General features: G+C 41.1%; 6 protein-coding genes across 9 annotated transcripts; 2 read left to right on the forward strand and 4 right to left on the reverse strand.

The window, feature by feature from the left end:
* Window positions 1–2,534: 2,534 nt before the first annotated feature.
* Window positions 2,535–23,029, reverse strand: TMED8 (transmembrane p24 trafficking protein family member 8). Its single transcript, XM_060757855.2, has 6 exons — window positions 22,840–23,029; window positions 16,649–16,727; window positions 12,950–13,076; window positions 12,268–12,409; window positions 11,067–11,360; window positions 2,535–9,537 (listed from the first exon to the last, which is right to left on the reverse strand). The coding sequence occupies exons 1-6, from the start codon at window positions 23,027–23,029 to the stop codon at window positions 9,320–9,322; spliced, it is 1,050 nt and encodes a 349-aa protein (XP_060613838.2). The 3' UTR covers window positions 2,535–9,319.
* SAMD15 (sterile alpha motif domain containing 15) lies at window positions 22,947–26,458 on the forward strand. Its single transcript, XM_067462898.1, has 3 exons — window positions 22,947–23,602; window positions 25,302–25,331; window positions 26,044–26,458. The coding sequence occupies exons 1-3, from the start codon at window positions 23,210–23,212 to the stop codon at window positions 26,440–26,442; spliced, it is 822 nt and encodes a 273-aa protein (XP_067318999.1). The 5' UTR covers window positions 22,947–23,209; the 3' UTR covers window positions 26,443–26,458.
* On the reverse strand, window positions 24,835–42,205 carry NOXRED1 (NADP dependent oxidoreductase domain containing 1). The gene is made up of 6 exons (XM_060757844.2): window positions 40,411–42,205; window positions 38,304–38,488; window positions 36,375–36,555; window positions 33,501–33,655; window positions 28,825–29,041; window positions 24,835–28,079 (listed from the first exon to the last, which is right to left on the reverse strand). Exons 1-6 carry the CDS (start codon window positions 40,572–40,574, stop codon window positions 27,794–27,796), a joined length of 1,188 nt encoding a protein of 395 aa, XP_060613827.2. The 5' UTR covers window positions 40,575–42,205; the 3' UTR covers window positions 24,835–27,793.
* Window positions 42,206–44,337: 2,132 nt separating this feature from the next.
* On the reverse strand, window positions 44,338–69,118 carry VIPAS39 (VPS33B interacting protein, apical-basolateral polarity regulator, spe-39 homolog). Of its 2 annotated transcripts, XM_060757823.2 has the most exons (20): window positions 68,954–69,117; window positions 67,191–67,283; window positions 65,712–65,808; window positions 65,070–65,204; window positions 64,569–64,607; window positions 63,364–63,428; window positions 62,399–62,455; window positions 57,699–57,791; window positions 56,503–56,536; window positions 55,643–55,745; window positions 55,532–55,559; window positions 55,293–55,366; window positions 53,531–53,606; window positions 50,815–50,949; window positions 49,700–49,741; window positions 48,892–48,981; window positions 48,338–48,424; window positions 47,904–47,993; window positions 46,220–46,324; window positions 44,338–45,187 (listed from the first exon to the last, which is right to left on the reverse strand). In XM_060757823.2, exons 2-20 carry the CDS (start codon window positions 67,281–67,283, stop codon window positions 45,167–45,169), a joined length of 1,464 nt encoding a protein of 487 aa, XP_060613806.2. In that variant the 5' UTR covers window positions 68,954–69,117; the 3' UTR covers window positions 44,338–45,166. The 2 variants fall into 2 exon arrangements, with proteins under 2 accessions (XP_060613806.2, XP_060613816.2); XM_060757833.2 differs by lacking the exon at window positions 64,569–64,607 and having other exon boundaries at window positions 68,954–69,118.
* Window positions 69,119–73,663: 4,545 nt separating this feature from the next.
* Window positions 73,664–89,553, forward strand: AHSA1 (activator of HSP90 ATPase activity 1). Of its 2 annotated transcripts, XM_060757811.2 has the most exons (10): window positions 73,798–73,882; window positions 79,842–79,885; window positions 82,067–82,257; window positions 82,475–82,557; window positions 83,157–83,274; window positions 85,281–85,369; window positions 86,350–86,487; window positions 87,027–87,128; window positions 88,228–88,279; window positions 89,132–89,553. In XM_060757811.2, the coding sequence occupies exons 5-10, from the start codon at window positions 83,208–83,210 to the stop codon at window positions 89,302–89,304; spliced, it is 621 nt and encodes a 206-aa protein (XP_060613794.2). In that variant the 5' UTR covers window positions 73,798–73,882; window positions 79,842–79,885; window positions 82,067–82,257; window positions 82,475–82,557; window positions 83,157–83,207; the 3' UTR covers window positions 89,305–89,553. The 2 variants fall into 2 exon arrangements, with proteins under 2 accessions (XP_060613786.2, XP_060613794.2); XM_060757803.2 differs by lacking the exon at window positions 79,842–79,885 and having other exon boundaries at window positions 73,664–73,882.
* Window positions 89,554–104,446: 14,893 nt separating this feature from the next.
* Window positions 104,447–128,838, reverse strand: ISM2 (isthmin 2). 2 transcript variants are annotated; one of them, XM_060757792.2, is made up of 6 exons: window positions 127,480–128,838; window positions 114,517–114,780; window positions 109,221–109,548; window positions 108,307–108,447; window positions 105,821–105,892; window positions 104,447–104,977 (listed from the first exon to the last, which is right to left on the reverse strand). In XM_060757792.2, exons 1-6 carry the CDS (start codon window positions 127,606–127,608, stop codon window positions 104,460–104,462), a joined length of 1,452 nt encoding a protein of 483 aa, XP_060613775.2. In that variant the 5' UTR covers window positions 127,609–128,838; the 3' UTR covers window positions 104,447–104,459. The 2 variants fall into 2 exon arrangements, with proteins under 2 accessions (XP_060613775.2, XP_060613772.2); XM_060757789.2 differs by having other exon boundaries at window positions 105,821–105,898; window positions 127,480–128,837.
* Window positions 128,839–132,309: the final 3,471 nt, after the last annotated feature.

A 132,309-nucleotide genomic window follows, 5' to 3' on the forward strand; every position in this document is an offset into this window, starting at 1 on the left:
TTTCACTGACAGTAGCCCCCTTTATGATATATCTCTAATGTAGAAGACTGCAGCCTTTGAAAGCACATTGGCCTATGTAATATCACTAGACTCTAGTTTCTCACACAATCACTACAGTTGATATTAAACACCTCTCTGTTCCATTTCAAGTTATATCAATTACACATTTAAATAAGAAAGTCAAGTAGGCTTAAATGTGAAGTATCTCCAAATTCAGCCTTTCTTTTTGAAGAGTTTTATTGGACACCCTTGCTTCATTGAGGTTAACATTTCAAAATATGGCACATAAAAGAACACAACCTTCCAAGCGTTAATGCAGCTACAAACAATAGGTTCAGCATTTTCATCCTAGAAGCTCTTATAGCTGAAGAAATACACTTGTTCCTCTTCAAGGCATGTTGCTTCATTGTGTGGCACATAACTACTGCACCAAAAATGGAAGGAAAAGGCCCTACACCCGTGGTTCTCAACCTGTGGGTCCCTAGAAGTTTGGCCTTCAGCTCCCAGAAATCCTAACAGCTGGTAAACTGGGTGGGATTTCTGGGAGTTGTAGACCAAAACACCTGGGGACCCACAGGTTGAGAACCACTGCCCCACACCATGCTCTTCCAAGTTCCGTTGTATGTTTATACTGTATATAGCTCCTTGGGAGCAATTAATTTGGGCTGTAAATCCATTCTATTATGTCATGTTATGGGAAGGGAGGAAACAGATGAATAGAATATGTATTACTATCTTTTCTGGGAGATGTTCTGAGATACACAATATGCAAAAGTTGTATTTAAAAGAAGTCCCAAGGAAATTGCCAAGAAACAGTTCCAGATAAGACACGTACAGTAGAACAACTGCTGCAACAAAATATACCCCAGTTAGAGATAATTTTGTTTTTGCAATATATCATAGAATCATAGAGTTGGAAGATCACGGGGCCATCCAGTCCATCCCCATTCTGCCATGCAGGGACACACTATCAAAGCACTCCCGACAGATAGCCATTTAGCCTCTGCTTAAAAAATTCCAGAGAAGGAGACTCCACCAACCTCTGGGGCAGTAGATTTCACAGCCAAACAGCTACCATTCAGAAAGTTTTTTCTAGTGTTTAGGTGGAATCTCTTTTCCTGCGATTTGAATCAATTTCTCCGTGTCCTAGTCTTCAGAGCAGCAGAAAACAAGTTTGCCTCCTTCTCAATGGGACATCCTTTCATATATTTAAACATGGCTATCATATCCCCTCTTAGTTTTCTTTTCAAAGCGAAGCATCTTCTTCTCTTTAAGATGCTTCTCATAAGAGCTGGTTTCCAAAACTTTTGTCGCTCACCTCTGGACACCTTCCAGTTTGTCAATATGCTTCTTGAGTTGTGGCACCCAGAACTGGACACAGTCTTCAAGGTGAGGTTTTACCAAAGCGGAATAGAGTGTCTTGATCTATACACTATGTTCCTATTGAGGCAGCCTAGAATTGGATTGGTTTTTCATAATCAGATAGTAATTTATTTGTCTTCATATTGGAGTTGGGGAAATTGCTCAGTCTTGCATTCATACACTTTCCCAGACTTTAACTGTGATAGGGAGAGTTGTGCAAGAAAATCCTTTGGAGAATACTATTCTTCTTCATATCTATTACTACATGAATATTTCTGATTAAAAGAATCAGAACTGTGATGCACGTTGGTAGGTTGGTAGAGGAAGTTGACTTTCTTTACCATGTTGATCCAAACATGGATATTTAGCCAAGCATGTAAGGAATAAACTGATTTGTTTTGTTTTCTAATAAAACAGTGGACAAGTAAGCATAAAAACATTTTGCACTTCTTGTTTGTACTTATTCAATACATCTACTGTGAACTACTTGTGTTTTCATGCTCCAGGATGGCTATCAACGCAGACAGAAATTTATTTATTTATTTATTTATTTGCTTCATTTGTTAACCGCCGCTCTCAGCCCTAGGGCGACTCGTGGCGGTGTACAACATATAACAAACATATTATACAATAACTACCATGACACTATCAACAACATAACAATAATACACTACCATCTAATTACACTAAAATAATCCGCTTCGTCTTATCATAGAATCATAACCAATCTCGTAGTCTACATTCCGTTCCAGTTGTCATTCCAGTTACTGTAGCATTTAGTTAAATGCCTTCTCGAATAGCCATGTCTTCAGGCTCTTCCGGAAGGACATAAGGGAGGGCGCCTGCCTGATGTCAACAGGGAGGGTGTTCCACAGCCGGGGGGCCACCACTGAGAAGGCCCTATCCCTCGTCCCCGCCAGACGTGCCTGTGAGGCAGGCGGGATCGAGAGAAGGGCCTCCCCAGACGATCTCAAGGTCCTCGTGGGCTCATAGGCCGAGATGCGGTCCGAAAGGTATTTTGGGCCGGAACCGTTTAGGGCTTTGTAGGATAGCACCAGCACCTACAATATGTGTTCTTCAATTTGGTACAGGTGCAGGCTGGCATATTGGTCCAGTAACAACCTTTGTACACAAAGGACTTGTTAACCAAAAGAAAAGAAAAACAAAGCTCCTTGGGTGAATGCTGAAAAGGTTTAATGAGTTTTTTAAAAAATCAAACATACAGTCACAAAACAGATACTTCATAAAGTGTAACAGACATTACATTCTGTTTCAACAGCATACACATTAGAAAGACTGTACCAAGCCAGTACCAAAACATAAATAACAAAAAAGAATGCACGGCAGGATACAAACACATACATATCTGGTGCATAAGATTTCAGATTAAGAGGAGGAATCTTACAAAAAAAATAATACCAGAAACAAAAGCCTCACGCGGTGCCGAAAAAGAGCACCAAACTGGTATTCTGACTCGCAGGCATATTGCAGCCAGAGCCTGATCATTTCAGAAGACAACACAGCATATCCATGTGTTTCTGTCAAAACGTTAAGACTTTCAATGCCCATCTTCATCTTTTTACCATTTAATCCTATGCATCACCACATTATACAAAACTTAGCCTTTCTCGGGCAGGGTTTAGCCAACAGTTTCTAGAACTTGGCAAAAATTGGATTACAAATCCTCCAGCCAACATGTTCTCCAGCCATTGAAGAGCAGGGATTTTAGGAGTAGTAGCCATAGATGTAATGCCTTGGATTTCTTGTCCAATTATATATCCATTAATGGTTAATGACACAACAACAACAAGAGGAAACACCTAGCTGGTAATGTGATGCCAACTACCTATTTAAAATGCTGGATGTGAGCTTTGAATTATGCAAAATCTCTTTCTGTCTTGAATGTCCAAAAAATAAATAAAAGACTATTCTAGTGATGTCCTAGGGAAAAATCCACCCATCACTGGTTTATCAGTCAAAAGTCCATTGCATTTTTTAAAAAATAAGCCCCCACTCTGCATGACAAATCACTACTACAATTTGAAGAGATTCCAAACATTTTGAAGCTCAGCGGGAAAGCTCACCAGTCCCTCATTAAACTATGTTATTTACACTGTTGGGAATAACTTTTGATTGATATCTAAGGAAGCCAATGCTGTTCAGAAGACACTGTTATATACATCAGAAATATATAAGATAGATGAATCTAAATGTAATTTGATTTTTTTATATGACACTGAGCAATGGTATTCAAAGATTCTCACCAAGCTCAAACTCTTCACATTGGAACTGGCATGTTGTGTGCCATAATCAAAACACAGTAGTTTTACATCCTTATACATCTTGGTAGTCAGAAATAATTACCAGAGATGACTAAGGGGTCCTCCAGAATAAATATGCTTAGAGATGCATCCATGAACGTTCAGACATATCAATGTGAGTTGAACCAAGAGTGTGATGTATTCCCCTAAGCTGTTTTATTGGACAGGATTGCTGTTTTAAATTTTTCAAACATTATGGGTAAAGGAACGAACAAGGAAGTAACTGCTCTCTGTTCAAGACTAGCAATTCTCAAAAGTCTGCCTCTTAAGGAAACACAATATTCTGAAATTGCACATCCTTTGTTTAAACAAGAACAAATAAACAAAACTCAACCCATATTAATCTTGCTTTCTAGGATTTACCATTGCTAAATGATAAGTGGCAAACTAACTACAGGCAGTCCTCAAGTTATAGGTTCTGTGGTTTGTTCTTAAGTTGAACAAGTATTTTGGATAGCACAGACATGTTTTGCTGTCTGTTCAGAAGATTTCACTTCACTTTCTGTCCCTGTGATAATTAGATTTTGAAATTTTTGGCTTGTTGTGGAAACAAGTATTGGTGATAAAGCTTTAGTGGAAACACCTTTTCCCCATAAAAACTCTTTTAATAATGAATTACTCTTCTGAGAGGTAGATTCCTCTCATTTCCTGTTGCTTCAGCCCAAGTCTTAACTATGAATCTTTTGTAAGTTGGATGTTTGTAACTCGAGGACTGCCTATATTGCAAAACAAAAGAGCCACTTAAGGCCACAGCATGCTTTAAGATTAAACAGAGCATTTGTCCAACTGATTTCCCCCAGATAATCATGGCCACAAAACAAACAATGCACAGGCTCTTCTGCTGCATGGATTCCTATCTTGGTGTCATGGGCTGAGCAGTAGAGAATGAACAACTAAAAGCAGGCACTGTCTATTCCTCCAAACAACATAGTGAGAAGTCAGGTTATATCACTGCAATGAACTGTCTTAAACTTGTCATTCAAGAAAGGAAGAATAAGAACATGCTTTGAAGGCACAAGTCAATAGGATTCTTTCTATAAGTTCAATAATACGTACAATCTTCTGCATATCAACTTAGATGTAGGCCCCAACGAACTAAAATGGTACTTACTCCCAGGTGCATTTGAACAGGAATATAGATTTGGTTTATGTCATATTGTTCTTATGTCCCTTTAAGTCATTTCTGATTTAGGGTGACTCTATCATAGGGGTTTATCATGGGTTCCTCTGAGCTGGAGAAAATTTGACTTTCTAAAAGTTACCCTATGGGCTTCCTTGACTGAGTAGGGATTCAAACTCTGGTCTCCAGGGTCATAATGCAACACTCAAAACACTATAACCACATTATATCCCATAGTTCTTTTTAATTCTGACACCCTTAACTGTTTTAAGGCGATTGTCAAGGCAGTTTTAATTTTCTCCAAGTAACATTAAGAGTTCCTTAGAATGGATTGTCACATAGATTATCATTTATCTAATAGCCTTCTTTATTATACTAAGTACACAGAAACCTGACCAAATGGAATTTTATTACAGCAATAAATAGAAGAAATAAATAAAATTAACAACAGTAATTCATGACTTTTTAATAAGAGGAAGAACTAAAAGAGGGCAAAATTAGGTTATAAAAAGCCATAAAACATTCAGAGAATCTTTTTTAAGAGCTACCAAGATTGGATGGTAGACATGAATAGTTCCTCCCTATCTTTAATTGCTATATATTTTTCATTCTTTCATCATGTTACTTCTGTACATGATGAAAAGGAATAAATTAGCCAATAGTTAATAGTTATCATGCAGAACAATGCTCAAAGTACATCTACTATAAAGTTAGTCATATAATTTTAGAAAATGTCTATCCTATGTTTCAACCATTCTGAAACTATAGCTGATTTATCTGAAATTGCAGTTCTCTTCCATCTACACCAGGCATGGGCAAACTTCGGCCCTCCAGGTGTTTTGGACTGCAACTCCTACCATTCCTAACAGCCTTAGGCCCTTTTGTTTTCCCCCTCAGCCACTTAAAAGGAAAGAGTCTGAGGCTTTTAGGAAACGTGAGAGTTGAAGTCCAAAACACCTGGAGGGCCAAAGCTAGCCCATGCGTGATCTACACCAATGCATGTAAAAATGACAAAAATTAACTGCATCAATTCAAAACTAGTACGTACATTTTTCTTAGCTGTTTCTCACAGAGGCCTCCAAAGTTTTTCGGTCTGTGATTCAATTATTTCATTATTTATTTTGTAAGAGGTTTATGATGAGAAGATACCAACTTATGGCATATGATGGCATAGATTGGTGCCATCCCTATGCCTGAGCAAGTCTTGGTCTGGCAAGTATTTGGATCAGATATTTTGGATAGTATTTGGGTAGGATATATAATCTGATGCCACTACAAAGTTTGAAAAATTTTGAAGAGGGAAGGATGTGACCAGGCAGACATTGTCACATGATGCAAACCTCAGTGGCATGAATAGAATTACACAATAAAAGCAACAATTTCAAATTCTGTCCTTCATCTTCAAATTAGTTCCTGACAGCCAGAAATAAGATCCTGTTTTCTATCATCTGGGAGAGCACAGTCCTTATTGCTTGGCAAAAAAAGTCTTTAAGCAAATGTTGTAATTAGGCATGCACAATATTAGCTCAAACATGCACACTTAATATATACAACCTCTATTTCTATACTCCTTATTCAGGAAGAACTTTAAATAAAACAACTACCCATCATCTCCAATGTCTAACAAAACAGTGCCCTTGTGGAGCCCCTGGGGTCACAATGGGTTAAACCCTTGTGCCAGCAGCACTGATGACTGATGGGTCCACAGTTCAAATCCAGGGAGAGCAGGTTGAGCTCCCTCTGACAACTCCAGCTCCCCATGCAGGGACATGAAAGAAGCCTCCCACAAGGATGGTAAAACATCAACCATCCAGGCATTCCCTGGGCAATGTCCTTGCAGACAGCCAATTCTCTCACACCAGAAGTGACTTGCAGTTTCTCAAGTCGCTCCTGACACGAAAAAAGTGGCCTTGTGTTCAAAATGGACACATAAAACATGAGCTATGTATAGTGTGGAAAGTAAATAGATTAAGGTTTCAAGGGAAATACCTTGAATAATTGCAAATAACCACAGTTTAAATCTACATTCGGGGAAGGCAAGTTGTTAAAAAGTTGTCTACAGGTAATTAAAAGAGACAAAATAAATGAGGGAAGTGTCTGAGACCACTTCCTATGCAGCTCATTTATAGAGAAAGAAATATATGTGCTATCCTTTACGTCAAAGATTTTTCATTTTCAATTAGTACTAAATTGTTTGTGATTCCCCATCCTAAACCAAGTACTGTATTCATTTCTCCTTTTCATGTTATTGGTCTACAACAAGTTGTGCATTTGTTTCTCACATCACACCCTGATGAAAGATAAATTGCACTTGACCCCCTTTTTTAAAGTGAGCAGAAATGAAAAAAGTCTAGGATATAATTCCATGAACCTTTTCTGTTAAAAATGTATTGATTGCAAAAATGGTCTTTCCCTGTTCTATTTACTTTTCTAGTTACATTATTAGCTTCACTTAGCAAAGTACATAATATGGCAAAGAGAATATGAAGCATTTTTGGAAAATGGGTTCTTTGGCTTTATGTGGTCCCCTCACTAAACCTGATACAACAACAGCTTTCCCTAGAAGGGTTTCCAAAAATCTATGATAAACTATGAATGTTTGCTGCAATCATGCAAAGAACCAAGTAAAAACACATTAGACAAAATGTCACAGAGAGCAGTTGTTTTGAAAGGCATATTCACATTTGCATCTGAAATCTTTGTATACATTTATACATCCTCTGCTGCAGAGACAACCATAAGCTACATACATATATCCTCTAAGACCTGAGCTGTGAATGACAGATGATGCAATTGCCAAATTCCGATATGGAATAGGAAATTGTGCTACTAATTAAAAACTGGCAATAGCATCTGAACTCTGTATGGTATGTGTGAAAAGAGACTCTTACTGGTTACTGATAGTCCTGAGAGCTTCAATGATGAATGTCAAAAATAAGGCCTAGACCCACTGGTGGAGACCATATCATAACAAAACATGGACAAACTGCAGAATCCTTATCAGGACTAAGAACTCAAAGCCCTTATTGAAGATGGAAAAGGGCTAATATGTGGGTCAATGATTGCCTCACTGTCACTTTGTGTCCTGTACTATTTTGTTTGAGTTGGGTTTGGGTAGGTGCACTTAGACCTGCGTGTTTGAAATTTCATACTGTCGGGGAGCTGAAGTGAAGCATAGCAAACGTAAGAAGCACAACAATCATATAACCACATCCAGACTATAGATAGGTAAGAAGTGATAGGCAGCAGAGAACAGACTGCTTCAATTTGACTGTCAAGGTGATGCATTTTTTTAAAAAACAAATACCCGGAATATCCCATGTCAGTCTTGAGCTTCCACTTATTAGAGGATTTTATATCCTTTTAGTCAAGTCTATATAAGGGCCCCTTGGTGGCACAGCAGGTTAAACCACTGAGCTGCTGAACTTGCTGACCGAAAGGTTGGCAGTTCAAATCTGGAGAGCGGAGTGAGCCCATGCTATCAGCCACAGCTTCTGCCAATGTAGCAGTTCGAAAACAGGCAAATGTGAGTAGATCAATAGATACTGTTTCTGCGGGAAGGTAATGGTGCTCCATGCAGTCATGCCAGCCACATGACCTAGGAAGCATCTATGGACAATGGCTGCTCTTCAGCTTAGAAATGGAGATGAGCACCACCTCCCAGAGTCGGACACAACTAGACTTAAAGTCAAGGAAAACCTTTACCTTTACCTACTCAATTCTAGTTTGACAATTATATCTAACGCTGTGCTAAATTTATGAAAAAAGCCAATCAGCACATTGTGCCTTAAAAGGTGTGAAGGAACCAGAAGTAATTTCTGTTGATGACAGCTTTTTCAATTATTTCCCCAAAAACAAGAGTTTTATGGTTTATGTTTCCTTCTCCCATGGTTCTTTTACTCCCTTGATTAAGAGAGAATTCATGAGGTCTTAACTCTTCAATCAACTCTGACCTTTGATTCAAGTCAAGCTCTGCTATCCAAACATGTATGTCAAAAACTGAATCCCGGCTGTGCCTTGCACTGAACATGCCAGTGTGGTTGGAGGCAGAAGAAAGGCACGCTTTCCAGTGGTGTGGAAGGCTTACATTCAATTTCATGAGATTCTCAGGGACCAGGCAAACGACAACGCATCACATCACAGTAATAGCACTAGTTCTACAGGCTGCTTTGGCAGTTGATCCAAGTGAATTTTTGCAGCCAGCATATTAGAAGAGAACATATTTACCCAAAAAGTAAAAGGCATATTTCTGAGTTCATACAAGTGCAATAGAAAGGAAAGGCAAACACTTGAAGTCCAGTGACTTGCTTTGCTGAGGCTAAAAATCCAGCATGGTGTCTGCATAAAACAAAGTGGAACTGCCAGTGATTGCTTGCCCCACCTTCATAGTGAAGCGCAACTGAAAGGAGTCATCTGCACATAAGCACAGAGATGCATATAAGATTTGGCTATCAAGCAGTACCTCTAGTCACAGACCTGTCTCCAGTTCTTTACATCTCACCCATTCCATCCTTGCTTAGCTGGTATAATAGACATGAAAGAAAAGAATCTTGTTGCGTAGGAGGGAATAAGAGTTATCGAATTTGAGCAAATAGATGCCCTCGCCTGGATACTCGTGGCTGCCTATTTGCACTTCATGGTGGCTGTCCCTTCGGTAGACTGACATGATCTCCCCATAACGGCTTCTCAAATAGCTTTTGGAACCCCTTTCCACATCACCAACAGGGATAGGTCCTGAGAAGAAAAACACACAACACTTTAAGCAGCCAAGAGAATAAATTAGGGTAAGACTGGCTGATCAAAGAAGTCTATATGAAGAAGACATAAAGCCACATGCTGGACGTGGCTCTCAAGACAGCTCCTATTCACAATGCCCCTGAAGCTCTATATCTCTCTAAAAGTATCTTCTTGCAATTCAACACCTTAGTCTTATATGTTAGTAATTTCTTTAAAAAACCAAGAATATCATGTGATGCTGTACATGCTTATAGAATAGTTAATCACACTAATACCGGTATATTCCTCAGTATCCACAAGTTTGTATATTGCATACTATAGTCGATGATGAAAACTTAAAGATAACATACAGCTACTTTCAATGACTGGAGAAAGAATAATTAAGGAAGTTGTCATCATTGCTAAATCCAGTGTTTTTGGACCTATGAAATTAAGTACATATAGCTGGAGTTAAAATGCAAGCATTGTGACTGCATAGAGGGTTAGCATGCAGTCATGATTTGAGCTTTGTATTAAGACAGGCATCCTCAAACTGTGGCCCTCCAGCTGTTTGGGCTCCCAACTCCCAGAAGTCCTAACGAGCTTGTTCAATTGTCAGGAATTCTGGGAGTTGAAGGACCAAACAGCCGGAGAGCTGTAAATTACTGAGGGGAGAAAAAAAAATTCAATTTAGAAATTGTTGTATGTTTGACTGAAGTGACACGGTACATCTTTACTGTAGAATTAATGAAATTTGGTACCACTCTAACTGCCATGGTTCAATGGTATGGAATCATGGTTGCTATGGTTTTCTCTGCCAAATAGTGTTGGAACTGCATGAAACTACAAATCTCAGAAGTCCATAGCATTGTGCCATGGAAGTAAGTGGTGTCAAATTGCATCAATTCAACAGTGTAGATGCACCCATGGCCACTGAGACAATCTGGTTGTTCTTTTTAAATCCTTTTTGCTGATTTTTGGTAATGTTAATAATTTTACTATCATCCTCATGTTTTAACTATATGAACTATTTCAGCCATAATGGGTTGTTGCTCTTACGTGCCTTCAAGTCAACTCTGACTTAGGGTGGCTCTGCCACAGGATTTCCTTGGCAAGATGTATTCAGAGTTTTGCCATTACCTTCATCTATAATAATAATAATAATAAATAATAATTAAATAAAACTTTATTTCTATTCCGCCACCATCTCTCCGAAGGGATTTGGAGCAGCTCACAAAAGCACTCCAAGGTGCAGCACACATCAGAGAGAGTGCCTTGGCCAAGGTCATTCAGCAGAGTTCCATGAATGAGGGAGATTCAAACCTTGGTTTCCCAAGTTCCTGATCTAACATTCAAGTTACTACATTATTCTGACTCTCAGTGTGCAATGGATAAAATGGCAAAGCCTGTTTTGCAAAAGAAATGCAAAACAGAAAGGAAAGATGATCTGTGTGATCTCATTTGGGATTCAAAAATTGTAGAACCATAAATATAAATAGATATGAGGTACGGCAAGTGTTATTCCACTTTTCTAGTTGTGTACTGACCTTCAAACTCTTCCTCTTCATCTTCTTCATCACTTGATTCACTGACCTGGACAGTAATGGCAGTGCTAGTAACAGGAGTCCAATCAAAATAGACCCCAAAACCAATGTCATAATCTTCTGTGGCAAATTCCCAGCAGACACGCTTTCCATCTGGGTGAGTTGGCACCCGGACTGTTAACACCTCACCCCGTTTGACCACCATTCGGGTATTCTTTTCCTTGGCCATCTTTGCTTTGAAATCTCTTATTTTGGAGCTGGTCCAAGTGGTTGGTGGAATCAGAGGAGGTGGTCGAGCTGAAAGAAACAAGGATGGCATTATGGACTTGGAACTTTTCTTTAATAGAACTAGGCAGTCTAATAATTTTGCTATATTTCAGAAATAATAATAATTCCCCTCTATGTGCTAGAAGAGTTATCAAAATAAATCATGACTTTTTTCCCTCCTTTAGATCTCTACACCGTATTCCAACTTTACTTTGGGTTGATTGAGACTGCTATTTCAATGTTAACTCAATTTATACTATTATTTTCTAGGAAAAACCAGCTATTTCTTTAAATATTATATTTTACTATATTTTATTAGGCCTTTTTAACCTACTGATGCAGTTTCTAAGCTAAGAAATACAGTATTTTCAGGAGATATCGACCAGATTACCAAGTACTGCACATGTATTTTAAAAGTTATTCTACAGTTAAACAGTTGTGCTGATTAATAACATACCAAACTATAGCTTACTACACATATAGCTACTGAAAGTAGCTTGATTGTGATTTAAGAAATTACCACCATAAGCGTATTGAGCTGATTGGCTAAGTAGAACAGATTGCATTGCATCTCCAGAGAACTATAGCTTTGAGAACGCATCTCAGGGAAATAAATGTGATGACAATGTTTGAGTCTCCCTGTTTCCTTGTAGGTTCCACTTCTGTTCCTGTCATGTACTATACATGACCCACAAGCTGATAATGCATCTTAAAATTAAATGAGAGGAATAGAATATTCAGAAGGCACCAAATTGAGAATAAGAAATGTGTTATACTAGAGTCTACATGACCTTCAGGGCTTCTATTCTACAGACTTGTAGATCAGTTTCACTTAGCATACCCTATGACAATAGAGCACCAATATTACAAATGTTTATTGCTTAGAACAATGGCTTCTAAGTCACACTAGGAGAAAGCAATACAATCTTATCCTCACCTTTTTTCTGCTCTCCCAGCAGATCAGTTGTTTCGAGCTCTGCTGAGAGGACATCTACGGCACCAGTGTACTCGGATTGTATCATGACTATATCACCTGGCCCTTCTGGAGTAGGGCATTTTCTCACCTGCACAAGAGCCTCCTATGGAGAAAAATGTTTCCTCAGTATGACTGTCTAATAAGATCCAGCTATTTCATTATTAAGCTTTACATTTTATTATGCCCTTTTAACCTGTTGATACAGTGTGTTCAGCAATTCTCTGAAGATATTATTATTAAAATAAATAGAAGATCTAATTGCATACGTATTAGTTTTTGAAGTCATGAGAAATGTCTTTACAACTTTGTCACTCTATCAAACTTTATTCTTACTTTAATATGTTGGGCTACAATCTACATTTTTATTTTTGTTTTCAAAAATTGCAATTGAAAGTTAATATCTGTCATGAATAATTTGCATGTAATACATATATTTAATGAAGTTTACAAACCCTAACATATCAAAGGAACAGAAGAATTCAATAATGTAAGCAGAAATATACATATACTATAAAAGAGTATCCCAAGCAAATCTCACCAAGCATATAGTCTTAGCGTACCAAATATGAATATTGCATTTGGAAACAAAAGAATACAGCATTATAATGCTATGTAAGATATTACCCAAGAGGCAAACTCCCACCTCCTTTTGTTGCTGGACTTGATCTGTTAGGATCTCCTTTCCTGCTACATCTTGTTCTTCTTGATTTCCATGACCACACTCAGAATCCTTTGCAATATCTTCATTTAGAGAGGACCCATTCTGCAGCCTCTCAGAGAAAGACAGTATTTCAAATTCAATGTTTTAAGAGCACTCTGTAATGATGAACTGAAGCAAACAACAATTTCCAATTTTCTGGTAAATTGAAGGGAAAGTGGGAGAAAGGGCTAAAAGAAAGATTTGGGATACTGTAGAAACATGACAACTCTACCATCTATGTCTAACACATCGAAGTGAATTTTGTCACACACAAGTGAAAGTACAGCAGGAATTAATCATTGTTCTGCACTGTAATCCCACAGGTAGCAGAAAACAATCCAGCTGAGCCCATCCAATAATCTCTTGGGATGTTTTGTAAACACCAACTTTGACAAAATACCCAACAATCTAACAGAATTAATTTGTCCACCACCCCACACCACCCAAATATAGTATAGCAATTTGACAGTTTGTTCTCATGTCTCTATGTTGATAGATGCAACTTTCACAAGTAAAATCTTGTAAAAGAGAGATACCAAATCTGTTTTATGTACACAGATGTCACAGCAAAGAAATGGCATAAGAGGCTTGCCTAAGACCTTAGTGTTCCTGCCAACTACTCACCCTCCCGATACTGCTCACTACATATAGAATCATAAAAATCTCTAAAGCTATGGTATTTTCTCCTAATTGACTCACCTAGTTCACAGTTGCCTACTCTAATTTAATAAAGCAATTTTCCAGGTACTTGCTTTACTATGGGACATGTATGTATTACTGAGCTGCGAGTCTTCTCTTTCACAATTTGACAAAATAGTTTACAGTGTTTGATGAGTGTGGGTTTATATTATATAAAAGAAATAAACAAATAGCTAGAGGCACAACAGTGATAGCTGTCTCCTCTATTCTCACTAATCCTAAAGGATGTAAGACTGTCCTAGGGATTTGGATGCTCAGTGGATTTTTGGTTCTGTCATACATTTACGTAGATTGGATGAGGCTGTAACAGCATCAGAGGAAATGTTGATACCCCGTATTTATCACTGCTGGGCTAGTAACCAGATAACGACTACAGCTTTCTCAGCTGTATCTTTTCTATATGCAATGCTCTTTCTCTACAGGTCGAATGCCATCAACATTTTAGCACCACATGGAAGCCTGACTATTTACTCAAGCTTTTAGGTCTTATTAACCACCACTTGGTGCTGATTTATTGATGCATTTATACTGTACTATTGATTATTGCTGTTCTGCATTTTTATGCTGCATTGCTTTTAGTGCTAGTAATAAAAAAGGTTAGAAATATTTAATCACTGGTAGTAATTCATAAATAGTTGTGTCCATATAGATAACATTAGGAAGCCTGAAGTATAGCCATCACATGACTCAAGCTATACTTACTCAGAAAAGAAAAAAAACAAGTTCTACCAGCAAACATGGGAAACAATGGCTAAACACGCATTCAGCCTTCATGATAACTTTAGGATAGCCAAGCAAGTTTATTGTATGTTTTTCCTTCACAACTGTTTAAAGTTCCCAGCTTAAAAAATGACAGGCAAGTGGGTGCAATTTTCTGCAAAAGCTTGCCAGTCCTGAGCAATTCTCTGGGAGACTTGTGTAGCCTATAAGTCAGGGATGTAAGGATCCAATCACACAGAGTACTTTTCAGGCAGGAGGAGCACTTTTTTCGCCACTGCATGAAAAAGTATTGTGCAAGCACTGTTGAAGAGGGGTGGATACAAGGGCAACTCAAACCAATATCCTGCAAATTTTAAACTGACAGAGAAAGATAACTTCCATATGATTACCAAAACTATTGGTTGCTGGAAATAAAACTCATCAGTTTTAAGTCACCAATAGTAACAAAATGCAAAGTGAAATTAATTAGGTTAACACCATGCTCTAAATAAGCTTGATTCTAGGAGCTCATATACATCAGGTGTTTTTTTCAGTGACCCAGTGCTTCCTTACTACCATTATTTCACTTCACAGTTCCTTTATATTAGGACTGTCCCAAAAATGAATGCTTTACCAGTCTCATTTCATATCTCTCTATATTCTTACTATCTGTGGAATCAAGAATCCAGCCTTTACAGATCTGAATATGTTATAATGTTGGTCTGTCCACTTTAATTTTTAAGGTATCTAGCAAGATCCACACTCCAAGCTGAACTAGAAAATTCCAGGAACACTGGTACTAAAATATCTTGCATTTTCAAAATATAAATTAGGCTTCTATTGAACTTTTTTTTTTGTTCAAGAGAGACTGTTATATCTTATGCATAAAATAACCCCCAGGGGTGAAAACACAAGATATGTATTGAAGCATTAAAACAAATCACTAAACTCCATTCATTATTAAAAGGAGTGAAAAGATGGAAATACTATCAATGCAAAAACCTCGAGTCCAAAGAAATTAGCTATGGTTAACAGCAAACAAGTCTGACAATGTGCTGTCGAAGGCTTATCATGGTCGGAAAAACTGGGTTGCTGTGAGTTTTCCAGCCTGTATGGCCATGTTCGCCCATATCTATGGCAGGCATCCTCAGAGGTTATGAGATTTGTTGGAAACTAGGCAAGTGTGGTTTATATATCTGTGGACTGTCCAGGGTGGAAGAAAGAACTCTCGTCTGTTTGAGGTAAGTGTGAATGTTGCAGTTAATCACCTTTATTAGCATTAAATAGCCTTGCAGCTTCAAAGCTTGGCTGTGTCCTGCCTGGGAGAATCCTGGGGAAAGGTCTGACAACCTTCCTTAGGAAGTAAATTAACAATGGGTTCTACCACCGAGAAAGCTTTGTTCCTTAAAGCCATTCACATAGCCTTCAATAAACCATTGAATTTAGCAAGTGTCTCTTAGTTCAATCTAATTCTTTGAGAGTTCAAAGCAATTATATTTACAGGTAGGAAGTGATACCTTGAGACAGTGTTCAGAAACTGCCTATGAACCAATGAGGAAATCAAAGACAAAGATTTTAAGAATCACAGCCATTTAAACAGTGAGTAACCACAGCCATTTAAACAGTGAGTTCATGCTAACCTAGAGATTAAAGCAAAAGCCTATTTGGCATCAATTGGACTGTTGCACAGCATCCCCCGATGGGGATATAATTACAGAGGCCCCGGGGATTTATCTCTTTTATGCTACAGCTGCATATGACAGGATTATCTCAGATCGCTTTTGAAATCTGACATTCTGTTCCCACAATAACGGAACAAAGACTCATCCACTTACTTCTCTTTTTGAAAGGTATAGTGTACTTTAGTATTTGATCATTGTAAGCACCTATAGGTCAGTGCTTGAATAATGCATAACCAATTAATTTGCTGTAAGTCCCACCTGCAGATACTACATATGATATGAATTATAAACGTTGCCTTCCTAATACAGATTTTTAAAATCAACGTGTCAATCTGTAAGTTTGCTTCTGAATCCAAACAAATCACCATCACTGATTTTATGTTTACCAGAATAACAAATAAAACTCCAAAATGAAGCACTTCAAAGAAATTCTATTTTATCTTGATAGGTGAAAGTTGCTTTCTAAATCCCTCCCTCATATGAGAAATTAAGTATATCTTCCTTTTCTTTTTCCTTAAACACCACGTAACACAGATCTCTGTCCAAAATACATATTTCCTACCTGCATAGTGAGGTATCATTTCCCAGACTGACTTCTGCCTGGGGTGTAGGTTCTGGCCGCTGAGTTATATCTTCATTCTCTGTATTGAAAAAACAGAAATCATCATTACCTAAGTTCCAATATTTAATACAAAAAGTCTTGCAGTCAAATTGTTTTTCCATGTCATACCTGTCTTAGTGGGATTCAGAGAAAGTAGCTACTTCCAGGAAAAAGTATGAAAAAAAATATTGTGAGCACATGAATCAAGAAGGTTTCTGTTTCAAGGCAGTAAGCATGCTTTTCAGAAAGAAACCCTAGACGTGACTAAAGCATGGCATTTAAAACTAGAGTAACAATATCCTGGAGAAGTGGTTGGAAAAAAGAAGCCAACAGTAGCCCATAGATGACGCAGCACATAGCTTATTGTGGTAGAATCAACCCACAATATAATTTGTGCTTATAAGATAAGCCTTGGGCTCTGTAAGCAGCATATCTTAAAGCCGACAACTTACTTCCTTAAAAACTGTTTACACTGCAGGCAGAACACTATTAGCTGGGCTGACAATATGCAAATTCTATGGACTTATAAATCCAGCGCTGTGTATGTGTGCATAACTGCAAGCTGATTTGGATTATAGCAAACCCATATTTTCATAAGGTTTTCTTAGACAAGGAATTCTCAGAGTTGGTTTTGCCAGTGCCTTCCTGTGAAATACAGCCTAAAACACCTGGTATTCGTTAGCAGTCTCCCATCCAAGTATTAATCAAAGCTGACCCTTCTTCACTTCAAAGATCAGATGGGATCTAACAACTTTTTAAATTATATTTAGGCTGCTTGAAGACATGATTTCTTATTAAAGATGGCAACCTTTCAAACACAGAAATACTACAGTCAGGCTGTAGTTCTAAGTACCATATATACTTAAGTATAAGCTGAGTTTTTCAGCTCTTTTTTAGGCTGAAAAAGCCCCCCTAAGCTTATACTTGAGTCAATGTGATTTATTATCTGTTATTATTCTTATTTTTATTACATTGATTATTTTACTCTATTTATTATTATTATTTTATTACATTTATTATTTTACTCTGTTATAAATGTTATTATATTTTCATTATTTCACTCTATTATTATTATTATTATTATTTACATTTATTATTATTGGAAGGATACGTAAGCACATTTACATTGAAGGTTAGAACAATGGTTTAATCACAGTTGGACAGTCGTATCTTAAATTATAGTTTTATGTAAATATTCAAAAACATTTAACCTACTGATGCCTCAATTAATGTAATTTTATTGGTATCTATTTTTATTTTGAAATTAACCAGTAGCTGCTGCATTTCCCACCCTTGGCTTATACTCAAGTCAATATGTTTTCCCAGGGGTTTTTTTTGTGGTAAAATTAGGTGCCTCGGCTTATATTCAGGTCATCTTATACTCGAGTATATACGGGTATGTCCTCCCAAGTAGAATAGAATCTTAAGACTGATGTGACTGAAGTTAGATTTATGTGTTTTAAAAAATTCTGAAAAATAATGATGACAATGGGCAATCATATCTCATCTCTAAAATATGATCTATAAAAGAGCCTTTTGTCTGTGGATATAGTTCCCCTGTTACTCCTTTAATGTAAGCCATCGCCAACCTAGAAATTCCTTAATTCACCATAGTTTCCCACCATGTCAGACCCAGGAAACTGTTATTAATTATGGAATGTTGCCTCCCAGAAAGAAATACTTCTAGAATTTGTTTGCCTATGTAGCCCAAACAATTTGGTGAGTTGTTGGCTTACTGTTCTAGGTTACCTGATGCAACAGTTACACCAACACACAGTGCTTTAATTACAGATAGCTGATGTGCTAGGGAACATAAGGCAGGGCAATATCTAACGACAATGCCTCAAGGGATGTTATTAGATGCTAGCTCCTGACAAACAACTTCATCAAAACAGTGCTATAGCATATGAAAGTTGATCAAGTAAAGATTATTGCTTGAGTAGCAAATTCTACATCAAGATACATTGCAAGCATCTAATACAGTATTAGAATTTGGCTCCCACTACTATTTAAAACACTTTACTTTTTATCACAGAATATTAAGCTCTTTTTTACTATGTACTTGGTGAGAACATTCTGTTAATTCTTGCTGTCTCTTAATGTTGATTGTAACATTATAATGCAAACTGATTTTGCTCTCTTTGATTTTATCTTTGGCTATTTAGATACAAAAGTTTTTAAATTAATGGGAGACAGACTTTGGGTTTCAGAATAAGCCCCAGAATATTAGTCAATACAGAAAATCCCTAATATGGATATAGCAAGGACTCACCGAGGATTTTTTTAATGTTCTACCTTGCAACTGTATCAGCAAGCACTTCACTTCACTTTATTTCACTTCACTTTATTGGTTTCAAACTGCACTAATTCTCCAGAATATATGCATCCACTTTCTGATGATTCAGGCCCTTTCTACACTGCCAAATAAAATTCAGATTATCTGCTTTGAACTGGATTATAAGGCAGTGTGGACTCAGATAATCCAGTTCAAAGCAGATAATCTGGAGTTATATGGAAGCACAGAAGGGGCCTCAGTGTTTGTCAATGTTGTTTCATGTACAAAATTTAAATTATTGCATAAAAATACCTTCAAGTTATGTGTGTAGTAATAGTAATAATAATAATAATAATAATAATAATAATAATAATAATAGGATTTCTTACCCACCTTTCCTCATGGCTCGAGGCAGGTTACAAAACAATTAAAATACATAAACACAGCAAAAACACCACAAATACACACACTGAAACGTACTTCCATAATAGTGGCATACCAAAACATATCTCTATAATATATATATTAAAACAGACAAAATAGACATTAAACTGCATGAAAATTCATGTTTATGTTTAAAGACTGTCTGGGTAGGCCTGCCAGAAGAGACAGGTCTTCCCTTGTGTCTTAAACTCCAGCAGCTGATTTAACTGTAGGAGCTCTACAGGTAGGCCATTCCACAGCTGATGAAAAGGTCCTCTGGGTAGTGGTTGCCAGTTGGGTTCTGGCTGGTTGGAGCAGATGCCCCCCAGAAGACCAAAGTGTGCAGGGCGGATTGTACGGGAGAATGCAATGGACCCAAACCATGTAAGGCTTTAAAGGTCGAAACCATCACCTTGTACTTTGCCTGAAAACTAACTGGCAGCCAGTGGAGTGATTTTAGGATAGGTGTGATACGCTCACTCCTAGATGCTCCTGTAAACCAATCTTTTGAACCGGTTGGATGTCAACATATGTTTAAGATATTTATTTATTTATTTATTTATTTACTTTATTAATACCCCACTTTCTACTCTTAAAAAAGAGTTTTAGCGGGGTCTGCAAAGACCATCAGGAAACACAGTATTTTCTGTTGGTCATGGGGGTTCTGTGTGGGAAGTTTGGCTCAATTCTATCTATTTGTGGGGTTCCAAATGTATTGTATGTGAACTATAAATCCCAGTAACTACCAACTCCCAAATGTCAAGGTCTATTTTCCCCAAACTCCACCAGTGTTCACATTTGGGCATATTGAGTATTCATGCCAAGTTTGGTCCAGACCCATCATTGTTTGTGTCCACAGTGCTCTCTGGATGTAGGTGAACTACAACTCCAAAACTCAAGGTCAATGCACACCAAACCTTTCCAGTATTTTCTATTGGTCATGGGAGTTCTGTGTGCCAAGATTGGTTCAATTCCGTCGTTGGTGGAGTTCAGGATGCTCTTCGATTGTAGGAGAACTATAAATCCCAGCAACTACAATTCCCAAATGACAAAATCAGTCCCTCGCCTCAACCCCACCAGTTTTCAAATTTGGGCATATCAGGTATTTTGCACCAAATTGGGTCCAGTGAATGAAAATACATTCTGTATATCAGATATTTACATTACGATTAATAACAGTAGCAAAATGACAGTTATGAAGCAGCAACGAAGTCACCACAACATGAGCAACTGTATTAAGCAACTGTATTAAGACATCCGGGCGTCCCCTGGGCAACGTCTTCATAGACGGCTGATTCTCTCACCACAGAAGCGACCAGCATGCGAGTTTCATCTATGCTGATGATCGTGCCATTACTGCTCAAGCAGGGAGCTTTGAGATGGTTGAACAGAAGCTCTCCGAAGCTCTAGGTCAGGGGTCCTCAAACATTTTAAACAGAGGGCCAAGTCACAGTCCCTCAAACTGTTGGAGGGCCAGATAATAATTTGGGGGGGGGGGGGAATGAATGAATTCCTATGCACACTGCAATTATTTGTAGTGCAAAAAAACACTTAAAAACAATATGGTTATTAAAATGGAGAACAATTTTAACAAATATAAACTTATTAGTGTATGGGAAGTCTGGTCTGCTTTTGGCTGATGAGATAGGATTGTTGTTGTTGTGTGCTTTCAAGTCGTTTTAGACTTAGGTTGACTCTGAGTGAGGGCCGGGTAAATGACCTTGGAGGGCCGCATCCGGCCCCCGGGCCTTAGTTTGAGGACCCCTGCTCTAGGTGCTCTTACTGCCTATTACAGGGAAAACCAGCTGATCCCCAACCCATCCAAAACACAGACATGTGCCTTTCATCTCAAGAACAGAGAAGCATCCCAAGCTCTGAAGATCACCTAGGAAGGAATCCCACTGGAGCATTGCAGCGCACCCAAATACCTGGGAGTCACTCTGGACCGTGCTCTTACCTACAAGAAGCACTGCCTGAACATCAAGCAAAAAGTGGGTGACAGAAACAATATCATACGAAAGCTGACTGGCACAACCTGGGGATCACAACCAGATACAGTGAAGACATCTGCCCTCGCGCTGTGCTACTCTGCTGCTGAGTACGCATGCCCAGTGTGGAACACATCTCACCACGCTAAAACAGTGGCTCTTAATGAGACATGCCACATTATCACGGGGTGTCTGCGCCCTACACCACTGGAGAAATTACACTGTTTAGCCGGTATTGCACCACCTGACATCCACCGGGAAGTAGCAGCCAATAGTGAAAGGACCAAGGCAGAGACATCTCCAACTCATCTCCTGTTTGGGTATCAGCCAGCACGTCAATGACTTAAATCTAGAAATAGTTTTCTAAGATCTACAGAGACACTCGCTGGAACACCTCAGCAAGCGAGAGTCCAAAAGTGGCAGGCTCAAACCCAGAACCTCAACCAATGGCTGATACTAAATGAGAGACTCCCCCCTGGGCACACAGAGGACTGGGCAACTTGGAAGGCGCTGAACAGACTGCGCTCTGGCACCACGAGATGCAGAGCCAACCTTCAGAAATGGGGCTACAAAGTGGAATCCTCGACATGCGAGTGTGGAGAGGAGCAAACCACTGACCACCTGCTGCAATGCAACCTGAGCCCTGCCACATGCACCATGGAGGACCTTCTTGCAGCAACACCGGAAGCACTCCAAGTGGCCAGATACTGGTCAAAGGACATTTAATTAACTACCAAACCCACAGATTTTGTATTTTGTCTGTTTGTTTGCTTTGTCCTGTTAGAAATGTAATATAATTTGACTGGTTGTCCTGACACGACAAATAAATAAATAAGGGGTCGCGACATTAGAAAGGTTGAGAACCATTGATCTAAGTCGTTAATTTCAACAATATTTTGTTACTTTTTGGATTAGCTATTATTAGTTTCATACTGTGGTGGTTCTTATTTATTGCTTTTTTGAGTTTATTTGTGATCTGTTTTGTTATTGGCACTGAATGTTTGCCTCTTTTTATTGGAAACCACCCTGGGGAGATAGGGCGGGTTACAAATAAAGTATCCTTATTATGTATTGTCGAAGGCTTTCATGGCTGGAATCACTCAGTTCTTGTGGGTTTTTTCGGGCTATATGGCCATGTTCTAGAGGCATTTCTCCTGACGTTTCGCCTGCATCTATGGCAAGCATCCTCAGTTGAAACATTCACACCTCGCTCCAACAGACAAGAGTTCTTTGTCCCACACTGGTCATTCCACAGATATATAAACCCATTTTCCTAGTTCCAACAGACCTTGCTACCTCTGAGGATGCTTGCCATAGATGCAGGCGAAACGTCAGGAGAAATGCCTCTAGAACATGGCCATATAGCCCGAAAAAACCCACAAGAACTGAGTATCATTATTATTATGATTATGATGGTGGTGATGACAAATGATAACAGGAACCCTGAAAAAGCCCCCATTCCTCACCTGAGGCGCTAAGGAGACCCAACTGCCCCTCTGATGGACCTGGAGAAGGCGGAAGCGGAGGTGAGAGCCGCTTCTCGTCCCTTTTTGTCCCTTCGGAGCCACCGTCACTGATGCTGCCACTGCTTCCGAAGCCCCCGGCCGCGGAGGGTTCGAAGTGAATGCCAGCGGTCGCGGCTATCGTGTCCGACATCGGGGCCGGCCGAAAAGAGCCGAGGAGACCCGAGCGGAGCCGAAAATTCCCGGGAAAAGCCGACCCCCGCCGTCAGGTTGGAATCTTCGCGCGGGCTGCGGCAGCGCCTTCCTCGGCCGGGGACGGGCAAGATGGAGACACTTCCCGGAAGTGGCGGTATCTAGGGAAGCACTCGTTGCCATGGCGCCGGCGTTCTTCAAGATGGATACGGAGGACGAAGACGACAAGGCGGCGGAGGGAGAATACGCCGACGACGAGGATGAAGAGGACGACGAGGATTATTACTACGACGACGAGGACGAAGAGGAGGAGGAGGAGGAGGAAGGGGGAGAAGGGGAGGAAGGGGGCGACTGGAGGGCCCTCCGGAGGAAGCGCCGCTCCGTCTCTCGGGTCAAAGCCAAGCTTGACCGCGGCCTCTCCGCCGAAGCCGAGCTGAGGCCTGGCTCGGAGGCGTCGGAGCAGAAACTCCCCGAGGAACCAGAGCCGCCCGCCTCCACGGGCCCCGCGCATTTGGCCTGGAGCCCCGAGGAAGTGGCCGAGTGGATCGCAGCCAGGGGCTTCCCTCAGTACAAGGTGAGGATCAGGAGGGGTATAAGTGAGAGGAATAGTGACACCTTTTCTTTCTATTACTTACAAGGGTCTGGAGAACAAGCCCTATGAGGAGCGGCTTAAGGAGCTGGGCATGTTTAGCCTGAAGAAGAGAAGGCTGAGAGGAGACATGATAGCCATGTATAAATATGTGAGAGGAAGTCATTGGGAGGAGGGAGCAAGCTTGTTTTCTGCTTCCCTGGAGACTAGGACGCAATGGAACAATGGCTTCAAACTACAAGAGAGGAGATTCCATCTGAACATTAGGAAGAACTTCCTGACTGTGAGAGCCGTTCAGCAGTGGAACTCTCTGCCCCGGAGTGTGGTGGAGGCTCCTTCTTTGGAAGCTTTTAAACAGAGGCTGGATGGCCATCTGTCAGGGGTGATTTCAATGCAATATTCCTGCTTCTTGGCAGGGGGTTGGACTGGATGGCCCATGAGGTCTCTTCCAACTCTATGATTCTATGATTCTCAACCTGGCGTCCCCACAACAACTACAGCTCCCAGAATTTATTTATTTATTTATTTCAAAGTTTTATATACCAAGTTTCTCACCTCCTAAGAGGGACTCAGCCCGGTTTCCAACCATAAAAACACATACAATCGGTAAAATATCAAAATACACATTTAAAACATTTAAAAAGCACATGTATTTAAAACTACAGTGGTCAGTCGTCATACTAAAATCGAATATACACCGTCTTCCATCCAAATCATTGTCTCATTCTTCGAAAGCCTGTCTCCATAACCACGACTTCACCTGTTTCCTGAATGTCCGGATTGTTGGGGCGGTTCTAACCTCTGGCGGGAGAGAGTTCCAGAGTCGCGGGGCCACCACCGAGAAGGCCCTGTCCCTCGTCCCCACCAGCCACGCTTGTGAGGCCGGTGGGACCGAGAGCAGGGCCCCTCCAGATGATCTTAGTAATCTTGATGGTTCGTAGGGAAGAATACGTTCGGAGAGGTAAACCGGGCCGGAGTCATTTAGGGCTTTATAGGTTAACACCAGCACTTTGAATTGTGCTCGGAAGCTAATTGGCAGCCAGTGGAGCTGGTGTAACAGCGGAGTGGTGTGCTCCCTGTAATTCCAGGACCCCTCATGGGTTCCACAATCTATGGCTGCTCAAGTCTCATTATATGCAGCCAATAGCATAGTGAAATCTTGCACCCTTATGTGAAATGGCAAAATCAAGGTTTATTATATGGATTTAAAAAAAAAATTTCAAGTCGTGGATGGTTGAATCCATGGATATAGAATCTGTGGCTATGGAGAGCTGACTTCACCAAAAGTTATAAAGATGTCTCTTTCAGAGGGGGGCGGGGAATACACATTGAGGAAGGAACTGACAAAACTACCTAAATCAAATAGCATTAATTCTAAGGGTGCAAATGCGCCTTGCATATTCCTTATAAAAATGCTTTTAAATTCATGAGGTTGCCATAAGTTGACAGATAATTCAAAAGCACACGCACACCACAAAAGGGACCAAGATGAATAATCATACATAGCACCGTGAATTCTTAAATCTACACATGCAATTGGTTTCAACTAGGAAAAGGGGGAAAGTAAAGTATGGCTTCTTCTCACTACGCAATATTTCTTATTTTGCTTAAGCAGGAGTGCTTTACTGCAAATTTCATTTCTGGTCGCAAATTAATCCATGTGAATTGCTCAAATCTTCCACAGATTGGGATAACAGATTTTGAAGATATGAAGGTGAGACCCATGTTTTAGTTACATGTTCCTAGTAGTTAGAAGACATACTATATTGTTATGTGACTGTTGCAAATGCTCTCCGAATTTTATACCATTCCTTCAGTCAGCTTTTCTGGATATATTTTTTTCCAGTGTCAGTGAGCACTATCCTAGCATTCATATCCTGGCTTCAATGCATAACTTTTAAGATAACAAAGCTTTGTTGCTGACATGTAACACAACCATGCTTGTGAATTACAGCAACACACAATGAGGAACCACAGAAGATGCTTTGTTGCACAACAGTAGCAGCTCAATTTCACAAAGGGAAGACTGTGTGTTTCAAGCAGTGGAGATACTAGAACAGAAGGTTTAAGTAGCCTGGTCTGTCAGATTCCCACCAAGACCAGTTGGAAGCATCTTGCAAATTTCTATTCTAAAAGATTTCCTTCACTCCTGACAAATATGGTGCCCTGGGACTTTGGTGATGGGAGACTGCCTGCTTTTGTATTTTGGTTACCATTACTTCAGCTGGATGGTTGCCATAAATGCCATGGAATTCAGGCCCCCCATCTAAGGGTGACTCCAAGTCTGTTGTCATTGAAAGTCCTAGTCTAGCATTTCCTGAGTTTCTTCCTCTGAAATAGATATTTGTAGTCCTAGGTCAGGCCTGACATTAGTCCTACTTTCTATTTCTAATAGATATTGTGTTAAGCTTCCTTTTGGTTTGCAGGAGGTGTCACGGCATATTCGCGAATTGCTGAAAATAGAGGAGCCTCTTTTTGTCAGAAGCATCGCTCTTCCACCCAGAGATAATACGGGTTTGTTCCTAGAGCAAAAATCTCGAACTGGACCGCGAAGTGATGCCCTGACCTATTCTCAATTTATTCTTAATGAAGGATTGCTTGATTATGAGCCAAAGCCTCCAACTCCACAGCCTTCAGCATCACAATGTGAAGGTTTGGAGCTTGAAAGTCTGCAAGTCTCACAGTGTGAAGAAATGGACCTTGAAAGTCCACTGCAACTATCACAAAGTGAAGGTTTGGAGCTTGAAAGTTCACAACAAATATCACAATGTGTAGGTTCGAAGCCTGAAAGTCCACAACAACATAATTCAGTTCCTTTGCAATAAAAATACATTGTTTTTACATGTGTCAAAACTTGCACTTTAATATCCAGTGGTTCCTACTCACTGAGCATCCAGCTGAACCAGAGTTGTTATCTTGTGACATCTTTCAAACAAAGCAAACCTACCATTCTAGAAGTTAATTTTTATCTTCATATAACTGTCAAATTCACCATTTGTTGTTTTCTTTATTAATTCCCAGTCTTTTCCCCATGGTTGAACTTCATGTGATTTTGTTTTTGCAAGGAGTTCTACAAGTCATTAAGTTTTATTAGGTTAGATTGGGGATCTGGAAACAGGAGCTAATAATGCCACATATGTGGCTGCAGCCAAAGTATTTGGTTCACTGACCAAAAAGATATTGGACACTTTGGCCAGTAATCTAACTTTGCCCTCCCTCACTCTTCCCCTGTGGAAGAGGATTAATTGCTGATTGGGTGCAGATCAGGATTTATGGACTTTTAATGATTGTGAGTGGGGATGGCACTTTAATAGCACCATCACTGTTATCTTCAACAAAATATTGCAATTAATATTCAATATTCCTTCCCTAGCTAGTTTTTAGGAGGTGGAGCTAAGGGTATATCCACATTTACTGTCATGACTGAATACTGTAGAACCATGGGAGTTGTAGTTTGGTGAGGCACCAACAGAGAAGGCTAAGAATCTTTTAAAATTACAGCTCCCGTGATTCAATAGCATCGAGCCATAACAGATAGAATGTAGACCAGACATAGGAATTGTGGGAGTTGAAGTTCAAAACACCTGGAGGGCCGAAGTTTGCCCATGCCTGATGTAGACAAACTGCATTAATTCTACAGTGGATGCACCATACGAGGAAGTGTAGGCTGCAGTTACAGCCTCTGCAGAACAAATTAGCCCAGTGGTTGGAGTATTCTCCATGTGAGGTAGATGTTACCCATTCTTTCTTTCTCTCTGATGGTCATGCAACTACTGAAAAAAATGATTATTTCTCCTAACCTTTTGATATTCTTTTATGAGTTGATCCAAATCTCTGCAATAATATTTGGTTACTTTTTCCATAATATACAGATCAATCTAATCCCCTCTAAAATTAAAAAACAAAACAAAAACAATTACCGTATGTTGTTCATTTTGTTGGAATTTATTTCTGCTTGGCATTTGTTGTTCCTGCTATTTTATTGCAAAATACATTCCTCCACTGGTTTTGATTGAAAATGACTATTGGGTTGCTACTCTGCACATAGTTAAACGGGGCATGCTGATTATTATTCCAAAATAATGATTTGACTGTATTATTTTTAGAAATAAATATATTTTTAGTAGTACTGAAAAATAAAACTCTTGCTGTTTCCAGAGATTTGGATAAAAAGATCTAAGTATCTTCAGAATCAGTACTTGATGCCTCTTCTACTTTGCTTTTACAAGTCGCAGCGACTCCCCAGGTCAAAGGTTTGGTGGGATTCAACAAGAGAGCTGAAAGAGAAGGCTTTTTGAAGGAAACTGATATGGAATCTTCCTTAGTTTTGGAGAATTTGACTTTCAGCATGTTACAATACAATGAAGCAATGTTGTCCTGGAAAGATTTATCTGTTGCAAGAAGGTGGCTAAAAGGTGAATCTTTTCGCTGAACAGTTGTCAAGTCAAACCAAGGGAAGGAACTATGAGTAAAAAAAAAAAAAAAAGGCTGCTATTACTGCATTCCTTAAGCTGTGCTGTGCAATTGTGTCTATTCCTGTCATTTTCAGTTATGGAAGTATTAAATAAAGTAGAAGTAGCAGTTAACTAGATAAACTCTTTTTCCATTTAAGTGCAATTCTTAATGGTGAAAACTGTCCCCTAAAAATATAAAATAGGTATGACAGCATACTCTCTTGACTTATTTACATTATTTTTATACTGCAACAAGGGCATTCAGCATAACCATACTACTAAACTCATATGCCAATGTTGCATGCTTGCTCTCTTCCCCCATAATACCCATTGTTAAATGAAATGGTAAGCATATATTCAAATATATCGTTCCATGTCTGTTTCGGCCCAAAGAGGAAGAGAGAAGATTTCTAAACGAGAACATAAGGGCCTCAAGGCCACTTCAAACATTACTTTTTTGTAATTTCCAGGAAGGGGTGTAGTGTTTGAAGATTGCTCATTTAATAAATAGCTCCAATTGCATAGGGTATTTCCACATTATTACTGCTAATAGTTAGTAACCAAGACATTACTAACAACATCTACTCATGCAATCAAGAATATCCATATGTGAAATTTCAGAGTATTATGGAATTGCCTCAATAGCCTATTCTCGGTAGTCTCCACACGAGTCGTTTGAGAAAAGCAGAGTACAAATAAATATAGAGGGGGAAGGAGATGAAACCCTACAATTTTCAGCTTGACTCAACTTACTCATCAGGTTCCAGGGAGGAGGCAAAGGTTGGGTTGATAAAGTTTTCACAAAACAGCAATGGCGGTGATTTATCTTCTCCGTATGTATCATCATCAGGAAAGCACACCTCAGTAAATAAAAGCAGGGTCTTTGCATAGGACAAACCCTGCTTTGTGTAGCTGTTCAGAGCTGCATAGAATGTCGCTGCCAGCCATTCCCTATTGACAACAACTTCCCCTGTAAAAGAAAATGTATACAAGATTTACAAAATATTTCCAGTTTACCACACCTTTAAGGCATGGGTAGAGAATGTGTGACCCTTCATGTGTTCAGTAGTGGAACTCTCTGCCCCAGAGTGTTGTTCAGCAGTGGAACTCTTCGCCCTGGAGTGAGGTGGAGGCACCTTCTTTGGAGGCTTGTAAGCGGGCTGGACGGCCATCTGTCAGGGGTACTTTGAATACAGTTTTCCTGCTTCTTGGCAGGGTGTTGGACTGGATGGCCCATGAGGTCTCTTCCAACTCTATGATTCTATATTCTTAGACTACAACTGCCATCATCCCATCCCTTTCGCTATGTAGAGCTGAAATAAAGTGCAATCCAGTAGAGGGCCACATACTCTCTACGTCTGCTCAAGATAAGCCATGTTCCAAATGCAACCTTTTTCCTGTTAACCTCTGAACCTCCCTTCGTGAAATGCCAACTACCAATTGCTTGAATTTATTATTTATTTGTTTACTGTATTTATATACCGCCTTTCTCACCCCTGGGGGGACTCAAGGCAGTTTACAACAAAGCTGTTGAAGCTGTTTGCCACACAGATGTGATGGTTGTTCAAGCCCATTGAAAATGGTAATGGCACAAGAAGTTTGGCAGCCCTTGCCTTCTCCTTGAATTAATGTTCATTTAGTTGCTATGAGTTTTCTGGGCTGTATGGCCATGTTCCAGAAGCATTGTCTCCTGATGTTCTGGAACATAGCCATACAGTGCATTGTCAAAAGCTTCCATGGCCAGAATCATTGGGTTGCTGTAAGTTTTTCGGGCTGTATGGCCATGTTCCAGAAGCATTCTCCCCTGACATTTTGCCTCCATCTATGGCAGGAATACCTCTGAGGATGCCTGCCATAGATGCTGGTGAAACACCAGGAGAGAATGTTTCTGGAACATTGCCATGCAGCCTGAGAAAATTACAGCAACCCAATGGCCATACAGCTTAGAAAGCTCACAGCAACCCAGTGATTCCGGCAATGAAAGCCTTCGACAACACAATGTTCATTTTCTGTAATTTTTTTCTATTCTAAGACATTGTTGATTGTAAGACACTAATTTCAGTGTCACCAACAGAAAAAAACCCACTTTATTTATATATATTTTTAAAAGCATCTGTGATTGTAAGACACACCCATTTTTAAAGCTATGTATATGGGGAAGGAAGCACGTCTCAGAATCCAATAAATTTGTGTAGCAAAACAAAACAAAAAAGAATTTGAGTTCTGAGTAAGTTGCTACTTCACAACCACAAATTTTAATGCTTCTTTACATAAACAGCTCTGTGAGAAGAAGCCACAGGGAGGAGGGAGAAAGCTTGTTTTCTGCTTCCCTGGAGACTAGGACGCAATGGAACAATGGCTTCAAACTACAAGAGAGGAGATTCCATCTGAACATTAGGAAGAACTTCCTGACTGTGAAAGCCGTTCAGCAGTGGAACTCTCTGCCCCGGAGTGTGGTGGTGGTGGAGGCTCCTTCTTTGGAAGCTTTTAAGCAGAGGCTGGATGGCCATCTGTCAGGGGTGATTTCAATGCAATATTCCTGCTTCTTGGCAGGGGGTTGGACTGGATGGCCCATGAGGTCTCTTCCAACTCTATGATTCTATGATCTATATATATAAATTTGTTAGGGGCATCCAACGAGGAAACAAAACTCAAAAAACCCCCAACGAAACTTAACCAAAATTCCCATGCCCATAACACAACCCACAAGGTACAAACATATCTACTCAAAATGAAAAACAACACAACAACACACTCACAAAACGGCAAAACAACAAAACTCAAAAATCCCCCAACGAAACTTAACCAAAATCCCCCAACGAAACTTAACCCAAATCCCCGTGCCCATAACACAACCCACAAGATACAAACATACCTACTCAAAATGAAAAACAACACAACAACACACTCACAAAACGGCAAAACAACAAAACTCAAAAATCCCCCAACGAAACTTAACTAAAATCCCCGTGCCCATAACACAACCCACAAGGTACAAACATATCTACTCAAAATGAAAAACAACACAACACACTCACAAAACGGCAAAACAACTGAGCATGCGCATTGGCGCCCAGCCGCAAGTTCCATCGCGCGCGCACATGGCCTTCTGGCCAACGTTCCCTTTGCGGAAACCATGCCCACTCCAAGCCCCGCCGCGCCGCTTCCCGCACACACACACACCCTGCCGCACACACACACGCAACCCCACGCTCCATCACTCCCCCCGCCGCCGCACACACACACACAACCCCACGCTCCATCACTCCCCCCGCCGCCGCACACACACACGCAACCCCACTCCCCCCCGCCGCCGCACACACACACGCAACCCCAGGCTCCATCACTCCCCCCGCCGCCGCACACACACACGCAACCCCACGCTCCATCACTCCCCTGCCCCAATCTTACCTCCTTTTACTTCACGCCACCTCCAAACCCCACCCCGCCCCTTCCCGCCCTGTCAAAATCTAGGAAAGACAGGAAGGAAGGAAAGAAGGAAGAAAGAGAAAGGGAGGTAAAGAAAAAGGGGGAAGGAAGGAAAGTTAGAGGAAGAAGAAAAGGAAAGAAAAGGAAAGATGGAAGGAAAGAAAAGAGAGACAGCAGAAGAGAAAGAAAAAGGGGGAAGGAAGGAAAGAGATAGAGAAAGAAGAGGAGAAGGAAAGATGGGAAGGAAGGAAGGAAGGAAGGAAGGAAGGAAGGAAGGAAGGAAGGAAGGAAGGAGGGAGGGAGGGAGGGAGGGAGGGAGGGAGGGAAAGAAGGAGGGAAAGAAGGAGGGAAAGAGGGAAGATCGGCCACAGCAACATGTGGCGGGTAAAGGTTGTTATTTCTATTATTATGATGATGATGCTATTGTTCCTCTGAGACCCTTTTAGGGGGAATGATGGGAGAGGTGTCAGGTCCCAGAGGCAATGCATTGCATTATTGTTATTGTTATGATGGTGGTGAAATAAAAGGAAATAAAAAGTGAAAGAAGGAAGCAAACAGGGAGGGAAGAAAGGCAAAGGAAGAAAGGGGGAGGGAATGAAGGAAAGAGAGAAGGATGAAACCAAGTAGTGAAAGAAGGAAAGAAAGAAAGAGGGAGAGAAGGAAGAAAGTAGAGAAAGGGGGAGGAAAAGGGGGAAGGAATAGGTAGGGACCTCTCTTTCATAATAGTCCAGATATCTACCTCAACTTTGATAAGTTTTACTATAGGCCACAGCAACGCGTGGCAGGGCACAGCTAGTTCTATATAAAAAGCTGCCACAGCTACTATGCAAGTTCTTTAAGTGTAGGAAGTTTTTTGTTTGGTTTTTGTTTGTTTGTTTTTTGGAGGAAAGAAGTGGTATTACAAAATATGGTTTCTTTCACCATCCCTACAATCTCTTTGTTTTGTGTATATTGGTCACAACAATACATCCCAGAGGCATATATTGTTAGAGGCAATCTTTTTCAAATCATTGAGATTCTGTCTTTCTGAGTTACAGAGGAGGAAATAACTGCTTAGGATAGGGATGCAGGTGATAAGCTGAGAAAAAGAATATTTACAGTGAAGAAAAATGAAAATTAAAAGACAGTGGGATCTGGAGAGACAAGAACATAGTCTATGAAGTACATAAAATGAAAAGGAATTAACAGATAACAAAAAAGAAAAAAATAGACACAAATTACAATATAAATGTCCCATTGTGTCAGAAGTTCTAATATGGGACTCTAATTCAAATCTGTATGAAAGTCTGCATTATTTAATTGGTGCACCTTAATACAGAGTTTGTGAGTGAACATTTTTCAACTGCTTCCTGCTAAATAAAACAGTAAGATCGATGCCATCATCATTGAAAGCTAATTAGAAAAATCCAGAAAAGTATGCTTTATGCTCTTGAAGTGACACTAATTGGCTGTATGGACTATATAACACTGATGGACCATACGTGAAACAAACCGTGGATTAAGGGAAAAGATCCTTCAGCAAGTATATCACAGACAGCATGCTCAGAGATGTCAGGAGAGAATTTATTGAACACTGAAGATCCTGAAACCTGGTAAAATAAACCATTACCTGGTGAATTTATTAAAAGTGTGGAAGGAAAACAGAGAAAGGAATATTTGGAAATGACTATAGAAAAAAAAGTAGGAATTAGCATGATAAAGTATTTTAAGAGTTTTACTAGAACTCTGGCAGATAGAGCACTGACATCAGTAGAATAAAACACGAAAAAAAGGAAACAGAAGAATTTATGTTTCGAGCTCAAAAGACAAAAAAAGTATTAAAGATTGGAAAAAATAATGTTGGAAAAGTAAATGTTATCTATGCACAGAGAAGAACTGTTATTATCTATTTCGGGCTTTTATATCCTATCTCAACCTCCGCAGAGGGACTCAGGATGGCTATTATTATTGTTGATGTTTTCTGTACGTAAGTTGCAAAGTTAAGAAAATAATTCACCTACTTATTGGGTTACAGGGACATGTAGCCTGGATAACAGCTGGGTCTTTGAGGGCATCCACAACTGTCCTGCTTGCTAGCCAGATGTCAAAAAGATCAGTTTCCACAAACTTGTATTGTGGCCTTAAGATCGAGTTAAAAGAAAGAAGTTGCTTCAGCCTGAAAGTAAACAAGAGCTAAGTAATTCACATGGTTCATTTCTGCCAAGGATGCAGATATAAGAGGAATGATGTACACATGTAGAATAACACAAAGCCTACTGTATGGAAAATGGTCTCCAAATAGTTCTAGCAATTTCCATATGGACTAAGGAGTTATGCATAAATTAGAACTGCAAAATATGCAGGTATTTTTTTTTACATTGAGTAAAGAATATATACAATAATAAATAACTAAATGTAACTTATCTGATGTTTAGTTCTGCATTACATTTGATAGATCAAGGACAGAGTGGATCGGGCAAAAAATGCTATATTGATTGGATTTTTTATAGTCATATTGAAGGGACAATTTTCCAGTCATGGAGGTGTGTGATGTGGGACTTCTTAACCTTGATTTGTGGTGTACAACATACAAATATTATCTCCTTAGTTGTAATTGAATTCTGTTTTGAAGTTTTGTGCAAATACGGAACCAGGAGTCAACTATATAAACAAACTTACTTTGGGATTGTGCCAACATTATCTTTTAATCAAAAATGCTTTTTATTTACAGTCCACAAAGTACTGGGCTTTTTTTTTTTTTTACATTTATGCACAAATTAAACAATGGCAGCTGATAACTTTCATATCAATGGGATAGAGGATTCACATTAGGTTTTAATCAGAATAATGAATCCTGTGATCGAAGTGACCCCCGCCCCCCCAGGACTCTGTAAATATCGTTCAAAATCAGGAAATTCATAGTTTTGCCAAGGACATCAGGCTGGAATGATCCCATAATCCACTGTCTCTCCTCCTGTTTTTATGAATGGACTTCGGCTACTCAGTGCTTTTATGAACTTTTATGAACTCTCATGAACTTTTTAGGAACTTTTAGGAACTTTTATGGACTCATTGCCAACTTTCATGAACTTTAATGGACTTCGGGATGGCTGAAATGAATTCCCCTTTGACCCTGCATGCCTTCCCCTTTCCCTACGAACTCTGTGTATGCCCCATGTTCCATTCATTATATGTATGTATGTGTATATGAAAAATATGAAGCAAAGCGACCTTTTCATAAACCAGCAACTCATGGCTCTTAGAGTTTCCAAACTTCCTGAGCCAATAATCCCCAAACAAAGGACTTAACCAAAACCATTTGCATGGACAATAAGAAAATGGCTTTTTTATTCTGGACTTCAGAGGGCTGATAGCCAGGCCATCCAGAATAATGGAGTCTATGGACATACTGGATAACCAACACAAAGGACATTTCCCCTTCTGTGAGGAACTGGGGATTTGTCACTGCCTCCCTGCTGTGCCACATCCCGATCTCTGAAACCAATCTCAGCTTCATAAATTAAACCCATATCGCAGGACAGTAAAGACAAAGGACCTGGCTGTTAGGGGCCAGACAAAAAATGTGATTTCAAAAGATCAGAACAATAACTCTGGCCAGGCTTGAGAGCCTAAAGCTATCGCTTGGCCGCTTGGCAAACACCAGTCATTCTTAATCCAGTCACCTAGCCATTTCTTCATTGTTTCCCTGTTGCCCGCCTCCCTTCCACCCCATTGGCCAAAGCAGGGCCAGAGCCCTCATTGGATCTCCTCCTGGCTTGCTGACGTCACAGCCAATCACAACGAAGCCAGCTCAGAGGGGTGGGCATGGAAACTTTTGAATCTGAAAGCTATATATTCTATATTTATCTGCCTAGCAGACATGTCAATTTGTTAGCAGATTACTGCAATCGTCATCTTTTCCAGCTGGAATGAAATAAAACCAAAGCAGGGCCAGAGCCCTCATTGGATCTCCTCCTGGCTTGCTGACGTCACAGCCAATCACAACGAAGCCAGCTCAGAGGGGTGGGCATGGAAACTTTTGAATCTGAAAGCTATATATTCTATATTTATCTGCCTAGCAGACATGTCAATTTGTTAGCAGATTACTGCAATCGTCATCTTTTCCAGCTGGAATGAAATAAAACCTCGGTGGCCTTCTCTTCAACTTGGTGAGATTTATTCTGGAATACTGGCTTCTTTTTCTCACCAGGCTAAACCCACAGTGGCTTAGATCTCACTATCCACAGCCATTCTAAATTGCTTGACAACAATCCTGCCTCCAAAATAAGCTAACTCTTTGAATAATCATGTAAAATTTTGACTAAAATCTGTGGTGGAGCCATCAACTCCCTGACTTGCAAGGCACCACTGATATTTTTGTCACACATCTCACTCGAAATATTAGCAATACCATTTTATACATTGGAATGCGCAACTTATTTAATGTATATCTTGCCTTTCCCGCAATTTGGGACTCATTACATTTGTCTTTCAGGTTTCTTCCCTCTCTGTCTGTCCAACTCTGTATATATATATATATTCTCCCATAACAGTTGTGCTCCTCCCCACTCTGCCAAACAGCTTTGTATCTCTTTTAGTCAAAAGAGCTAAGTCTAGAGAGGACTGCAGTTAAAAACATGGGATTACATTTCCAGTCCCTAAATTCCAAGATGTATATGAAAACAATTCTGAAGGACTTGGCTCACCTGAAAACTTTATAGGTTCTCTTACACATAAGCAATATTTTATTTGACTGACATACAAAACCTGTCCAGTAACCACATTTTACAATTTGTTTTTATGTTACAATTTCCTGGAAGAAACGCAGCAAGTAGCAAGTATTCCCCCATCCTCCCTGCTCAAATGAAGTTAGTTGCAATGCCAGTGTGCAATACCTGGTTAGAGGGATCCCTGTGATGAGACTGTATACAATACAGTGGTCTTGGAGTGCATCATGAATTTCTGAGCAAATCTGTTGAAGGTGAGATGGAAGACAGCAGAGAAATATAACATCTGCCCAGCAGACAAGTTGCCTATTGTTGTAATAGCACTTAACTCCCACCATATGAAATTCTGCTAGAAAAGATCAAAGAAAAGGGAAAACGTTAACCTTGCATTCATCTAACAGAAGCAAATTAATAGTTTGAGGTTGTGATCTTGTGCAGATAAATCCCAAGTACAAATCTTTCAGATTAACATGGTTGGTTTTGATCTCAAGTCCTCAAGACTCCAAATTCAGTATTTATTTCTTAATTTAGTTACATAGATCTGGTAACAATGTATGAATTATTCTATCCCAATCATTATATTTCCATATTACTACTGTCATAATCAACTTTATTAAATAATTTCCAACATTTTCTGAATCTGCAGAACATCACACTTAATGCGTATACTGCGAAAATTATTCCCCTAATTGTGGAAGTTGTGTGTGCTCAGATACTATGTATTCTCACTTTAAATATGTTAGTCTGAAAGAATATAGGCGACAACATTATTTAGATGGTTTAAACATATGTATTGCCTCTTACTCAGTGACAGGTAAAAATCTGGAACAGGTATGGTAGTAACACAACACAGTAATTTGGGTTATGAATAAGTGTAGACTTTATTTTTTTTAAAAGCAGGAAAATAATCACCTGTCACTATTTCAAAAACTTCTGATTTAAAACCCATCACTCAAAAGGGTCAAACCCCAGAAACTGGCCAGGATTCAAACACTATTTTAAAAACTCTTTTAATCCTCCCTTTCTCTCTTGTCAGGGATTATTAGTAAAAATAAATTTATTGTTCTAAGCATCCATCTACTTTCAAATCACTCCGACTGAGTGTATACCTCATTTGATCCTTATATCTAGCTGTTTTGAATATAATTATTGCACCACCATGGGATAACTAGTCTCTAGCTCCCACTTTTAACCATTTTTAAACACAGTTTGGAAAGTGAGTCTTTTATCTATTCGTAATAAACTGAACAGGGTCATCCAGACTAGTCAAAATTTGGTGCAAATTGCATTGACTGTTGTTGCATGCCTTCGTGCCATTTTTTATTTATGTTGACCTTAAAATAACCCTATCATGGGATTTCCCCAGCCATTGTTGTTCAGTTTTCCACAGCCTTCCTCTGAGATACTATACACTACGCTATAATCTACATTCAACACACAATTATTCAACCCAAGAATGACTCCGAGGCATGTTTCAATTAGGCTAATGTTGCATGTACAGTGCGATATTCTCTGTTCCAGATCCAACATTTGAGCCAACACATTATTTTTAATTAATATGGACAAACTGTTGTTTGCTTTAGCAATTCAGTGCTGGAAACTATCTGGGGTAAAAACAAACAAAGAAAGAAGGAGAGTAAGAAAGAAGGATGTGTAAGAATATTCTCATGCTGAAAGCCTGGAGATGGAGTGTCATGAAAAGCATTGACAGAAATGAACTTTTACTATATATTTTTTCCATGTCAGAAGCGACTTGAGAAACTGCAAGTTGCTTCTGGTATGAGAGAATTGGCCATCTGCAAGGACATTGCCCGGAGACGCCTTGATGTTTTACCATCCTTGTGGGAGGCTTCTCTCATGTCCCTGCCTGGGGAGGTGGAACTGACAGAGGGAACTCATTCACACCCTGTCTGGATTCGAACCTGCGACCTGCTGGTCTTTAGTCCTGCTGGCACAAGTGTTTAACCCATTGTGCCACCGGGGGCTCCCTACTTTTACTATAAAGTATATAGTACAATAGGAGTGCAATCTGCAGCAGGAGTTTTTTTTAATTGTACATGTGGATATACCAGTGATGATTAAGTGGCTGACTCTTACACAGAGTTTCTGGCCGCCTTGTAGAGATCTGGATGTTCTTCTCTGAAATGCCACCCAACTGTAGGAAGGTCTTGGCAAGCTGTTTCCCAATATGGCCTCCACCAATAATCCCAAGATTCAAGCTTTGGTTGTCCTTAGGTTCTTGAAGGAAAGCAGACACATCCTCCTTTTTCTCCTCCTTCTGCCTTAGGAAAGACACAAAAAAACTGTTGTCATACTTGTAAAGAAAACAGTAATATATTAAATTGCATAGAAGAAAGGATGCTCAACCTTTTCTCCAGTTGAAATCCACATCCCTCTGGGAGAAATTCATAAAGGAGGCACAATACAATGCTGTTCTCTTGAGGAGGGCTTTGAAATTAGGCCAAGGGGTCACATGCACACCTAGGATTCTTCCTTAGAGGACTTTTTATTTATGAACAAATAATATATTTGTTTAAATCCTTACTAGCGCTGGAAACAACTGCCTTCCCATAATCTGTTTTTGCAAGCACCTACTTTGGACTGTAAGGTCTCAAAATCAGAAGACAAAGCCATGGGGATGGAGACAGGCACCGGGAAAGAGCCATCCTACTCTGAGTTCTATGTCAGAAATTTCTTTGTTCTGCAGCATGAAATACTATAGAAAAAATAGATGATAATTAATACATCTGATTTTCATAAGTTATCCTACTAATAAAATCCGCTTTTGTGAAAAAACTCAGACTTTTTCCTTAGGGATGTGGCCATTCAAGAATACTGGAAACAAATAATAGAATAATAACAATAATAGTATTAAAATGGTATTATTACAAATATTATATATATATTAAATATATTATTATTATTATTGTTATTATAAAATAATAGAATATGCCTGCAATAGAATGGATCTGCATTAATAGCCCATTTTGTTATTCAATTGACAGCATAGTTAATTCAGTTTCTTAGGTGCCTTGAACAACTGTAATTTATATAATAGATGCCATTTTACTATGCTATTGTATATAATGAGCATTATGGATTTTGGTATTCATGTGGGTGTCATGGAACCACAGATACCAAGGATGCATCTACTCTATTTAATTGATGCAGTCTGAACTTATTAATTGGTTTTAATACTTAGATGTTTTTAATGTTATGGATTTTAATGCATATTAAAATGTTAATTTTATTTGTATATATGTTTTATGTGGCATTGAATTCTTGCCTACTTGTAAGCCGCTCTGAGTCCCCTTCAGGTTGAGTAGGGAGGGGTATAAATATAGTTAATTAATTAACTGCCATGGCTCTGTGCTATGAAATCATGAGAGCTGTAATTTCACAAGAATTGTAGCCTTCTCTGCCAATCAGTGCCAATCCTCACCAAACTACAAATCCTATGATTCCATAGCATTGAGCCATTGCAGTTATCAAGCTACATTAATTCTACAGTGTAGATATACCAAAAATAATTTATTTTATTAAAAACAAAGCTAATCACACTTCTTTTGACCCCTGCTTACTGTTACAACAAATTGTTTATATATTTACTTACTTAATTTGTATCCCACCTATCTACAAATTCGGGACTCAAGGTGGCTGTAATGAAAAATCAGGGCAATTACACGATAAGTTACAGGAAAGGTGAACATATATATCTGCCAGAAGAATCTAAAATATCAGATTGCTTTTGCCCTCCACTCCCTCTACTCCTCTGCAAACTACTTTTTCACTTTGAACTCAGTTTGTGTCAGGAGAAAACAGGAAAGTGTCAAGAGGGAAAATAACCTGTGAGATTTTAACAGGACCTAGTAAATGGACAACAGAAAATTAACCTGGACTGTTACTGCCAAGTTGGGACAATTGGAGAATATGCAAAATTCCTACTCCGATGAAAAATCACCAGGTTATGATCCATCTTAGTAAATAGACGTTCAATCATAAAAAAAGGATGAAGACATACAAACTGAAATTTTATTATATTGTGATATCTCTAGGGTAATACACTCTTAAGGTCAGTTTGCCTAAGAACTAAAACACCAGGATTTTCAGCAACAAATACCACAACTCCAGGCTTGTTTGCTTGTCTGAAAAAGCCCCATAATTGTAATCTAAATTTAAAAAAAGGTAGTGATTTAGGCCTTACTTGGGAGACCTGGTGGCTTGTAGCAATTTGCAGAAGAAGAGTGCATGGGCACAAGCGTTGACGGTCAGGCCTTTGGCACGGCATTTCAGACGCAGCGCAAGGTCACTACTCTCTGCTCCATAATCTGGCTGAAATGCTTTCAGGTTCACCATAATATCTGCCATCTTGTCCTTGAACAATTCTTTTTTTCATACGTCAATTCTCTGCATAATTAGTTCCCATGTTGTATGGGTAACAGAAATAACAAAATGTAACTAACTTCCATTAAACTGCACATATAGTCTAACGGGCATAGTTTAATCACCTTATTGAATGTCTTTCTGTGGTACAGAATTTTGAGTTAATGTAGTCCACATCTTTCTAAGAGTGTTTAAAGCACAAAGTTTGCCATTAAAGCAGAAGCAGGTTCATGTTACTTGCCTCACTATCAAAATCATGTAAATACTATCAGGAAAAGATGGCATGGATCCCAGAAAACCAGAAACGGGCAATGTGGAGGTCCCTGAACAGACTCAGAAGTGGAGTTGGCAGATCAAAAGACAAGCTGGCAAAAATGTCACCACCCAGAAGAATCCTCCACTTTGTGTGACTGGAGCAGAACAACTCCGCATACATATGCTTGTCCACAATGCCCTACCTCATGCACAGAGGAAGAATTGTTTAAATCTACAATGTGGTTGCTGTTGCTCGTTTTTGGTCAAAAATTATTTGACCACTTGTGTTCCCTCTATTTTTTATCAGTTTTATATTTATTTATGCAATGCTTTTGACACAAAATAAAATAACTTGGACCCAAAGGCCCTGTCGTCTCATTTCTCCGTGCCAGTGCTGCTTTTCTCTATCATGAGAAAAAACATGGGGAAAGAGTTCCAATGCTGCTCTGAGAGGCCAGTGTGTGATAGTAGTTTGAATGTTGGACAGATTAAGATTCAAATCTTTGCTTAGCTGTGGAAATCCATGTATGGTTTCAGGCAATCATACTCTCTCAGTCTAAAAGAAAGGCAATGGCAAACCCCTCTGAACAAGTCTTGCCAAGAAGATTTCTCCATAGTTTGGAAATAATCTAAAGGTACATCACAACAATGAACATCAGCAGAAACTGTGGAAGTACAGACAAGGAAAGTCCCCTGATAATGTCTTTGCTGCTTTTCAACTAAAGAAAAGGCTGCAGAGCTCCATCAAAAGGAAAAGCTAGCATTGCTAATCCTCTAGCCCTGTCCAAGGACAAATATAACCAGATCTTTTCAACCAGGGCCCTGCTAGATGTGTTGGACTGCTAACCCCGTCATCCCCAGTGAGCTAAAGTTGCAGTCTGATATGTCTGAGGATTAGAAGTTGGGAAAGGATGGTATAAATTCCTGTGTTTCTCAGTTTACTACAACCGAAACGTGTAGAATTCCTTTAAATAGAGAAATACATTTGAATATGTAGACCAAACCCTTCCTTCTAAAATATACTCATGGTTGAGAGAAGCAAACGGTCTGTACCAGAAAACAAAACAAAAATATTCAGGCAGCCCCCACATTTCCCATCTGCAAAAGAGCTTCCAGGTTTTCTCCATCAACTGCCAAGATCGCAGTCCAAACAAAGTGCTGTCGCCATGGCAAATGCCTAGTTACTGGATTTCTAGAATTCTTTTTGAACCAGGCGACTTCACAGTTGCAGCCTTTGAAAGGGCTCTCTACTCTTTTCCAGACTTACCGAGTGCCAGAAAGCTAATGTTTTGAACTGTCCTAAAGGCAAAAAAATAGGCAGATCTATATATATAATCTATATACTTATTCAGGGGTAATAATAATAATAATAATAAAGCAACTTTATTTATACCCCGCCACCATCTCCCCAAAGGGGACTCAGGGCGGTTAACATGAGGCCAAGCCCAAAATTACAGTACAGCAAAATAAAATAAAATACAAGAAGCAAAAATACCATCAAAATAAATACATGAAGCAATGTTGGACATGCAGCAAACCACAACAAAACCTCCAAATCACAAAAAGCCGTTTTCAGGGGTGGGGGGATACCAACTAAAACCACCAGTATATGTTTTTATTCTTATGATTACATCTGCATTATTCATTTTTATATCCCAATTTTGTTTTAACTTAAATTATGAACCATCTTGGGTCCCACTTTGAGAAAAAGCAGGATAGAAACCAAAAATATATAACTTCTTAAATATATGTAATCTAGAAAGCCAACATGGTGCATCAATATGGATGTTAGGCTTCAACTCTGGACCCAGGGTTCAAATCTGCATCCAGCCACAAAACCCCATTGGATGACTTTGGGTAAGTCACACACTCTCAGCCTCTGAAGAGAGCATAAAGAAACCCCTCTGAACAAACCTTGCCCAGTGACAGATTCTGCTTCACTATAAGCGAAGACACAAAACTATTGAATCCAGGCTAAATTGTCCCCAACATGCATTAGAATATCATCTGCCTTCAGAACATTTATAGCCATTGCTATCTATTTTACAAATAAATGACCTGCCATTCAGTGTAAACATAGTTCCAAATCTTATTGCAGTATGACAGCAATTTGTCTTTACTCTTCATCCTTTAGTAAACAAACTGCAGTTGCCCTCAAAACAGTTTTACTGGAACAGTCATACAAACACAGTTCTGGTTCAAGTGTAACCCTCAGTCTAGGGCTGCGCCAAAGCTGTTCTCTTCCAATACTGCATAGCAATCTTAGAATCATAGAGTTGAAAGAGACCTCATGGCCCAACCCCCTGCCAAGAAGCAGGAAAATCACTTCAAAGCACCCCCGACAGATGGCCATCCAGCCTCGGTTTAAAAACCTCTAAAGGAGCCTCCACCACACTGCGGGGCAAAGAGTTCCACTGCTGAACAGCTCTCAGAGTCAGGAAGTTCTTCCTAATGTTCAGGTGGAATCTCCTTTCCTGTAGTTTGAAGACATTGTTCTGCATCGTAGTCTCCAGGGCAACAGAAAACAAGCTGGCTCCCTCCTCCCTAGGACTTCCCTCACATTTTTATATATGGCTATCATGTCTCCTCTTAGCCTTCTCTTCTGCAGGCAAAACATGCCCAGCTCTTTATGCCACTCCTCATAGAGCTTGTTCTCCAGCCCTTTGATAATTTTAGTCGCTTTACTCTGGACACATTCCAACCTGTCGACATCTCCCTTCAATTGTTGTGCCCAGAATTGGACACAGTATTCCACGTGTGGTCTCACCAAGGCAGAATAGAGAGGTAGCATGACTTCCCTGGATCTAGACATTAGACTCCTATTTATTAAGGCCAAAATCCCATTAACATGGAATTTAATGAAAATTCCATCTTCCCTAACATAATGCTTCCCATATGCTTTAGATGACCAATTGTATAATTTTTGCCCACTGGTAATGCTGGCTAAGTGTGATGGGAGTTCTAGCTCATCTGGGAGACATCTGGTTTGGTGAATGCTGCTGCAAATGATGCCCTACTGTCCCTAAAATAATATTGATGAGGTGAAATTTCTGGTTCATAGAATCCCCTTTTTGAACCTCAGTCCAAGTTTATATTTTTATAATTGATTGATTTAACTTCTACTCTTTCTCCTGAGATGAGATCCAAAATGTTTTACAAAAAATCCCTTTAACTAATAATGTAGTTAAAGGGATTGGCGGCAGATTGGGAACCATAGGAGGAAGCTCTTGCTGTGCCAATGACAGTCTACTTGCCCTATTTGGGATTTGACCCTTCAAGAACCACTGATTGTAAGATGCCCTATGAAATTTGCTGCAGTTCTCTCTTGAGGAGCCTCAGAAGAAAAAAGCATTTCATAAAACAAAAAATTATATTCTTTGTCATCCTTACAGGCTTTTCCAAGATTATACTGTGGAAAACACCAGCTGTTTTTATCTTGAAGAAGGTAATTTTCATAGTCAAACACAAGAGAAGAATGAGGAAACAGTGCGGCTACAGACACGGGATGCAAAGCTTTATTTACAAATATGAAAAACAGGATAAAAAGGGTCCAGTAAGGAACCCCATTAACAGAAATGAGCCTAGAAAAAGGATCTAGACTTGGAGCATAGCTTGGGGCATTAATATCAAGGGATATCAGTTCTTTTTTGGGAGTAATATTGTTTCAGTTGCCCAATACGCAAAGAAGTCTCTAATTGGAAGTGATTTCAAGTTCTTATTGGCTAAAAGATTATGTTGTTAATGTACATAGATCTAAAGAAATTTGAGCAGGATGTCTTTGAACAGGGAAACATGAGCAGGGTTATCTCCATGGTATTTCCTGGGTTAAATAAGAATCCCAATAATCTTATTAAATTTGTACTAAAGGCAACAATACTGTCCAGTCCAGAGTTTTTCATCCTGAAAGAGCAGCCATTGTCCTCAGCTTTCAACCTGGATGCGGTGGAGGGAGTGGAAACAATTATTGTACATGTACGATTCTTCCATTACTAGCTGCCCTTATCTTTGCAGATGAATAGATAAATAATCTTCGCATAGTAGAGTAATTCAATTGTTGTGTATCATATGTACAAGATTGTACATTCATTATGAAGCCACGTTGTCAAGAAGGAATGTTGACATCAATGTTTAGCCTTGTATTCCATTGATTCAACATGTGGTTTTGTCTGCTTCTGTCCCAGGATCCAAAGGCAGTGCCGGCTGGCAAGAGGCAGACCAAACAGAGACTTGAAAGCAATGGCAAGCTGTTCCTGGCAGTTGTCCTCTTCGGCTTTGTTGTGCCACAGGAAATCAGGCTGGGCCTGAGCTCAAAAAAGCATCTTTCAATTCTTCCATCGGATTTGCTGAAAAAGAGAACAAGAATGGGATGTAGCTGCTATAAAATATAATCAGATCTCTATCTTCCTGTGCGGGAAGAGAGTCAGTGAACCCTGATTATGGAAACAGATGGAGGCAGAGGCACTCATACACAGCTGCATATATAAGAGAAAGAAGCTGAATGAAAAAAACATCTGTTCACCAGACAAGGAAAAGAATAGGTTTTCCCTTTCAGTGAAAGAAGCGGCAATCCACTAAACGCTAAACAGCAGAATCAAAGCCAGAAATCTTGAGTTATTACTGAAATACACTGATCAAATGGCACTTTTCATTCACTCTCACAAGCTGGATGAGTTATAGGATAATACTGAACACAGAGAAATAAACTTGCAAAAACCATTGTTGAAAAATAGGAAATTAGTTTTATTTCCAAAAGTATTACAAGGCACTGAAAGGTTTAGGACTGTATTTTCCAGCCTAGTGTCTTCCAGATCTCCCAGCACACTGGATAGGGTGATGGAAAATATAGGCCAATATATCTGGAAGGATTGTGTAAACAATAAAGCAGAAAACTTGGCCCTGAACTTTATTAACTTCTCTATATATTGTATGTAGTTAACGCCATGATTACACTGTAAACCTAGAAACCAAATGGAAGACAAAGGGCAACATCAGAGTTTCAGAGTCAAGGGAGAAGAATTCCAAATCAAGGCACAGAAAAGGAACAATTCTCCAATAACTTCGTATCACTTTTTTTTAAAAGTTCTCTTAAGAGAGTGCCTGCCTTTACTATTACAGTGCATGACTTTGATTTCAACAATACAATATACAAAATTAGTTTGGTTATGGCACGCATCCATGGGAAAATTGTATGACAAAGCCAACAATAACATCATTGAGTATCTAATAACTGGGAAGATAAGAGTCTTTTCAATGTCACTTCTGCTCATCTATAATCCCTGAAACTCCATTTTGCAACCATATATCAATGAACAATCATACTGCTAGCTTGCACTGATGACTTAGCTGAACTACATGCATAAGTAGCTCTTTCTTACCAGGTTGCTGAGGATATTATCAATTTTCTCCTCTGCTGGAGACCCTCGCTCAACTTTACATCTATATGCCATCAACTGGAGACGGTCCTTCAGGTCTCTGTATGTCTAATGGAATGAAAGTACATCAGCAACATTTATCAAGAGGTCAATTTGGCAGTAAGGCCTTCTCAGTGACTGTACCTAGACTATTTAATTTCCTTCCATGGGAAATCCACCTTGCAGACTTCTACCATACATCCTTTTCTAGAAAGGGCTTTCCTTAAAAGAAAATTCAGTGTTTTCAAATGTACTGGAAAATAATTGGCCTTGAAACTACAGAAAACCCCAATTCTAGTGGATTATTTCTGTTTTTCTGCCCTTGTTTCTATTGTTGCCTTAGATTAGGGGTATCAAACTCATTTTTATTTAGGGCCACATCAGCCGTATGGTTGTTTTCAAAGGACCGCTGAATCTAGGAACAAAAATCCATGGATAAAGAGGGCCAACTGCTCTTCTTTTTTTTCCTTTTTTTTTTTTACATAGTAGTTACTGCTCATTGGTTTTTATCCAATTTGGGTCCCCAGATGTTACTGAATGACAGCTCCCATCACTTTTCATTATCTACCATGGAAATTGCAACCCAACAGCACTTGTGGCATTGAGGTCAGGGAAAGGTTAAAGCACATACTAAAGTCAGACATATCTGCCAGCTTTGCATCCAAATTCAAACCCAACTACACTGACTAAACAGGACAAACTTCAGCTTTCCAGATGTTACTGTATCACAACTCCCATCAGCTATAGTCATGATGTTTAATGAGAAGGAATACAGAAATTGTAATCCATCATCTGGAGGGGCACATAAAATGAAATTCAGCTTGTGGGTCTTGAATTTGACACATGTACCTGAGATGCTGCTTGGGGAAAGATGGCTAGAAATGTTTTAAACCAATAAATCCTCCCCTTTCCTAGTTACAAGACTCCTTCTTGCACAGGCTGCTTATAAAAGAGACAGTAAATAAAAAAGCAACACTCAAAGAGCAGGGGAATTACAGACATGAAACAATCAGGGCCAGATAACACCTCCCAATAAAGGATTTCCCCCAGGCAGGAATCAGCCAGGCCTTGAAGCTGCAAGGGTTTGCAATGCTAATCAAGGTGATTAATTGCAACATTCACACTTGCCTCTAACAGACAAGAGTTCTTTCTCCCACCCTGGACCTTCAACAGATATATAAACCTCCCTTGTCTAGTTTCCAATATACCTCACAACTTCTGAGGATGCCTGCCATAGATGTGGGCCAAAGGAGAGAATGCTTCTGGAACATGGCTATATAGCCCAGAAAGACTCACAGCAACCCATTACTACTACTACTACTACTACTACTATTATTATTATTATTATTATTATTATTAATTATTACTAACTAACTAATTTGGCCTTTCCTCCAATAACTTCAAGGTAGAAGAACTGAGTCTTCATCTTCTCAACATTCCTGTATGGTTGTTTAGTTCTCAGAGAGAGTTAACTGGCCCACTGTCACCCACACTGTTCTCAAGAGTAGCATGTGGTACATTAGATTGAGAGGCTGGTGTTTAGGTGGAGGATCTATGCTCTCCACTCTCCTGAACACAGCAACAGTTTTCCCAATACAAACAGAAGAGCAAGAGCCACCCCTCCCCAATATATACAGCCGAGACTCACATCTATAACTACATCATGGCACTTGTATTTTACAGCAAGGTTCAGTTTCATCTCTACGTCTTCCACTAGGCGCACATATTCCTGTAGAACCTATATGAGGAGGAAAGGCAGTATCAGCAGAACAGGACTATCCAAAGGTTAGCATCTCTCCTCCATGCTCCTTATCTCATATGTAAACCATGCTGCTCAGCATTAGTCTCCCTTCATAAAATCAACAACCAAATATCCCATTCAAATGTAAACTTGATCAAACAACTGTCATTGTTTGGAAAGCAAGTGCAACCCAAGGAACATTCCTTTTCTATGCCCAATGAATGACAACAACATACATATACTTTGCACATTGCAGGGTAGAGTAAAATGACTATTGCCCAATAGACCATTTCCAGAGGCAGGCTACTATTACTTTACAATGAGACAGCTTTCCTACTCACCTGCACTGGAGCATTGTTTCGCTGTAAGATCTCCACCACTCGGTGGAAACCAATAGGAGCTCTTTTTTTGGTGTAACCCAGCCAGTTCTGAAATCAGAGTAAAAAAAATCCCTTTAACATCTGACCTTGTAAAAGAGTCATCCTAAACGTGCTTGGGGAGGGGAAGCAGTGCTGCAAACAGCTACATCCTAGAATAGATTGGAGATGCCAAGAATGTTATCCTCTTCTACCTATATGATCCTCCTTATGTACCCAAAGAGCAGAAATAACCTTCCTTTGGTAAATGGTGCTGTCCTTTTCTGATGGATTTTTTATCTGTATAATGTAACAGATTTTCCTATTCTTATCAATGCGTTCAGTATGTGGTGGATCCAAAATAAGAGGAAGATAAGCATGGAACAATTTTCCCTATTCCCCAATGCATTGCACAAAAGTAGGAACCTCAATGAATGAAAGAAACAGAACAGAAAGGTTTTATAAAAAGCCAAATTATTTATACATGCTCATGAGACTATGAACTTGATCCACGTTCTGAGAAATCCAATCCAACTCACCTTAGTGGTGAACAAAGCATCCACATCATGCCAAGCTCGCAGTTTGGCACGAGCCGCCAGGGCGGTCAGCACAAATTGTTTGTCTGGAATCTGCAAGGCAGAAAAATCAAACTCCTTAATCACAGAACAATAGAAACTATACTGATCAATTTCCATAGAGAGCCAAATCATCTACTACAGGACAATGCACACATGGTCTTCAAACTTAGTGAATCACTTCCCACCACTTCTTTCTGAAGAAAAACTAGGAGAAACTCTACAGCATAGCTACAGCTGTTGCAATCCCAAAGCAAAACAGCATAATATCCCAGCTGAATATCAAGAGGCTCCAAGAATAATTTATTATCGAAGACTTTTTGTGTCTTAGGGCAACTTCAAGCAGCAAGTGGCCTTGTGACTTAAGCGACAAGTAATCTTTGTTAACGAACTCTAATTTCATGCCCCCAATTCAGAATCCTAATTTTTCCATTCTGAATGGATTAAATTCAGCTCTCGGGGTCTACTCAACTTGGAATTTCTCTTTGGTCAAAACTTAGCACATACTTCTGACTTAGGGCTCTGGCAGCTCCATGGAGCTTTTTAGAATACTTGTAGCCAAACCTCCCAGAATATTAGATCAATATCCATATCCGGAAATCTTTGAATGTAACACTAACTATGATATTGGAACAACTAGCTCGTGTGAGCCTCAGGTCAGAAGTCAACCATCTCCCTCTGTCTGCAGATTTCATGAAGTTGGCTTGTTACTGACTCACTTCTAATGTGCATATATGTATCTAGCACCATTACTGTCTCGTAGTATACATACCTTAAAGGTTTTCTTCAAGTTTGCAGGACTACTGAAGGTGCCCTGGGAAAGTAAGACATGGTAAGGTCAGTGAAGGAGACCAGGTCGGGGTGGGAGTGTGTGAGTAGAGAGTGGAGATGATTTTCTGATATGAAGTATTATTGTCAGAAGTATTTCCAATAGGAAAGATTTCTGGCTACTTCTAGCTCTGTTCTGTCCCTCATTACCATTATTATATCTTCAAAATCTAGTTTCCTCACAAACTTTCCACAACTAAGTGAGAGTTTGTGTCAACTTCTCTTCAGTTACATGCATTATTTATTTAAAGATTTTTAGATATACAATATATAGGCATACAAATAAAACCTAATTAATCTACATAAACCAATGACAAAAAAAAAATGAGAAGCTGAATTAACTTGTACCAGGAAGTCACAATATCCAAACAGTTATCTACACCAAGGGCTGTCAACTTTGAAAAAAATATTCTCCAGATTGGATATGGTAAATTAAACTTTGCTTTCAAGTTCCAATACACCAAGTTAATCTGATGCATTTTATGGGGCTTTGGTGCAGGACATGCTTCCCTAGACCAAACCTGCCCCAGAAACTGCAATAGCAGAAACAATTTTCTTAAATCAGCCTCCAAAAGATATTATTTTCTCCATTTTCAGCTTCAGGCCCTGAACTATTGCCTTCAGAGGCCTAATGAAATGAAAAGGTGCACCCTAAAGGAATAGGAAAACACTTCCCTTTCTGTCCTGCCTCCCCACATGACAGAACTGCAACTAGTCCTCAGATGAAACATGGCTTCCCCACTCCAGTGGTACAGTATTTAAAATAAATTCATTTTTCAACAGATACATGGGAATCCTGATGGATCAGTACCTTATCAAAATACAAATTTCTTGAACATAGCACATCACACATAAAGGAAAATGTCCCTGTTTTAGATTCCTTTCCTCATAAATCCTGCTATATGTGAAAAATCACAATATCTAACTAGTGATGGTTGCTTTTTTCAGATGGCTGTCGAATGGAAAGTGAAATCTGGCTTCACTTTGTTTCACGTGGTATCAAATCTTATAGACCAATACAAAGGACCCCTTCCCATCCACCCCTATTGTTATCCTAACCTCTGCCTCCGTATAATGGTAGAAACAGGAGTAGAACAGCGTGGTGACCAGCGGCATGTTTAGGATTGAGGCCTTGCGAGGGTATTTTCGAAATATCTCCGTCTGTCCAGCTGACTCTAAATGCTTATCATTCGCCTGAAAAAAGGAGATGGAAGACTGCACATAAATTCAATAAAAGGTAGCCATGAGAAAGTTTTCTCCTGGAGAGAGACCTAAGGTGGTTCACAAATGATAATTAAGCATGAGATCAGTATTACTTTGCATTCATTTTTCTTCAAAATACTGTTTCTACATTGTTCCTCAGCATACCCTATATGCTTGAGTATAAACAAAGTTTTTCAGCCCTTTTTTAGGCTGATAAAGCCCCCCTCAGCTTATACTCAAGTCACGGTTATTTATTGTTTTACTCTGTTATTATTACTATTTTAATTACATTTATTATTTTACTCTATTTATTATAATTACATTTAAATTATTTTTCTCTATTATTGTTATTATATTTCCATTATTTTACTCTATTATTATTATTATTATTATTATTATTATTATTTTACTGACACAAAAGCACAGTATGTCACAGCAAACAAGATCTATACGCTGGATTTTGTATCCAAAAAAATCACAAGTCGAACACTTCCCAAGCGTCTAGGATTATGTGATGTATTTTTGAATGATGCGCATAGATCCAAGTAAGGTAGTCTTTTGAAGTTGACAGATCGTGATTTTATCAATGTATATTGTTTCCAAATGCCGGCTGAAATCTTTTGTCACGGCACCCAGTGCGCCAATGACCACTGGGACCACTTGTACTGGTTTATGCCAGAGCCTTTGCAGTTCGATTTTGAGGTCTTGATAGCGACTGAGTTTTTCCTGTTGTTTTTCCTCAATGTGGCTGTCACCTGGTATGGCAACATCAATAATCCAGACTTTTTTCTTTTCCACAATCGTGATGTCTGGTGTATTGTGTTCCAAAGCTTTGTCAGTCTGGATTCAAAAGTCCCACAGTATTTTTGCATGTTCATTTTCCACAACCTTTGCGGGTTTATGATCCCACCAATTCTTTACTGCTGGCAGGTGGAACTTGTGACATAAGTTCCAGTTAATCATCTGAGCTACAGAGTTGTGTCTTTGTCTGTAGTCCATCTGTGCGATTTTCTTGCAACAGCTGAGGATATGATCCATGGTTTCATCAGCTTCCTTGCACAGTCTGCATTTTGGGTCATTCGCTGATTTTTCAATCCTGGCCTTAATGGCATTGGTTCTGATGGCTTGCTCCTGGGCTGCAAGAATCAGGCCTTCTTTCTCCTTCTTAAATGTTCCATTCATAACCAGGTCTTCTCCCTGTCAACTTTTTCTTCAATTCTGTCAAGGAACTGCCCATGCAATGCTTTGTTGTGCCAGCTGATTATTACATTTATTATTTTACTCTCTTTATTATTATTGGAAGGATACATAAGCACATTTACATTGAAGGTTAGAATAATGGTTTAATTAGAGTTGGGCAGTCTTATCTTAAATTACAGTTTTATGTAAATATTCAAAAACATTTAACCTACTGATGCCTCAATTAATGCAATTTTATTGGTATCTATTTTTCTTTTCAAGTTTACCACTACTTGCTGCATTTCCCACCCTCAGCTTATACTCAAGGGTGGGAAAGTTTTTTTACCAGTTTTTTGTGGTAAAATTAGATGCCTCGGCTTATATTCGGATTGGCTTATACTCGAGTATGTAGGTAATTACTTAGACCCATGTTTATATCTCAGCTCAAATCACAGAGAAGCCTGCATTAAATGCTGCACACACTGATTCAGAAGTTCCACTGTATTCAGTTACCTAAGTAAATGTCCACCTAGGGCTGTAACCTTCATGACCTTCATCTAATCATTATCTTTCAATCTAACTTATCTTACAATGCTGTTTTGAAGGGGGAAAATGGCACCACCTTGAGCACCCTGAAGTTAGAGTGTGAGCAACTATAATATAGTCAGGCCTCCATATTCACTAGGATAAGGGGCATGGGGCCCTCATGAAAGTGGGGGGAAGAACACAAATAAAAAATGCTATTTTCTCCTGAGAGAATACCTCTTCAGGAATTTCCAGGTGTGGTTCTATTTTAATCAAATCTGAAAAATTCAAACCCCCAAATGTGGAGTGCTAACTCTACTATTGATTTGTTTGTTAAATCTGTATCCTGCCTTTCTATCACTATAATTGTCTTTATTTATAGTTCAGCTTCTTCTTAAAATTGCAGCTATCACTGAAGGCATCCAGCAACAGTAACATATCACGTAAAATACAAAACTTGAAACATGTTGTTAAAAGGCAGGTAAATGTATATCCTAGCATATCAGGAAGTTCAAGGTGGTATTCTCTCATACCCTTGACAATCCTATAAGGTAGGGTAAATGCTATCCTAGTATATCAAGGAGTTCAAGGTGGTATTCTCTCATACCCTTGACAATCCTTTACAATCCTATAAGGTAGGATAAGCTCAGAGAGCAACTGGAACAAAGTGACCCAAAAATGAAAGTCAAAGCAGATTACAGTAAAACCGATACAATAGAAGATAAAACTCCAAAAAACCCCACAAACATTAAAATAGCATTAAATATGAATTGTAAAAAAAGACCAACAGTTAAAACCCTTAAAACCAATAAAAACCCATTCGCAGCCACAACCACGTCATCTTAAAAAGACATAGTAGATGCCTTACCTCAATAATGATTTGCCTCTCTAGGAGTGTATAATGATCTTGTACATGAGCAGCATCGTCAGATGAAAATGACAACCTAGATTGCAGAAAAGTCTCTTCACTTATGGATTCTCACCCTCAGGCAATTTATCCATATTCACTACTCAGCAATTAGATCTACTTATTTATTAATAAACAAATGTAAACAATCCAATAAATAATAATCATTTATTTATTTATTTATTGAATGTCTGTTATTCCCTTTTAAGTGCATTTTGACAACTGCACCTCAGTGAACTCTTTAATATTTTGTATTCATAAAATCATAGAGTTAGAACAGACCTCGTGGGCCATCCAGACCAACCCCCTGCCAAGAAGCAGGAAAATCACATTCAAAGCACCCCCAACAGATGGCCATCCAGACTCTGTTTCAAAGCCTCCAAAGGAGCCTCCACCACACTCCATGGCAGAGAGTTCCAATGCTGAACAATAAAGGCAAAAAGGGCAGTTCACACTGCCGCTATTATACATCTAAAGCATATTCCCTTGACTCTTTCTCACCTAAATGGTGTAAGGTTGAGAAGAGGAGACCAAGAGATAATGGTATCTTTAACTACATATCTAAAAGACCACCATGCAGAAGATGCTGCTCCAAAGAACTCAATTAAAATAAATGGACAGAAAGAGCAAAGAAGTGAATTGTGGCTAAATATTAGGAAGAACCCCCTTACTCTGAAAGTTACTGAATACGGAACAAACTGTCTCAGGCATCTGAAACCCACACGTAGGACATGTATGAAAAGAACATCCTTTTGCTATTATTCCTCAACAATTGGTGCGGATCTCCTTCTCTGAAGGTTTTTACAGGCCGGACAGCCATCTGTTGGGAGTGTTTGATTGTGTATTCCTGCATGGCAGGAGGTTGGACATTGTCTCTTCAAACTGTATAATTCTATTATTCCATGCTGAGAGGCATGTTGCTTTCAATTTTGGGGCAACATACAGCAGTCATAACTGGTAAGCCTTGCTAGGATTTCTTCGATAAATTTGTCTAATCTCCTTTCAAGAAAGCTGTCCAAGTTGAGAGGCAGCACTACATTCAACAATTCAGTTTTATGTTGTGTGAACATGTGCTTCCTTTTATTTGTCTCAAACCTCCTATCATTCACCTTCTTTGCATGGCCTCAGATTCTAGTATTAAAAGAAAATGAGAAAAAATGCCTAATTATTCAAAACATGCACCATTTTTTTATCTTTTCCCCATCCTCAGTGTTTCTTAACCTGGAGGATCATGGGGGTTCTATGTGGGAAGTCTGGTTCAATTCCACCATTGGTGGAATTCAGAATGCTCCTTAATTGTAGGTGAACTATAAATCCCGGCAACTACAACTCCCAAATGACAAAATCCCCCCAAACCTCACCAATATTCACATTTGGGAGTACTGGGTATTTGTGCCAAATTTGGTCTAGTGAATGAAAATACATCCTGCATATCAGATATTTACATTACAATTCATAACATTAGCAAAGTTACAGTTATGAAGTAGCAACAAAAATAATATTATGATTGGGGGATACCACCACATGAGGAACTGTATTAAGGGGTCATGGCATCAGGAAAGTTGAGAAACACTGCTCTAAGTAAAAGGTCCACTCCTCATAGTTACTCATTTCCTCAGGTTCTATTGATACTAAAGGTTCCTTAAACCAGTAGTTGCCTCCTGGCTAAGGCTTAAACTCAATTAATGTGGAAGAAACATGTATTCACACAACCTATACTTACCCAATGCAGCCTTTCAGAAAATCTTTTCGTTTCTCTGCATCTGCAATATTCAAGTGTTCACGATATTGTGTCAGCTGGAAATAGCAGAAACTGATGTAAAGAAGAGACTCAAGAAATAATATTGCATCTAACCTATCTGCTCAGTAGCATGAGCAAAAGGAACACAATACATGTCCCATATTGAGTTTGTGAGGACAATCTTGCTTTCCCCACCAAAGAGAGAGAGGAGGTCTACTCACAGCAACTTCCTCAGTCCTGTCCAGGAACCTGCAGAAGAAAAAAAGCACAATTTAAAATTGCTCGGTATAGACACTTCAGAATTTAGCTTCATTGCTCAAGAGGATTCTTACCTTAACAAGTCCAAGAGAAGTTTTTGGTCCCCCGTTTCCTTCAGAAAATGTATTAAATGGCGCAAAGCCACCTGCCGTAGCTCCAGCTCTCTAAATAAGATCTCTGTATGCAAAGACAAGGAAGGCTTAACAAGTCAAGTTCAGCCTGAATTATCCATACACTATCCATATATAAGTCACATAAAGAGCATCCTCCACCTCATTCCCCAGAAAATAGTACTGGTGTTAACTCAGTGAATTGGATGTAGAGATTCTGGTTAAAATTGTATAGATAGGTATGGTGAGGAAATAGCCTAACCTCACCATTGTTACAGAGAAACTAGAGCCCCCTTCCAACAATAACCTATGTGCAATATAAACTTCAACAGATGCATGGATAATACCCATGATATCTCTGATGACAAGTCAAAACAATTTAATGCTCAGCAAATGCAACTATAGCCATTCTTTCCAACCGTGGTTCACAATTTTAAGTTGCATATGCTGTTGGATGTCGACTCTCAAAAACCCCAATGAGCAGGACTAAAGGTCAAGAATTCTTGCCACTGGCATCCAAGAATATGAGACCCCAGATTGAAAACTACTGCCTGTTAACAATTTTTTTCTCATCTGAAATAAAACTATGTCTATCTAATTCATGGGAACAGACAATATTATATTACTGATACTAAAGTTTGGATCGGTGCTAAGGAGAGAAGGTGGCAGTAGTACTGGTCTTCAAAAGCTACAAATAAGTCCTGATTCTATGAAAGGTACAGTGACTCTGCATCAATTTCACCTAAGTGAGAAAAGTGAAGGATATAACTGCTTTAAAGGAACAAAATTAAAGGGACCCCAATTATTTCTGGAGCCTCACATACCTTTCTTCAAGGTCCTCTTCAGAAATACTAGAATCTGCAACATAATAGATAAGCTTCCTCAACTTGAACTGAAACAGAGTACTTACAAAGCATTATAATTTTCTTTATGCCATATAGAATACTTTATAACATTTAGCTACATATTTAAGTAGTAACCTTGTAAAATCTGAAGGAACTGAATAGCAGTGAGGAATATTTTATTAACACTCAAAAGTCTAGAAAAAGGATGCCTTCAAAGCTATCAACTAAACAAGAAAGAGGTTGTTTTATACATCCAAGACTGAGTACTTTGAGGAAATGCTACAAAATTCATGTGAACCTTTCGTAGGTCAATACATGGTTGGGATCATTCTTTCTAAAACAGCTCAAATTTTCACATGTTTAGATTTGGCAAAATTTAAGCACGCTTGGAACTCATCTACGCCATACAGTTTAGCCAACTGTTAATGTGACCTGGAGCAGACCTGGATCTGGCATATTCATGCCAAATCTACGGCTACTTTTCACATGGCCAAGGAGTGCAGCCAAACTGTAGGGTAGTGTACATCCTACCTCCTCCATGTTGCCTCCACTACTCTTAGCTAGAGCTCTATGTAAACCCCTGGCCATCACAGGCACTGAACATGTGCAGCAGGCACAAAATATTGACTGGAAGTTACAGTCAGTTTATATTTACATTGCACTTATCTGCTCAGAACTTTGGGCTGAATGACCTGTTATGGTCGGGAAAGCTAGTGGCCCATGTAGTTAAGGATGCAGCAGCAGCAGCTTTCAAATATCTCAAGAAAATACCTTTTCCATTCTACCTGCTCAAACTATCTCAACTGGAAGTCAACCATAGTCCTATATGCAAAGAATGTATGCCATTTTCTAAGGGGAACTTCCACAGTACATAGATCTTGGGATATATCAAGAACAATTTAGAAAACACTCAAGGGATTTCACAGGATCCATTTACATGCCGCATCCTTGAAAGCAAGGTCAGCTGACAAAGCATCTTGCTGATTAAAATGCTGAGTGAATCTGGCATCAAACGCTGAGCCTTCCCACACATAAATCATAAGTTAATTATATCCAAAATTCACAGCAAAAGGGGAACATGGCACAAATTATCTTGATGCAAATGATCCCAGAATGAGACCTGGTTGAGTTGCAACCCCCTCTCTGTCCTAGTTTACAATCACAGTAACACTCACGGCTGTAATAACGTTCCCATCGTGTACTGCAACAGCTTCATCCAGCAGCAGCAACTTGTCCTGCAAAGAGCGAAACCTTTCGAGGGAGCAGACCTAGAATAGGACAAGATTAATAAAATAAATGTAGTGTCTGAACAAAAGCTCTCTTCATTCACAATAATCAGGTTGTGGCTGCTTGTAATGTATCTTCAAATGGAGCCAGGACTGTTAGCCACTTGCATGACCGGCTCTCCCTGTAGCTGTGAAACTATGCTACAGTAATGCATGGGGATTTGATTAAAATTTCCCTGAATCTCAAGACACGTGTACAGAAAGTTTGCTACACAAGTTCATTCCTTCTTCCCCAATTCTAAGGAAGCTTAGCTATCATTCTGTATTGTCTCTATAGCCACCATAAATAAAACAAAGCTCTTATTTCCCCCTTTATCTAACAAAGAACATGAAGGGCCTAGAATATGATGTATGGAATTGCTGGCAGTGAAATAATGCATTTGCTACTATTTGAGACAGGTTTCAATTGATCAGAATCTGCTACTATAATTCCTAACATCTGTAGAATCTCAATCCAATTTGTGTAAACAGGGAAATGCCAGTTGTTTTTCCAGCAAAGTACTTGAGAAAGCTATAAGCAGCCAAATTTTGCTACAGATACATGTGGGTAAAGACAACATGAGCCATCCAAGTATATATAAAATTATTCTTGTGGCCCTTAAAATCTAAATGCATGATTAAGTTTTATGGTGACCTGAAGACTTTCTTTAGCCATCTGCAACTCAAAGAATATTTCACCAACCACGGCAATAGCTCACAAGCCCAGCTACCATCATTATTTGACAACGACCATTGCACCAACACACAATAAAATGTTTCTCAGTGGAATAAACAGAAGAATTCTGCAATCCAGAAGAGTGGAACATGGAACTGGATTTCTACATAGAATGCTTTTGCCATCATGCTCAAACGGAGAAAATCAGCAAGAGATATAATTTACCACACAATCTCAGCCATATGGAACAAGATTTTTTTATTTATCGTGTCATCAGCAACCATTGTATTACAATTCTAACAGAGCAAAACAAACACAGAGATTAAAAAGAAAAAGAAAAAAAAAGAAAGAAAAAAAAACCACACAGATTTTGTAAATTTGGTATTTGGTTAAATGTCCTTTGACCAGTATCTGGCCACTTGGAGTGCCTCTGGGGTTGCCGCAAGAAGGTCCTCCATCGTGCATGTGGCAGGGCTCAGGGTGCATCGCAGCAGGTGGTCAGTAGTTTGTTCTTCTCCGCACTCGCATGCCGAGGATTCCACCCTGTAGCCCCATTTCTTAAGATTGGCTCTGCATCTCGTGGTGCCAGAGCGCAATCTGTTCAGCGCCTTCCAAGTCGCCCAGTCTTCTGAGTGCCCAGGGGGGAGTCTCTCATCTGGTATCACCCATGAATTGAGGTGCTGGGTTTGGGCCTGCCACTTTTGGACTCTCGCTTGCTGGGGTGTTCCAGCGAGTGTCTCTGTAGATCTAAGAAAACTATGTCTTGATTTAAGTCGTTGACGTGCTGGCTGATACCCAAACAGGGGATGAGCTGGAGATGTCTCTGCCTTGGTCCTTTCACTATTGGCTGCTACTTCCCGGCGGATGTCAGGTGGTGCAATACCGGCTAAGCAGTGTAATTTCTCCAGTGGTGTGGGGCGCAGACACCCCGTGATAATGCGGCATGTCTCATTAAGAGCCACATCCACTGTTTTAGTGTGGTGAGATGTGTTCCACACTGGGCATGCATACTCAGCAGCAGAGTAGCATAGCGCAAGGGCAGATGTCTTCACTGTGTCTGGTTGTGATCCCCAGGTTGTGCCAGTCAGCTTTCGTATGATGTTGTTTCTAGCGCCCACTTTTTGTTTGATGTTCAGGCAGTGCTTCTTGTAGGTCAGAGCACGATCCAAAGTGACTCCCAGGTATTTGGGTGCGCTGCAATGCTCCAGTGGGATTCCTTCCCAGGTAATCCTCAGAGCTCGGGATGCTTGTCTGTTCTTAAGGTGAAAGGCGCATGTCTGTGTTTTAGATGGATTAGGGATCAGCTGGTTTTCCCTGTAATAGGCAGTAAGAGCACCTAGAGCTTCGGAGAGCTTCTGTTCTACCATCTCAAAGCTCCCTGCTTGAGCAGTAATGGCACGATCATCAGCATAGATGAAACTCTCTGTCCCTTCTGGCAGTGGCTGGTCATTTGTGTAGATGTTGAACATGGATGGAGCAAGCACGCTCCCCTGAGGCAGGCCGTTCTTCTGTTTCCGCCATCTGCTTCTCTGGCCCTGGAACTCAACAAAAAAGCTCCTGTTTCGTAGCAGGTTTCCTATGAGGCGGGTGAGGTGGTAGTCCTTTGTGATATTATACATTTTTCTCAGGAGAAGGCGGTGGTTCACAGTATCATAGGCTGCTGACAAGTCTATGAAGACAGCTCCTGTGATCTGCTGTCTTTCAAAGCCATCTTCTATGTGCTGGGTCAGGTTCAGCACTTGCGATGTGCAGCTTTTGCCTTTTCTGAAGCCAGCTTGCTGTGGGATCAGACAGGGGTCTATATTTTCCATAATTCTATGCAAAATAAGTCTCTCCAGAACTTTGTAGAGGTGGCACAACAGGGAGATTGGTCTGTAGCTTTTTGGGTCATTACGGTCTTTGCCTGGCTTCAAGATGGCGATGACTCTTGCTTTCCTCCAGATTTTGGGGATCTGACAGGATGCAGTGCAGTTGTTCATCAGCTCCAGCAGCCAGCGCCTTGCTTTTGGACCAAAGTTCTTGATTTGTTCCATCCATAGATCATCCAAGCCAGCTGCTTTGCCATTCTTACATTTGTTGAGAGCCATGTCCAATTCAGTAGATGTAAAGGGTTCATGGAGGTTGTTGTTCTCAATCTCTGGTTGTCTGGCTATTGGTTTCTTTCCTACTTTGGTGGCAAGGTTGGGTTTCCCATTCTTCAAGAGTTGGTGTGCTATCTGATCTGCCTTTATGTTGGCATGGGTATGAGTTTGTGAGGGATCGTTGCTCAGCCGTCTCAGCAGCCTCCACGCCTTCTGGCTGCTCCTGCCCATGTCGACCTCTGTGATCAACTTGATCCACTGTTCTTTCTTGGCTTCAGAGATGGAGGACACAATGCTCTGCGCTGCCTGAAGAGTCTGCTCACTGAATGGGTCTTCGTTGTGGAGCCTGTAATAGTTTTCCAACAAGGCAGCTGTTTCAGGAGTAATGCCTTGGAGGTAGTGGGTTCTGCAGCCTCTCGGTATAGAGGCCCGTGAGCAGGTTTTCACTATTTCAATAAAATGTTCATATTCCTCAGGGATTGGCGCGACCGATGTGATCATGTCGTCTAACATGTCTGAGAATTTAGTCCAATCTGCCTTTCTGAAGTTGAATCTTCGTTTAAATCGAACTTCCTGAGGCCTTATTGTTGGGAGCAGTTGGCATATTATTGGTCAGTGCTGTGTGTTTGGGATTGGTGGTCCCACTGATTTGGTGCATTGCTGTACGATGCTGTCGCTCACAAATAAGAGGTCTGGGTTATAACCTCGGTGCCATCTCCCGCTGTTGTAGGATGGTGGGAGCTTGCTATCATGGATGAGTGATAGTTTGTGCAGTTCAGACCAGGACAGGACAGCCTCTCCATTTCTGTCCTCTTGGGCATAGCCCCATACATGGCTATGGCTGTTGAAGTCACCAATTACTACCGCCCTTTGGTGCCTGTCAAAGTTCTCGGGGGAGGAGAAGCAGAACTCTTCATTTGGGGGCTTGTACACAGAGGTGATGGTGATGTTATTAAGCTCTACTGTTATAACCTCGATATTGTTTTCTTCAGTGTTGTGGGCACTGCTGACTTGGAGGCCTGGTTTGACAAAGACAGCGCTTCCATACTGCGCATGTGGTCTTTCCGCTACTAGGATCATTCCTGGAACTTTGGGTCGTTTCTGTCGTTCATCCCTGTGTGTTTCTTGGACACACAGCACGTCACATTTCTTATCTCGGCACAGTTCATAGAGCAGTTGTTCTTTGGCAGCTGACATGCCTTCGATGTTGATTGCGATTATTGTCATGGTTGGTCCTGAAAAGGACCGTTGGTTGTTTTGCTTCCTTGTTTGCATGCTTCAAGTTGTCTCTGGTTGCTTCTGGGTTGAGAGAATCGGCCGTCTACGAAGACGTTGCCCAGGGGACGCCCGGATGTCTTGCAATCCTGCGAGGAGGCTTCTCTCATGTCCCCCATGGAACAAGATGCCACCCACAGTCTCAGAAACAATCTTAACATTATTATGCAATAGCTATGGCCACCAGGAACAAGTCAAACTACATTTAAGAGGCTGAGAGACAACTATCCAATACGACATTTTATTGAATCCCCACTGATGAATATGTGAAGGAATTACACAAATTACTCAGAGAATTTTCCACTCACATTCAGAACAAAATTTGAATGGACACACTCTAGGAGGCTAAATACATTTTTCTATGTATTATCCAAATTATGTAATTCAGGAAAAAACATTATCCTATTGTATTCAAATCTTCACTGTTGGGGTATATGGATCAAGTTCTAGGGGCATAGTTCAAATTATGTGAAGGATACAATCAATTTCCTGAGGAAAACACTGTCTACCTACAGATTCCCAGAACTCTAAAATATAAAAGGGTTTCCTTTTCAGTATCATGGATGGACACTCCTTACCTTTCCTCTCTGCAGTCGTCTTACTGTGTCTTTAGGGCTCCAGTCACTGCTATAATCCTGAAATGGATGTATACAACAACTGTTAATGTTCCATTAAAGTTTACAGTATTTTGAAATGACCTTCTTATCCTTGCAATGTGCCTCCATTTTAGATAATAGGAAAGTTGAAAAAGAAGAAGTGACAAGTCGAATAACTTCGAGGACACTCTAGATCTATTATTCCATGTGAAAGCATGCATGGCTGTCTTCTTCCAAAAATGCAGCATAACAACCGCAACCACTTGGAAATGCAGATCTGGGAACGTTTTGTGAGAAAGAGATGTATGTTTGAGAGTATGAGACATACTCAGGAAGTTTTGGGTTTTTTTTTAATCATGTCAGAAGCCCCTTGAGAACATAATGCAAGTTGCTTCTGGTGTGAGAAAATTGGCCGTCTAAAGAGACATTGCCCAGGGGACACCCAGATGTGTTACATGAGAAGATTCTCTCATGTTCCCACAAGCTAGAGCTGACAGACAGGAGCTCACCCCATTTCACGGATTCGAACCAGAAGCCTTCAGGTCAGCAATTCAACCTTCAGGTCAGCAGTCCAGCTGGCACAAGGGTTTAACCCATTGCACCACCGTGGCTTCGGGAAGTAAAGAGTGCAACTATGAGAGTGTGGGTGGGGTGGAAATAATCTATCTTAAAGCAAAAGTTAACTATCCCTGATCTACTTCTTCACTGATATCAACCCCTACAATGAGGTTTATTCATATGCATAAATAAACAGGCATTCCAGAGAATCTTAGCTTATTGTTTCTAACCTGTGCATTCACTTAGAACATTTTATGAGAAGCCAGTTAACAGTCCTTTGACAAATAGTAGTGAAGCAAGCATCCAGTCAGAAGAAAGACTCAATTCAACTCCAAAGCTCTGCAGCTTACAATTTTGTTCTTAAATGAAGCTCTCAAAAACACACCTACCTTGTAATCTGCTTTTGGCCTGCGCAGTTCTGGGGCATAATTTTTAAATCCTGTGTCTGTAAGAGCTGAAGTAGAAAAGGTGGATTTTATTTATTTAATATGTTTCTCCCTCTCCTTCCCATACCATTTTGGTGCACATGGCTGAAAATCGCTTTTGAAACAGAGGCAGTATCAAAAGGATAACAGCACAATAAAAAAATGACAAGATGAAAACTAGGCCCATGACTCCAACATTATTATGTATTTCCCCTGTATATCAACATCTTTACCTGACGAAGAAGTCAGTGAAGCTTTGAAAGCTTACACATTTTTACTTTTTTATTTGCCATTTTTGCTTTTTTTCTTTTTTTTACCTTCTGTGAATTTTGTTATATTTTGCTACATGGTCAGAATGGGTACAACTGAATATGTCACCCACAAGCATCTGCTGCCTAAGACAGATACCTCACTCTGCCTCCTATATGTATTAATTGTTTAGTTGTGAATTGCTGAGATTGTTTCAAGACAGCAAACATCCCCATGTCTTTTGTTAGATAAATGGATGTATGGACAGCGATGAAAAGGCTGAGGTGGAAAAAGAAGGCCAGTGCGGACAAAACTGCTAGGTTAAAAAAAGAATAAGGTTCCAGTGATGATCGGCACACTGGGTGCTGTACCTAAAGACCTTGGCCTGCACTTAAAAACAATTGGTGCTAACAAAATTATTATCTGTCAGCTGCAAAAGACCACCCTACTCAGATTTGCAGACATTATTTGTTGATACATCACATAGTCCTAGACACTTGGGAAGTGACCGAGTGTGTTCCAATTCAAAAGCCAGAATAGTGATCTTGTTTGTTGTGTACCAATCTTGTTGCGTATCTAATAATAATAATAATAATAATAATAATAATAATAATTGTATTTCTTACCCATCTCTCCTCACGGCTCGAGGAGAGTTACAGGAAGAGATTGATATATATCAGAGTTCTATTTATGAAAATGTATAAAACTATTTAGCTCCTATCTAAACACCTCATGGAAGCCAACAAAAAATCAGCTCTATCAATTTTCACTATAAGTCTATAAGTCATACTGAACTCGAGAGAGATCATCTCTGTAGGGAAGGCACAGGATTGCAGAAGGTGGCAACAATTCTCAGTAGATGGAACAAGAAATATCCTTCCAATCATACAAAGAAGGGACAAAAAATCCTGAATTCTTACCATCTGAAAGTGACTGAAAGCTTCCATGTTTGTTCCTTCCTAAAACAAAAGAACAATAAACACTGGGGAACAAACTATACTTCTGAGAATGAGTATAGACTCTGCAAGCTCCACTGTTCTCTCAAGAAACTATTTTTCTGCAACATAGCTATGATATTATTAGAATCATAGAATCACAGAATCATAGAGTTGGAAGAGACCTCATGGGCCATCCAATCCAACCCCCTGCCAAGAAGCAGGAATATTGCATTCAAAGTAGACACAGAGACATAATAATAAAAACTTTTTTTATACCCCGCCACCATCTCCCCAAGGGGACTCGGGGCTGCTTACATGATGACAAGCCCAAATCACAGTAAAAACAATAGCATTAAAATCAATCAACAAAAACATAACATTCCCATCAAAGTTGTGCCTCCCATTCTGAAAGAAAGATGGGTAATAAATAAATAGTTTTAAGGGATAATCTGTTCATTAAGCTTTTGATAAATATCTTCTCACCTTTGAAAAAGCTGCTCAGTGAGTAAGAGGAGGCTTGTTTGGGAACACCAGAGGAGCCCTTTTGTAGACTTACATCTCTTCCTTCAGAGGTAATACTGTTGCTAGAGGCAGTCTCTTTGATGGACCAAGAAATGCCTATCGAGCAGGAAAGAAAGAAAAATTATGATAAATTCTCTTAACAAGGACAACATCATTACTACTCTAGGGCAATGTTTTGGAATATCAGTTAATAGCATTTTGGGCCTACTTCCTTTGTTCCTGTTTTTCTAAATGACATCACAGAAGACCATTTTAATCTATTTTTTTTAAATTTAAAATAGCTATCATTTTTGGGAGGTAAATTAAAATATCTGGAAAATAGATGACTCAGATTAATAATACTGTGCAGTCTATTTCTATCTGAGCTACGACAATGCAAGAGGAAAATTGGACTTTTTCTGTCAATCAATTAATGAAAGTCAAATGTGAATGCCGTTCATGATGCCATTTTTAAAAACAAGCCAAGATTTACAGTGTAATAATAATTCAGTTTGAGGCTGAAGCAAAAGAATCACTATCTTGGGGTGGTGTGTGCTTTCTGGGCTGTGTGGTCAAAAATTACATTCTCTCTGCAAAGTTCATATGAAGTCCTGATTCACTTACTGCCCACAGGCTCCCCACTCCAGGTGATCTTCTCAAGATCATCATCATCATCTACAATATCTCGGAGGCTGTTCACTGCTCGCTTGGACTCCTTCAGCTGTGAACAGAAATAAAGTTAGAAGAATAGCAAGGCCTATTTCGTCAAGAAAGACTGAAGGGATGATGACCCAGGAATAGATGCACATGATTCTTTGTATACAAACTAAAATGGCCCAAGCTGGCATCTTTTCTTTGCCTACGGCGCAATCACAAACTATTAGCAACTAAAATACAAAACTATCTGCTGGATGAAAAGGATAGGGGGGAAAATCTATAGATGAAATGTGTACACTTGTGGAGTTTGTTACACATTGTTGGTTAGAGATAGAATATTATGCATCAACCAAACTATCAAAATGTATCAAATTACTTTGGTACAGGATTTGGAAAATTGCATTTTATAACAAAAGAATTCAAGACACAGTTTTTTTCCCCGATTCCTGTAAAATTTGTTTAGATGGTTTTGGTATATTTTTGAAACAAAAAAGGCAATATATCTATCCTAGAATCCAATTATAATGTTTAACCTGGCACACGGTTTTATAATCTTTCAAATGTTTTGTCAAGTGTTTTGATAACAGAAGGAAATAAACAGTAACAAAAGAGTGAAGGGGTCTTTGAAATAAAGACTAAAGGTAAATGTTTCCCCTTGGCATTAGTCAAGTCCAACTGGGAGGTGGCACTTATCTCCATTTCTAAACCAAAGAGCTAGCATTGTCCATAGACACCTCCTTGGCCATGTAGCCGGCATGACTGCATGGAGTACATGCACCCAGACTACTGGATGTTATAACATAGGGGCTTTTGCACGGCACTGAAACTTTAAATCTTGCAAAAGCAAACTCACTTTTAATCATAGCTAGAAATGTGTCTTTTTAATGGATCAAGATTATATGTTCTGTGCCAGCTGTCATGTGAAGTGTCACTAATTCAATCATATACCATGAAAAGATCTAGGTTTTGCTCATATAAATATTGGGATATTTTCCTAATTTATCTAAATTAATGAAAGACATAAAAGGATTGTGCTGGGTGTATTTCTTCTTTCCCTGAGTATCTTGGCCAAAGCATATGTTTTTAGCCTATCTTAAATTATTTTATTGTTTTAAACCATTTAATCTCTTTCGATGTTATTTGTAAGCATTGGACTATGACTCTGGAAACCAGGGTTCAAATCCTTGCTCTGCCAAGAAATCCACTGGATGACCTTGGGCAAGTCACACTCTCTCAGCCTCTCAAAGGAAGGCAAGAAGGAAGAAGGTGGGGGGGGGGGAGGAAGGCAATGGCAAAACTCCTCCGAACAAACCTGTCATGAAAACCACGGAGAACGTTGCCATTGATGGGAAACAAACTTGAAGGCATAAAACATAATATTTTAATAATTAAAAATTGAATATACAAATAGTGATCAATCAGCTTGTTTAAGAGAAGCAACTGTACCTGAAAGAGTTCATCATCCTCATCATCAAAAGTGAAAGCCTTACATTTGGAACTGTGCCAATATTCTTCCTCATCAACCTTCATTCTGTTCATCTGGAACAAAAAAGGAAATATGCTTTAATTGAATATATATTTGCTGTGGCCACTTCAGAAACAATATCTGATAATTTCAGGAAGCAGTATTTAATATCAACTTTTAATTTCAACTATAGCCTCAGAGCTGCTACAGCATTTGTTTCCCTGTGGCTATATTTAAACACAGAATACATTGCAGAGAACTAGAAATCAGTGTGTTGACTTCAGAATACCTTTGAACCACCTGCAAAAACATTTGATAAGCCATTGCGCACAGAAATCACTTTATTGTACCACTGAACATTTAGATCAAGATAAGACACCATTTGGAAGATTAGATGAGAAATAATGGAACTCGATTTGGAAAATCCAGCCATATATATCAATTTCAGCACAACTGAGAGAAAATTCTCTGAAAATTATGCATGGATAGTACTATTATCTACATGAACTGCATAGGAATAGTGCAATATGGAAGGAAGCACAAATGATGACTACAGGTCTAGGCATTATGTTTTAAAACTTTTAATGTTTTAAATATTTTAATTGTATTTATATATTTTATCTGTTTTATAACTGCATGTGTTTATTTGTTATTTATATTTGTAATGTGGCTAGAGCCACATTAAACCGCTGAGCTGCTGAACTTGCTGACTGAAAGGTTGGTGGTTCGAATCCTGGGAGCGGAGTGAGCTCCCACTGTTAGCCTCAGCTTCTGCCAACCTAGCAGTTCGAAAACAAGCAAATGTTAGTAGATCAATAGGTATCACTTCTGTGGGAAGGTAGTGGCACTCCATGCAGTCATGCTGGCCAGATGACCTTTGAGGTGTCTACGGACAATGCCAACTCTTCGGCTTAGAAATGGAGATGAGCACCACGCCCCAGATCAGGCACGACTAAGCGGCTGAGGGGGGAAAGGAAAGGGCCTGAGGCTGTTAGGAACGGTGGAAGTTGGAGTCCAAAACATCTGGTGGGCTGAAGTTTGCCCAGGCCTGCTCTAAAAAGCACCAGCTAATACTAGCATAGTATTAGTTAAACCCCTGTGCCGGCAGGACTGAAGACTGACAGGTCGCAGGTTCGAATCTGGGGAGAGGTGGATGAGCTCCCTCTATCAGCTCCAGCTCCTCATGAGGGGACATGAGAGAAGCCTCCCACAAGGATGATAAAAATATCAATTCATCTGGACGTCCCCGGGCAACATCCTTACAGACGGCCAATTCACACCAGAAGCGACTTGCAGTTTCTCAAGTCGCTCCTGACACGACAAAAAAAAAGAGCATAATATATTGCATGTATATCTTGTAAGTCACTCTGAGTCCCCTTCGGGGTGTGAAGGGCGGCATATAAATCTCATAAATAAATAATATAGCAGATAATTATTGAGCCATTTGGAAGGGCCCTAAGTCTATTGCAATGTGAGGGTGATGATGACACTGCATTTATGACCAACAGCCACTGGAAGGATCACAAGAATACATTCAAGCTGTTTTGATTCACAAATCTGGAGAGGCACCAGCCTTCTTTGGCAGAGAGGCCTTGTAAGACTACAGTTCCCAGGTATCCCTAGCAATGAGCAATGGCTGTGAAAGTGGTGCCAAACTGCACTAACTCTGCAGTGTGGCTGCCCCGCCAATGCCCGCTCCGCCCTCCCCAACGCCCCCAAAGAGAAGAGGGCCCGTGAGGCCTACCCTTGCCAGAGCTGAGCCGCCTGGCCTCGAGTGGAGGCTCCCCGCGGGCAGAGAGAGGCCCAGGCGAGGTCCCAGCCCATGCCGCCCTTCTCCTGCTACAGTAGGAGCTCCGTCGCCTCTCAACCACCGCCGTAGCCAGGAAGTGAGAAACACAACCGCCTTCGAAAGGCATCACGGGAAGTGTAGTTCTCCAGCCGTGGGAGTCAACCAAGCCTACCAGGCAAACTTGGCCCCTCCCTCCAGGTGTTTTGGACTTCAACTCCCACAATTCCTAACAGCCGTGGGATTTGCATGACAATATTTATTCAGAGACTAGCTGTACCAGCCATTGCTATGGCCAATATTCCCTCCTTCTTTTTCTTTTCCTTTCTTTCTCTCCTTCTTTCCTTTTTCTATTCTCTCCATCCTTAGAATCATAGAATCAAAGAGTTGGAAGAGACCTCATGGGCCATCCAGTCCAACCCCCTGCCAAGAAGCAGGAATATTGCATTCAAATCACCCCTGACAGATGGCCATCCAGCCTCTGCTTAAAAGCTTCCAAAGAAGGAGCCTCCACCACACTCCGGGGCAGAGAGTTCCACTGCTGAACGGCTCTCAGTCAGGAAGTTCTTCCTCATGTTCAGATGGAATCTCCTCTCTTGAAGTTTGAAGCCATTGTTCCGCGTCCTAGTCTCCAGGGAAGCAGAAAACAAGCTTGCTCCCTCCTCTCTGTGAATACTCTGGTTTCTCTTCAGATTGTATAAATCTTTCGCCTTTTACTCTCTGTGGCTTCCTCTCACATATTTATACATGGCTATCACATCTCCTCTCAGCCTTCTTTTCTTCAGGCTAAACATGCCCAGTTCCCTAAGCCGCTCCTCGTAGGGCTTGTTCTCCAGACCCTTGATCATTTTAGTCGCCCTCCTCTGGACACATTCCAGCTTGTCAATATCTCTCTTGAATTGTGGTGCCCAGAATTGGACACAATATTCCAGGTGTTGTCTAACCAAAGCGGAATAGAGGGGTAGCATTACTTCCTTAGATCTAGACACTATGCTCCTATTGATGCAGGCCAAAATCCCATTGGCTTTTTTTGCCGCCACATCACATTGTTGGCTCATGTTTAACTTGAGCCTTCTCTTCCCCTTCCCTCCCTTCTCTTTCCCTTCCTCCTTTCTCTCCTTTCTTCCTTCTTTACCTATTCTTGCACTGCAACTCCCAGCACTCCTGATCTATCTATCTATCTATCTATCTGTCTGGAGGATCGCTGGGAGTTGCAGTCCAGGAATAGGAAATTGGAAATATGCAGAAATCTAAGGAGAATAAAGTTTGCAGCTTGGAAGCAGTGTATTTGAATCATTCTCCTCCCCTAAAGGGCCTAGTCTAGGGGATGCTGGGAACTGTAGTCCAAAAGAGAGTAGATATGCTATTGTGTTTTGTTTGCCAGGGGGAGTTGTTTTTGTGCATGCGCTGTAGCGTCCTTTGGCTTTTTAGGCTTTTTAAGTCAGTCCTGTTATGTTTCTTAGTATTTCTATGAGTCATGGTCACTCGTTGGCATGATAGGTGCATTGTGTCCAAAATTTTGTGTCCAGTGGTTTTTGAGTTATGTTAATCCCACAAACGAACATTGCATTTTAATTTATATAGATTTGCAATTGCCTTTCTCTGAAAACAGACCACCGAGTATTCTGTGGTGGTCTTCCCCCCAGATATTAGCCAGGCCTGCCCCTGCTTAGCTTCCACAAACAGACAAGGTATCACAAGAAATGGGATGCACATGAGGAAAATTGTAGAAAGAACTATAGCAGCAAAGAAAAAACAATCAGCAAATCAGAACCAATCTTTAGACATAGTGCCAATCACAGAACTCTAGGACTACAGGTGCAATCTTTTTCCGCCACTGCAAGAAATACTGAGACACATCATACATGTTGCATGTGGTCTTTGGAGGAGGCAAAGCAATTTCATTTGCAACCCATTGAGCTAAATCCCCCCCCCCCCCCAACTCACAATCATTAGACAAAAATTAATAAAACTGCCTCAAGTTTAAGATTTGAGCTGTCCTAAAAGGGCAGCCGAGTGTTGTTTAATCTCTGGTTACTGTAATTTTACTGCCAAGAACACAGAGAGGTCGTTTTTGCATTTTATGTCTCCTATCCCCAAATAAGTGAACTGGTTTTAAGAAACTGTACACTTTGATTGAGCCGCTAGTGGTGCAGCAGGTTAAACCGTTGACCTGCTGAACTTGCTGACTGAAAGGTCGGCTGTTCGAATCCAGGGAGCAGAGTGAGCTCTGCTGTTAGCTCCAGCTTCTGCCAACCTAGCAGTTTGAAAACATGCAAATGCAAGTAGATCAATAGGTACTACTTTGGTGGGAAGGTAACAGTGCTCCATGCAGTCATGCCTGCCACATGACCTTGGAGGCGTCTACAGACAATGCCGGCTCTTCAGCTTAGAAATGGAGATGAGCACCAAGCCCCAGAGTTGGAATCAACTAGACTTAATGTCAAGGGAAAACCTTTACCTTTACTTATTATTGTTGTTGTTGTTGTTATTGTTATTATTATTATTTACATGTATATAACATCACAGCACACATGCATATTATGTCCAAGTGTTTGGGATTAGTCTCTGAATAGCGGGCTCTTCCCAAGAGCCTAGGATATTAGAGGTATTTTTGCAGAATGTGTGCAGTTCCAAGAAGTGCTGCCTTCTGAGGCATGTGGGTTGGTGTTTTGTCCAAAGTAAGGCTTTTCCAGTGCTTTTCAAGGGTTCTGGAAATGCCTCCAATTGCACCAACTACTATTGGCGCCACTCTTGTTTTCCTTTGCCATAATCATCCAATTCCAATTTGTAAGTCCTTGTATTTCATGATCTTTTCCAGCTCTTTGTCTCCTGGTACTGCAATGTCTATAATAAAAACATGTTTTTATTTCACAACTGGTGTATTATGTGGCAGGTGTTTATCTGTTTGATTCTAAAACCCCAGAATATTTTTACTTCTGTGTTTTCCGTGGTCTTTTCCAGCTGGTGCTCATGCCAGATTTTACTGCAGGGTAGGCCATACTTCTTGCAAAAAGGGTTCCAGTGCACCATTGCTGCTAGGCTGCTGAGATGTTCAATATAGTCAGTCTGGGCTATTTTCTTGCAACCACAAATGAGGTGCTCCACTGCCTCATCACTCTCTTTGCATAGATTGCACTTTGGGCCGTTGTGGTGGTATTATTATTATTATTCCCTCCCTGCTTATATCTAGTCCAGGCATAGGCAAACTTTGGCCCTCCAGGTGTTTTGGACTTCAACTCAATTTGCAGTTGCAAGAAAATAGCCCAAACGGATTATATTGAACATCACAATAGGCTATCAGCAATGGTGAACTGGAACAATGTAGTGTTGAAGGCTTTCATGGCTGGAATCACCGAGTTGTTGTAGGTTTTTTGGGGCTATATATATGACCACAAGCTGGAAAAGACCAAGGAAAACAAAGAAGCAAAAATACTCTGAGGTTTTAGAATCCAAACAGATAAAACACCTGCTACATAACACACCAGATATAACAGTGTTAGGAATTGTGGCAGTTGAAGTCCAAAACACCTGGAGGGCCGGTTTACCCATGCCTGTTCTAGCCTATGACAATGGTCCTTAAATACCTTTGGAGTCTTCGGACTTCAACTCCCAGAAACCTCAGCCATAACGGCCAATAGTGAGGGATTCAGGGAGATGAAGTCCAAAAATTAAAATGGTCTAGGAATGAAGTTAGTTCCTCAAACTACATGAAATGGGATTCCGCCTGAACATGAGGAAGAACTTCCTGACTGTGAGAGCTATTTATTTGTTGTGTCAGGGCAACCAGTCAATTGTATTACATTTCTAACAGAACAAAACAAACAGACAAAATACAAAATGTGTGAGTTTGGTAGTTGGTTAAATGTCTGTTGACCAGTAGCTGGCCACTTGGAGTGCTTCTGCTGTTGCTGCAAGAAGGTCCTCCATGGTGCATGTGGCAGGGCTCAGGTTGCATTGCAGTTGGTGGTCTGTGGTTTGTTCTTCTCCACACTCACATGTTGTGGATTCCACTTTGTGGCCCCATTTCTGAAGGTTGGCTCTGCATCTCGTGGTGCCAGAGCGCAGTCTGTTCAGCGCCTTCCAAGTCACCCAGTCCTCTGTGTGCCCAGGAGGGAGTCTCTCATTTAGTATCAGCCATTGGTTGAGGTTCTGGGTTTGAGCCTGCCACTTTTGGACTCTCGCTTGCTGAGGTGTTCCAGCGAGTGTCTCTGTAGATCTTAGAAAACTATTTCTAGATTTAATTCTTGAGAGCTGTTCAGCAGTGGAACTCTCTGCCCCGGAGTGTGGTGGAGGCTTTTAAAAAGAGGCTGGATGGCCATCTGTCGGGGATGCTTTGAATGCGATTTCCCTGCATCTTGGCAGGGGGTTGGACTGGATGGTCCATGAGGTCTCTTCCAACTCTATGATTCTATGAAGGTTCTATGATATTCATGGAAGGAAAGGAAAAACCGGAAGTAATCTCTGCCAGTGACGTAAAACGGGAGGCGGAGTCTCAGCCGGCGCTTCTCTTAGGCGCGCGCAGACTTCAACTCCCAGGAGCCTCAACCATTGTAGTAAACAGTAAAGCATTGTGGGAGTTGAAGTCTAAAACACCAGGAGGGAAGCTCGAAGTTTTCTCATGTTGGGAGGAGGAAAGGAGGAGGAGGAGAACCGGAAGGAAGTGGTGCCGGTGACGGAAGCCGGGAGGCGGTGTCGTCGTCGTTGCCGGCGCTTCTAGTAGCTTCTAGGCGCGCGGAGTCGGGCGTTGGGGAAGGAAGGAGCGGGCGGCGGCGGCGGAGCTGAGGCTTCTGCTTCTGAGGCGCCGATGGCGAAGTGGGGGGAAGGCGACCCGCGCTGGATTGTGGAGCAACGCGCCGACGCCACCAACGTCAACAACTGGCACTGGTGAGCCGAGCAGGGGCCCACCTCGTGAGGCAGGGAGAGAGGAAGACGGGGCCCTTCCTTCCTCCCTCCCCTCTCTCTCAAGAGCCACCGCTGGGGGCTGAGGGCAGGGTGACACCGCTTAGTGCTATGGAACCGTAGGAGTTATAGTTTGGTGAGGCACCAGGACTCTTTGTCAGGCAAGGCTGAAGACCAGGGTTCCATAGCATTGAACCAAACTGCATTCATTCTACAGTGCAGAGCAGGCAGGGGCAAACTTGGGCTCTCCAGATGTTTTGGACTTCAACTCCCACAGTTCCTAACAGCCTTTTCCGCGGCCCAGTCTCCAAGGCAGCAGAAAACAAGCTTGTTCCTTCCTCCCTATGATTTCCTCTCACATAGTTATACATAATTCCTCTCAGCCTTCCCTTCTTCAGGCGAAACATGCCCAGCTCTTTAAGCCGCTCCTCATAGGGTTTGTTCTCCAGACCATTGATCATTTTAGTCGCTCTCTTCTGGACACATTCCAGCTTGTCAATATCTCTCAGCAATGTGCTTCTGGCAAAACAAAACTGGAAGCTAATTTTCATTCAATGTGTCGGAAGGAGAACCCGTCATGCTCCAATTCAGTGTGTTCCCCAGCCGAATAGCTCCAGACATCCAGAAGTTCTTTCTAATTTTTAGACCAGGGATCCCCAAACATTTTAAACAGAGGGCCAGGTCACAGTCCCTCAAAATGTTGGAGGGCCGGATTATAATTTGAAAAAAGCATGAATGAATTCCTGTGCACACTGCACATATATTTGTAGTGCAAAAAACACTTTAAAACAATACAAGAATTAAAATGAATAATTTTAACAAATATAAACTTAATAGCATTTCAATGGTAAGTGTGGGCCTGCTTTTGGCTGATGAGATAGGGTTGTTGTTGTTGTGTGTTTTCAAGTAGTTTCAGACTTAGGTTGACCCTGAGCAAGCCATTAATTAAACAATATAAAAACATTTGTTACCATATTATATTATAAATTAGCATAGGAGACAAGGTGGAACTGTCCCCTGGCCTCCCCTCTCTTCACTCTGGCTCAGAGCGGCAGTTGGTGCTGGGGGGAAGGGTCTCCAACTGATGGCATATACAACATCACTGGGTTGTTGTAGGTCAGGGGTCCACAAACTTTTTAAACAGAGGACCAGGTCACAGTCCCTCAAACTGTTGGAGGGCTGGATTATAATTTGAAAAACCATGAATGAAACCCTATGCACAGTGCACATATCTTATTTGTAGTGCAAAAAACACTTTAAAAGAATACAATAATTAAAATGATGAACAATTTTAACAAATATAAACTTACTATTATTTCAATGGGAAGTGTGGGCCTGCTTTTGGCTGATGAGATAGGATTGTTGTGAGCTTTCAAGTCATTTCAGACATAGGTTAACCTGAACAAGGGCTGGGTAAATGCCCTTGGAGGGCTGTATCCAACCCCCAGGCCTTAGTTTGAGGATCCCTGTTGTACGTTTTTCGGGCTGTATGGCCATGTTCTAGAATTATTCTCTCCTGACGTTTCACCCGCATCTGTGGCAAGCATCCTCAGAGGTAGTGAGTTTTCACTACCTCTGAGGATGCCTGCCATAGATGCGGGCAAAACATCAGGAGAGAATATTTCTAGAACATGGCCATACAGCTTGGAAACCCTACAACAACCCATACCATATTAAATTATGAAACAGTTAAAACATATAAACAGTTAAAACAATTATGTCGACCCTTCTATTTTGGAGAAATGAAGATACACAGGCGACATTAATCAAGCCAGAAGTTCGGTTGCAGGAAAATGCACGAAGCTTTGACAGCGTTTATCACTAAATAAAAGTCTGTAGGCAGCATGTCTCAGAATACCGGATGCTAAGGATGGCTTTCAATCTTGGGGACAGAAAACTGCAGGCTTGGAGATAAGAGGCTGAGCTATGTTACTTGAGTCTCACCTAGGAAGGAAATCATTCTATTCCAATAAAAAGACACTCGAAAACCCTTTAGATGCTAGCTTTATATATTTGTTAGAACATTTAGGGTTCATTTTTGCTACATCAACAATTTTTTTTAATCAGTTGCCATGGTAAATTGGAAGCTGAATCTTTCACATAATGGCAACTATATATGACCAGCTGACTACAAGCAAGCAGGAAAGCATGGACAACATTTTCAAACACCCACTATTGCAGGTTGTATAAAATGCCTTTTGTGATACTAAGGAATCTATGGCAACTTACTGTGATATAAATTCTTGTGAACAACAAGAATTCCTTTGAGAATTGTTATAATCTTCCTATCTTGACCCAAGACCTTCAGTTCAGTCACATTTCTTCCTCTGTTCAGTATCAACATTTAAGGAGAAACATGATTGCTGTGCTCCTGATTTGTAGAGAAGCTGCTGTTTTCTAAGCTGCAGGAAACTTTAAAAGAGGGAAAGAATATGTTCCTTGCTTTGATAAAATGTCTGTTAAATTGACTTATAGGACACAACCTGTTTTTGTATACTATATCTTTTGAGGGTTAGCATTGACTCATGGGGGGGGGGGGGAGAGTTTAGTAGTTGTTTTTTGAGCGTTAGAAGTCTTCATGTGGAGCTTTTTCTTCTTTCCCTGTAGAGTATATGAATAGTGCTCAATCAGTTTGTTTAAGAGTAACAACTGTACCTGATAGAACTCATCCTCATCAAAAGTGGATTGGCACACTTGGAACTGTGCCAATATTCTTCCTCATCAACCTTCATTCTGTTCATCTGAAAAAGGCAAATATGCTTCAAATGAACACAAATTTAATATTATAATTTAAGAAACACTGCTGATTTCAGTGAACAGTATTTAGTATCAACATTTAATATCAACTATAGCCTCAGAGCAGCTACAACATTTGTTTTCCTATGGCTATACTTAAACCAGGCATACTTGTAGAGAACTAGAAATCAGTGTGTTGACTTCAGGATACATTTGAACCACCTGCAATGGCTCATCAAAATGTGTATAGTAGTTGTATTTTGACCCCTGGGGGCACTTCATGTGGAGCTATTTCTTGTTTCCCTTCCTCTGGTTCAACCTAAAGAAAAGAAAAAGCCCGAAAAAAGAAGAAAAACAAATGTCACAACTGTGTGTAGTGAGCCAGGAACTCATACTGCAGTGGTCCGCAAGCTGTTTCCAGGGGTGTGTAATTCTAAATGAAGCAACACTCATACAACTGCAAAACATGCAGCACTCACCAGCTTAGAAAGCCGACTATTTCTGTATTTGCCTTCTGCAAAATCTCAGGCCAGATTTTAAAAAGAATTCTCAGTAGTTGGTGAGCCCTGCTATAAGGGTAGCAGCCTACCATTATGTAATAAATTGGGCTTTGTTCCTGGTTCCAACTTCATTAATACATGCTATGCAAAGAGGTACGACATTATTTAAATGAGGTAAAAGGACTGCTGCATAAATTGGGACTGTAATGAGAAAGCCATTCAATCTGATTTGGGTTGGGCTACTATCATGCAGGGCAAGATTTAATTCCCATCTTTGCAAGTACTTTTCTTGGAGTCTTAGTTGTCCGCTTCCTGGGTTTCCCAAATGGTAAACCCTCATTGGGAGTTCATGGTACCAATATAGAGCTTGTAGTGTGCATTGGTGCCATTTCTAATTTATGGTGACTGTGCTCGTGGGATTTTTTTGAGCCTGAGAGTATGTGACTTGCCCAAGATAGAATCATAGAGTTGGAAGAGACCATGTGGGCCATCCAGTCCAACCCCGTGCCATGCAAGAAAAACACAAAGTACCCTTGACAGATGGTCATCGAGCCTCTGTTTAAAAGGTTCCAAGGAAGGAGCTTCCACCACACTCTGAGGCAGACAGTTCCACTTCTGAACAGCTCTTACAGTCAGGAAGTTCTTCCTGATGTTCAGGTGTAATCTAAACCCATTGCTCCGAGTCCTAGTTTCCAAGGCAGCAGAAAACAAACCTGCTCTTGCTTCCTTATGGCATCCTTTCACATATTTATATATGGCTATCATGTCTCCTCTCCAGTAGGCTTCCATGCCCAAGGAGGGAATTTCTTCTTTTGGTTAGTATTCTTTGATGATGTTTCAAGAGCCTTGGGCTATCTCATGGCAGCCACCATTTATGGGAGCTTCCACATAACCCCGCTTATGCCCCCAGAGTGAAGAACTCCTACTATAGCATCAGTTGTCTTCACAGTATCCTTTGTGAGATTTGTTCACTGAATCTCCCCACTAGATACCAAAACCCTTGAATAATTACTTCCACCACAGACAGTGTCTAAACTCAAGATTTCAAGTATACTATACACAAGTGTATAATGAGTGTTGTGTGTTTTCAAGCCATTTGCAACTTAGGGTGATCCAAAGAGATTTTCCTGCCAGGATTTATTCTGAGATTTGCCATTGCTTTTCTCTGTGGCTCAGAGAGTGTGACTAGCCCAGGGTCCCCCAGCAGGTTTCTGTGCCCAAGCACAGGTTTATACCCTATTCTTCAGAACTCTAGTCCAACACCCAAACCACAACACTAGCTCTCACATGTATAATACAAGCAGACCCAAAGTTACGAACAAGATAGGTTCTGTATGTATACACACACACACATGCTTTGGATAGCATAGCAAACAGTTAACACCCCTGTAGTTTGTTTTGCTGTCTGTGCCCCTGTATAGAAGATTTTGCCCCACTTTCTGCCCCTGTTATAATTGGATTTAAAAAAAATGACTTATTGTGGAAACATGGATTGGAGATGAAGCTTCATTGGAGACACTTATTTTCCATGATAACTCTATCAGGAGTGAATTTCCCTTCCAAGGGGTAGATTTCTCTCACTTCCTGATGTCTCACCCCTGTTCTTAACTATGAGTCATTTGTAAGTTGGATATTTGTAGCTTGGGGACTTCCTGTACATAATAATTTTTAAACAGCAGGTGAACATAGCATAAAATCTCATTTAATGCAGTAATACCCTCATATCCATAAGACCAGGATACATGGTTTCATTTATCCATATCTGACAAAATGTGTCCTCTAGATATTTTCTACGTCCTCAAGTGTGACACCATGGCCAGAAGTCCTTCATATCAACAGGATTTACAATTATCCATGTGAAGTCTGAGAATGTATCCTTCGCAGATACAGGGAGTCATACTGTGTATTTAAGTCTTGACTGGTCCTAACTTCTTCAAGCTGACATTTCTTTCCATATTCCTATGAAAATCACTTGTATCTCATGCTCTAATTCATATCTTAACTCTCCTAATATCTCTTAAAGTCATATTTCTGACTCTGACAGTCTCTTTATCCTAACATTGGCAGGCTCAACTCTCCCACTAACATACTCACCCACCTTTTAAAAATCTTCTCAGATATTCAACCAGTCTCTAGCCACTCCTAACATTCCATACGTTCATCATAATATAATTACCATATTGCATCTACTATATATCACATACATTACTATACTTTACCATAATTATAAAACAAAATATCCATAACACTACAGTAGTCCTGCCCTCTAAGACAGCAGGATAGACTTCCTTGCCCTGTTCTCTTTGACAATTTCTCTAAATACATGAAAAACTGTCATGCCCTTTTACTTCTTCTAATGCTATTGAAGTCCCATACCCTGAAGAAATTGTCACACTAAATGAAACCTCCTTTCTAGACATCTCTTAGACATCTTTGAGTTACTGATGTTGGGAAAGTGAAGTATTCCACCCTTTATCATAGTGGTTTACATGCAAAAAAATTAATTTAGAACTGTAGGCAACAATTAAACATAGTGTGAACATGTGTAGAATTTCAACAGTAATTAACACAAATTCTAGTACAATCTGTAGACTTCCAAACACTTCAGCAAGAATAATGTTTTAGCATGTTTTCCACAAGTTGATAGGGAGGGAGCACAGTAGAGTAAGTATTCCTCTGCATCTTCATTCATTGTGCTTCTTTGACAGGCGGGTTACAGAGAAGCCCCCCTCCAGCAGATCTTTGTACTTAGGTAGGTGTCATTTACGGGGAGAAATAGCTTTAGGTTCAATACTGTTTAAAGCTTTAAATATCCTCACCAACATCTTAAATTCAGATTGGAATCATTTTGGCAACCAGTGCAATTCCTCTGAAATTAGTCTCATGTTTTCTGTGAGATATTCTGTCAGTTACTCCATGTTGGCCTAGTGCACATCTACACTGACTACCTAATGCAGTTTGAAGACAGCTTGAGAATGCGGTGTTTAAATGACGCACACTGTGAACATGTGTAGTACATGCATTAAAGGCTTTAAAACGGATAAGCAAAATTAGAGGATACTCTGAAATAATGCACACCAGCGTGTTTCAGTGTAAACCACATTGCATGATGAAACCAGTAAGGGACTGACTCTCTGGGTATCTGCACATGTTTCCTTATGGCAGAACAAGTTCCTCCAATGGCCATGAAGCCACTGATACTGTGGATACTGGAACTAGGTTGAAATTAAACTCTCCAGTGCATATTAATTACTGCCAAGGCCTCGCCCCAATTCCTGTGCTTGTTGTGTAATCATCCGCACATTGAAATCCCTTTCTCCTTTGCTGCTTTCACCCTAACCTAAGTGGTCAATGTAGATGTACCCCTAAAGTGAGTCTCTACATCATCTTCAAGAGCCATTCCATGTAGAGCACATTGCAGTAATTTTATCAGGGAATTACTAATGAATTAGTGGCACACATCTGGGAGAAGCCATTGCTGGTGAGCCAGCCCAAACGTGGACCTGCAGTGACAGGATGGAACTACGAGAATTCCAGATCTGTGGCAGTTGTCCTTCAGGACCCAATTCTCAGACCTACAAACCACCACTGTATAAAATTGCCATATTATTGAGATTCAGCTTCGGTTTATTAATTCCCATTTAGCTTTTTACACATTTTAGACACCAGCTGAGAATACAAACCACATCTTTTACAGTATGCAAGCTCAAGGGTGTGATTTGAACCAAAGCATAAAAATCTGGTATCTTTCTTTCATTAAGGTTTTGGAACGTTCCATTTACAGAAATGTACCATCTTGGGCATTGTATTTCTCCACAAATATAAATTATTTTCTTAATGCTGTTGATCAGGAGAAAGCAGCCCGTAGTCCAAAGGACCCCATGTATTCCTGTGCCGAATATATATATATATATAATTTATTTATAGGCCGCCCTATCTCCCCGTGGGGACTCAGGGTGTCTAATTTCAAACACCCTCTGCAAGTGATAATTTAACAGCTACTAAAGCAGTCTGTCCCTTCCCCAGAAACCGGCCGGGTTGGCAGCAAGAATGGTATAGGGAAAGGGATGATCTCATATTTTTGACTTTTCTTCCATCCACCTTCTGCTTCAGCCTTGCTCGTTGGCAGCAAACTTGATAAATTGCAGACTTCAATGTAAAAAAATGCTGAACTTAAACATAAATCTTCATAGGATTCTCTTTGAATGAATAAAGCCTTTTCTTGTAAAGGTTTGTGCTGACTCAGAAGACAACATACACTGGGTCCCTGGTGTCCCTTTGGAGTTTTGTCTTGGGACCACCCTCATGGAGAATTGTGTTTTATATGTATTTTAGAACTTGATGAATTGTCTTTAATATTTATTTTAGAACTTATTTATTGTGTATGTTGTTTTTATGACATTATTTATTGTATTGCATTGAACTTTTGCTGTTAGCCATTCTGAGTCCCTCCACAGAGGTAGAGAAGAACGGGATACAAAAGCTCTAAATAAATAAATAAATAAAATCCATGGATGCTCAAGTTCATGATAAGCATAGTAAAATAGTGTCCCTTATATAAAATGGCAAAATGAAGGTTTCCTTTTTGGAATTTGTTAAAATATTTTCAAGCTGAGGATGGTTTAATCCATGGATGTGCAGGCCCAGTTGTATTTTTTGGAGAGGATGATCTGTGCTCCAAATTTCTTCTATTTCCAATTGGGGATAAAAGTTCTCAGAGGAGATAGGAAACATCTATTACTCCCAATGTCATGCCTTTAAATAAGATCATTTTAAAAATGTAACTGCTGAAGCCATGTTTTAGGAAAGGCAAAAGAGTGAAGTATAGAGAGGGCAGGCAAACATGGGGACAAGCCTGCTTATGCCATTGAAGTATATAAAGCTGTCAATTTTCTTACTGCATTTTTATAATTGGAGATTTTCCTCCTCTTAGGACTGAAAGAGATGCATCTAATTGGTCATTGGAGAAATTGAAAAGTCTGTTTTTAGCTGTTAGAGCAGAGAATGCAGAGGGGAATTGTGAAGTGACAGAAGTGAGCAAACTGGATGGAGAAGCCTCTATCAACAACCGCAAAGGAAAGCTAATTTTCTTCTATGAATGGAACATCAAGCTGAATTGGACAGGTGAGATGGCTGTTTTGTTTTAATTAGTGCAAAACGGCTGTTTTAAGATTCTCAATGTTGATTTGTTAAAAGAGAATTTTCTAAAGTCTTTTTAAAAATCACAAATGGAATTGAAAAAACCCTTGTCTTTGCTCTTACTAGGACGCCAAAGAGAAGCTAGATGTTAGGGGAGTGAAACTGAATGAGAGTTTGATGCAGCATTTTTTGCTTTTTACAGGCACCACAAATACTGGTGTGAAATACAAGGGACATGTGGAAATTCCAAATCTATCGGATGAAAATGATGTTGATGAAATTGAGGTAAGGCAAGTTTCAAGTTGTATTTCTGAGTGTGACATTTCCATTTTCACAAATCTGAATAATCCCATCTTTTCCAAGTAAAATGTTGCAGTACTTTTTGCATTGTCCAGTGCTGTTTTTTTGCTCAGCCTCTTAATGGCTCTCTTCATTTTTTGTTCTTTATAAACCCCCCAGGTTTACCTCTGATTTTCACTATTCAAAGTTCCACTTAGCTTCCAGCATTGTGGCAAAATGGCAGTGCATTTTATAAACAAAGCATCCTCTTCCAGAGTGGATGAGAGGCGCTTCTCTAGAAATATTTTAATGGATAAAGTGCAAATTGAGGTGTACAAAAAAAGGTTTTGCATTAAAATCATATTTTTGTCTTTGGGGCTGGAGGATGGGAAGTGATTTTTCCCCCCTTGTTTTGTGTGTAGGTGAAGAGGGCGGGTAATGGGATAGAGTAGTTTGTGTGCAGTAATTTTAAGGGTCCCTTTTTTGGTTAAGTATTTTTGTAGTAAATTAATTCTATTTTGTTTGATTGCTCTGTGTGTGTGTGTGTGTATATATATATATATATATATATATATATATATATAATATCTCCCTTTTATTCTTAGATTAGCGTTAGTCTTGCTAAAGATGAGCCAGACACAAATCTACTAGCTTTGATGAAGCAAGAAGGCGTAAAACAGATCAGCAATGCTATGAGAACTTACATCGAGACTCTCAAGACAGGTGAGCAGAGATGATAAAGAAATGTGTTGTTGAAGGCTTTTCATGGCGAGAATCACTGGGTTGCTGTGGGTTTTTCGGGCTGTATGGCTATGTTCTGGAAGCCTTCTCTCCTGATGTTTCACCCACGTCTATGGCAGGCATCCTCAGAGGTTGAGAAGTCTGTTGGAAACTAGGCAAGTGAGGTTTATGTATCTCTGGAATGTCCAGGGTGGAAGAAAGAATTCTTGTCTGCTTGAGGCAAGTGTGAATGTTGCAAATAGCCACCTTGGTTGGTTAGTATTTAATGCCCTTGCAGCGTCAAAGCCTGGCTGGTTGCTGCCTGGGAGATCCTTTGTTGGGTGGTGTTAGCTGGTCCTGATTGATTCTTGTCTTGAATTCTCCTGCTTTTTGAGTGTTGCTCTTTATTTACTGTCCTGATTTTAAAGTTTTTAAATACTCGCAGCCAGATTTTGTTCATTTTCATGGTTTCCATCTTTCGGTTGAAATTGTCCACATGCTTGTGGATTTCAATGACTTTTCTCTGTAGTCTGACATGATAGTTGTAAAATAGTTTGGGCTTCTGACTAAAGTTCTCATTGCTGTCTTTTCAATGTAGGACAGAGGACACTTGCAGTATTTTACTTCTATTTGGAAATGTGTTTGCTCAAGACGCTGTCTCGGGAGTAGACAGATTTTAGGGTGCATATGCACTGTTGAATTAATACAGTTTGACACCACTTCAGCTACTCAGTAGTGTAGAATTCTGGGTAATCCCACACCCTTTGCCAGAAAAAGCTAAAGATCTTGTAAAACTACAACTCTCATGATTCCGTAGCAGTTAAAAGTGCTGTCAAACTACATTCATTCTATAGTGCAGATTCATTCTGAGTTGTACCTAGGTAGGATTACTCTTGAGTGTTGTCTTTGGAACGTTTGCTAATACAAAATCAGAATGTCAGACTTCTGATCTGTGCCATGTTTGGGTAATTCATATGATGTATCAACTACATGTTATTGATTTGTTTATGGGTACTATTAAAAGACCTAAACAGCTTAGACAGTAATTCTCAGAGAAACTTTTGTATGTATACATGACCATTAAAGTAGTCAGAGAGAAGACTGGTCATTGATGTGAAGGCACTGCCACTTCAAAAGATAATAGTATGGGTTATTTTGCTCCACCCTACTGTATTCTTCCTCAAGAACAGCAAGCATCCAGTCAGAGTGCTTTGCACGTGTAAAAACCTCAGTAATTACTTTCCCACAAAGAAAAAAAAATACATTGAGATCAGAGCAGAATAAATGTGCTGTGTGTTACAAGTTTTGATAGACTAGATCAGGCATCCTCAAACTGCAGCCCTTCAGCTGTTTGGGCCTCCAACTCCCAGAAGCCCTAATGTGCTTGTTCAATAGTCAGGAATTCTGGGAGTTGAAGGCCCAAAAAGCTGGAGGGCTGCAGTTTGGGGATGCCTGGACTAGATGTAAGATGGAAAGAAGCAAAATCTAGTGTTACTCATGCAATTATGCTCCATTAAGAAATTGTTAGAGAGATGGATTTGACTTTGTTTGGTGTCTCCCTTCTGCTGCTGTGCACAATTCCAGAAAACACTTCATGCTGACAGAATGGACCATTGTGTAAGGAACCAATATCATGCGATCCTCAAACAGGATGTCCATGGTGATTCTAAGTTCCCTGCGTAACTTTTTGATCTCAGTTGTAATTAAAATAGTATCCTTTATTGCTAGCATTAGTCATATTTTTTTGCTTTCAAAATGTATGCTCTTTCAAATTGTATGCTCTTGGACAGCCTGGCAAATGGGTTCCAATTCTGGAACTTATTGTAAACTACCTGTTTACAGGATTTATGTGTATCCCCGTTTTTAATTTATTTCAACATGGGATCATAGTTAATTAAACACCGGTTTCCTTGGGAAGTTTGACTTGCCTTCACAAAGTTCTCTCTTACCTCTGTCACAGAATATGGATTCTGTAGAATAATGGAATGCTGAAATGTTATATTTTCTAGAGTTTACCCAAGGGATGATCTTGCCCACTGTGAATGGTGAGCAGTTACACCCAGCACCGCAACCTGTGCGTAAAGCAGAAGAGCGCAAGGTAGATGAAGACATATTATTTTGAAATCTGAGTAGGAAAACTTGGGAAAATGTTTTGGAAGATAATGTTTGCTTATTGTGAGGTAGCAAGTTTGAATACTTACCCATTTAATTCATATCTGTCTTTCTTTCAATCATTTTACTGTAGTTTAGTTGTCATACAATCATAGAGTTGTAGGGTACTCCAAGGACAACTTGCCATGCAGGGACACACAGTTAGTCCGCCTGACAGATGGCCATCCAGCCTCTACTTAAAAGCCTCCATGGTCTGAGGCAGCATATTCCACCTGACAGCTCTTGCCATCAAGATGTTCTTCCTGATGTTTAGGTGGAATCTTTTCCCCTGAAATTTGAATCCATTGCATCGTGTTCTGGTCTCCTGAGCAGCAGAAAGCAAGCTTGTCCCTTCTTCGATGTGACATCATACCAAATATTTAAACATAGCTATTTTGTCCTCCTGGGCCTTTGTTTCTCTAGGCCAGTGGTTCTCAACCTGTGGGTCCCCACGTGTTTTGGCCTACAACTCCCAGAAATCCCAGCCAGTTTACCAGCTGTTAGGATTTCTGGGAGTTGAAGGCCAAAACATCTAGGGACCCACAGGTTGAGAACCACTGCTCTAGGCTAAACATATCCAGCTCTCTTAAGCTGTTCCTTCTAGGGCTTGATCACAGTTGTAGATTTCCCAGTGTACTAAGCAAAGTGGGTGTGAGGAGTAGTAGTAGTAGTAGTAGTAGTAGTAGTAACAACAGCAACAATAGAGGATTATTTATACTTGGTGACATGTGACTAGATTTGGAATATTTACAGAGTGAAAGGGAGCTGGAAGCAGGGTCCAGTAAGAAAGGTTTGTGGTTGCTTTTGCTCCCATAGCATCCACAAGTAATGCATCTTGTCTGTGGAGGGGGCTTTTGGATACTTGCACTGCTCCAGTAGCACTTAAGATACATTTTAGTCTTGTGATGTTATGTGATATTCCTTTAGGTTACGGAATCTGGCAACTCTAGCAATGCACTTAAATCCAAATCTGTAGGAGTCAAGATACCGACCTGTAAGATAAATCTGAAAGATACTTTTCTTACATCTCCAGATGAGTTGTACAGAGTGTTCATTACACAAGAGGTAAGTTTTTGCAAGTCTCACCATATATACAAAAAACGTTTTCTCCCCCCTCTCTCATCCAACTACCTTACTTACGCTGCAAAATAATTTTGGCAAGAATTGTGTCTGCTGATTTTTGGGAACAGTATGCTCACATACCTTCCCTGCAGTATTCTTTCTGGCTCACAAGCCACAGTTAGCAGAATTGGGCTATGTTTCCAGTGTAAATATCCCAAACCCTGTGGGCTACCTTGGCTGTCTTCAGCCTGGAAGTGTTACAGCCTTCTAAAGCAGGTATCCCCCTTCCAGACACGTTTCCTTCAGAAATATGCATTATCAAGCATTGATAATTAGATGCTTCTTCCTCTCTTGGTCTGAGTACTGCTGTAGTCCTCTCCAGAGTCCCTCAGTGGACAGCAATAGATGATTCCACAATACTCTCATCTCTGTTACTTAATCAAATTGAGTTGAAGTCTTGGCTCATGTGGTAGAAGGAGTCCCCTTGTGACTTAAGTGGCTGCTATCTTTTTCTTTTCCGTTTTTGGTTTTTTTCATGGCAGATGATCCAGGCTTTTACCCATTCACCTGCAGTGGTGGAAGCTGACAAAGGCGGAAAATTCCAACTGTTAGATGGTAGTGTCACTGGCGAATTTATTGAATTAGTAAGTACTAATCATACATAGAATTATTATTATTATTAGTAGTAGTAGTAGTAGTAGTAGTAGTGGCGGCGGCAGCAGCAGCCAGTTCCTTCAGTTTGAGAAGTGCCTTCCCTTCAGTCCATGAACTGTTTGTTTTGTGATGTCTGTATTAATTTAGTAAAATAAAAATTTAAGTTTATGAATCTGGGTATGTATGTGGGAGCTCTTTTCTAGATTTGGTGTCTGGCTCACAAAAATACAGCCATAGCATGGAAAATCTGTTAGATTGCCACTGATCATAATATGACTCTGAATCTAATAAAACAATTTTTCACATTTATTATATTTTTCTAACATTCTACGAAAGTAAAGATAAAGGTTTCTCCTTGACATTAAGTCTAGTCATATCCGACTCTGGGGGGTGGTGCTCATCTCCTTGTCTAAGCCGAAGAGCCGGCATTGTCCGTAGATACCTCATCTGCCCAGCATGACTGCATTGAGCTCTTTTATCTTCCCACCAAAGCAGTCCCTATTGATCTATTTACATTTGCATGTTTTCGAGCTGCTAGGTTGGCAGAACTGGCAACTTTTCAGTCTGCATGTTCAGCAGCTCAGCGGTTTAACCCACTGTGCCACCGGGACTCCTAACATTCTATTACTGTCTTTAAAATATTATTATTAATTAATTTTTTACATTTGAATCCCATACTTCTCTCGGCGGGAGGGGGGGTTCAGGTCGCTTCACAACAAGCACTCATTTTAGTGCTAATTACAAACATAAAATACAGTTTAAAATATTGATGTTCTAGTCCTTTGTTCTTATAGTGTGCAGGTGGCCTTCCATATCAGTAGATTCCACATGTATGGATTCAATCATCTATTGCTTAAGTTTTTTTAAAAAAAAAATCCAGAAAGCAGTTCTTGATTTTGCTGTATTATATATGATTTTATATATGCTACTACATAAAATGGGACTGAAGCATCCGTGGATTTTGGTATCCACTGGGACAGTACTGAAACAAAACCAAAGTAGATGCCAAGAGCCCGCAGTAATATTTTCCCGTCTCTTAACTATTCAAGTGGAAATATACCTGATAGAGGAACTTTACTTCCTTTCTAGGTTCCTGAGAAGCAGGTTGCCATGAAATGGAGATTTAAGTCATGGCCAGAAGGTAAGTAATTCCGCTGCATATAATAAAATAGTAGCCTTGTGCTTGAGTGGTCTTTACAAAAGTGTTGGTTCTCTTTCCTATATGATACCATAGGAAAAGGCACAGACATGTCACAGTAATTTACAAGCCTTGCTTGTCCCCATGACTTTTAGAGTGCTGGTGTTACCCATGCTTACTACTGATAACGTCTCATATAATATAGGACACATGTCAAACTGACTGCTCACAGGCCAAATCCAGCCCACCATATCATTTTAGGTGGCTGTCCAGATACTTGACTACACCTCATGTATTCCTCATCATTTGACAACATGACTAGAGCTGATTTGTGTTGTGATGCAGTAACATCAGGAAGGCTGCATTTCGTTGTGTTTGGTCAGGAGAGTGGTGTTTGAATTTAGATGCAAGGTTTGTGGATATGATGTCTGACTTTAAAATGTCCTTTAACCTTTCCCCAACTTCAGAGCCACTAGTGCTATTGGGTTGCCATTCCCATCATTCCCAGTCCACATGGCAGATAATCAAAAGTGATGGGAACTGTCCTTCAATACCATCTGGGGACCCACATTGGGTAAAAACTAAACAGCATCAACCACTATTTAAACACATTGTAGTTGGTCCTCTGTGTCCACGGATTCTCCGTCCATGGATTCAAGGGCCCTTTGACGGCAACCATAAGGCTGATGTGGCCCTCGATGAAAATCTGTTTGACACCCTTGATAAAAGACATTAAATGCTCCGAATGGCTTCCTGGAAAGACAGTGCAGATTTGTCCAACTCTAGTAGGGGAAAGAAGCAGGTGCTTTGCTTTGTTGCGTTGCTCCGGTGTCACGGTTCATGTGGTTCTTCTAGGACACTTTGCAACCATCAACTTGACCTTCATTGACAAAGATGACGAAACAGAAGTCCGCCTGGAAGGGAAGGGCATCCCAGCCAGCGAGGAAGAGAGAACAAGGGAGGGCTGGCAACGTTACTATTTTGAGGGCATTAAACAGACGTTTGGCTACGGAGCCCGGTTGTTTTAACACTGGCGAATGTGGAGAGTCTCGACCCAAGGATTCTGCCGCGTGAACTGATTTGCTTCTTGTCTGTCCCTTTCTTATCCTCTGTTTCACTGTTGTGGCGAGAGGATGGGAGGATGGCCTCGGAGGCCCCTGTGCAGCGCGGATTGCAGTCTACGCTGCTTGTGCATGTCTCCTGCTGCAGGGGATTCAAAGGTGGATTCTCAAAAATGTACATACACCCGTATTGCTAAATAAACGTAACTTAAAGAAGGTGTGCTGTTTGTCCTTTGGTCAGGGTTCAACAAAGAGAAATAGAAACATTGTGATCCGGCTTGCAGATTTAGAACAAGGATTGGAGTTGCGTGACTCTCAAAATATTGTTCATACTGCAATTTCCAGCAGATAGTGCCAACATAATGGTCATGGGGTATTCCAATTCAGCAATATCTGGAAGGCTGTCCTGTTCTTACCACTGTTTTATGGTGTATCCTAGTTTAAGACAAGTTTTTTTAAATCCTTGTTTTCCAGAAATTCTGTAGTAAATTTACTGTAATACCTCTTAGGCTAGGAAAGTCTTAATATATTTCAGCATGATTTGAAGCACTTTTCCCATTTTCTCTTTTGATGATAAGTGTTAAGGTTTACCAGCAAAAGTAAAAAATGGAGACAGTATTCTAATTTGTTTGAGCTTGAAAAGAGAAAAGCTACGCCCTGTTGCCTGATGTGCTGACATATTATCTTTCTCTGAAATGGGCAGTATTGGCAGAAAGAAATATTGTCCTCAAAAAGAATGAAAGCACTGTGGGATATGGGCAGCAGCACCTCATACATACAAGCTAAGAGCAAAAACTAAATAAATGCCAAGTACCTTTATGCATAACAAATAAAATATGTGGATCTTTGACTGCTAAGACAACTGTACTCTAGGGGAAGCTTCTTCTGGAGTAAAACTTGTTGCATAAAATACATTGTATAGAAGAACTTATGGGTACAACATAGAAAGCACTTAACCAAGAAGGTGTTGTTTTAAAACTGTGGCATAGTAGGACTATTGGAAGTTTATAGCTTCCACTATACTGAAAAAAAAAGTTGCTGTGCAGCATTGTTGTCTTGGAGCCCCAGCAAGGAGTTGTGAGAGGCACCCTACTCTAAAACCGCATGATAAAGCCCACACACTCACACATACACCACTTCCTTGCACCAATCTTTTTTTTTTGGGGGGGGGGCATATTATTAGTAACAGATCAATAATGTCTCACATGTTTCTTGAGGCAGCTTAATTTCCTAATAACAATCCTGAAGGCTGTGCATGCAAACATACTCCTCTAGCCTTACTCAGAAGCACAGTACCATTGGGGGAGCATCTTCCATTCATACACAGGCAGTCCCCGGATTACAAAAAAGATAAGTTCTGCAGGTTTGTTCCTAAATTGAATTTGTACGTATAAATAATTTTTTAAAGTGTAACTTAAGCCAAAAATATATTCTTTTTCATTTTAGACATCATAGGGAAGGGTTAACATCCTATAATGTTTATTTTTTTCTGTTTGTGACCTATTTGAAAGATTTCACCTCACTTTCTGTCCATGTGATAATTGGATTAGGGGAAAATGGCTTCTTGTGGAAACAAGAATTTCTGAAAAAGCTTGAGTGGAGATACCTGTTCTCCATGATAACTCTTACAGGAGTGACTTTCCCTCCCTAAGGATAAATTTATCTCACTTTCTGTTGTCTTTGCCCCAGTTGTAACTAGAAGCCGTATGTAAGTTGGATGTTTAACTCGGGAACTGTCTGTATTGGCCTCTTTCCCTTTAAGGAAATATATGAAGTGAAGATGCCACCATATTCTTATAATAATATGCTTCTGATTAAGCCTAGATGAGTCTAACTCTAAGGCAATTTGATGGGCCTTTTTTTCTTTGCAGTCATGCTGTCACTCCAGCAAAATCAAGCTCTGACTTTCAAAGTAGGAAAAAAAAACAGTGCTTGAATCATTGTTTGCTTAAATGCCAGGAGGAAATGTGCAAGATGACTTTTTCCTATGAATCCTAACTCTGGTTAGAAGAGATTGAGAGAAATGGATGTGTCTTGTGGAAGGAAGCTTTTGTTTATGAAATCCCCCAAAACTCATTCACACACAACCTGGTATTTTATTTTCTGTTGTTCTCTCTGGACATACTCTTACAGCAGGGGGAGATCTGTACTTGGCAGCTTCCAGTTGTGTTTACCCAGGGAAGGGGGAGCCTCCTGGCATAGAAAGCAGCCTCTCCGATCCTCCTGTGTCCTGTGCAGTATGCCAACAGACACTTCCATGCTGCCAGCATAAGATCAGATCTCAGAATTGGAGTTGAGTGGCTTCGATCAATACCAAGCTCCTTCAGGCAAGTTTTGAATTGAGTTGGCCTCAAGAGGGCAGTCATTCCCAATTTCCTGGACCATGAACCTGTAAAGAGGACTGGATGAGCATTTTCTTTCTGGTTCTCAGCTTTCTTGGATGAAAACAATACTACAAGAAAAGAATGGAAAGAACATAAAAATATGTGGGGAAACCCAAAATGGAAGTTCTCCCATCCCAGGCAAAAGGCTTCAAGTACTTTGCCTTTAATATCTGTATCAAGACATACATAGTGTTGAATCAGGATTACTACTTTCTTTTCCTGAGAGGATTATCATTTTTAACAGCTAGATACGAGGCAAATACAAGATACTCTTTTATGTACTGAAACTAACTCAACATATTTAATTTTGGCAAAGTAGTTGATTAAATTTTGTATCTGTTCAGTTGCAGTTAGAAGTTATCAGCACTTGGAAACTTCATATTCTAGATAGTATTAAATGGCAATGTTCTATGTTGACAAATACAAGGAAATGAAGCTTCCTGTCTCTTAACAATGTTGATTTCCATAACCAGCGCAACAGCTCTGGTAATTCTGACAGAACAAATAATGTTTACGTATCTCCCACTTTTCACCTTGGGGAGGACCAAAGGTAGTGAAACAGTTGGTTTCTAAATATTTAGAAGTTTAAGATCAGTGGTCAGAAAACCATTCTGCAATTATTTGTTTGGTTATTTATATACTGCTTTTCTCTACCCCAAGTGGGTCTTAAAGCAGTTCACAACAAATGGCAAAATTCAATGCCTCACAAAGTATAAAACACAAGACATAATTAAAATGGCATATAATAATAGATTAAAATCAGTGAACTATAAAACATCGAACATAATATAACATAAAACATTGGACATTGCAATGCACTTTACATTGGGCTCCTTCTGGACCAAATTTGGAGACTCAAATGGGTTCAAAACACAGCAGCCAGATTAGTTCCAGGATCATCCAGGAGTGAGTATATCCCCCCCCCCCCCCCCAAAAAAAAACCCTACAGTCATTCCACTGGCTGCCAATGAGTTTTGGGGCAAACCACAAAGTGTTCGTTTTGACCTCCATGGTTTAGTCCAGGTTCCCTCCAGGAAGGCCTTCTCCAGCATCATCCATGTTTCCTTTGGACAAGAGGTCCTCTGCGGGGTGGTTACTCCAGACAGACATGACCTACTGGTGCCTGTCACCCACCTAGAGGACTCCCTTTCCATCAGTCCCAAAAGAAGGCTGTGGGATCAATGGCCTGCCAAAGGAAGAAATCCCAGAGCAGCTACATCAGCTGTCGGAATTTAAGACACAACTGAAGACCTATTTCTTCCAGCAGGAGGCTGACCCAGTCATTTTTAGGTTGGCTTTATTTATTGACAAATCTATGAATAACTCTTTGGAAACTGTGTTGTTTAGTGATTGAGAGCAAGTTCGTAGCCACAACCATAGCCACTTTGAGATAGTGGCTCTCTGGATAAGTCATCTCTGGTTCTACTATTAATGGAGAATAGTCTTCAGCTGTGTATGTAGATCTCATGCCATATTCCTCTACAGCACATGTGTCAAACTCAAGGCCTGCTGGCCAAATCTGGCCTGCTATGACATTTTATGTGGCTCTCCAGATGCTGAACTACACCTGTATTCCTCATCATTAGACACCATGACTAGAGCTGATGGGAGTTGTGATACAGTAACATCTGGAAGGAAGTTGTTCTGTTTAGTCAGGAGAGTAGGCTTTGGATTTAGATACAAGGCTGTGGATATGGGTCCCACCAGAGCCAAGGGCACTGGTAATCCAGAATGGAGGACATAGGCAGCCATAGGTTATATGGCTTTCTGTTGTTCCATCTACACTGTTTTCCTCATATTGCACTTTCCCCCACCTTATTGAAAGTTTAACTCCTCTGTCTAGTCCCTATGAGCTACTTGCCTACAAAGTGCACTTTTCATTACTATCTCATACAGAGTTTTATCATTTTATGTCATACATTTGGCCCGACCACTATGTTGGATTTTCTATTGTTACGTTGTATTATTTATTTTATTTTATTGGTTTATTTTTACTGTGATGTTATTTTGTTGTTTATATTTTATGTTGTATTGTTTTGCTGGGCTTGGCCTCACGTATGCCGCTCCGAGTCCCCTTTGGGGGAGATGGTGGCAGGGTAGAAATAAAGTTTATTATTATTATTATTATTATTATTATTATTATTATTATTGGTTCCTTCACACAACTGGAGAAATGTCTCTGTATTTCATGGTGCCTCTGTTATGCAATCTTTTGTGCAGTACCCAGTTACACATCGTGACTACCATGATACAGTTGCATATCATATTAGTGATGTAACCCCTTCATTATAAAGTCGCACTTCACAGCCTGTGATACAGGATCTTGTCCTACAAAGGACTTTAGACTCAATCTGGCAAAACTTAGTTGTTGAGAACTCAAGACATTAGGAGAGACATTGCCTAGAGATAGTAAGACACTTTTTTGTGCACATCATGTTTGTTTGTAAAGTGGTGAATAATTTTGGGATAAATTCTGTCATGTTTGTCTAGCTGTATAATATGCTGCAGGGAGTTGAAGGTTTTATTCAGTCCTGCAGAGGTGGATTTCCTTGCCTGCAGTCTACCCTGCAAGTTGGGTAGGCACTTAAACTCTCTGGCTGAGACTTCTAGATACTCCTCCTAAATTGCCAATCTCAGGTTTGCATGTGATGTTACCATGGCAGTTCAAGTGGAATGTAACCCTGTAATCGTGTAGTATGGGTCCGCCCAAAATGTTCACGTTCAATAAGAGATGAAATGTATTTGCTTTGTGTGCAACAGCTTCAACCACTGAATGAGCCACAGGATTTCCATGTGTGTGCTGATTCAGGAAGATGAGGGCTGGGGTGAGGTGGGAGTACTGCCTGTGGTATGCAGCCCCCAGTCTCTTTAAAATGGTCCCATGACTTACTGGCACTCACCAAATCCTTGGTATCTGCTTTTGAAAAATGGACTCCCATCCCCTCGTAAAACTGCAAAGAATCTGGAAGCTGTAAATGGAAGTCATGCCCACTTGCAGGCCTGTAGCAGGGGGGGGGGAGGGTTTAGAGATTCAACCCCCCCTGAAATGTTGCAGATTTTTTTAAAAAATCTGGTTTACTCATGAATTTTAACTGGTTAACCAAATCCCCATGCTAAGTTTATGAGATGCAAAAAATTAAGAGTCCCTCCAGAACTGCAAGCACTATCTCAAGAAAATATTGACAATTTATTCACACTGTCATTACTTGCAGCAATAGCCGATGTGAAGCAACCAAGTTGGGTGTGTGTGTGTGTGTTGAATGCTCTCATTAAGGAGGCCAGACTGGGTGGAGGTGGTTGACAGGGGCGGAGCTGCAGGCTATTGAAGGTTGCTCTCCCCTCTGCTGTGCTCTTTGCTTCAGAGTGAGCCAGGAGGCAGGTTTCAACACTCACCCACCCCCGTGAAATTTTCAACCCCCCCCCCCCCGAAAATTTCAACCCTTCCCGATTTTTTTTTTCTGGCTACGGTCCTGCCCACTTGTGTCTTTGTTTAAGAACAATTTGGTTGGTTTTCTACAGGAGCATGAAGACCAAACTTGGCCTGAAGAGAGATCACTTGTATCTTCCCCAATCTAGGCAAATAGATGAGGGCAGCTTGAATGTCAGAAATATGGTATATCATAGTTGACATGGGAGCAGATGGATTTCCCATGCCTTTCATCAATAGTTTTCTACATGTACCGTAAAAGACAAGGTTAAGCACAGTAGCTGACCTTCAGTATTGCTGTTATAGATTGTTATGGATATAATTACAACTTTATGGATCTGTAGTCACTAAGATTACATAGTTTTGGATTACATAGTCTGGAGCGCCCGGTGGTGCGGTGGGTTAAACCGCTGAGCTGCTTAACTTGCTTACCAAAAGGCTCCAGGTTCAAATCCAGGGAGCGGTGTGAGCTCCCACTGTTAGCCCCAGCATCTGCCAACCTAGCAGTTCAAAAACATGCAAATGTGAGTAGATCAATAGGTACCAGTTCTGTGGGAAGGTAATGACACTCCATGCAGACATGCTGGCCACACGACCTTGGAGGTGTCTATGGACAATGCCGACTCTTTGGATTAGAAATAGAGATGAGTACCAACTCCCAGAGTCGGACACGAATTTACATAGTTTTACTGTGTGAGTCTTAACATTCGCTTCAGAGCTATGGTTAATGTCTGAATCCTACTACAGCACTGGCTCAAATAGTAATAACATTGCTGGACTGATGTTGTGTAGGTTTTGGACTGCATGATTGGTAGGCACTCTCTCCATTTAGCAGACAATACTGTATTTGTTCATAAACTGAAATGCACACAATATAAGAGCAACAATGATAGGAACAGAATGACTAAGAAATTGGGGGGTATAGAAGGGGAGCATGCATTTAGAAGCTTCCCATAGATCATTGAGAAAAAACTATAGATGTGTATGATGTTCCCACTGCAGTCTTCCTGCAAAGGATTTCATCTGGATGATGCTGATCGAGCAGTTGCTGTTACTGGACCCCACCAAAAGCAGTTGTTTGAGAAATGGTTGCTTTGTGGACAGAGGATTTTGGCTCCTCTCTGGACTTGTCATCAAACTCCTCAGTAGCACCCTGTTGCTTAAACACACACCCATTCCTTGGGCAGCTGGATCTCACTTTGTAGCTTTACAGAGAGCTTTGAAATCTGATGCTGGCAAATTCAGCTGCTGGTTGACACCCGCCTGTGAGTCCCCCAGGAGAGTGCTTGGCATTCTTAGCTGAAGGGGATCTGTGAGGCCAAACGGCTTTCATGGACGCAGGCGTGGCTTGGTTTGGCACCCTTGCCTGTTTGCAGGCAATATTCCAGCTGTGTGAGTAATTTATATGAAGACGAAGCAAAGAGGTGCCAGGACTTTGTTTTTTTGCTGGAAAAAGCCAGATGGACTGTCTCTGCAGATCTGCAGGAAGAAGAAATGGATAGCTCTTCTTGGCCACTTAAAGGACTTATTGCTAGGTTTTTGATGTGGGGGGAGTTGAGAGTCGCTGGCCATTCACTAATCACTAATTAGGTGGGATCCCGTTAGTGGTGCACAAGTCCATCTTTTTGGATTATTGCAAGGATTGCTCTTCCATTCCACCATCCTCAATTATTAAAGCAGCGTCAAACGTAGGATTATATCATCATCTGAAACATAAATCTCCACATGCAGAGCTGCAGGGGTATTGTGCACCAGACCTCTGTGTTGAACGGCAACAGTGTGCAACCAAATGCAACCTGTGTAGTGCTACCATTTTAACAGGACCAGATATATATGTATTTATTTATTATTTATTTATTTACGATATTTTTATCCCGCCTTTCTCAGCCCGAAGGCAACTCAAGGTGGCTTTCAGATCAGCCATGAAGTCTCATCCATGTGAATAATAGGACTCCATGTGCAGCCCAGTAGTTTTGAACAGAATGCAAACAGAACGTCCCTTGTCCGTTCTGTAGAAAAACCTCAATATACACATAAAACACTGAGAGAATTCCAACCTATATACAAATATACAAAGTAAAAATAAAACTCAATTCTTCAGTTCTGGTCTGTTGCAAAAAAGTGGTCATTGAAGAAAAATCACACAAATGGGTCATTCTGGGCCTGCACACAGCACACTCAGATCCTTTGAAAACTCTAGAGATACACTTTTTAGTGGTAACTCCCATTTGTGTGATTCATAGAGATGACAAAGAGGAAATACTTTTAATGGTAGTAATGTGATCTCTGTCATAGGCCTGGAAGTGAGCATAGAGCAGTAGCTCCTAACCTTTTTTTCTTTTTTACCAGGGACCACTTTGACCAGGACCACTTTGACCAGGGAGCACTCCAACATTAGTACCAAAAGGGTTATGGATCAGTTTTTGGTCAACTTTAGATTTGGTTTGGTTATTTGGGGTGCCAACTCAGAAAATTGTATTGGATAGACCACATCAGCTCTAGTTTCTGATACAGAACATATGCCATCCAGTTGTCGCCATCTGCTCATCCACAGAATACCATATTTAAGAATCTATAACTGATGTGGTCTATCCAATGCCATTTTCTGAATCAGCACCCCAAATAACCCTAGGAAAAGGCCTAAAAATGAAACACCAAGGTGTCTCCATTTCCATGCGCCACATGGAACAGCTCCGCTCAGGGAAGGGGAGGGAGGAAGAGAAGCAGCAGTCAGGAAGTTTGTTGTCACACATTTTGTGGGCAGTCAGCCTCTCTCCTCCTGACATTCCCACTGCCTCAGCATTATAAGAGGGTTTTGCGATACCAGTCACTCGTTGCAACAGTGTAGTAACAGCGATGGTGTGGACCATATTTTAGGTCTTGGGGATCACTGGTGGTTCATGGACCACAGGTTGGGAACCACTGCCATAAAGTGAGGCCTATGGCATTAACTATGGTGCACCTTGTTCATCAGCATGAACAACAGTTCTTTGGGGTACAAAATGACTGCAAAAATATCATTTAACAAATATAATTGTATAAACCTGTTTCACTTTGAATCAGACCACTGATCATTTAGTGGAGGGGTGCTGTCCATTTCCTCATCTAGCTCCAGAAGACAAATTTGACAGCTCATGTTTGAAAGTATTATACAATTGTTAACTGCTGTTACTTGGTATAGGTTGAATATCCCTTATCCAAAATGCTTGGGACCAGTGTTCTGGATTTTGTTTTAGATTTTTGAATACTTGTTTTTTCATATATGTACTTAATAAGAAATTTTGGAGACGGAACCCAAGTCTAAACATGACAATTTTGTGCATGAATTAAATTTGATGCATGGTGGATTATCTCAGTCACCCATGTGGACAATTTTGAAGTATTTTGGATTTCAGAATTCTGAATAAGATGCTCAACCCGTATATTTAAAGCTTTTCTGAAAATTATTATTCTTCCTCCTCTGCCTGCTTTGTGACAGTATTTTGCATATGAAAAATTCAGTGAAAACATCCTGCCCTCTTTGTTTTCTTGACCATTTGCCGTATTGATTGATACATGGCTGAATAAAGAGACAGGTTGAAGATGAGGTGGAAAGGCATAGCCTGATTTGTGGGAAGGGAAAACTGACCCTCATTTCCTGTGCAGTGGCTCACTCCTATTCTAGATTTTCAGTTGTAAACCTTGGAACAAAAATATTATTTGCTGTCAAGCCTTCAGAAATTGAGAGATGAGCCTGTGAGTTAATAATAAAGTTTATTTGTAAGAGAATATTTTGACATCTTGCTTCCATTTTTGGCACCTCATGCCCGCACCCACACCCTCTTCCTGAAAGAGGCCTCATTCAACACTACCAGCATATCCATTCCTTAAGCTATCATAACCATTACAAGCAATAAATACTGTACAAAGGGAAAACCAGAAATGAGAGGGACTTGGAGTGAGCGAACCAGCAATGGAAAACATCTGACCCAAATCGCTACCCCGCAGAACAAGAGATAAGGAACAAGCAGTCCTTTGGATGTTGCTGGATTGCAGTCCCCATCAACCACCACCAATGGTTAGGGATGATGAAGAGTTATAGTCCAGCAATATCTTGAAGGACACTGGTTCCTCACAACTGCTATAGAAGAACCACATGAACAACCAATTGCATCTCTTTGGAAAGCAACAAGAAGTTCTTCCCAAAGGCCTTTTCCTTAGGAATGTCAAAATGTTATAGGAAAGACTGATTTCTAGACAAGACTAAAATAATGTTCTCCTGAGAGCTTCTTCTACAGAAGTCTTTTTCCCAACAGAGAACATTTCCCTTGGCTCTGAACTCCCTACATCACAGAAGATGGTAAAGCTCTCCCAGTCCCTAAAAAAGAAACAGCATTTGGCATTGTGTTGTCCCTTTCAAAGAAACAAACCACAGAGCGATATTAGAATCGAATAATGTTGGTCACAAACACACGTATTTTGAAATAAAGTGCTTTCATCTAATCATGTCAGATAAAGAAGCTCTCCTTATAAATGCCATTTTGTACATCTAATATATATACCAATATAGCAATAAAATTATGTGGCAAGGACAATATACAATATTTTTATAGCTTAAATAGAATTTGCTGGACAAAATAGTCAAATGGTATAAAAATACATCCTTGTTCTTTAATATTTACTCACCCAAATGAGACTGCAAAGCTTTCTGAGAAGGTAAGGTGCTTATGAAACAACAGCATTCAGTATGCCGGAAGCAGAGAGACTGAAACCCTTACAGACATCGGTGAGTGACAGAATCATCCCCAAGCCTGCACCCCCTGGCAAATAATTCAGGCTCCCCATTCCCAGTACAGAGCAGCCTTCTCCATGGTCTTACTAGCTGGGGATAGTGGTAACTGGGCACCAGGTTGGGTGGAAGCTGCTATCAAGCATAGTGTTGTACATGCTGGCAGGTTCTGCTGCCAACAAAGATGTGGTGTCTGAATTGTGGACATTGTACGAAGTCTAACTAAATGGTATATCCACAAAATGCCAGAAAACTACTAGAAACAAACATTTCTGATAAGTTCAGAGGGAGAAAAGGGCAAGGCCGAACACAGTGGGAGACCTTCCACAAACCAACTAAAAATAATGTTCTACAGTCAAGGGTACACTTGCAGTTTTGACTTTTATGAGCTTGATTATTCACAGATCTGATTAGAAGTTTCTCCCGAAGAATCTCTAGGTTCTCCAGTGTGATTCTATGGACCATTTCCTCCAGAGACTTTCAGAACTTTGCTAGCAAACTTTGAGGTAAAGGTTTCCCTTTGAGATTTAGTCTAGTCGTGTCCAACTCTGTGGGGTGGTGCTCATCTCCATTTCTAAGCCAAAGAGCCAGCGTTGTCCATAGACGCCGCCAAGGTCATGTCGCCAGCAGGACTAAATGGAGTGCCATTACCTTCTTGCCAGAGCGGTACGTATTGTTCTACTCACATTTGCATGTTTTCAAACTGCTAGGTTGGCGGAAGCTGGGGCTGATAGCAGGAGCTCACGCTGCTCCCCGGATTCAAACCTGCAACCTTTTGATCAACAGGTTCAGCAGCTCAGCAGTTTAACCCACTGCACCACCGGGGCCTCCATTGTTTGCAATATTTCACTTTCAGAGGAGTCCTATACTTCTATCCCCAGTGAGTGTGGAGGGCTGACTGTACTCTGCTGGATGGAAAAGCCTCTAAAGATATATGCATACAAATGCATGCCTGCCCGAGACCTGTCTGGGTGGATGGAGGAGAGAAGACAGGCTAGAAAAAAAGGCCGAGTCCCAGTTCTTGGGTGAATATTCTACAGGGAGAAAAGATGGAGGAAATTCTATTGCTAGCGAGTTGTGGTAGAGCAGCATTAATATTTAATTAACATCTTGTCCTGCATCTCACATTCCAGAAAAAAAACCTGCACCATATTATATTGCAATACTTTGTAAAAATAGCATGAAAGCTTTTCCCCCTACTGCTAAGCTATCTGCCACTCTATATACTAGGGGCAGAGGGAAGAGAGAGCTATAAAATTTTAAGTGTCAAGTTGCGGGTCTTTGAAATCAGAAGGAGTCCCTCTGGAATTCCCATTTCTGAAGCTGTTTTGTTAAAAAAAAAAAACGTAACTCTTAAAACAATGATACTCTGATAGAGCAAGAGCAGTAAAAAAAAAATCCCTCTGGCTTATTTTTATGTTTGAAGACAAAAGAGTTTTACAAAAAGAACAAAATAAGTGTGCTCTGCATGCCATGGGTGGTATCTCTTAGTGGCAAATTCATATGTAAGTTGACCCTATGCCCGCAAAGGTCTATTTTTGGTTACTGTGGAGGTTGGTATTCCTTTCTTCCCTTTACCGTCGCCCCGTGGCCAAGGATAGAGCCAGCAAAACCTTCCACCCACAGCCGTTTCTAACCAGAGAAAAGTAGAAAGACTGCAGACTTGTCTGGAGAACATGTTACATCAGCAGAAATCAATGAGTGATATGATAGAGCCAAACATTTTTGCAATCCCTCCTTCTCTCTTCTAGGCATAAATGAATGTGGGTGGCAAGCTTTAGTGGTTTTACAGTATGTCTAGATAGTGACCAATAGCGAAGTGTACCATGGATCCACATGTGGAACTGCTATGGTATACTGAACTACATAGGATTACAGCCCATGTGTACTCCTTCCATGGACTTTTGGGGAGTCTTCTTATGTCTGCCAAGCTACCTCTAAAAAATAAAATGTGGAGTCATGCCACTATTACCCTTAAATGGAGAAAAACATCTTAACTGTGCAATGACTTTCTTCTAACACAGTGGTTCCCACTTGACCAGGGACCACTTGACCAAGGACCACTTTGACCAAAGACCACTTGACCAGGGACCACTTTGACCAGGGATCACTTTGACCAGGAACCACTTTGATCAGGGAGCATTTAGTACCAAAAGGGTTACGAATCAGTTTTTGGTCAACTTTAGATTCAGTTTGGTTATTTGGGGTGCTGATTCAGAAAATTGCATTGGATAGATCATATCAGCTCTAGTTTCTGATACAGAACATATGCCACCCAGTAGTCTCCATCTGCTCACTCACAGAAAATTATATTTATTAATCTAGAGCAGCGGACCTTATTTTAGTTTTCATGGCCCACTGGGTTGGGAACCACTGTTCTAACAACTCTCTCAAGCTCCCCAAATTTCCAATACCTCCCAGAACACAAACTAGAAGAAACTCAGATGTCAGATTTTTGGCCAGTTTTGGATGCTTTGGCCTTTCAGTGATCTCTTGGAGTGAAAACTGCACCCACAGACCACCACAGTGACAGTAGAAATACCTGCAGGAGCCAAGGTTCAATTCCCCCTACAATATCAACCTAATGATTAACCTAATTAATTCCCTTACTTGGCCGCTAGAGGTCATAAAAGGACCATCTGAATCTTGAAAAATATCAGAAGTTTGTGACTGAGATTTTTTTCTTTAAAAAAAACACGAATGTTTAAGATAGCTTCCCTATATCCAAATGGTCCCATATGGTAAATCCTGAGCCATAAAATATAACAGGCTGGAAACAATTGGCATGAAACGCAGAGAATCACCAACAGATCTAGCAGACAAATATAGATAGTAAAACACACTGGCTTTCTAGTTGTGGATACTTGGAGAAGACATGTGGTAGCAGAGTGTTTGCTCGTTCCAAAAGATAACACCTTTTTAACAGGGTCAAGATCATCTGAGTTTTGATGCCTATGAAAATACATAGGTGGATCTTTATTGTTGCCTCTCTTCATATAGGGAAGTGGTTCTCAACCTGTGGGTCCCCAGATGTTTTGGCCTTCAAATCCCAGAAATCCTAACAACTGGTAAACTGGCTGAGATTTCTGGGAGTTAGAGGCCAAAACACCTGGATTGAGAACCACTAATATAGGAGATAGCACAGTCTTGGCTGGAGCAACTGGCCCCTTGCTTTTTTGCCTGTCATTGACCAGTGTTATTCAGTCTTGAAGTTTAACAGGGAGGAATGCATTAAACTGCCTGACCCTGCATCAGACAACTGGCCCAGCAGACCAATCATCAACTAGGGTTGATTCACTTTGATTCCACTTTACAGCACTATGCTTCCATTCTAGGTAATTCTGGCAGATGAGGAAGGGGCATTTATAATTCCCAGCCAATGCCCCACCAAACTACACACCCCAGAATTCTTTAAGATGCAACTAGGGCAATGAAAAGTGAAACAATGTAATAAATAATGGTGCCATGTGAATTGACCTTACTCCAGATAGGTAGCAACTATCATCAGCAGCATATTTTTCCAGTCCTTACTGGAGACAGCAGGGAGTGAATCCAGAGTTTTCTCCTTGTGTGGCATGTTCTCTACCCCCAAACCATGAATACCTGGGCTCTTAATCTGTTGTCTTTTTCTCCCTGGTTTCTAAAATATTTAGAAGTAGGATTACAATACTTGGGTGTTTCCTTCTGTATGTTCTGGCTAAAAATTAGGCCCGGTTATTTCATCACCATCATCTCTAGTTAGCCTGATCTCCTAACCACCTCTCTTCTTTAGGGTCTATGTTCTCATACACACATTCCAGCCCTTCAGTTCACCCATCTTCAGTCCCCCAAACCCTAGCAACAGTGTAAAATAGAATATCACAAAGAAGATAGCACTCTCTCTCTTTTACCTGGAACCATTTCAAGATGGTAGAGCCTTACCATCGAATTCTGAATGTATCTAACAATATTTCCCTTTTATCTAAAACATAACATTGGTGTATTACACCAACAAAGATAATTCTGAATGTATCTAACAATATTTCCCTTTTATCTAAAACATAACATTGGTGTATTACACCAACAAAGATAATTTCGGACACTATGCAAAACAATCAAACACCCTGTAGAGGTTTATGCCCTAAGAACTCTGAAGTCTGCTTTGCGGGTGTGATATTTGTGAGCACAGTATAAAATGAGTCAAGAGAAGTCATTAAAGTGTGGTCTTCAGGGGCTGTGCCCACCACTATTCACCTCCTCAGTGGGTACAGTATGCATTTCATGGGCCGACAAGGCCACAGGGATTGCTACGTAATGCCACCACCAGGAAAGAATGTGAAGGTTTAGAGAAGAGGTGACCAGAGTCATCGTAGAATCGGTTTGTAACCTTGCCTACATATTACCTTGTTACAAAGGGAATGCAACACAAAGGATGGTTCTGTAAACCACAAACCTTCACTGGCATAATAGCAGGGTGGTGGCAAAAGATCCCCTTTGGCGCTTTAGGATGCTGTGTGGTAGACCAAAGGTGTGGTGCTCTTCAAAGTCTCCTTTTCTGGAGGTGCTAATATTCTCTGGCTTCCTGTAGCTGAGAAAGATATTCATCCTCTGATGGGTTGTCAGCACACTGCTGCCCATTATTGGGAGGCCGCACTGCATGGTACCTGCTCCAGTCACCTTTGCAGAGAATCCACGGTAGTGTGTCCACCTTGTAGTGCAACTCAGGGGAGAACTCTGTACTGATGAGGTTGGGGGCTCCAGCCCCTTTGCCTCGCGTAATGAGCTTGGTGTTCTCGTCATAGCAGCAGTGCTGCGCCGCCAGCGTAGTGCTGTCAAGAGAGAGCATGGAGCGCAAGCAGAAGTGGGCAGTGGGCTTGTAGATGTCCAGGCGCTCCTTGGGCCCACTGGCATCCCGCCAGCGGAAGTTCTTGCCTTGCCGCTCATCCCGCAAGTTGACAGCACTGTACACTGCTTCCAAGGGGTAGGAGCAAGGGCAACTGGGCAAGTCTGAGAGCACCTTGCTTATGTATTTGTTGAGGAAGTCACTCTTGCAGTTGAGCCACTTCTCACAGCTGTCTACATCTGGGCAAAGCAGGTGGATGGGAGAAACAAACAAACCAACACTTAGTCAGTGGCAGTGTACTCAGGCCAGAACCACTAAAATGCTAAAGCAGTAAGACCCCAAACTAGAGCTCCCAACTTAGTATTTAAACAAATTATATAATGCTTACCATACCTAAAAGTCTAATTCAACATATACCATCCATATACATACATACATACATACATACATACATACATGCATACATACATATCCATTCATCCATCCATCCATCCTCCAGATACTGACTATAACAAGAATGTGTAATTCAAAACAGCTGGGTATATTTCCCTCCCCCAAACACAAGAATTTAGATCTCACTGCCAAACTGGCCCCAGCATAACCTTAGCAAGAAACGCCCAATTTCACTTATATAACAAGGTATGCAGGGCGTGTGTATCTTGTCTTCAAGCTTCTCATGGCTCCCAGGAGGCTTCCCAAGTTTGAAAACAAGGTACACACTCCATACATGTGCCTTATTTTAAAGTAAAGAGAGGGCTTTTTGATTGCTACAACAACAAAAACTAAGGAAGTACAGGTCACTCCAGACTATATCTTCCATTATTTATAGTAATTATGACCATTTACTTTATGGTCTTAGGATTGTATGAAATGCAGTTAAGTGCACCTTGAGTATGCCAGGCCGGTGAAGGTAGAATTCAGGATGAGCATAGATACAGACATGTCACTGGTAACATAAGTGAAGCCTGACATGATGGCACATAACAACCCAAAATTCATGCATTACAAATCAGCTAGGTTCTCTTTCCATCTTTAACAGTGACACTCTTTTCCTTCATTTCAAGAATAAACCTTTTCCAAACCTGGGTTTACGATCCCTGTAGAATTTTCTGCTTCATGTGGTGACTCTTCAGTTGTGAGCTCCAACTCCCCATCTGCTCCTTGAGAGAAACAGAGAAGCAAAAATGTCCTGGTGAACTTCCTAAGACATGACACATTCCATTTGAAAGACACTACAGGAATAGAAACCGAATGTCAAAACCTCCTAGCAAATAATTTCTGCCCTGTTCCCTTAGATCACAATCTGACACCACACTAGAGCTATCCAAAGTTACATTTTTGGACTGCTTCCAGAATCCTTTGGTTAATCTGGATGGAAATTTGAGGAGTTGCCATTTTCCCAGCCCTTATCTCATTCAAAAAGCACTGCATAAATTAGTATAAAACTGATAAAAAAATAGAAGGAGCACAAACAGCTAAATGACTTTTGACTAAAAACAGGCAACAGCAACCACACTGTCTGTAGCCTCAAACAATTCATCCTCTGTATATGAGGCAGGACACTGCAGACAAGCATACAGATGCGAAGTTGTCTGCTCTGCTCCACAGTCACACAAGGTGGAGGACTTCCCTAGGTAGTGCCATTTTGCCAGGTTGCCTTTTGATCTGCCCACTCCACTTCTGAGTCTTCCAGGTTGCCCATTCTTGGTCTGCCCCTGGAGGAAGACCCTTGTGGGGGCCACCCAACTGGGATTTCCTGATTTAACTGCCCAGAGGGATACTCTTGGTGTTGTTTGGGGAACGTTAAGAGGAGTGGTGGATCTCATAAAGCGTTTCCTTGATTTGAGTTTACTAGGAGGAGGCTGATTGGCATGCAGTGGATGGCTTTCACAGTGTTCAACCTTATTTCTCTCACAGCAGCAACTTCCCATCACACATGGGGGGGGGGGGGGGGACAATACCAGGTAGCTTGTAGAGTTTATCAACAGGTATAGGTTTGAGATATCCTGTGATTATTCTGCATGTTTTGTTCAATCTCACCCCTAACACAAAGTGTCCAAAAGCTTGCTTTTGACTCCCAAAGTGGGCTTCAGCTAATGGTCTCTAAGCACCAAATGTATGAAGCAGCTGAAGAATCCAGCAGGGGAGACAGGAGACCAAGCTATAGTAAGTGTATTCAAAGAACCATCACCCTGAATATGTTTTCATTATAGCTTGCAAACTGCATACCAGCAAAGTGTGTATGTGTATGAATCAAATTATACATGAAATTTTATTTTGATATACTTTATTGCAGTATTGCATAGCATGGTATTTAGCAGCCCCTTTTAAAAGCATGTTTTTATAGGGTCATGTGAAAAATTGAGTTACTTGAGACTGAGCTGCAACAGTGCTCCACCTGCGCAAGCCAAGAAGAGTCTTTCTATTTGTTGTGTGTATTGCCATGGAAAAAATATCCCTTTTTACTTGTCTTGTATTAAGAAAATACAGAGGCATTTGTGTTTTGTTCAACCAATTAAATAACAAACAAATATAAGATGTGTGACTTTTGAAATGTAGGAAAACGATTACAGAACTGGAACTAGATTATATAACATCTAGTTTGTTGGAACTAGTTTGTTCCAAGGAATCAGTGTGTGTGTGTGTATGTCTGTGTTTGTGTTTGTGTGTGTGTGTCAGCTGTAAAATAAGATTCATGAAGCTGATTGGTCAGGCAATGCCCGGGGAGCAGGCTGAGCCTGGAACTTTTGATTACTGTTACACTTTTGTTCAGGCTCGAGCTATGCAGGTGCAGAGAGAGATGAAGAGAGAAGCAGAGAGAAACAGAGTTTGGAGTGTGCTCTCGCTTCATGAGCTGCTGAAGGAGTTTATCCACATGGACAAAAGAAAGACCATTTTAAATCTCTCATAAAAGGACATTATGTGAATTGGTGTAACTGATCACATGATTGTACATATGTTGTTCTGGATTTACAAAGAGTAAACTACTTGTTCTTTTACTGTTCACCTGTGTGGCATATTTTCTTTCTCTGACAAAGCAGTGTGTGGGCTGATTAAACGTGAACTACACGTGGTTTATTTTACATTACGCCACATTGTTCAACTATCTGCGGACACAACAAATCCACAGCTAAAGCATCTCTGATAGAATATTCATTAAACTTGTTTTTAAAAACCTGCAAAGAATGGAAAGTTTACCACTTTCTGAGGCAACCCATGCCACTGTCAAGCCATTTGCAATTTAAGGAAATTCTTCCCAAAGTTTAATCAAAACCTCCTTTCTTATCTGAATCCACAGTACAGGACATAGCAGAAAACAGATTTGCTCCATCTTTTCACTTAAAGACAGAGGTGACCATTGACCAAAAGAACTCCTTTACCACTGAAATCTCACTCTAGTCCTTGCAAACCTTTGATAAAGGGATCCCCAGAAAAGCTAGGAGCTGAGAAAGCAACTCAAGGGCATTACACAGTCAGACTGGTAGCTTTCAACAGTTAAAAGCAGAGAACATTCAGTCTATAGAGAAAATGCAGCAATAAAATCTGGACAGTAGAAAAGAAAATATACCAGGGCAGTGGTGCAAGTCACAAGTTCTTGATTCAGTGGCAGTGCAGGCATAGCCACAAGAACGAGTCCTCTTCTGGTTGCCATTGCCACAAGTTACAGTGCAGGGAGACCAGGGACTCCATTCCTCTTCATCTTCATAATCTGCAGAATATAAAGCCAAAGTAAGAAAGAGAATACAATTGTTCTAGGCTTTCCCCAACCTTTCTCTTTCACGATGTATCTGTATGGTGCAGGTTAAGCACTTCAATGACACTTTGGTTGCCATGGATCCATCCAGTGGAATCCTGGGATTAATAGGGCAAAATTTTCCTGCATTAGATCTAGTCCTGAAATTGAGCAGAAGGGACTAGATCTCTTTAAGAGAACTTTTCGATGGTTCATCAAATTCAAAAACCCAGGATCGCACAGAATGGAGCTAAGGCAGATAAGTGCTTTCAGTCTGGTTTCAGGCCAGAGCACAGTACTGAAGCAGGACTCACGCCTCATTTTACCCCTCCACTCCACCTCTCTATTATCAAATGATGCACTCACCAACTGGGCTATAAACCCAGAAATCATATGTGAGTAAGTACATATGAAAGAAAACACACATACACTAGCATGCCTATGAAAGTGGTCTCAATGTTTGGAACACTATGATTTCAGCAAATTATACTCCATATTTCTCCTGCTGAATCACTTACATTGGCCACATCACAACTGGAAAGAATAATAAGGAGCAGGTCAAAAGTTCTAGCACAAAGAAAACATGGTTGCTCCACTGAAAGAGTGACCTAAGCTCCCCTATTCCTCTACAGGTTCTCAACCTGTGGTTCCCCAAGTGTTTTGGCCTACAAAGGCCAAAACATCTGAGGATCTCCAGGTTGAGAACCACTGATCTACAGAGCTATCAAGACCAACAAGGGAAGACTCACCATACTTATACTTTTCTTTGAAGATCCAGTTCTTCTGATTGGGCCACCTCTGATCCCAGTCACCTCCCACTCCACTCAGAACTGTCTCCTCCTCATCATACTCTGAAGTATAGTCCTCCTCTTCTTCTTCGTCACCCCTGCTCTTTGTATCCAAGTTGTCATCTTCATTGTCCTCCTCCACAGGGTCTGTATACTCCCAAAAAAGCGGCCAGAAGAGGTCTTTATGGGATAGCCACTCTGAGGAAGTCAAAGACCAATCATTCCTAGTCTCCTTCAGCAAGTCCATCTCCATCTCAGCCTGAGGATCATCCACTACCTCTATGGTTACCTGGAAAACAAGGTAACAGGTAAGTCTGCGGCAGGAGCACAGTATCTAAATTCAAGTCCTGTACTGCTTTTCAATAACCCAACTTATCTTCAAAAGCCTCACTTTGTGACCGAATCTTCATTTTTACATTTCCTCTTAATTGAGTAAAAAGGCATTCACTCTTTGTGATCTCTTGACCTTGCTCTTATCTCCAACCATTTTCCATGGTTGGCTATTCCTCTCTTCAGTGTTATCAAGCCCCACTTTTGAATCTGATATTTTGTTCAAGAGTTAAGGTGGTGAGCAATGGACTATGACTCTGGAGGCCAGGGCTCAAATCTCTACTTGGCACAGAAATACCCTGGGCAAGTCACATGCTGCCAGCCTAAAAGGGGCAACACAAATGCCCTTCTGAACAAACTTTATCAAGGAAACTATGGTTTTCCCTAGGATCATTGGAAGTCAAAAACCACTTGCAAGCACACAACACATTAAACAACTAAGGTAATTAATTTAAGTTCATCTCAAAAGTCATTATCCCTATTAAAAGTTATTACACCCAGTACTTCAATCTACTTTTCAATGAATTACTTCAAGGTCAGTAAATAGAAGAGCCACATCAAATACTGAACTGAGTGGGACCCTTCTACGGCAACATACTGGATGTCAAGTCTTCCTTTATACAAAAATCAACAAGTGTTTCTCAACCATCTTTAATTCACTAAGGCGAAACTGCATTTTAGAGCAACTTGGCTGATCTCCACCATACTGGGCACTGCTAACGTGCTAAAGTTGCTTCATCATTTCTGACATCACAGTGTGAAGAAAGAGGGTGCCAAACATGTGGTCATGACATCTACCTCTTGTCTGATCTTTTCTCTTCAACCAAGCCAGGCCTGGCAGGACTGAAAGTGGGGCAGCCAAATAGAATTGAATCCAGGCAAAAGCTGAAGTTGGGATGGTCATCAAAGCATTGCAATGCAACCATAAGTACATTCCTGTTTTTTGTAATCACTCTTGGTTACTCAGAGTTGGTAGCTGGGATGCTACTTGATTCGTTTCATGGGGAACACAGACTAAATGGATAAAACAAAAGGCTGGAAGGATGGAGAGGAATGGAAGGATGGAGTGGAAAACCTTTGGCATTCTGACTTTTTGGAGTACAAATTCTACAATCTATAGCACTGCCTATGTTGGGTGAGTTGACAGAAAGTATAGACTGAAACATCCAAAGAGTCAAAGCATCCTGGAAGGCCAAACTAAGAGTTGAAGTAGTCTGTATCCCAAAGAGAGCGGTCTTTGTACATATTTTCTGTACATGGAGGAGTGGGGTGAGAATTCAGCTGAAGAACGCAGTTGTCCTCCAACTCCAGGTGGTCTTGGATGACACACACTTCCTTGACCAATTTCAAACTGACCCTAAAGCAGGATACGGAGTAGAGACTGCAATGGTCGCCTTAGTGGATGATCTCCGTCTCAACACCGACAGGGGGAGTGTGTCCCTGTTGATAATTCAATACCATCAATCGTGGTATCCTTCTGGAATGCCTGAAGGGGCTGGGAATCAGAGGCACTGTGTTGCAGTCGTTCTGGTTGTACCTCTCAGGCAGGTTCCAGATGGTGATGCTTGGGGATAACTTCTCCTCAAAACAGGAGCTGTTATGTGGTGTCCCACAAGATGCCATTCTATCCCCAATGCTCTTTAATATTTTATTGTGACGACCGACCATTGTAATTATGTGATTGCATTTTGCTATTTTAATGTTTTAGTTTAATATGTAATATGATGTTTTTAATGACTGTTTGTGATATTACTGTTGGAAACTGGCCAAGTCCCTTGACAGAGGAGAGAAGACCGGTATACAAAATTGCTAAATAAAATAAAATATATAAATATTTATATGACGCCTCTGGGAGAAATCATCCACAGCATGGAGCAAAGTGTTATCCGTATGCTGATGACACCTAAATATATTTCTCCATGCCTTCAAAAACAGTTTCAGCTAAGGATAATGTGTCTCCTCTGAACGAATGCCTGGAAGAGGTAATGGGCTGGATGAGGAGGAAAAAAATGAAACTGAATCCAGACAAAACAGAGGTGCTTGCCATCAAGGGTCCCAATTTAGGGATGGAGTTGTGTCAAGCAATCCTGGATGGGGTTACACTCCCCCTGAAAGACTGTAGCTTGGGAGTGTCTGTAGCTTGGGAGTGCTCCCTGATCTGTTCCTCAAAATGTCAGCCCAGGTAGATGCAATGGTCAAAAGTGCTTACTACCAGCTTTGGCTGATATGTCAGCTGCGCCCCTTCCTGGATTTGGAGGACTCATAACCTCACGATTTGACTCCTGCAATGCACTCTATATTGGACTACCTTTGTACCAAGTTTGACCTTTAAAGCCCTACATGGTTTGGATCCAGGTTACCTACAGGATCTCCTTCTCCTGTACAATCAGCCCAGTACACTGAGGTCCTGGGGAATGTCTGCTCTAACCAGCCAACACCCAACTGGCAATCATCACCTAAAGGACCTTTTCACTGGCCACCCTATGACTGTGGAGTGACCTGCCGGGAGATCTCTGACAGCTAGATCATCTGTCAGAATGTATAAACCATGTAAAGACCTATCTCTTCCGGCAGGCCTATGCATGTCTTGAGTTTAATCTTTGTTTTGTGTATTTCAATATGTATTTTATAGAAATATGCTTTAATATGCAACTTTTATAGAAATACATTTTAAAATGTGGATTTGTAGCACTTTTGTTTTAATTATTCTGTAACGCACCTCAAGCCACAAGAAGAGGTGGTAAGAAATAATAATAATAATAATAATAATAATAATAATAATAAAATAATAATACATTTTACTAATAATAAAAATGCAATGAAACAATGGAAAACTGAGTTGTTTGTGGGTAATGAAAGCTGTGGAACTGTTAACATCAAGAGAGGAATTTTCCAAAGCCACTCGCTGTCACCACTGCTGTTCATCATTGCAATGATCCCACTGTCAGTAATTCTACAGAAAACAAACCTAGGCTACCAAACAGCAAGAAATTCACCCAAAATTTCCCACTTGCTGTACATGGATGATCTAAAGCTTTATGGAAAATCAGAAACAGTTAGAATCTTCAGCACTGACATCAGTATGGAGTTTGGCCTAGACAAATGTGCCACAGTGGCATTAAAGAAAGGGAAAATTACACACAGCGAGGGCATAGAGATGGCAAATGGACAGACCATAAAATGCAATCAGCCTGAAGCCTACAAATATCTGGGCATTCTACAGTTGGACAATATCAAGCATGAGCAAGTGAAAAATGTGGTCAGCAAAGAATACATCCAAAGAGTCGGAAAGGTTTTGAAGAGCAAATTAAATGGTGGAAATACGATCAAGGCTATCAACACCTGGGCCATCCCCGTCATTAGATACACTGCTGGGATTGTGAACTGGACACAAGCAGAGCTGGATGATCTGGACAGAAAAACAAGAAAACCGATGACAATCCACTACTCATTACACCCGCAGACTTTACCTGCCCAGAAAATCAGGAGGCAGAGGGCTTCTGCAAGTGAAACAAACGGTAGAAGAAGAGAAACATGCACTGGCAGATTATGTGAAAGGCAGTCAAGAACCAACATTGAGGGAAGTCAATAGTAGTAAACTGCTTCAAGTGCAAAAGACAAAGAGCAAATACCGTAAAAACACAATCCAAAGCAGAAGAGAAAACTGACAAAAGAGGCACTTCATGGACAGTTTCTGGCAAAAATTGAGAACCAAATTGACAAAGAAAAAACATGGATGTGGCTCACAAATGGAACTCTGAAAAAGGAGATGGAGGGCCTGATTTTGGCAGCCCAAGAATAAGCCATTCGAACCAATGCCATCAAAGCCAGAATTGAAAAGTCGACAACAGATCCCAAATGTAGACTCTGCAAGGAAGCAGATGAAACACATCCTCAGCTGCTGCAAGAAGATCGCGCAGACAGACTACAAGCAGAGGCATAACACCGTTGCTCAGATGATTCATTGGAACTTGCGCCACAAATACAATCTGCCTGCGACAAAGAACTGGTGGGATCACAAGTTGGAAAAAATTACAGAGAATGAATACGCCAAACTCCTCTGGGACTTTTGGATTCAGACAGACAGAGTTTTGGAGCATAATACTCCTGACCTCACAATCATGTTAAAAAAACAAAGTATGGATCGTCGATGTCGCAATCCCAGGGGACAGCAGGATTGCAGAGAAACAACTGGAAAAGCTGACACGATATGAGGATTTAAAGATCAAACTGCAAAGACTCTAGCACAAGCAGTAAAGATGGTCCCAGTGGTGATCGGCACACTGGGTGCAGTGACTAAAGACCCTGGCCTGCACTTAAACACAATTGGCACTGACAAAATTACCATCTGCCAGCTGCAGAAAGCCACCTTACTGAGATCTGCATGCATTATTTGCCAATACATCACACAGTCCTAGACACTTGGGAAGTGTCTGATGTGTGATCCAATTCAATGGCCAGCAGAGTGTGTGCTGTGGACTCATCTTGTTGTGTTTCAAATAATAATAATAAAGAATGAAAACTGCTAGTCCTAGAAGCAATAATTCTTCTTCAAAACAATCTGCAGAGTCTCTCTGTGTTTTGACCCCACAACTCCCCAAAGGATTTTCAAAATCAAAACTGGAAACGGACTTCCAGCCACTCCTGGTTTTTGTTCAGGGTAGGCTAGCAGTAATTCTGAACCTTGGGTCCCCAGATGTTTTTGGCCTACAACTCCCAGAAATCCCAGCCAGTTTACCAGCTGTTAGGATTTCTGGGAATTGCAGGCCAAAAACATCTCGGGACCCCAGGTTGAGAACACTGGGCTAGTGCATCCTAAGGCAGATCCTAGTGGCCCAAACCTCCTTACCTACTGTAAGGTTAACGGTGAATTCCATCACTTTGTTTCTAGTCTAGCAAGTATAACCTTAACGGGCCATGGGCCTACCTGGATGTTTGGATTCTGGGCACTCAGATCCACGTTAGCTAAGCCCGGTAGGTTCTGTAAGTCCAGCACAAAGGGTGTGCTCTCCTCCTGAATTGTGCCACCCGACTGGAGAGACTGCAACTGGTTTTTGGAGGTATGATGCAATGGCCAGCGGCGCTTCTGTCGGCGTGGCATGGCTCGTCCGTTTCGCCTCAGGTTCCGTACCTTGTTAGACTGAGGTATCTCCTCCCCTTTGATTGAAGCCATGTCAGACGAAGTAGAGATCTGTTAATTTAAAGCAGTAATGGAAGCATCAGCACCAAAACGCACTATATATCAACATTTATGTCCTTCTCCATCATGGTCTCTTTCAGATATGATGGACTAAGACTATTTTGGCTTAACTCACCTATCTTAATTCTTTATCAGATTTACACATAAGAAACTTTAGACACTGGTCATATCCCGCTTTGATAATACCTATCACATTATTCCAGAAGACAGTAAACTAACCTTGCTATATTTTGAGGGATCCTTCTGTTCATTCTTGAAATTGCTTTCCCAAATATTTGTAAACTGTTCCTTCCCTTGTTATTTAAAAATCTCAATTCAAAACGTTCTTGTTTTCCAAAGCTTTGGGAATTTCAGTTTAATATTGCTGTATAATATTGTAAGTTTTGATTACGTATATTTATCAGTTGGCTTTATGTTATATAGCGGACCCTTGGTATCGTTTGGGGTTTGGCTCCAGAACCCTCTGTGGATACCAAAATCCATAGATGTTCAAGTTTCATTATACTCAGTGACACAATAAAATGATGTATATTATATAAGATGGCAAGGTCATGGTTTTTGGACACACACATACACACATACATACATATTCATTCAATATATTGATATGGAGGGCCAACTGTCTTATCGTTTTTGTATAATTCTGCCAGTCCCAAATCTTGCTCAAAAAGGCATCACTGAAAAGGTGGTTCATTGAATTTAATGTTAATGGTTCAGACTATTGTATATTTTCTTCCAAAATTCTATGATTTTTCATCTAAGTTCAGTGTTTCAGCTGTGTATAAGCAGATTATAAAATTTTGAATCCTATTATGCCAGCTCACCTATTCCTTTCTTTTAATTATTAATCATTTGGCTTCCAGAAGTTTTGGATTGCCACTCCCCAAATCTTTTGTAACTGACTATACAAGCTGGGATTCTGTGAATGTGAACTCATGGAGAATGTCTGCCACAGAATGTAGAATGCATTGGGCTGGGGAACTAGAATGGTGTAGAGCACTGGTTCCCAATCTTTGGCCTCCAGATGTTTTGGATTTCAACTCCCACTATTTCTAACAGCTGGTAAGCTGGCTGGGGTTTCTGGGAGTGGAAGCCCAAAACACCTGGAGGACCAAAGGTTGAGAACCACTGGTGTAGAGGTTTGAGTGTTGAACTATGAAACTCATAGAAACTCAATGTGTGACCCTGGAGAAGTCACACAGTTCCTCAGCCTTAGACGAAGGCAGTGGCAAACCACCTCTAAATATATCTTAATGAGAAAACCCCTATGATGCATTCATTGTAAGTTGGAGTTTTCCTAAAGGCACAAAACAATAATATTGAGCTAGATAGACGAATGACCTGGCTTGGTATATGGCAACTTCCTGAATTCCTGTGTGTTACACAGCGTGGTTCCTTTGTAAAGATGGGCCTTCATCTGAAGCAGATTAATACAAAAAGCAAGTCTCATGACTTAGCTGTCATTTTCAGATCAGATGCAAAGAATAAGCTCATGCACTCATGTTTATACTAGAGTATAAGCTGAGTTTTTCAGCCCTAAAAAAGCCTCCCTTGGCTTATACTCGAGTCAAAGTTATTTATTATTTTACATTATTATTATTACATTTATTATTTTATTCTATTATTATTATTACATTTATTATTTTACTGTCTTTGTTATTATTGGAAGGATATGTGTGAACATTTACATTGAAGAAAGTTAGAATAATGGTTTAATCAGAGTTGCACAGTCTTATCTTAAATTACAATTTCATGTAAATCGTCAAAAACATTTAATCTACTGATGCCTCAATTAATGTAATTTGTATCTACTTTTATTTTGAAATTTACCAGTAGCTGCTGCATTTCCCACCCTTGGCTTATACTCAAGTCAATACCTTTTCCCAGTTTTTGTGTGGTAAAATTAGGTGCCTTGGCTTATATTCAAGTTGGCTTATACTAGAGTATATACGGTAACTAAGTTTACCTTGCCTACATCCCTTGATGATTTTGCTTTCTTTTACTTCCCGTCTTAGATTACTCACAACCCAGGGGAGAGGTTCTATCTTCTGCTTGCTTATTTAGTTATTCTTATTTAGTTATTTATGCTGACTTTCTGTAGCAAGTGATCTACAAGGTGACTTATCAAAGACATAAAATAAACACGAATTTAGATGTGGTTCCAGTATATTAACATAGCAGAAATTAATCTAGGGCTTGAGAACAACATCTTGTGTCGCTGTTTGCTAAATACAGTCCGGGAGAGCAGGATGTTTTAACTTCCTTCTAAAGGGCAAGTTTACACAACCTAGGCACCACCACCTAAAAAGGCCCCGATCTCTAGAGCAATGTATCATATAGCAGCAGAATATTAATTGTGTTCAACAGAGATGGTCAAATAGAAATATTCCTAAATTGTGTTGCAAAAGCATGAAGCACTGACATTTTAAGTAATACCCCCGTAAACAACCATCTTTGGATATTCCTATCCTGATGCTGATTAAAATTGCATAAACAGAAAATGTCTATTCTGTTTCAATAGAGCCAAAAAATCAAGACTAAATCATCCACTGCATGTTATCAGTATGCTGTTTGAACAAAATACATTCTCTCCATTTTATATTATCTGCATCTGCTACATTCTGCTATATTTAATTTTTTAATTGTGACCTCATTTATGGAGAAAGAAGGGGTGAAACACTGAATCTGAGAATTGGCCAGAGTTGGGAGATAAATTTGCCAGTGAAAACAATAAAGCAAAACTAGAATTTGGTGGAAAGCACGGTCCCTTAATGTACGTTTTCCCTCTGTTCTGCTCTATTTAACCATGCCGAGGATCTCCAAAGTGCTCCTCAGAGGACCCATTAGCCCTTTACATCTTGCTGCTAGGAGCTCAATGACATGCAGGCCAAGTTCCCCAGCCTTGCTCCCTGTATGCAACTTCCCTTTCGCTGCAGGACCTCAGAGCGGGACAACAGGATTAGAGGAAATAGGGATGCTCCCCTCCCCAGATGGGATATTGAGAAGCACTATTACCTGCAATTAGGGCTTGATGGCTTGGGAAGGACTCCTTCCCCTCCATCCCACTTTCATCCTGACCGCTGGAGCACTTCAAAGGGAGCTGGAGCCCGTCCGGACGCACATGAGCACACACACAGGGCACAGTCAATGGATTTACAAGGGCTGCACATCAAAAGGACCTGAAGCCTGTCTTCCCCTCCCACAGTGAAAGGAAGAGAGAGCAGCAGGGAGATGGCTGGTCCCCTTGCTTTTTATTAAGGAGCCCAGCTAGCTGTGGCCAAAATGCTGCAAAAACATACACGCATCCCAAGACTAGCTTTCGTATGCTTAGCTGTTCTAGTCTGCTGGGATTCTGCATAGTCTCTCACACAGTTCAGCCTCACATCCTACATGGCAAATGAGGGCTAAATAAAGTGTGAGACTGGCTGATGGGATATCCCAAAAATATAGTCCTAAAGGTAACATCTACCATTGCCTGTGCCAGAGAAAATACTGTTCAGAGCCAGCCCTACCATTAAGCAGAACGAGGCATTCTCTACTATTCCAGAGACTAGAAAACAAATCAATGGATTCAGGCAAGAAAGAAAGAAAGAAAGAAAGAAAGAAAGAAAGAAAGAAGGAAAGAAAGAAAGAAAGGTGATTCCACCTAAACATTGGGAAGAACTTCTTTATCATAGGAGCTGTTAGACAGTGGAATAGACTGCTTCAGAGGTTGTAAAGAGACCCTTCTTCTTTGGAAGTTTTTAAATAGAGATTGCATGGGCATCTTTCAGGAGTGCTTTAGCTATATATTCCTGCATGTCAGAGATTGGACTAGATCAGTGGTTCCCACCAGTGGTCCGCAAGAACTCACCATTCCTACACCGTTAGAACAAGAGTGACTGGTCTTACGAAACCCTCTTATAGTGTTGAGGCTTATTAAATATGGCTGTGGACAAGCAGATGACGACTACTGGATGGCATATGTCCTGTATCAGAAACTAGAGCTGAAGTGGTCTATCCAATGCAATTTTCTGAATCAGCACTCCAAATAACTAAACTGAATTTAAAGTTGACCAAAAATTGATTCGTAACCCTTTTGGTACTAATGTTGGAGAGTGGTCCCTGGTCAAAAAAAGGGTTGTGAACCACTGGACTAGATGGTCCTTGCAGTCTCTTCCAACTCCATGAGACTAATGTTCAGATGGAATCTCCTTTCTTGTAGTTTGAAGCCATTGTTTCACGTCCTAGTCTCCAGGGCAGCAGAAAACAAGCTTGCTCCCTCCTACATGGCTATCATTTCTCCTCTTAGCCTTCTCTTCTTCAGGCTAAACAAAAGGGTTATTTGGGGGTCTTTGAGCTGCTCCTCATGGGGCTTGTTGTCCAGACCCTTGATCATTTTCGATCATTATAGAATCTATAGAATCTCACACCAGAAGTGACTTGCAGTTTCTCAAGTTGCTCCTCACACACATACACACACACACCACACACACAGAGAGAGAGAACCTCCACCACCACCACCCCCCCACCACCACCACCCCCCCACCACCACCACCCCTCCCCCCCAAAAAAAAGAAAAAAGAAAAGAGAGTTAACAGCTCTGATCCTGCAAAGGAATCACTGATTGAGGACACACAATCAAGCTGGTTTCAACTTCCTCACACTGTAGTTAACCTACCTGGAAAAGCCCCTTTATGATTGCAAACGTTAGAAACTGCACCTCAGGCCTTTCCCAATTTCCTGAACACATGCTCCCCAGTAAGTGAAAAACATAAGCTTTGCCACCTGTGAATGGTTGCTCAAAGGGAAAACCAGAAGGGCTATATCATGAACATGGTGCCGAAATGTGGTTAGGCAGTATTAATATCACTCTTCCCACAAACTTTCAACAGCAAGGCATATCCAGATGGAGAGTTCTATACAAACAACGTTTCTTGGGAATACTCTGACAGATTCACCCAGTCTTGGAAAAGACCGACTAGGTCGTCTCTTTCAACAAAAGTATAGATGTAAGGAGCAGCTGGCTTGGCTGAGCAGTGCAGCCACCACTCTGTCAAAGGAAGGGGAGGGCAGGGGGAAGCAGATGTGCGCTGGAGACATCTGTGCGGCCTCTCATCTTGGCGAAGGAGACATTAGATAGAGGCCTGCACCTGGTGCTCTCTGTGATTTGACTCTGCATATGCCTAGAAGATACCCAAGGACCTGCCTGCTCCCCCTTTCCTCACCCACCAGTTGGTCAAGATGGATGCTTGCCGAGGGCAACAGCTTATAAGGGGCAACGGAGCAGCTGTGGATAATTAGCCAAACATGAGCTATGCAAAGGCTTCTTTCATCCCTACTGTTGCGCAGCCTCCGGCATCCCAGGATTGAAGGAAGGAGCATAAAGGAGCCTGGAGGTAGATTGCTAGATTCCCAAGTGGCTGTGTCTCCTCTGTCTTTACTATGTGAACAAGCAAGACCAAGCACATACTCCCCAAAGCACAACGGTGATTCTTTTGACCTCTATGACCTCCCAGCACAAATTAAAAGTCCTCCTTTTTTTTTACTCCCGAATATAGCTTGTGGCTTTGACAGCTGGAAAAGGGGCATACTGTCAATACATGCAGCGCGTCTCCTTCCTACCGTCAACATATCTCCTTGATGTTAAAACAAACAAAGCAAAAACATACAAAACCCATAAAGTAACCATGCATTCTAGAGCAGTGTTTCTCAAGGGTTGTTGTAGGTTTTTCGGGCTGCTTCTCCACATCCCTAATGCCCCAACCCCTTAATACAGTTCCTCATGTTGTGGTGACCCCCAACCATAACATTATTTGCATTGCTACTTCATAAACAGGTGAAAACTTGGCTCTGGAAACTGGCATTCAAAAAATGAGTCAAGATCCTGTGATATGGGTGGATATCAACGAACAATGATTTTATGATGATGACTGACCATTGTAATTATATGACTGTATTTTGTTTTTAATTGTTTAGTGTAATTTGGAATACGATGTTTTTAATTATTGTAATATTGATGTTGGAAACCGGCCTGAGTCCCTCGATGGAGGTGAGAAGACCGGTATACAAAACTGCTAAATAAAATAAATCAATAAATAACTGTAATTTTGCTACTGTTATGAATCATTGAGTCCCCTTCAGGATTGAGAAAATATAGTAAATAAAAATTGTAAATATCTGATATGCAGGATGTATTTTCGTTCAATGGACCAAATCCCCAATATGCTCAGATTTGAATAATGGGATTGGGGGGATTGATGTTGTCATTTGGGAGTTGTAGTTGCTTGGATTTATCATTAACCTACAATCAAAGAACATTCTGAACTCCACCAATGATGGCATTGAACCAAACTTGGCACACAGAACTCCCATGACCAACAGAAAATACTAGAAGGGTTTGGAGAGCATTGACCTTGAGTTTATGAGTTGTAGTTTACCTACATCCGGAGAGCACTGTGGACTCAAACAATGATGGATCTAGCCCAACCTTGGCAGAAATATTCAATATGCCCAAATGTGACATTTTGGGAGTTGTAGGTGCTGGGATTTATAGTTCACCTACAATCAAAGAGCATTCTGAACCCCACCAACAATAGAACTGGGTCAAACTTCTCACACAGAACCCCCATGACCAACAGAAAATTCTGCGAACCCTCTGACACCCCCTTGCAACCCCGCCGGGGTCCCGACCCCCAGGTTGAGCAACGCCAATTTGTTGGTTCTGAAAAACAGAAATTGCTAGGGAAGTTTAAAGCACTTTCTTAGGCACAATAAAAAGGTTCTTTTTCATGAAGGCCAATGCTTCAGCATGTGTTTTGTGCCAGAAAGTTGGATCTTGGTTAAGGACAAAGCAATAGAGAAGATGATTTAATTAATGGGGGAAATGGAAAAGGTTAAAAGCAAATCCACATCCAGAGGGAGTCTGCGGTGGGACATACATTCCAGCCATACACAGAAAGGAGTAGACAAGCAAGCACAGGCAGCATCCTCCCCAATGTTCAGTGAAGGCACAAAAGCAGCTCCCCCCCCCCCCAGCCCCCACCTGGAGCCATCATTTACCGCTGTCTGTGACAGGACAATTATCTGTTGCCAAGACAAGGACAGACGTCAAGAAGGGAGAGAATGACGCCGGTAGGTCAGGAATAAGCAGCAGGAGACAGATCCGCTCCAGGCGAAGGAATGGCTTGCCTTCATCCCCAGCCATAAAATTGAAGAGAAAATAAACCTTCCAGGAACACAGGGCAGATTTGATGACGCTAAGTGGAACTTGTCATAGCAGCAGCAGTGGAAGAGAGGAAAGCCTCCATAGAAATTACTGTTTTAGCCTTTCATCAGAATTACACTACTTGCTACATCCTTGCTACTACCAGTGAAGTGCAGAGGAAGCCTCTATCTGCATTAGACCTCAAAGTACAAATCCCCTGCCATGCAAGAATACAATCAAGGCACTCCTGATAGATGGTCATCCAGACTCTACTTAAAAACTTCAAAAGAAGGAAACTCCACCACCCTTCAAGGCAGGATAATCCACTGTTGAATAGCTCTTATCATCAGGAAGCTCTTCGTAATGTTTAAGCGGAGTTGTTTTATTCCCTATAGTTTGAATTTATCATTCCATGTCTTCATCTCTCATCCAGCAGAAAACAAGCTTGATCCCTCCTCAATGTGACACACTGTCAAATATCTAAACCCAGCTATCATGTCTCTTCTTCAGGCTAAACCTAATCAGATCCCTGGAATTGCGGTGGCGCAATGGGTTGAACCCTTGTGCCGGCTGAACTGGTGATCTGAAGATTTCGAATCTGCAAGACAGTGTGAGCTCCCATCTGTCAGCTCCAGCTTCCCATGCAAGGACATGAGAGAAGCCTCCCACAGAATGGTAAAACATCCGGATGTCCCCTGGGCAGAGGCGGCCCTAGGTAATTTTCAATGGAAAGCAAACAGTATTTTGGCGCTCCCCCCACCCCAACCAATCACTGATATATATTTTCTGTTCATTGTGGGAGTTCTGTGTGCCATATTTGATTCAATTCCATAATTGGTGTTCAGAATGCTCTTTGATTGTAGGTGAACTATACAACCCAGTAACTACAACTCGCATATGTCAAGGTCTATTTCCCCCCCAAGAGTGCCTCAAGAGCGCCCCTGGGCAAAATCAACTATACTCAAAGGCTTACTTTGCGTAATGGGTAGAGCGGCCCCTGCCCCTGGGCAACATCCCTGCAGATGGTCAATTCTCTCACAATGGAAGTGACTTGCAGTTTCTCAAGTCGATCCTGACACAATTAAAAAAAAAAAGATCCTGAGCCACTCCTCATAGAGCTCGGCATCCAGTTCTTTTACCATTTTAGTCACTCTTCTTTGGACACATTGCAGTTTGTCAGTATTTTTCTTGACTTGTGCCCAGAAATAAACACAGTATTCCAGGTGAGATCTGGCCAATGCAGAATATGGAGGTACTATTATTTCCCTTGATATAGATACAATACTCCTTTTGATGCAGCCTAGAATCACACTTGATAAACTTCTACCGAGCTCAATTCAAGGTGCTGGCATTGGCCTATAAAGCCCTAAACGGTTCCGGCCCAAGATACCTATCTGACCGCATCTCAGCCTATAAACCCACCAGGACTTTGAGATCTTCCGGGGAGGCCCTGCTCTCGATCCTGCCGACTTCTCAAGCACGGCTGGCGGGGACAAGATATAGGGCCTTCTCGGTGGTGGCCCCTCGGCTGTGGAACACCCTTCCTGCGGACATTAGGCAGGCACCATCTCTCATGGCATTCCGAAAAAAGTTGAAGACTTGGATGTTTGTGCAGGCGTTCGAGTAATCTAGTGCAATATTGGTAATTGAACATAGGAATGGAACAATGGACGCCGAACCTGGACTACGCTTTGATGATGAGACGATTGGGCTGGTTATTGTAATAATTGTTTAGTGTAATTGCTTGTTGTTTATTAATTGGATAATGTGTTAAGTGGTCAATTGTTATATATGCATTGAATTATTGCTGTTTTTATTGTGTGTAAACCGCTGTGAGTCGCCTTCGGGCTGAGAACAGCGGTATATAAGCAAAGTAAATAAATAAATAAAAGTTATTGCTTTTGGACTGCAATTCCCAGATTAGTCCACCCAGTGTGGCCATTTCTCTCCCTGCCTTTCTCTTTCTTTCCTTCCCTCTCCTAATATCTTTTCCCCTTTCCTTTCTCTCCCTTCCCTCCTTTTTCTATCTTCCCCATCCCTTGCTTCTCCCATTCCCTCCTTTCTCTCTCTCTTTCCTGCCCAATCCCCACATACACATGTTACCTAGCAGCAACCAATCTGCTCCACTCCTTTTATCTCCCAGTTACACGACAAAGAGCCACTCCACCTAGCCACAGTCAATCTGTTTTGCTCCTTTCCCCCTGTTCTGAGCCTGAAAGGGATGGGAGGATTTTGGTTGTTGTTCAAACTCCTTAATTATTTTAAGTTGGATAGTGAAGGATATGTGTGCCATGTTTTCATAGAGTCATAGAATCATAGAATCAAAGAGTTGGAAGAGACCTCATGGGCCATCCAGTCCAACCCCCTGCCAAGAAGCAGGAATATTGCATTCAAATCACCCCTGACAGATGGCCATCCAGCCTCTGTTTAAAAGCTTCCAAAGAAGGAGCCTCCACCATGATCCACTACTAAGCCATGTAGGAGATTTGGCGGTACAAACCAACAAACAAGCATATATATACCATATTTTCTTCTCAAAGTTTCACTGTTACTCAAGGGCAGGCAAAGTCCAGCCCTTCAAACACTGTGGGGCCATAGTTCCCACTTCAGGCCGGTGGCATTACCAGCAGTGAAGAATCTTGGGAGTTGACAATTCTTGCATCACTCCCATAGCCACACTGGATATACCCCCAGGACTGCACATAAATCCATGAAAAGATGGATCATACTGATCCCTATTGAAATGGACCCAGATACAAGGGGTTTACTGTATAGTAATAGTAGGAAGACTGCACTTTTCCACCTTCTACTAAAAAAAAATGTGTTTGCAGATACATCACCACATAAGTGTGCTCTGCGGGAGTGCTGAATCGCTGCAGCTCTTGGTTGAGTGTATGCCCTGAAAACTCTCTGCCTGGGTTGCTGTGAGTTTTTCGGGCTGGATGGGCATGTTCCAGAAGCATTCTCTCCTGATGTTTCAACCACATCTATGGCAGGTTGTGAGGTCTGTTGGAAACTAGGCAAGTGAGGTAAGTCCACCTCCTCCGAGGTGAACTGAACCACCTAAACTTGACTCTACAGGCCAATGGATACTCCACCACAGACATCAGAAGTGCTGTAAGACCAAGTAGAAGCTACGAGAATAAAGACAAAGATCCACCCAGGGGGAAAGTGTTCTTACCATACATCAAGGGAACCACTGACTGCATAGGGAAGCTGATGAGGAAACACAACCTACAAACTATCTACAGACCCACTAAGAAAATCCAACAAGTGCCACGTTCAGCAAAGGACAAGAGGGATCCCCTCACCTCTGGAAGAGTCTATCGTATACCATACAGCTGTGGACAAGTCTACATAGGGACCACCAAACGCAGCGCCCAGACACGCATCAAGGAACATGAAAGGCACTGCAGACTACTTCAACCAGAGAAGTCAGCCATAGCAGAGCACCTGATGAACCAACCTGGACACAGCATATTATTGGAGAACACAGAAATGCTGGACCACTCTCACAACCACCATGTCAGACTACACAGGGAAGCCATTGAAATCCACAAACATGTGGATAATTTCAACAGAAAGGAAGAAACCATGAAAATGAACAAAATCTGGCTACCAGTATTAAAAAAAACCTCTAAAATCAGGACAGTAAATAAAGAGGAACATTAAAAAAAACCAGGGAAATTCCAGACAAGAAACAATCAGGGCCAGCTCATCTCCCAACAACAAATTCCCCCAGGCAGGAATCAGCCAGGCTTTGAAGCTGCAAGGCTTTGCAACGCTAATCAGGATGATTAATTGCAACATTCACACTTGCCTCCAACAGACAAGAGTTCTTTCTCCCACCCGAACCTTCCACAGATATATAAACCTCACGGCTAGTTTCCAACAGGCCTCACAACCTCTGAGTATGAACAAAATGAACAAAATCTGGCTTACCAGTATTAAAGAATTCCAAAATCAGGACAGTAAATTAGGAACACTCAAAAACAGGGGAATCCCAGACAAAAAAACAACCAGGACCAGCGAATCACCCCAACAAAGGATTCCCCCAGGCAGTAAGAAGCCAGCCTTTGAAAGTGCTAGGCCATTAAATGCTAATCAAGGTGGCCAATTGAAACATTCGCACTTGCCTTGAACAGACAAGAGTTCTTTCTCCCACCCTGGACATTCCACAGATATATAAACCCCTATTTTCCTAGTTTGCCTGCCATAGATGTGGGTGAAAGGTCAGGAGAGAATGCTTCTGGAAGATAGCCATACAGCCTGGAAAACTCACAGCAACCTAGTTATTCCAGCCATGAAAGCCTTCAAGAACACAATCTCTGTCTGCTTTGAGGAGCATACAAAGTGATCACTAGTACTGCTTCTTAAAATATGGGTCCTGACCCCAAATGGGCTCCCCTTCATTCAATGATGGGGTAAAACGTTGGATGGAATATATTGAATGGATCATCTTTTTGTGCTGTTCAAAGCTTCCTCTGTTCTGTCCATGCTACTTCTGCTTCTAGTTCCAAATTTCCTCTTAAAGAAGGCCTGGCCACCCAGATACTTCATCCATAACTTCAGTCTCACTCCACTATGCTTTGCTGGGCAGAATCGTGTTTGTGCCGTCACCTTCCGTACAAAACAACACATTTTGTGAAATGGCAAAACCAGCTAACTATCTCCACATTCTATTCCTTCACAGACCACAACTGAAGCTGATAACACAAACAGCATCTGCCGACACAGATTAAACCTGCCCAAAGAGTGAAATTAGTACTATTTACACAGCTGGACAACTATATAGAAACTTGTAGTCCAGGGCCAAAGCCCATCTCTGTCTGACATGGGTCTTACACTAATATGATTCTAGGTATCTTCTGAAATTCACCCTTAAAGCAGTGTTTAATGTGATTTTTCACTATCATGTCATTGGCTTGGTCTCTTCTCTCATGCTTTCACTTTAGTCCAGGCCTGGGCAAACTTGGGCCCTCCCTCCAGGTGTTTTGGACTTCAACTCCCAGCATTTCCAACAGCCTCAGGCCCCTTCCTCAGCCGCTTAAACGGGTGGACTTCAACTCCCACTATTCCCAACAGCCTCAGGCCCCTTCCTCAGCCACTTAAGAGGTTGGACTTCAACTCCCAGCATCCCCAACAGCCTCAGGACCCTTCCTCAGCTGCTTAAGCGGTTGGACTTCAACTCCCAGCATCCCCAACAACCTCAGGTCATTTAAGTGGTTGGACTTCAACTCCCAGCATCCCCAACAGCCTCAGGCCCCTTCCTCAGCCCCTTAAGCGGTTGGACTTCAACTCCCAGCATCCCCAACAGCCTCAGGTCATTTAAGTGGTTGTACTTCAACTCCCAGCATCCCCAAAAGCCTCAGACCCCTTCCTCAGCCGCTTAAACTGTGAGGAATGCTGGGAGTTGAAGTCCAAAACACCTGGAGGGAGGACCCAAGTTTGCCCAGGCCTGTGGAAGGCGAAGAGACTTGCCGGCCACTCACTCCTTCACTCACCTCCACCAGCGTGTAGTCGCGCTCTTTGGGGCCCGGATGACGCATCCTCCTCAGCGGGAGCCCATCCAGCATCGCGCCCAGGAAGACCGCGCTTAGCATCAGCCCCACCGCGCCCACGACCCTCGGCATCGCTTCCTCCCAGGGAAGACCCCAACAGTGGCGTCCCGACACGCCGAAGAGAAGCAGATCCCTTCAGACTGCAAGGGGGGAAAGACCCTGTGGGTCCTGCTTTCGGAGCAAAGTCCCAGCAGAGGCGGATGGGAAGGCGGGGAGGGCGCTCTTCCTTCCTTCCTTCCTTCCTCCGTCCCTGGTCACACTTCGACCCTCACTGTCTCTGTCCCCTGATGCAGAAGGGAGGCAGCCCCGCAAGGCGGGAGGGAAGGCGAAAGAAGTCGGAGACACAGAGAGAGAGAGAGAGAGAGCGCAAAGGCGCAGGACGGGGCTCCTCTTTGGCGAGGCTCCTGCCTTTTCCTCCTCCTCCTCCTCTTCTTCCACGCGAAATCAGTGGTCTGCCCCACGGAAGGGGCCTCGGGGAGGCCGAGCCGCTGCTTCTGGCCCCCAGACGACCCCTGGGGAGGGGGCTCCTCTCTCCATGCGCCCCAACGGAGCGCGCTTGCCCAGGATCCCAATCCGCTCGGCTTGGCCCGGCTGCCGCATGCCTCCGGCTCCTTCCTGGCGTGGATTTACCTCGGGGGCTTCACCGAGGGGCCCCCCTCCTGGCGCGGATCATCCTCGAGGCGCATCTCGGCCAAAGACCCTGCCTGCCAAAGACCGGCCAAAGGCGCTTTGTGGCATCCACTCTTTCGCCCCTTTTGGGAAGTCTTGACCCTCCTCCTCCTCCTCTTCCTCCTCCTGCCTTCACTGCAGCCTTCCCTTTGATCCGAGGCTCAGTCCCTCTCCTTTGGAAGGACTTGACTCTCCTCCTCCTCCTCTTCCTCCTCCTCCTCCTCTTCCTCCCTTCACTGCAGCCTCCTCTCTTTGATCCGAGGCTCTTTCCCTCTCCTTTGGGAAGCCTTGACCCTCCTCCTCCTCCCCCTCTTCCTCCTCCCTTCACTGCATCCTTCTTTTTGATCTGAGGCTCTTTCCCCCTCCTTGGGAAGTCTTGACCCTCCTCCTCCTCCTCCTCCTCTTCTCCCTTCTCCCTCCTCTCTTTGATCGAGGCTCTTCGGCTCTTCTTTCCCCGACTCGTGCTTCCTTCGAGCCTCCGCTCAGCTCGCTTTGCTCTCCTTCTCCCTCCGCAATTCCAAGCTTTCCCCTTCCTTCCTTCCTTCCTTCCCTCCCTTCCTCCCTCAGCCCTTCCACTCGCTCGGGTTTCTCTCCTCCCTCGAAGCCGCTGGCGTCTGTGACGATGTCCCCATTCTCCCCCCCCCCCGCCCTCTTCCCGAAAAGCCCACTGAAGAAGGAAGGACCGAAAGCCACGTGAAGGGATGGCAGGCGTCCCTCCACCCTGCCGCCAACAATGGCTCATCTGCAAAGGTGCGCGCCACGCTGCCATCGCGGCTTCTTAAGCGCAGGCAGCCACACCGTGGCGAGAAGGGAGTGCTGGGCTCGACCCAGGTCGCTCTTGCTGCTTCAGAGAACAGGGAGAGCCCAAGAAGGGAAGGGATCTCCACTGGCCAATGGCTCCTACTGTCAGAAAGTTCTTCCCAATGTTCAGGTGGAATCTCTTCTCCTGCCATTTGAATCATAGAATCCTAGAGTTGGAAGAGACCTCGTGGGCCAGCCAGTCCAACCCCCTGCCAAGAAGCAGGGAAATCGCAAAGCACCTCTACAGATGGCCATCCATCCTCTGCTTAAAAGTCTCCAAAGAAGGAGCCTCCACCACATTCCGGGGCAGAGCATCTCACTCTTCAATCCCACCCTGAACTTGACTTATTTGTATGTCCATTGAGGTTTATGACATTTAGTACAGCACGTCAAGGACTTAAATCAAGACATAGTTTTCTTAGATCTACAGAGACACTCGCTGGAACACCCCAGCAAGTGAGAGTCCAAAAGTGGCAGGCCCAAACCCAGCACCTCAATTCATGGGTGATACCAGATGAGAGACTCCCCCCTGGGCACTCAGAAGACTGGGCAACTTGGAAGGCGCTGAACAGACTGCGCTCTGGCACCACGAGATGCAGAGCCAATCTTAAGAAATGGGGCTACAGGGTGGAATCCTTGGCATGCGAGTGCAGAGAAGAACAAACCACTGACCACCTGCTGCAATGCACCCTGAGCCCTGCCACATGCACAATGGAGGACCTTCTTGCGGCAACCCCAGAGGCACTCCAAGTGGCCGGATACTGGTCAAAGGACATTTAACCAAATACCAAATTTGCAAAATGTGTGTTTTTTCCCCTTTTTCTTTTTAATCTGTGTGTTTGTTTTGCTCTGTTAGAATTGTAATACAATGGTTACTGATGACACGATAAATAAATAAGTACAGTCGTTGCATGTATAGGTCTAATTCAGTGGTTCTCAACCTGGGGTCCCCAGATGTTTTTGGTCTACAACTCCCAGAAATCCCAACCAGTTCACCAGCTGTTAGGATTTCTGGGAAATATCTGGGGACCCCAGGTTGAGAACCACTGGTCTAATGGAGCAGCAGTGTTTCATCACTTCTTGCTCTCTTCTCAAAGAGCCACGCAGACCTTGGGGCTTCCGCTCCCCGTTTCTCAGAGAAAAGCAGGCAATGCTGGAGAGTCTGAAACATCTGGAAAGCATAGGGGTGTGTTGACTTTCAGATGGGCTCTCACCATTCTTTTCCTCTTGGCTATTCTGGAAAACAGAAGCTTGAAACATCTGGAGGGCCAAAGGTTGTCTACCTTGTATTAGAAGTTCTGAAGATACAACACTTAGTAGGAAGACCTAATAAAGCACATTGTTATGAGGATCTAAAAACTTTAGAGATATGATTGCAGTACAGCAGATCCTCCCTGTAGGGAGGAGGGGCATACTTAGTCCCCCCCCCCCCCCCAGACTGCAATTTTATGGCAATCTGATTGAGGTGTTGGTCTTACTGTGAAACAGCAGGATGAACAAGGGACATCAGTGCAATCACTCCCTAGCACAGTGGTTCTCAACCTGTGGGTCCCCAGGTGTTATGGCCTACAATTCCCAGAAATCCCGGCCAGTTTACCAGCTGAGGATTTCTGGGAGTTGAAGGCCAAAACAGGGAACCACAGGCTGAGAACCACTGCCCTAGCACCAAGTTTGGGATTGTGGCAGAGAATCCCTATTAATTCACAGAATAAGGTCAATGAAACAGATTGGCTAGCAGCTAGAGTGCGGGTGGCACAGGTCTTGGAACAGATGCCATTGAAGAAGAGAAAGCCTTCTTCATTGTTCCTATCAGGTGGCATAATGCTTAAGGTTGCATCCTTAATTTGCTGCACATCAGAATTATTCTGAGTGCCTGTTGAGATCAGTCCCAGAGAGACCAGGAATTAAAGCCTCAATTATTTAACTGTGAAAAAATTGGAAGGCACTTCAAGGAGCAAAGTGCTCATTTTTGCTCAGAAATTGACATCCACCTTATTACAGTCTGGAGAAGTGTCCAATGCACTGTTTGGCCAGAATTTTTAGGGATGTGTTCCAGTTAATGTAGCATAATGTGGATAAGGTGCCTGAATCATTCTGTCCCACCATATGCAAACATTGCCTGGTTGTTCAGATCAAGTGAGCAAGAATGAACGAGGGCATCTGGGGTCTACAATCACCTCACTGATAACTGCAGTTAACTATACAAGTGCCTGGATTTATAATGGGCCAGATGAATGCATAAACTAATCTTCAAACCTTGCAACTGATCAGCACCTCAGTGTTTAATATGTCAGAGGTATATAACCTACAAACCCCTAAAGATGGTGTCCTGGGGCTCCCCATCACAAATTTCATAAATCACTTAATTCATGCTATCATTATAAGGAAAAAGGCAGACTGATCTGTTATCTGCTGCGAGAAGAGTAGAGAAAGAACTCTTCTTTCCACTGCCCAAAGCCTCCTCAAAGATAATTATTTCCACAGGACGGGATGGAGAGAAAGTTTTGAAGTTCCAGGTAGTGTGGAGCAAGGGTAGCGAAGATAGGTGTCTTTCAAAACTATCGTTACCTGAGGCCCTCACAATTAAAAGAAGTTGTCATTCTGATATACAGTCAGCCCGAAGTTCTCCTTGTAATAGATAGAGGCTGCCCAATTAGCTATTAGTAATTTGCCTTGAATTTGTGTTCCAGATCACCCCAGAGGCAGACATTGGACAATCTCCTATTCATGACAATAGCAGGCATTTTCAAAGCCAAATAAAGATCTATGTGCCACATTTACTACCCCATTATCCAGAAGTATGAAAGCATTTGCCTTTGGAGAGCTAACCGGCTTTCTCTGATTCAGACAAGCTCAGCCTCTGTTCCTCTAGCGTCTTAATGGGAGCACCATACATCCTCACAACAGAATTACATTAATTTGCAGAGGCAATAATTAAGCATTTAAGTTGGAGCAAGAAATTAGAATTTCCAATATTCGACTGCAGCAGTCTGATTAAAGACAGAAATTAAATATTCCTAAAATCTAAACAAACCATAACAAAGATTGGAATCAGTCACCAGAAAATTAGGAGTAACAGTAAGGCAAAGCAACTGAGCTATGGCAAAAAAAATGCTGTCGTGGGACAGCATGTTGATGGGTTCCCCTATATTGCTGCTTCTTTTACATGTACATACCAAAGTCCTCCAAAAAGGAGGAAGAACAAGGTAAGCTTCCCAGAAGGTTCCCCTTATCTCTAGATTCAACCTGATATTTGGGGAAAGGTAAAAAATAACTCTCAGCAAGGTGGAAGAGAGTAATAAA

Source organism: Anolis sagrei, chromosome 1, assembly GCF_037176765.1.
Source record: "Anolis sagrei isolate rAnoSag1 chromosome 1, rAnoSag1.mat, whole genome shotgun sequence".
NCBI lineage: Eukaryota > Metazoa > Chordata > Lepidosauria > Squamata > Dactyloidae > Anolis > Anolis sagrei.

What these genes read in the sequence shown, in the direction of transcription:
- TMED8 (XM_060757855.2), bottom strand. Translation starts at nt 23,029, where the DNA reads ATGTCGGACACGATAGCCGCGACCGCTGGCATTCACTTCGAACCCTCC. An exon ending in AATGATACCTCACTATGCAG is followed by an intron (nt 13,077 to 16,648) that starts GTAGGAAATATG and finishes TTTCTCTGAGAG; the next exon opens with GCTGCAGAATGGGTCCTCTC. An exon ending in TGAAGAGGAAGAGTTTGAAG is followed by an intron (nt 9,538 to 11,066) that starts GTCAGTACACAA and finishes TTTTCTTCTCAG; the next exon opens with GACCTATCCCTGTTGGTGAT.
- SAMD15 (XM_067462898.1), top strand. Translation starts at nt 23,210, where the DNA reads ATGGCGCCGGCGTTCTTCAAGATGGATACGGAGGACGAAGACGACAAG. An exon ending in GGGGCTTCCCTCAGTACAAG is followed by an intron (nt 23,603 to 25,301) that starts GTGAGGATCAGG and finishes AATCTTCCACAG; the next exon opens with ATTGGGATAACAGATTTTGA. An exon ending in CAGATTTTGAAGATATGAAG is followed by an intron (nt 25,332 to 26,043) that starts GTGAGACCCATG and finishes TTTGGTTTGCAG; the next exon opens with GAGGTGTCACGGCATATTCG.
- NOXRED1 (XM_060757844.2), bottom strand. Translation starts at nt 40,574, where the DNA reads ATGGCAGATATTATGGTGAACCTGAAAGCATTTCAGCCAGATTATGGA. An exon ending in CAAGCCACCAGGTCTCCCAA is followed by an intron (nt 38,489 to 40,410) that starts GTAAGGCCTAAA and finishes GTCTTTCCTAAG; the next exon opens with GCAGAAGGAGGAGAAAAAGG. An exon ending in TCCTCCCTGGAACCTGATGA is followed by an intron (nt 28,080 to 28,824) that starts GTAAGTTGAGTC and finishes TTTTACTCATAG; the next exon opens with TTCCTTCCCTTGGTTTGACT.
- VIPAS39 (XM_060757823.2), bottom strand. Translation starts at nt 67,283, where the DNA reads ATGAACAGAATGAAGGTTGATGAGGAAGAATATTGGCACAGTTCCAAA. An exon ending in TTTCTGAAAGGCTGCATTGG is followed by an intron (nt 53,607 to 55,292) that starts GTAAGTATAGGT and finishes TCTGCAATCTAG; the next exon opens with GTTGTCATTTTCATCTGACG. An exon ending in ATAATATCCTCAGCAACCTG is followed by an intron (nt 45,188 to 46,219) that starts GTAAGAAAGAGC and finishes TCTCTTTTTCAG; the next exon opens with CAAATCCGATGGAAGAATTG.
- AHSA1 (XM_060757803.2), top strand. Translation starts at nt 73,803, where the DNA reads ATGGCGAAGTGGGGGGAAGGCGACCCGCGCTGGATTGTGGAGCAACGC. An exon ending in CATCGAGACTCTCAAGACAG is followed by an intron (nt 83,275 to 85,280) that starts GTGAGCAGAGAT and finishes TATATTTTCTAG; the next exon opens with AGTTTACCCAAGGGATGATC. An exon ending in GAGTGTTCATTACACAAGAG is followed by an intron (nt 86,488 to 87,026) that starts GTAAGTTTTTGC and finishes TTTTCATGGCAG; the next exon opens with ATGATCCAGGCTTTTACCCA.
- ISM2 (XM_060757789.2), bottom strand. Translation starts at nt 127,608, where the DNA reads ATGCCGAGGGTCGTGGGCGCGGTGGGGCTGATGCTAAGCGCGGTCTTC. An exon ending in CAAAGAAAAGTATAAGTATG is followed by an intron (nt 108,448 to 109,220) that starts GTGAGTCTTCCC and finishes TATATTCTGCAG; the next exon opens with ATTATGAAGATGAAGAGGAA. An exon ending in TGACTTGCACCACTGCCCTG is followed by an intron (nt 105,899 to 108,306) that starts GTATATTTTCTT and finishes GTTTCTCTCAAG; the next exon opens with GAGCAGATGGGGAGTTGGAG.